General features: G+C 49.1%; 7 protein-coding genes across 15 annotated transcripts in view; 5 read left to right on the top strand and 2 right to left on the bottom strand.

Moving 5' to 3' along the window:
* Window positions 1-117, top strand: part of PPY (pancreatic polypeptide) — a gene marked incomplete at both ends in the record, with an annotated part of 626 nt that extends 509 nt beyond the window's left edge. The window contains one exon of the mRNA XM_081028303.1: window positions 93-117. Within this exon, the coding sequence (XP_080884429.1) occupies window positions 93-117 (25 nt within the window). The remainder of the gene's footprint in view (window positions 1-92) is intronic.
* Window positions 118-13,640: 13,523 nt separating this feature from the next.
* Window positions 13,641-39,334, top strand: MPP2 (MAGUK p55 scaffold protein 2). 5 transcript variants are annotated; one of them, XM_081029289.1, is made up of 13 exons: window positions 13,641-13,811; window positions 16,076-16,139; window positions 20,962-21,080; window positions 27,632-27,784; window positions 27,917-28,066; window positions 28,452-28,679; window positions 29,552-29,683; window positions 29,788-29,893; window positions 29,969-30,037; window positions 30,247-30,408; window positions 31,102-31,304; window positions 31,645-31,773; window positions 33,480-36,926. In XM_081029289.1, the coding sequence occupies exons 2-13, from the start codon at window positions 16,109-16,111 to the stop codon at window positions 33,654-33,656; spliced, it is 1,659 nt and encodes a 552-aa protein (XP_080885415.1). In that variant the 5' UTR covers window positions 13,641-13,811; window positions 16,076-16,108; the 3' UTR covers window positions 33,657-36,926. The 5 variants fall into 5 exon arrangements, with proteins under 5 accessions (XP_080885415.1, XP_080885417.1, XP_080885414.1 ...); XM_081029291.1 differs by having other exon boundaries at window positions 13,683-13,811; window positions 20,962-21,062; window positions 33,480-39,334; XM_081029288.1 differs by having other exon boundaries at window positions 13,683-13,811; window positions 20,962-21,062; window positions 29,761-29,893; window positions 33,480-36,055.
* CD300LG (CD300 molecule like family member g) lies at window positions 39,140-52,988 on the bottom strand. 2 transcript variants are annotated; one of them, XM_081029294.1, is made up of 7 exons: window positions 52,748-52,988; window positions 51,461-51,793; window positions 48,744-48,845; window positions 47,694-47,982; window positions 46,881-46,993; window positions 45,560-45,612; window positions 41,776-43,246 (listed from the first exon to the last, which is right to left on the bottom strand). In XM_081029294.1, exons 1-7 carry the CDS (start codon window positions 52,788-52,790, stop codon window positions 43,235-43,237), a joined length of 945 nt encoding a protein of 314 aa, XP_080885420.1. In that variant the 5' UTR covers window positions 52,791-52,988; the 3' UTR covers window positions 41,776-43,234. The 2 variants fall into 2 exon arrangements, with proteins under 2 accessions (XP_080885421.1, XP_080885420.1); XM_081029295.1 differs by lacking the exon at window positions 48,744-48,845 and having other exon boundaries at window positions 39,140-43,246; window positions 52,748-52,982.
* A 12,242-nt stretch (window positions 52,989-65,230) lies between these two features.
* Window positions 65,231-90,193, top strand: MPP3 (MAGUK p55 scaffold protein 3). 4 transcript variants are annotated; one of them, XM_081028151.1, is made up of 20 exons: window positions 65,232-65,384; window positions 65,693-65,775; window positions 66,597-66,659; window positions 66,905-67,023; window positions 67,262-67,339; window positions 68,516-68,596; window positions 68,868-69,005; window positions 72,139-72,220; window positions 73,395-73,480; window positions 74,852-74,926; window positions 77,234-77,430; window positions 79,164-79,228; window positions 80,417-80,437; window positions 81,026-81,067; window positions 82,559-82,723; window positions 82,823-82,903; window positions 85,349-85,442; window positions 85,635-85,743; window positions 87,174-87,296; window positions 89,762-90,193. In XM_081028151.1, exons 3-20 carry the CDS (start codon window positions 66,635-66,637, stop codon window positions 89,936-89,938), a joined length of 1,758 nt encoding a protein of 585 aa, XP_080884277.1. In that variant the 5' UTR covers window positions 65,232-65,384; window positions 65,693-65,775; window positions 66,597-66,634; the 3' UTR covers window positions 89,939-90,193. The 4 variants fall into 4 exon arrangements, with proteins under 4 accessions (XP_080884280.1, XP_080884277.1, XP_080884279.1 ...); XM_081028152.1 differs by having other exon boundaries at window positions 65,377-65,520; XM_081028154.1 differs by lacking the exon at window positions 89,762-90,193 and having other exon boundaries at window positions 65,231-65,384; window positions 85,635-85,790; window positions 87,174-87,288.
* A 3,442-nt stretch (window positions 90,194-93,635) lies between these two features.
* On the bottom strand, window positions 93,636-96,436 carry CFAP97D1 (CFAP97 domain containing 1; the record flags this gene model as incomplete). Its single annotated transcript, XM_081028155.1, has 5 exons — window positions 93,636-93,692; window positions 94,129-94,252; window positions 95,291-95,409; window positions 95,684-95,754; window positions 96,313-96,436. The coding sequence occupies 5 exons, from the start codon at window positions 96,434-96,436 to the stop codon at window positions 93,636-93,638; spliced, it is 495 nt and encodes a 164-aa protein (XP_080884281.1).
* Window positions 96,437-97,908: 1,472 nt separating this feature from the next.
* DUSP3 (dual specificity phosphatase 3) lies at window positions 97,909-108,701 on the top strand. The gene is made up of 3 exons (XM_081028150.1): window positions 97,909-98,265; window positions 101,094-101,320; window positions 104,990-108,701. Exons 1-3 carry the CDS (start codon window positions 98,141-98,143, stop codon window positions 105,193-105,195), a joined length of 558 nt encoding a protein of 185 aa, XP_080884276.1. The 5' UTR covers window positions 97,909-98,140; the 3' UTR covers window positions 105,196-108,701.
* A 7,203-nt stretch (window positions 108,702-115,904) lies between these two features.
* Window positions 115,905-119,410, top strand: SOST (sclerostin; the record flags this gene model as incomplete). The annotated part of the gene is made up of 2 exons (XM_081028263.1): window positions 115,905-116,257; window positions 118,989-119,410. Exons 1-2 carry the CDS (start codon window positions 116,038-116,040, stop codon window positions 119,408-119,410), a joined length of 642 nt encoding a protein of 213 aa, XP_080884389.1. The 5' UTR covers window positions 115,905-116,037.
* Window positions 119,411-139,704: the final 20,294 nt, after the last annotated feature.

Genomic DNA, 139,704 nt, shown 5'->3' with positions numbered 1-139,704 from the left:
GGGGAGCAGGGGTACAGGCTGGCCTAAGGGCTCCCTCAGACACAAAGACTGCCCACTCACACTGCCATCCATGTTCTGCCTTCTCCTCACAGGGAGCTCAGCCCCATGGACTTGTAATACCATCCCCTGCGTCCTCTGACTCCTACGGCAGTGCCCACCCAGCTCTCCCCTCCACTCCCTTGGCTCTGGCCAAAGCTTGCTACCTGCTCCCACACAGGCTAAATAAAGCAAATCAAAGACATAGCCTCTCTGTGTGTGTCTCTGTGGACCCCTGGTGGGGGCAGGAGCAACCAAATGTCAGGAGGGGGGGAGGGGAAGGGGAAAGGAAAGGAGGGTGTATGAATGATACAGAAGGCCCATAGGGTCTTCAGAGCCATTCAGCTCCTCCTTTCCACTTCACAGACGGGCAAGTTGTGGCTCAGAGGGAGGCAGGGACTCCCCCAAGGTCATTCAGCAAGTCAGTGAAGCAGCAGTCTTGAGCTTGAATCTTCTCATTTCAGCATGTCTAGACACTCCTGATCAACAGCCGGATGACAGTCCTGTCCCCAAATATACCCCCACCAATGCTTTCCTATAGCCTAGTGTCCTTGGCATGGGGGCAGTGGTGGCAGCGCAGCCCAGAGGAACGACTGGTGCTAAGACAGTCACCAGCTCCATCGGTGGCATCGGAGCTGCCCTCCTCTGGGCAGCTCAGTGCTGTGTCGCTGGGCTGTAGTCAATTGGAGCACAGCTCATCAGGGGATACAGGGCTCAGCCGAAGCATGGCCAAAGGAGGGCAACGGTGATAGACAGGCATTTGGAGATGGTGTCATGTGTGGATTGTTGGGAACAGGAGCCAGGGACCTTTAACCTTCTCAACAACCCTGTGAGGGCCGAGGCTCAGAGAGTTACAGCAGCTTGTCCAAGTCCTGCGGGAGACGGCAATCTAATAGAGGGATCCAGCATCTGCGTTAGAGTTAGATAAATCTAGGTTCAAATCTGGGATCTGCTTTCCGTCTGTGTGCTTTTGGGCCGGGATAGAACCTCTCTGAGCCTCAGCTTCCTCATCTAAAACATGGGAAGAATGAGAGGGTGGTAGTGAGCATGACATGAAAGAATGCCCGGGAAACATTTAGCATGGCCCTTGATCCAGGTAAATGCTCAGTAAATGGGAGCTTTCAAGGGGCAGACTTATGATGCAGCCACTGGTCAACCAGCTGTTTCCATGTACATGCTGGAAAGATGAGCAAAGACATAAAGTGCTCTTTAAACATGGAAGCTCCGTCTTAAGGAAAAGGGTTATGGTTAACCTCATGTGGCTCCAGGAAGGGGATCCAGAAGACAGGCTTTCTGGGACTAGTATAAAGGAGCATCTTTGAAGAGCTGGAAATTTGGAGAGAGCTTGTCCTAAGAGGTAGTGAGCTCCTGGGCAAAGGAACTATTCAAGCAGCTGCAGGAGGGGAGGCCACAGCAGGAATGCGGCCTTTTGGGGAGGAGGCTGGATTAGCCAACTTCTGGCCACCTCTGGGAGTCCAATCTGTGGATTCCACACTCCATCTCTGGGAGGGTGAGGGCCCAGATCCTGCCAGAGGGAGGCCTGCACTGAGAAGTCCCATGGCCTTTGGCAGCCCTTGCCCTTCTCAGGCACCTGAGTAGGTGGGATGGGGTGTGTGTATGTATGATTGGGAGAGAGGAGCTTGTCTCTTCCCTATTCCTGGGGTTGGGAGCCCCTGTGGATAAGGGACAGTCATGGGGTGGGTAGGGGGGAAATGAGAGAATTTCTGGTTCCTGGAATGACTCCCCCACATGCTCCGCCTACAGAGATGGGGCTTGTGGGTTTGGTGGATGAGGGGGTCTACTTTCCTGGACTCAGCACCTTACACTGACCCCATGGCAACGACCACACGTTGTGTTTCCCCTCCAGTCCTGGCTGCATCTGGTGTGTACAAATGACCTGAAAGTGGAACCTGGCCCTAAAAAGCAAAGCGCTGGAGAGGATGCAGCTACCAGGCAAATGCATGACTCAGGCTGATTCTTAAGTCCAAGGAGGTGTCTGAGAGAGGGGTTGGTTTTAGCAGGAGATCAGAGTTTGGATCTGGATGATGGAGACTGAAGTCCTAGAATTTTCTTTGGCAGCTAAGGGGATGGGTTCTGAGTAGGGAGAGGTATAGACTCTTCCCAAGGGCAGGAATTAGGACCCTGCTCAGGACACACCTGTGTGTGAGGTGGATCAAGAAAGGTGCCTCTGTAGCTCAGGCCTCTGCCCCTTCCCAGGCTTCTGCTGGCCACCAGCCCAGAGGAGAATGTCACCCTTGAAACCAGCTTGTCAGTCATAGGCCCTGGCTGGGCTCTGGTCCCTTCCCATGCTCTGCTCACTGCCAGAGGGGCTGAAAGGGTCCAGGAGGCAAAGGCAGGACCTTACACTCTGCACACTGATGGGCAGGCAAAAGCACTGCTGTCTGTCCTTCTGCCAACACTGACATCCCAGGCTGGCATCGAAGCTGCCCTGCTCTGTGTAGAAACTTGGGGAGAGAGGAGTCTGGTTGAAGCCCCTCTTTTGAGGTTGCTGGGACCTGCTTCTCTCACTCTGCTCTCCCTCCTGGTAGAGCCCCCATTCTGGTGGTGGTGTATGTGTGTAAGGTGGGGGAGGTGCGTGGGTTGCAGGGAGGAGGCAGGGAAGCCGCTACAGTTGCAGCTGAGGTCTTTTCCCCCCACCGCAAGAGCTCCAGGGTCCCTTCTCCCCTTTGAAGAACAGGTCCCTTCCTGCCCAGGGTCCATATTAGTCAAGGAAGCAACAGAGATTTGATTTCTCTTTATTGTTCTCATTGAGGGTGTGGGGTGTGGAGTTCAGGCCCCTCTTGACATATAAAGGGGGACTGAGCTGGGAGACTTGAGCTGGGAACCTGGAAGTCAAAGCCCAGCCTGGAGAAGTAAGTCTCTGGGGCCCTGGTATCTCCCCACCCCCCAGGGCTTCCTCTCACTCCCACCCAATCTGTCCCCAGTTCCGAGGCCCCTGACTGTGACAGCTGTGCCCAGGATCTCCTACCTGGGGACCTCGGAGGAGGTCGGTGGCCCGAGTTTCGCGGTGTTCCGCTGTGGGGAGTTCACGGGGTCCTGTGGGGGGCGGTTTGTGGCGTTCACTGGAAGGGGTTTCGTGGCGTTCAACCGTGGAATTTTTGTGCTGTTGGTGGTTTTATTGGGGTTTTTAACATCTTTTGATTTCTTGGTGTCCTTAGACTTCAAGCTGGGGAACACTTCTTTACAGTGGTCATGGGGCTGCTATGCGCATGTGGGGAGGCAGGTGGCATCGTTTCCTCCCCCCTCCCTCAGCCTCCACGCTTCCTTTCTCCTGCCCTCCGCCTACCCACCTGCTGTTGAAGAGTTTCTCTATGTACTTGCTGAACTGGCCGAAGGTGGTCAGCCAACCGATCGCCTTGGCCCCGCGCGGTTGCTGCAGTTGCAGCTCGTCCGCCAGGGCACCCCGGGGCCGCAGTAGCAGAACCACCAGGCACATCAAGGTCAGTGCGCACGCGCAGCGCAGAGCGGGCGCCTGAAGGGGACAGAGCAGACATTGCCGCAGGTGGTCACGTGAGGCCAGACAACTGGCACGTGGAGGGGTGGGTGAGCTGGGGCGCAGGGGAGCTCAGACACAGGAACGTGACTGCCTCTGGGACGTGCAAAGACGCACGAGAACCGTTAGGGACGTCCAGGTGCCCAGGCCGAAAGGTGCACACCTGGAATTGCACAGTGGTGCGCACAAAGCACAGGGCAAACGGGACCAATGGGCGTGAACGGGGAGGCTCGCCCTAAGATACACACACGAGGGCGGCATAGAGACATTGGTCAGCTCCCTAACCTTACTGACCTCTTCCGTAACTCCTTGCTCACCCCACTCCAGCCTCTCCCGCCTCCTGGCTGTTTTTCAAAAATGCCAGACGGTGCCGTTCTCTGCCTGAAAGACTTCCTCCAGATATTCTCATGGCCAGCTTCCTCACCCCCTTCATGCGTCAGCTCAAAATTCACCTTCTAACGCTCCTACTCTGGCACGCCTAGTTAGAATTGCAACCCATTCCTTCATCTTGCTCTACTTTTTTCCCCATTGCACTTTCTAACTTACTAGGTTCTATGCTTCTTTAAGTTGTCTTTGTCTCTCTTAAGCGCTGCCCCCCACCAAGTCAGCACCATTATAGCTGGGCTCTTTGCCTGTTTTATTTACTCTTGTATCACAAGCACCTAGAACAGTACCCGACACTTAGTAGGTGCTCAATAATAGATGTTAAATGAATGACTATTAACAGTTACATACAGGAACGCCCGTCCAGAGATTCCCTCCATACACACCCCCAGCTATGCACAGACAATTTTGTGCGGGCGCACACAGTGATTCATATACTATGATGTCCATAAACATCACACACACACACACACACACACACACACACACACACACACACACGCCAGAGCTCCTGACACACTCAGCCCTCTTTTGACCAGGAAATCCTCTCATCCCCACCACCCAAAGTAGGGACAGGAAGCCCTGGCAGCGGTCCTGGCCATCAGACTGGCAGAGGGGGCTGCCCTGGCCTTGCTCCTTCGTGCCCTAATACCCTGGGGAGGGGCCCTTGGTGCCAGCCTTCATCCCCAAGCTCCTGGAGAACACAGCTGAGAGGGGCCACCAGACATCACCATGGTGCTGGGCAGGTGCAGAGCAGCACGGCCAGAGTCTCTGCCTAGGACATCCGGGGCCCTTTATATTCCTTTGGATCTATGCCCCATTTCCCTTTTCCTCTAAGGCACACCCCCAGATTGGCCTCCTCATCATGCCCCTGTGTTATAACCTGGGAGTTGGGAGAGGTTGGGGATGGAAGCACATAGGCTACTGGCTGTCCTGACCAGGGCACAGTCCCTGCCGGGGGCCCAAAGGCGTGGGTGGTAGAAGCTGGAGGCACTGAGCGGTCAGGTAACATTTTGCTCTAAGTCTACAGATCCTAAGGAAGAACTGTCTCTGGGGTTGAGAGGGGGCTGTGCTTTTCCCAGGGGCTATTCTCAGAGTTGGAAGGGGGACTATGCTGAGAGACCAGGCCCTTCCCATCTGGCTGGATCCAGGGTGCCTCCTTTACCTGCTGAGCTGCTGTGGGGCCTCAGCACCCTCATTCCTGGCCTCTAGGCCTGCTAGCATGGGGAGGGGGCAAAGTTGAGGCTTCTGCCTTCAGGTGCAGCCCCCACTGCTCATCCTGGAGATTTTCTTGGCCTGCCTAACCACTTTGGAGCCCATGCTGGAGGGGGTCTTGGCTGCCTGAATGATGAACTCTGGCTTTGGGCTGCCTTAGGTCACAGAGCTTTGTTTGGCTGGATGCTGTCAGGGCCCCTCTACCTGTTCACATTGCTGCTTTTCTGGGACAAGGTTGTGAAATGGGGGTTGATGCTTTGTCATGCCCATCCCATCCCCAGAAAGGCACAGTAGGAAGAGCAGGGGCATCTGGGTGGGAATCCAGACTTCATCACTTCTGGCTGTGTGACCTTGATTAAAGAACATTATGTACCCTGAGCGTCCATGTCCTCATCTGTGAAATGGAGCTGATTGCTCCTATAGTGTAGGCTGCGTTGGATGATGTAGCTGAAGCCCTTGGACAGCTCCTGACATCCTAGGTGACTAACATGCATGAGCCCCTCCACTCCTGGATGCACTCTTTTTTCCTATCTCGACTTCTCCCTCAGGAAAAGGGGTAAGAAACTCAACATCAAGGTCACTGAAGTTAATAGAATGTCTCAGTAGCCAAGTGAGACCTCCAGTTCCTTGGAGCCAAGAATCTCCAGAAAAGGCAATGAGATTCCTATAATAAAATTCCATAATACAAGGAAGGAGGAGAGATTTAGGGGCCAGGGTACCCCACGGCCCAACCAACAGGCTATCCTTTATTCCACTTAGGCATGAGTCCAATGTTGACGCCCCCATCCCCAAAAGAGTTCAAATGACGTGTCCTCTTGCAGCTCTGGCTGTGAGAACCCAGGCTGCTCTTGTAAACTCCAGGGCTTTCTGTGGGCACCAATGGCTCTCAGTCCCTTACTCTTCTGGGCTCACTCACTCATTCCAGGACCTGTCAAGTTCTGAGGGATGGTCCTCAGCTACCCCCCTTCCTGGCCCAGAACATAATGTTTGATGGGGTGAGCAGGTTGGGGGAGGAGGCACAAAGCACCCAATATTATCAATAACAATAGCTATGACTATATAGTTATGTACTCATAACGGATAATCATTGCACTTGCTCAGTGCCGTGCACAGGGAGGAGTCGTCTGTTGCAGTATCTCTAGTTTTGATGACACTGGTAGGCATCATCGGCTCCTTTTGCGTTTGAGGAAATGGGCTCAGAGAAGTCCAGTGGGGTTGCGATTCAAGCTCAGGACGGACTCAGGTCTAGAGAAGTAGTCCCATCTTCTCGGAAAGCTACCCCCAGCCAGTTACATGTCCCTTTGTCCCTCAGGCCTCAGGACATCTGCAGTTCTGAGTCTGTCTCCATCACCTCCCTGTCCCTTGGCCCATCAACTACTCCTGTCTCAAGCGGGGTTGCTCTGTGCCCCTTCCCAGTCTCCCTCCACCTGCTTGGCTCTGTTTCAAACAGGGGCCTTTTCAAATGAACTCTTCCCTGCTCCTCCAGGTCTGGTGGTGAAGACACAGACATCATTGCAGACTGACCTGGGGTCCAAGCTTGACATGGCTGCTTGCTGGCTGTGTGTCCCTGGACAAGTTGCTTTGCTTCTCTGAGCATGGTGTCCCCAGCTATGGGGAAAACACTAGAACTAGGCCATGGGGTTATTGGGAGGTAAAGCTGAGAGAGAAGGCTCCTCAAATTTTCAGCCCCAAATCTCCCTGGAATTCTGTGAGTCGGCCCAGGATCCTTCAGAGCAATTCCCTATTTTGCTTAAGTTGGCTTGAGTTGGATTTTTACTTGCTACCAAACGAGACCAAAGCAAAATGAAAGACCTTTGACTAATACGCCTCCTATTACTTCCTGGATTAAGTCCAAACTTCTTAGCGTGACATTTAAAGCCTTTAACAATTTGATCTCAGCCTTAAAAAAAAAACACAAAACCCTTTTAAATCAGCTTTACAGAAGTATAATTTACACACAATAAAATTCGTCCATTTTAAGTGTACAGTTGGATAAGTTTTAACAAATATGTACCCTCCAAACAATCAAGTTACAGAACATTTCTATCATCCCCTTTCTAGTTTATCTGGCCTGAGGCAACCACTGATCTGATCTCTATAGATTAGTTTTGCCCGTTTTAGAACTTCACATAAATGGCATCAAACAGTATGTTCTTTTGGTGCCTGGCTTCATTCAGCACAATGTTTTTGACATTTCTCTGTATTCCTAGGCGTATTGGCCATTAGCTCTCTCATTGCTGAGTAGTACTGTTTCTTCATGAGGACGGACCACGATTTGTTTATGGTTCCCCTGTCCTGGACGTTTGCATTTCCACCCACTCTCTTTAGCCACGTCTCCTGCTATCGTTCCCTCCCTGTACCGGTCTGACCCTCCACCTGTTAGACTCCAGTGGTCTCCTCAGTAGCTCTGCCCTTTCACACCCCCGGCCTTTGCTAGTGCTGTTCCTTCTATCTCGAATGAGCTGCTTCTACTCCTCTGCCCAGCAAAATCCCACCCGGGACCCAGTGCTGGCAATTTGTCTTCTGTGAAGCCTCCCTGCTGCCCTCAGCTCCTTGGGCTCTTGTTCAGCTCAGGAAGCTGTGATGGCATTTATCGTGTCTTCTGCCAGGTGATGCCCATGTCTGGCTCCTATGCCAGACTGAATTCCTGGAGAGGGGACGGAATAGTGCCTTGCTCACTCCATGTCCCACAGACAGTGCCCAGTGCCTGGAATAGAATAGAAGCCTGGGGTTAGTTGAGTGAACATGTAACTATCTTGCCTAAGAAACAGAATATATAAAATCAGGGTGTGGATTTCAGCTCATTGCACATTCTTAAGGAGGATAAGTGAGGGCAGGGCAGATCACCTTCCAGCTGGAGCCAAAGCCATTTGGGGAGGAATCAGGGAGCCTCAGAGAGAAAGAAGGGAATTGAGCCTAGTTCTTTCTGCCTGAGCTGGATTGGAGCGAGCAGTACCCCTTCCCCCCAGCCTGCGTCTCTTCCCAAAGGAGGAAGGCCTGGGTCTCTTCTCACAGCCCTCAGGTCTGAGAGCCTCAGACTCAAACCTTTTGCCCCAAGGAATCCCTTTGATGATTTGGGCTAACCCTCGGGTGGCTGGAGAGGCTGTTCCAAGGTCTGGGACCCTGGGAGTCATTCTTTTTGACCCAGAATGGGTTGTTTCCAGTAACTGCAGTGGGGGAAGCCAGAGCAGACTGCTGGGGTGGGGTGCTCAGGATCCCACAGTGGCAGAAACCAGCACTCTACTACATCACACACACAAGTACACACACACACACACACACACACACACGCAGGCCCATGCAGGCCATATGTGCAGGCACAGCATACCACCATCCCTGTATGCGCACCTATACACACATCCACACTGACCCACAAATGCATCATGAACACACTCATGCACACGTAAACACATGTCCACAGACCTTCCCTGCACACACCTCAGGCACACTTAGAAACATGCTTGCTCTCTGCATGTGACCGTGCACACTTCACAGACCAGGTGTCTGCCTGCCTGGCTCAGGGAGGCCCAGAGCTCCTGGGGGGACGCTGCCACCTGGGCACTTCCTTCTGCCAATCCCGGTGTTGGTCCTTTGGGTGGGTAGCGGATGCGCAGAAGGGGGGATGCCTGGGATGTTCCTGCCATAAGACTGACCACGTCCTGCCCCCCACACCTTCAACACAGACGCTGAGGCCTGCTGCCCAGGAGCCACACACTCCCACTCTGCTTGGGGTGAAGGCAAGCCCTCCCACACTCTGCACTGGTGGGGGTGGGAGGACAGCCTCTCCCCTAAGGGGTCTAGACTAGAGAAGGGCCAGATGGTGGGGATACAGAGGACCTGGACTTCTCCCCCTCCCAGGGCCCTGCCTGCTCTCCACACCAACACCTCAGGGCAGAGAGCTGCAAGCAGAGAAGCCACAGGGCTTAGAGGCCCTGCGAGATGGGCATGGGCAGGAGGTCCCCACTCTGCCCCCAAGCCTCTCAGAGAGGATTGGTGCACAGGGTAGGCCCAGAGTGGCTAAACCCCAATGCAGAGGACCGGAAAAAGTCCTGGTGGGGTGGCTTGGAAAGGGGCAGTTGGAGCCAAGCAGGGCTGGGGGCAAAGGGCTGTTGCTGTGTGGTAGAGGGAGGAGAGGGGCAGAGAATGGCTCTGGGGTAGGGGCCTCTCTGCATTCGTGGGAAGGGGACATGTCCAGAGCATGCCCTGTGTGACCTGCTGTGGTTCACAAATCACTTTTATATGGGTTATGCCCTCCCGTCTGCACAGAGCCTTTGAAGTGGATATTACCCAGCCAGTCCAACGACTTGCCCGAAGTCACCCAACAAGTTGTCTCAGTACTCTCCATATCCCCTGGTTCTGTCCCTTCTGTCTGTCCCAACCCACTCTGCAAGTGTTCCCTAGGCCCAGGGCGAAGGGGAGGGGAGCAGCACAGGGTGTGTGTGTGTGCGTGTGTGTGTGTGTGCGTGCGTGTGTGCGTGCGTGCGTGCGTGTGCGCGTGTGCGCGTGTGCGCGTGTGCGCGTGTGCGCGTGTGTGCGTGTGTGTGTGTGCATGCAGCCCTCCTCCAGGTCACCAGTTCAAGTGGATCCTCTCTTTTCTTTCTGTCTCCAAATAGCAACTCAAATGCCTCAAACAGTCCTCAGGGTCTCACTACTCTCTCACCTTTGATCCCCCATCTCCTCCCTGTCCAGGGTCTACAGGGGCAGTCAAGGCACCGTTGGCTTGTGGGGGTCTCCAGCAACAGACATTAAGTTATTGGGGTGCTAGCAGGACTCCTCATTCCCAGGGTCTGCATTGCCTTTTGCAAGCTCATCCCCACTCTGGTGATGGGCTATTCCTGGCCCCCTTACACGGTGCCCACAGCAAAACCCTTGGCACCTCAGTGCGGGCACTGGAGGGAGAGGATAAGAGAAGTGGGTAATATAGATAGGGCTGGGCCACTAATGGGTGTGTGGGCAGCGGGAAGAGGACATGTTATCTGTACCAGATACCTGGGGCTCCAGAAGCCCTGGGGTGGACCCCACCTCCCCCAAGAGGACCTAAGGTCAGTTATGGGCACATCAGACAGCCAGAAACAGAGACTAATCACTCACTGCCCAGCTGGCACCTAGCTAGAGCCTGCTCAGACCTGCTCCCAGGAGGGAACCACATTTATGAAGCACCTTCTGTGTGCTTGGCACTGTGGCAGCCATCTACATCTGTCCTCCCCAAGAGGGACGCTGTTATCCCCATTGTACAGATGAGGCAATTAAGGCTCAGAGAGGTTATGTAACTGGCCTAGGACACATACACCATGTGGCCAAGCTAGGATTTCAACACAGAATATCTAGTCTCAGAACTTCCCACCCCAGAGGGTTGTAGTGGAGTAAAGCAAGGAGGCAGGGTGAAGAGCCAGTGTTGGGTCAGGGGTGGGGTGGGAGGAGGAGGGCCAGGAGGCTCCTTTTGGGTCTCTATCCTCAAGACTAGCAACCTGATATGGGGCAAAGCATATGATGTGTGGCAGGCTGGTGGTGGTCGTGGTGGTGCAGGGCATTTCAGGCTGTCTTGAGGTCTGTGAGGAGAACAAAGGACCAGGACACTTGGTCCTCCAGGGAGGGTTTGGTTTGGTTCTGGAGGACAGGCAGACATACCTGTAAAAATGTCCTGTTGAGGCTGGGGTTAAGTGGAGTAGGCACAACTTTGCCTTTAGAAATGTGATTTCTAAGGTGGGGATGAACCTAGGAGCATACAGATGATCCTTTGGGGTGTGGTAAGAAAAATATTGGAACTTCTATTTATTGTTTTAAAATAATCGTTTTAAAATTTCTTTTTCTGTCTGTGAACGGTTTTTAATATATACATTAGTTCAATAGCACAGCTATAATAATATATAAATATAAATATACATGCATTGAAGACTTCCAAATTTTGCTTTTTTTTTTTTTTTTTTTTACTGAGATGTATAGCCAATAGAAAAGGTTTTCAGAACAAGACTGGCAAGTTGTTGCAGGGGTGGGGGTGAGGAACCGGAGGAAGTGAACGTAGAAAGATAGACTCCTGATGGCTGTTGGTGGCTCCTGCTGACCATTACCAAAAGTACGTTACTCAATACAGGGCCAGATCTGGAAATTCAGAACACAGCTCTGAGTTTTATTTCTCTGTGCCCTGACTCCCAAAGCCCTGGAATAAACATCCACCAGAGGAAAGCCTTGATTTCAGGGGAAGAAGAGCACTGTAACCTCTGAGGCAAGGCAGGGAGGAAGACAGAGCTAATTAAAGACCCCAGAGAGTGGAGGGTTCATCTCCTCACTTCTCCATCCCCACCCCACCAGGTAGGAGGGGCAGCCCCTAACTACCATGGGATGCACTGTGGACCCTTCCCAGCTACTCTGTTTCCTACCAGTAGTACCCTCACTCCTTTAGGGCCCAGCTTGGAACATTTGCTGCACCTCTGTTATGATGTTCAATTATACCACCAGAAAGTGCTTTTGGTGTCTGACACCACCCTCCTGACCTCCAGCCCAGACTGTGAGCTCCAAGAGATCAGGGATCCCTGAAGCTGGCACCAAAGCTGCTGTCTGACTTGGTATCACTGAAGCTGGCACCTTGTCTGAAACAGAATAGGAGCATCTTACTCTGCAGCCAGAAATGTTTCTCCCTACTCTGTTACCTCATGGGGCTGTTGGAGAATCAAACAACTTACCAATCGTAAGGTCCTCAGCAGATGGGAGGGGCTGGCATTCTACTAGGTCCTTAATGGAGAGATACAGTTGACTGACTAATAGAGGGCCGTGACTTGCAAGAGTAATGGATTGGGCTCCACTGCCCTAGTAGGCCAGAATCTGGGATCCTACCTTGTCTTGGGGAATCTGAATGGCATCGAAGCTGTGGGATGCTGTGGGATAGTAGTTGCCTGATTGAGAAGTAATCAATGTTTGGGAATGATTCAAGATCCTTCCACTTTCCAACCAAATGCAAATATTCGAGGGATTCCCTGCCCAGAGATGTCAGGTGAGAGTGGAGGATAGTTTCATAATGAGACGAGGACTTCCTCCTGAGTTGAATTCTGAGGCTCTTCTGGCTTGAAGGCAAAAGAAAGAATTAAAAGCAGTATGCTCCAGAAAGCCTGTTTGGTTGGAGGCTGAAGCCTGCAATTCCAGTCTCTGCCATCTGTGGTCGCTAACGTTCTTCTCCTCCCTTGTTAAAGGCAGCCGGCACCGAAAGGTCAGAGCTTTCAGTAATAGAGTGTTCTATGGCTTTTCCTTATACCTATACGCAAACCTATGCCCTTCGGAGCTCAGGGGAGAACACGGGACCAGTCCTGCGTCCAGGATGGATTCCTAAATGAAACCCATTTCTGAGATTTCCAAACAGGTTTCCAGGATACAGTGCATTTCTGATCTTAGCAGCCCAGTTAGCACGGAAGAGGGATAACCACTGCATATTACAGAGGGCAAGTGGAGCGGGTGGGGAGACACCCAGGCCAGAGTAGTACCGCAGCTGGCCCCAAATGCTCCACGTACTGAGACAAAGGTGGTCCCTGGGAGCCTCTATAGTATTCCCGAGGCCTTTTAGGATTTTTCACTAGCGGATCAGGGGTGGAGCTGGAGACTGGGTGCAGGCAACTAAATTTAACACTTTATTTCTTGAGATGGGATTCTGAGGAAGGACAGGAGTTACTTCTTTCCGTATTCCATAGGCAGGGCTATGGACCAGCTCTCTGGCCTAGCCTTCAAACAGGGTCTCGAATGCCTTCGCGAAGACGTTTGCCCTTCTAGAAAGTCGGCGATCCTATCCACCACTCGAGTCCTTAGAAGCTGACCCTGAGCGCGAGGGCCTTATGAGGGTGGGTCTCCTGCTCCTTTGGGGGTGTGGGTCTCCTGCTCCTTTGGGGGTCTCCCTAAACTCCTCTTTCCCAATTGAGAAGCAGGGTAACGAGGAAAAGTGAAGCACGCCTGGAACTCCAAAGCAGGTCTAAACTGAGAGAGGAGGGCGGAGTAATCTTTGGCCATCGCCCTTTTAAGGGATCGCCGGGCTCCGAGGGACACTAGTGGGTACAGGTCCCACCCATGCTGCCCCGAGAGGGCAGCGATCAGGGAATAGTGGGCTGTGCGGTATCTCGCAAAGCGCCACCTCCCGGTTCACCCTCGAGCTGCTCCGAAGGACTACTTTCTGCGGGGTTGTCCCGGGAATCCACATCCTCCTCTCCTCCTCTCTGCTCTTGGTCTCCGCCCCCTCGCTCAGAGGAGGCCTCGCCGCTTTAAGAGCTGGGTTAGCAATTGACAAGCAATAAACGCTGAGCGCCAGGCTGCGCTGGAGCCGCCCCAAGCTAGTGGCTCCCTAGGACTCAGGTAGGCGCCCCCAGCTCCCCAGCTTGCACCCATCCCAGGGTCCCTCTGCCTTCTACATCCAGGCACAGAACTGGGGCCCTATTCTCTAGGTCCAATCTCCCCGGCCCCTTCCCCCAGGCCCGCCCCCTCCCTCTGCACCTCCCACCCTTTCCCTTTCTTGGGTGCTCCTAGAAAGAGACCAAACCCCGCTGCCCGTTGACGCTGGCCCCGGCCCTTGCGGTTAGGGCTGCAAAGTGACATCGGAACAGAGCTGGTGAGCTGTGCCGGGACTGGGTATCAGCGCGGCCTCTCTGGGGGCCGTGCGGTTTCGGGGGACTTCGGAGCCCATCATTACGTAAGAACTGCGCTGTTAGCGCTTCCGGGGGGTGAGGACGCGAGACAGACGTTGCTTGGGACCCCGAGGCTCCCCGGGCTCCTTGGGAGGCTAATACCTCAATCTTCCCTGGGAGAGGGTCCTGGGAAGGGGCGCGCTCCTTATTCTTCCTCCCAGGCTAGGGTGGGGGTTGCGGGTCGGCGTCGGGGGCCAGCGTTAGGGCCTGGAGATCTGGGAGGGGATCGGATCTCCAGGAGTGAGGAGCCAGGGTCAGAAAGTTAGGTCAACTAAGCGGGGAGAGTGAGGACCCGGGCTAGGGGCAGCCATTCAGTGACCTCATCCCTCGGTCTCCCGCGGGCGCTCCAGCAGAGCCTTCTTTGATGGCTCGCAACACGCCCCCCTCCCCCAAGGTCCTAGCGCCCAGCCTGTTAGGACTGGGCTCTTGGGGCGGGGGCGATCTGATTGTCTCAGCTTGCAGTGCGCGCGGTCTCTAGACTCTCATCCCTCAGTCTTTCAACCCCTCCCCACGACCTGTGAGTCTTAAAAGCGCCTTTGTCATACCTTTCTCCCTCATATCTCTTTGTATGTGTATTGTTGAAAGAGTCGATGGGGAGGTTGGAGGAAACCTACCCTTTTCACTGCTGGCGGGCAACACCTTACCGCCCCTGGGTCACGTGGATAGCCGGGAGGTAGGGGTGAGAGAGCACCGGGTGAGAGAGCGCCCGGGCCCAGGCTTTTGGAAGCCGAGGTGCCAGTTTCCTAATGCCTGGGCCCCGGACCTTGGACCGGAGCCAGGCTGGCTTGCCTGGCACTGCTGTTCTCCTGTGGGCACAGCCGGCCCCGCCCTCTCGTAGGCTCGGGTGGGGGGTGGGGCAGAGCTAGCTGCCGCCGCGGGAGAAAACCCAGGCAGGCTGGGCAAGAAAGACTTCTGGGGATAGAATCCCCCTGCCGCTTCCCCCCTCTACCCTCTGGGGAAGGCGGATGTCTGGAGTCCCCTCTGTCAGTATCTCTGTCCGGGAGAGCAGCAACAGCTAGGGGAAGGTTCCAGGTTCTAGGTCCTGAGGACCTGGGATGGGAAAGGAAGGGATTACTCCTCGCTGCTCTCTAGGAATAAAGACGGTAGGGTTGGCAATGGGGGCACTGGCTGGTACATTGGATCCTAGGCATTTCTCTCAGCCTGGTGCTAGCCTGACAGGGGGTGACCTTCGTCTCCCTGAAAGCTGCTTTCTAATGCGTCCTGGGGGCAGATCCAGGAGAAAGGGGAGTCTTCCCCCCACCTTTGTAATTTCTGTTACCTGAGCTCAGGTGACCACCTCAGGCCTGGGAGGATGATGGGAGTAGAGAGGTTTTTCTTAAAATCAGGTAATGGTCCCTCTGGGAAGAATCCTTTCTTTGGGGGTGGGGCGGGAAGTGAAGTATCTGCTCCCCTACTCCCTGGACCCAGCAGGCATTCAATCCTAAACTGGGCACTGCCAGTTGCTTCCCTCCACTCCCCCACCCCTGCTGTGAGCCACTGCCTCTTGCTGTCATGGCAACTAGGAATTAGGGTTTTCTCCAGCAGCACCATGCCCAGGAAGGCAAAGGGAGGAAGGGTGGTGGGTTGCCCCCCTGGTCCCTCCATTGAAGAATGGGGCAGCCAATCCCAGCTTGGGGTGGCCCTGGGATGGGAACTGGGGCTGAAAACTCTATACCAGTTTCTGCTCAGAGCCTCCTGCTGTCCTTGTCCCAGCTCTGGGTTAAAAAGGGGGGAAAGGGACAGAGGAAGCCAGAGAGTCCTTGAGGAGGTATGACATCATTTCTGTCAGATGGACAAATGTTTGTGGAGCACCTACACTGTGCTAGGCCTAGCATCCAGAGGCAAAATAAAACAGATGTGGTTCTTGACCTCATGGAGCTTATAGCCTGGGAGTACCCATCTTTCCTTTTGACTCAAATTCTGTATTCTTAATGATCCCCTCTTTTAAAAAAAAAGGACAGATGGCAAGCAGAAACACTTAAATTTTTGTTAAGAGTCATAAAACCTGGTTTTCATTGTAGCTCTCTTTCTTAGCTTTGTGACCTTGGGCAAATCAGTTAATCTCACTGATCCTCTGTCTCTTCCTCATTGGAGAAATGGGCATGAAATATCTGCTCTTCCTGCCTCTCAGGACTGTGGGATAATCTAGTTTCTGGGCAATGTCCTCTTTCCTACCCTGCTGGCTGATCCTAAGGGGGAGGCCCTCCCTAATTCCTTTCCTATTGCTTTGCCCTTGCGCTTTCTCATCCTCCTTTCTATCCTCCTCTAGGAGAGACATTTCAGAGTCCTTGCCAACCTCACCATGCCGGTTGCCGCCACCAACTCTGAGACTGGTAAGGAGGGGGTGAGGATGTCAGTTTATATCAGTGGTTCAGAGGATGCTGGGTAGGATAGAGAGCAGCAGTCAGGCATTCCTACAGGACCCTGGAAGAACAAACTGCTCCCCCCCTGCTGCTCCACCCAGCCACTCAGCCATTCATTCAGGCCGCTTTTATGGCCCTGTCATACCGGCCAGGGCAGCACAAATCACCTCCACGGAGACCAGGGACATGGTGTACACTATTGTTGCAGGCAACGGCATGGAGCCAGACTGGTTAGGACGTGGCCCCTAGGAACCGGGCCTTGGAGGCTGGCTGTAGGGTAGAGGGACTGCAGCAGCTCAGCCTGGGGCTGAGAAGTCCTTGGTGCTACTCACCAGATGGGTGGAGTAGATCAGCATGTGCTAGAGATGGGGTGTGTGTGTGCTAGGGCACAGGAAGCTGTGCATGAGGAATGCCAGGTCAGGAAGCCTCTACTTGGTTCTGTAGATTTTAGGGCAAGGGAATGGGTCACCCAGACAAGCTAGGAAGCCTCAGGAGCAAGCTACTTAACGTCTCAGAGCCTGTGTCTCTTGTATAAAGAGGTTTATGGGAGACTCTAAGGCTATGCCAGGAAAGAACATTACGGTTAGGAATATTCATGATTATTATGCTGTGCTCCTAAGTTGTTACCTCATTAACCTGTGACCTTGAGTCAATCACTTCCACTTCAGGACCTAGGTTTCCCCATCTATAAGATGAGGTGATGGGACAAGATCACGGTTCTTAACTTTTGTTGGTCCTGGATTCTTTTGAGAATCTAATGATGGCAGTGGACTCTCATCATAGACAAATGCTTCTCTGCAAAAAATCTGTATTCTACTCCAGAGTTCATGGACCCCTTCAGTGCATTCAGGGGCTCACCAGGTGAGGCTCCCTGTGCTAGAGGCTAAGGGTCCTAACAAGTGTAAACTTCTCTGGATTTGCTCTGATTTGTCTGCCATTCCCCCTGCCTGGATGCCTTCTCCCCAGGCAGCCCTACCCTTGCTGCTGCCTCTATAAGATGTTCTAGGCCTCCCAATTTGATTAGAGTGACTGTCCTTCCCCTAAGAGAAAGTGAACCAGGAAAGTGAAGACTGCAGTGAGTGGGCCAGAGCCTAAACTGTGACATACTTGTCCCCCAGGAAAAGCCTCTTTTTCATTCAGTGGAGGGACTGTCCCAATGTCCCCCAGCTTCTGCAGCCTTAGAGGGCTCAGTGCCTCCACCTCCTGTCCAGCCTGGTAGGCCCTCTGGGGCCTCCCTGCTCCAGCCTGCCTGCCTCCCCCCCCACACACACTATAAGCTGCTTAGGGGTTAATAAAGCCCATCCCTGAGCCTGTGATTAAAGCCCTTTCAATCTGGGGCTGCTAGTAAACCCATTAATAGTGCCTGGCAGGGGTATACAGGGAGAAAGTCCAGCAATTTGGCTTCCTTGATGCAGGCCACTTGATGGGGGCATGATGGGGTGGCTGGGGGACAGGGCAGGGAGTGGAGCCCGTGGCAATGGGGCCTGCTTCCTCCAAGGACTCCTGAGGCCCCTGCTTCCCTGGATATTTTACCATGGGCTGCTTCTGCCTTCCCATATCCAAGGGAAGGACAAGAGCAAGCTGCCTAACCTCTTGGAGCCTGTGTTTCTTCTTCTGTAAAGAAGTGATATACAACTCAAAGACTATGAGTCTCTTAGCCCTTCCTGCAGGCAGTCCTCTGTGCCCACCCTAGGCTGGATTGGCTCCTAGCCTCAAATATCTAATGGTGGGTTCTGTCCTTTCTCATTATGTGGCTGTTACACTTCCTACAGGCCTGAGAGACAGCTGCACCCCTGCCTCTGAGGTCAGCTTCACCTTCCCCCTACCCTCTTCCTTCTCTCTCTGGGAGATCCCAGCCTTGTGCTCTGCAGCGAATGAAGCTAGCAAGTCTTTTTCCCACCCTTTCCCATAGGTCAACATGGTCATTGTCATTGTGGAGAGGGGACAATGGTGTGGGTGTATTCCTCTTGCAGAGAGGGTTGGGGAAAGAGTTGGGAGGTATGTGGGTGATGGCATGGGCTGATAGTTGAGAGAATTTGCCTGTGGCGTCTCCAGATCTGCAGCTTTGCCCTCTCTTCCCCCTTTACCTGACTCCCTCCTTTCTTTGAATCAAGGTGGGGATGTGGGGTACTTTCAGGTGAAGCTGTTCATTTACATCTCTCTAGCATCCCAGGGTTAATGTCCTGGTGTGTAATCCCTCTTGTTGCCATGGTAGTCAGCGGTGCAAAGCAACCTGGTGCCACTCCTCAGGGAATGGTTGTCTGGTGGCAGTACCTGGTGGTGGCCTCATGGGTAGAGGGTTTCAGAAGAATAGGAGCACTGGGTAGGGTAACTGCCAAGTCTCTCCCTTCTGCTCACCCTCGTCCCTTGTGAGAGAATGCGCCCTCACCTTTTCCCTTCCCAACTCTAAAATGCCTAACTTGCCTACTGGTCACTTCTTACTCAAGGGAAGGAGCTAAAGGGAGATGAGGAGGGGAGGAGCCACTGCTGAGATGTGGGGGTCAGAGGGCTTGAGGTACCCTTCCTTGTCCACAGTGGTGCTGCCCCCCCCCACTTTTTCTCCGAGTTCCTCCCCAGGCCACAGCGGTGCCACAGCTCCAGGCAGAGGACTGAGAGTCATTATCCGGGGCTTCCTTTAATCCTGAGGGGGGTCATTGTAAAGGAAATTGGGGCTGAAGAGGGGACAGAGTAGAGGTTGCAAGGTACTAGAGGAGGTGGCGGGGGTGTATTAGAGGAGGGGCTTTCAGAAGAGGGGGTGGGAATAAGGTGGGATCAAGTCCCCTTTGGGTTTCCTGCAGCTGGACGGTGAGCACTGCCCCAGATCTGAAGGGGCAGCACACTTAACCACCCCTCTCTTCTCCGCCGCCTCCTCCCCACTCCCACTGGCGAGTACTAAACCAAGGGGGATCAGGCCAGCTGTGGAACCTGGACTCTCTTTCCCACTGCCCACGCCCCCACCCGTATGCTTTGGCCAATCAGTAATGCGGTCAAGGCGGCTGAGCCTTGCTATTGGCTGATCCTTCTGAGGGCCCTCCCGGAGTCCCGCCTCCTCCAGCGCGGGCCGTCTTTGGCTGGGAAGGCAGCCCCACTGCACAGTGGAGGCTATTCCTCCGGGAGCCCCAGGCCGGGGTTGATGGGCAGCCATGGCAGGCAGCCCAGGCAGCGGGGCCTCCCTGGAGGGTATATCCTTGGGCTCCAATGAGGAAGCTGACCTCCGAAGGGAAGGTAGGGAAAGGCAGGGCGGGGAGGCTGGAAGGAAAGCTTGTCCTACAAGGTTGGGGTATCTGGAGAGGGTACCCTAGAGAAGGGCTTCTGGGAGCATAAGGATCTGGCGGCCCGGCCCCCCAGGAGAGCTGGCGTAGGTCAAGGGTGCCGACTCAGTCCTCTCTCATTGCTAGCAGGCTGGGGAGTCTGTATATGAGAATAACTAGAGAGAGGGGACTCCAGGACACCCTGCAGAGTGAGAAGGGTCTCTGTCCTGGCCTCTTTCTGAGCCCATTAAGGGCCTTGCAGGTCTCTGACTATTGCCAAGCCCAGGCCTGGGCAAGAGGTCTGAGGGGCAGGCTGGGATGTTGTTTCTGGAGAAGATGGCGTGAAGGGCGAGGGAAGAGGGTAGGAGTCCAGGAATCCCTGAACCATGTCTGCCAGCTCCAGTTTCAGTGCCCCCTCCTTTCCATCGCCATTCCTTCCTGGAGGAGGGGGCACTGACAAGAGCTGTGAGAGGTGCCAGAGATGTGTCTACCCCTCCTCCTCCATGGCTTGGGAGCTGTTATGCAGATGTAGGCGTGGGTGGCAGGGTGGCAGAGTAATGATACTCCCTGCCCATCTCTGCCCCCATCTGGGCACACTCTGCTTCTCCTTTCCTTTCCCCAGAACCTGCCACAGCCGGGAGCTCCCTCCTCTTTTGGTGGGTGACCACAACCCCCACCTTAGATCTCAGCAGCCATGCTGGGACCCAATGTCAGGTGTTCTCATGTCCTTGGTTAAGTCTGTCCCAGGCTGAGGGTTTGCTGCTCCCTGAGATGACTTGGTCTGACTTCTGCCCTTGGGTGCTCACAGCCATCCCAGACACATGGTGCCCGTTTTCCCAGCTCCTGCCAATGCTGTGGGCCTCAGCTTTAGCTTTCTATGATCTGTGTTAATTTCTCAATGATTATAGATCATTGTCAGAGCTGAAGGGCCTGTAGACACTGTCCAGTTCAACCCACCGACTTTACAGGAGGGAAAGACTGAAGTGAGGGAAAGTGACTTGTGCAAAATCCCACTGGATTAGTGGCACCGCTTGTACTGGGTGCTGCGTAGGCCCTGGCTTCCTGTGTGGCTGCCTGCTTGACTCCAGTCCTGCAAAAGGGACATGCTCCAAGCACTGTCTCTCATTCCTAATCCACCAGGTGCAGGTGGCTGAGTTTTGGGGCTTCAGCCTATCCAGAGGTTGAGCGCAGATTCAGGGTTCTCTGAATGGTTCCTGATTCAGGGCAGAACCTGGAACCTGATGCCTGCTTCCCTTTCTCCTCTTCCCCCACCTCAGAGTCCACTTTTCTGCTGCCTAGAGCCTCCCACTGGTCCAGGCTGGCATTACTTAGAGCCTAGAGAACAGGCCGAGGAAACTCCTCAGTCCCTCCCAGGGCCCTTGCCCCTGGCATTCCCATGCCTGGCTGGGAGGGAAGTGGTGCGGGGGAGGGGCTATATTCTGTGGGTCATGGGGTGGGAGGGGTGAGGTTGCTGTGGTGTGGTTTGGTCTCCTGTACTCAGCTGGCATCTGTGTGTCTCACTGCTCACCCCTCCCTACCAGCCATGCAGCAAGTCCTGGACAACCTGGGATCCCTCCCCAATGCCACGGGGGCCGCAGAACTGGACCTGATCTTCCTTCGAGGCATTATGGAAAGTCCAATAGTAAGATCCTTGGCCAAGGTATAGTGCTCCAGGGAGGTGGGCACTGTGTCCAGAAGGCACACTGGATGATGGGGTGTTAGCTACATGGGGTCCTGGGAATGAAGCATGAGGCATGTGGTGCAGGAGACCCCTAGAGGGGGGTAACGCATGAACATCCGTACCCAGATGATGAATCTGAGCTGCTGTAGGTGGGGGGCTGCCCCATGCCTGGCTGGTGAGTGGGGGGACATGCCCATGTGGATGGGTGTTTGGTGATGGCTAGTTTGTGGAGGGTAAAATGGAAGGGGGGGTAAGCACGTTTGTGCACTGACATCTCCAGAGTTCTTTCATCTTGTCTGTGCCTCTGTTTTGGGGCATTTTGTGCAGATATCTTTTCTTGGTCACCTGCCATGCATCAGGTGGGGAAAAGACTCACCAAAAGAGAAAGTTATAAAACAATTGGGTAATGGCAGTAATAGAGGCAGAAGCAGTAGGTATTTTGGGAGCATAAAGGACAGAAGCCTAACCCAGCCCAGGGTGGGCGGGGAAGACTTCCTAACGGAAAGGCTACTTGAGCTGAATCATGAAGAATGGGGGGGGGGGCATTCTAGGCCATGGGAAGAGCTTGAGCAGAAGCAGAGGTGAGAAGCAGAAGTAAACAGGGGACTGTACGTGTCGCTGTGAGGCTGGAGCTCCAGGTGTGAGACAGAGTATGAGCTTCAGAGATGCTAACAGGTGGTGGAGGGTACTGGGCACTGTGCCTGAGCACTTGTGCCAATAGCTGTGTTGGAGGCAAGGCTGGGAGTTGCATAGAATCATGCTAATTGTTCAGATTAGGGGCAGTCATCTGCTGGGAATTGTGGATCAGAGGTTGAGAAGAAGGTGGGGGAGATTTGCAAGTATAGGTTCAAGCAATCACTGAAGGGGAGGAGAGAGGGAACTCACCAAAGCCAGAGAGCAGGATCGAGGGCCTAGACTGTGTGTTGCATGTGCTGGATTTCCCAGGGTAGGGGTGGCTTTGGTTCAGGGCTGTGCTGGATGGAGACTGTGGGAGACTGAGATGCAGAGGGCAGTGTGAAGGGGTCAGGTGAGAGCAGCTCAGAGCATCCCCTCTGGTACCCAGGCTGGAAGGGGACCAGGAGGAGACAGAAAGGCAGGGAGAAAATGGAGCTGAAGGCTCTCTGAGGTCACAGTGTCTGGGGAAAGAGTGGAAGAGAAGAAGGTCAGGTCAGAGAGACGGAGGTGGGAGGTGAGAGATTTTCAAGGAGCACGGTTCTGGGGAATGACATGACAATCTAGGGTGTGGCTGCAGTGGACAGGTAATCGATGTGAAAGAGGTCCAGAAATAGAAGGCTTGGGTGAGGGATGGGCGGTCTACATGGGCATTAGAATTTAGGGTTACGGCAGGCATTGAGGTGGAGAGGAGACTGAGACAGTCCCAGGGTCTTCAGTGAATGGTGGTGTAGGTGACCAGGAAGTTGGCAAAGAGTTCAAGTGCAAGGAGGAAAAGGGTGATGTAGCCAGGTTGGAAGGGGGGAGGGTTCCACGGGGGATGTGGGTGTGTGAGGACTGTCACAAGACAGTTGTGGTGGGTCCTGGCATGGGGTATGCGGGGGGACGGGGGGGATCATACCCCACTAGAGGGAGAGAGCTGCCACAGAGGACGTTATGTCCCAGGTACACAGCCTGGTCACGTTATCATCTGTGGAATGGTAAAGACCTGGGATACTGTTCGTGAGGAAAGATGAGCCATTGGACGAGCTCATAGGGAGGACTTCACTCCCGTAGTGAAGCTGGAGTGAGAGACAGAAGAACAAGACAGGGCCCTAGAAGAATGAGAGCCTGGGGAGGTCACTAAGAGACTCTGACCAGGACACATGACTCGCAGAGGCTACAGTGGTGGGGAGCCCAGAGTCAGTTAGCCTTTGCTGTGTAACAAACCATGCCAATGCATAGTGGCCGAAAACAACCATGATATATTTCTCATGATTTTGTGGATTGGTTGGGTGGTTGTTCCGGTCTGGGTTTGCTGAGTTGGAGCTGGGTGCTCTAGGATGGCATTACTCACATGTCTGTCGTCTCAGCTGGGAAGGCTGCAGCATCTAGGATGGCGAGGTCCTCATCCTGTAGGAGGGTGGTTTCTTCACGTGGTGGTCTCGGCAGCAAGCAAGGACGAGCCCCAAATCCCAAGCACTTCCCAAACCTCTGCTTGTATCGCATCTGCTAATGTCCCATTGGCCAAGGCAAATCACATGATCAAATCCAGCTTGAAGAGTGCCGTCACTTTCTGGCACACTGCTCTCTGGGACTTCTTTCAGTTTTTGAACTGTTTCATTATGAGTCTGGGTTTCAAATGAGAATTCCCTGTCTTCTGCCAAGATCCGAGAGGTTGGAGTGGGAGGGTGGAGGGAAAACCTTTCAAAGAAACAGCTGTGTAGCGTTTCTGCATTTGCAGTTGGCTTACATCTGTGGATCAGGAGCTGGCAGATCTGGGTTTGAGTACAGGCTCTACCATTACCTAGCTGTGAACCTGGCCCAATCTTCTGGTCTATAAAGAGCTTGAGACCCTGCTGTGTTGAAGATGATGTTCAGAGCAGAATTAAACAAATGGTTACCATAGAAATTCAAAACCACTCTGCTGGTCGTGGAGCCTGGTGCCTCTACTACAGCAGTGAGTGCTATACCAAGAACATGCTTTCTAAAAATAGGCGCCCAGATAGATCCCTCCACTGTGAGGGAGCTCAAAGGGTCAGGAACCAGTGCCTGATGTGCACTGACGAGCTGCATGCTGTTAAAGAATTTATCATACCCATTCAAGCCTCAGACACTTTGTTGGGACAATGGCTTTAATATTATTGATCTCACAGGGTCGTTGTGACTTTTAAATGGGATGATATTTTGCAAATGTGCAGCTTCACCATGGGACACGTGTATACCCCACAGCCCAGCAATTCTGTGCCTGGGAGAAACTGTCTCATGTGCACCAGGAGATACTGACTGGAATGTTCATGATGGAAAAGCTGAAATGACCCAGATGCCTCCCCGAGAGCGAGGAGATGAATGAAATGAGGGATATTCACACAATGGAATACGGTGGTTAAAATGAATGAACTCATATGATGTGGGGAAAAAGAATGAATCATAGCAGAATAATGTTAAGTGAAAAATAATATTAAGTGAAATAAAGTGAAATATGTTGTCTCTTAATATGAAAAAAGAGAGTCAATCTTCGCAAAATAATAATAGGTAAAAAATAGTAGGTGAAATAATTTACTATTAATTGAGAAAATTATATTAAGTGGAAAAATTAATACTAAGTAAAATTGTATTAATTTAATAATATTAAGTGGAAAAAAAAATCAGCCCCCCCCCAGGATTATGTGTCGCATAATTCCCTTATTTTACAGGTAAAAATAACAACAACGATATCCATTCTAGGAATACGTAGCATACATATAGACACACGAAAACTATGTAAAATGGGAAGCTAGAGAATGGTGAACACGAACTCAAGATGGATTCACGATGGATTCTGGGAGTGGATGGGTGGGTGGAACTGGTGGTTAGATGTAGGATATTGTCAAGATCCTCATTTATGATTTGAATACTGGGTTCTTAGATCCTCGTTATATTATTACAAAATTGTCTCATTTAATACAAACTACCTCAAAGGAAGCCATGCACAAACCAATAATGAAAACATATCATGAACAAAGGATATGATTCATCCAATTTTGAGTTTCCAAAGTCCCAGAAAAGTGTGTTGCAAATTGTGATACAGGTTGGATGTTCTCAGCACTGGTCACTCACCTGTTCAGATCAGCCTGCTGTAAGGTTTCTGTTGTATGAGAATGGTTAAATGCGTGTGTTTTTAAAATTTTTTTATTGGGTAACTGTTTTTTCTAGGACCCATCAGCTCCAAGTCAAGTTGTTGTCCTTCAATCTAGTTGTGGAGGGCGCAGCTCAGCTCCAGGTCCAGTAGCCGTTTTCAATCTAGTTGTAGGGGGCACAGCCCACCATCCCATATGGGAATCGAACCGGCAACGCTGCCGCCAAGAGCAGTGCTCCAAACAACTGAGCCAACCAGCCACCCAAGGATGGTTAAATGTTTAAAGTGTCCTCTGGGCTGGGAAGGTTGACCTTGGAGGGCTATGCTTTTATATCTGTGGGCAAGATGTCCAGGGTCAGCCACAGGAGGAGGAATGGGTCAGCCTGGGGGAGGGTCCTTAAATGAGAGATGGGAGGTAAGTGGCTTAGGAGATATCCTTGCTTCCTACATGGCCAGGCGAGGGCTCCTACGGAAAGTTGTCCTCCCCATCAGTGGAGCAAAAGATGCTAAAGCTAAAATGGGTGACCTCTATGCTCACATCGCGTCACCGGGGCCAGACTAGCTCCTTTAACCTGAAAGTGTCTTGTCAGGGTCACCATGGTGATATTGGTTGCAAGCCTGAGTGCCTTTGTTGGTCTTGAAACACAGTTCCTGGGGTCCCCCAGCAGACTCCCAGTATCAACTCAGACACAGTGGTAACAATCGGGAAGCTCCGTGGGCTGTGCTGAGCTAAATGACTGAGGATCACACAGGGCTCAGTGGAAGCTTCTGGGGCATACCCCTACCCTCTAGCTTCCGAGGGGTATCAAGGCATAAGGGGCCTCTGAGTGTTACTCATTTTCCCCTTTAACTGTCTGTTTCCCCAGCAGGAGTGCTCTGCCCAGCCAGACTGTGGGAGTCAGTCTGAAATGCTGCCTACCTGGGTAGAGGACAGTTTGGGTGACAGTGAGGCCAACATGCCTCCCTATGTGGGATGCTATTCCCCTGTCTGTTTAGGGAAGAGAAGGCAGAGAGCAGCTAGTCTTTATGGACCACCTGCTGTGTGCCAGGCACTGTCTCCTATCTAACCAACTCCTCAGAATATCCCTAGGAGGTGTTACTAAAATCTCATCTCATAGGCTTGAAAAACTTTCTATTATGAAAATTTAGAAAAATGTCTCCTGAACTGCCATCATTCATTGTCCCCTTTCAACGTTTAACAACTCATGAACAATCTTGTTTTATCTATACCTCCTCCTACTTCCCTCTCTCCTGAGCTATTTTGAAGCAAACCTCAGACATAATTTTAACTATATTTCAGTATGTATAACTAAAAAACAAAGATTTAAAAAAAAGTAATCACATTATCATTATCACACATAGACCATCAAAATAATTTTCTTATGAATTTTTAATAAATGGTATTGGGATAACTGGATAGTCATTTGGAAAGATATCAAAGTAGATCCATACCTCACACCATACATCAGAATAAATTCCAAGCAGATCAGAGATCTAAATATGGAAAAAATGAACCATGCACATCCTAGAAAAAACATGGATCTGTGTGTGGGAAAAACCTTTTTTTAAACTATGCCTCAAAATTCAGATGCATAAAATGTTAATACATTTAATTACATTAAATGTATTTTTGCACTGACAAAAAACAAACAAACCCATAAGCAGAGTCAAAAACAAATGAAAAACTGGGGGGAAATATTTGCAAGATATTTTGCAAGAGAAGCCCAACATATAAAGGCTTATCTTCGTAACATAGAGAACTTTTAAAAATGAGAAAAAGGGGCAGCCGGTTAGCTCAGTTGGTTAGAGCACGGTGCTCTTAACAACAAGGTTGCTGGTTCGATCCCTGCATGAGCCACTGTGAGCTTTGCCCTCCACAACTAGATTGAAACAACTACTTGACTTGGAGCTGATGGGTCCTGGAAAAACATAATAAATAAATAATAAATAAATAAATAAATTAATTAATTAATTAAATAAGAGGGGAAAAAACAAACCAAGACCTGATAGAAAAATTAGCAGAAGACATGAACCGACAATTCACAGAAAAAGTTACTCAGATGACCCTCAAACATATGAAGAGATGCTCAACTTCTCTCAGTAAGCAAAATGCAAATTAAGCCCCACTGAGATAATTACTCATCCATGTGATTGGCAGACCTGCCAAGGTTTGATCACACACTCTGGTGGCAAGGCTTCAGGATAGTCACTCGTCCAATGCTAGTGGGAGGGCAAAGTGGCCCAAGCCCCATGGAAGGGAATCTGCAAGTATCTAACAAAACCGTGTGTGTATTTACTGCTCCATCCAGCAAGACTTCTAGGAATTTCCATGGAAGATCTCCACAGTCAGAATAGCTCCATGCCAGTGTTATTCACTGCAGCTTTAGTTGTCGTAGTGAAAGATTAGAGACAACCTAAATACCCGTGGAGACTGACTGAATAAATTATGATACTCCAGCCAAGAGATGAAGCAAATGTAATAATTTGTGATGATGATGATGATGATGATGATGATGATGATAATAGATGATGTGAACGTTGCAGCATAGCGTGCATATGGGCATATTGTTAAGTTTAAAAATAAACCAATTAAACAAAAAACCCAAGGTATCAAAGAGTGTACATAGAGTTCTACCTTTTATGTAAGGGTCTAACGTCAGGATTTGGGGGTGGGGACTAGTGGTGGGGCACGTGGGGCACTCGGGGCTCCGGGGGAAGCATCAGGTCTTCCATATTCTGACCCGCCCCCCCCCCCCCCCAGGCCCACGAGCGGCTGGAGGAGACCAAGCTGGAAGCTGTTGGGGACAACAACCTGGAGCTGGTGCGGGAGATCCTGCGAGACCTGGCGCAGCTGGCAGAGCAGAGCAGCACAGCCGCAGAGCTGGCCCGCATCCTTCAGGAGCCCCACTTTCAGGTTCTTCCCTCCTTCTCCCTGGCGTGCGACTGGGGCAGGCCGCTGGGGGAGGGGCTGGCAAGAAGTTGGAGCTGGGATGGGAAGGGCCCAGGGCGCACGCCCACAGTCCCTCTCCTCCCACCGCCTCTTCAGTCCCTCCTGGAGACACACGACTCTGTGGCATCGAAGACCTATGAGACCCCACCCCCTAGCCCGGGCCTGGACCCCACGTTCAGCAACCAGCCGGTGCCGCCAGACGCTGTGCGCATGGTGGGCGTCCGCAAGACCGCTGGAGAACATCTGGTGAGGGTGCCGGGCAGGGCCAGAGGTGGGGTCCGGAGGGGGGATTGAGGGTAACCAGCAGGGGTCAAACCCGGTCAGGAGAGGGATAAAAACGAAGATGGAATCAGCTTTGCCCAGGGATCCGCCCATGCAGATCCAGGAGGCCGCAGACGCTGCGTATGAGCTGCATACATATGTGTGCCAGAACCCTCATCGTTCTGCCCACGTTCCCTCCATTGGTGTTCCTCTAAGTGAAGATTTGGGCAGAAGGATGGAAGAGGAGAAGTCTGTGGTCGTGGGGTGGAGGGGTGGGGATAGGAATGGGCGCGAGGTTGCTGGAGATTCTATTAGAAAATTATGCGGTAGAGCAGTGGGGGCCTCATGATGTCTGCCCTTGGTCCCCCAGGGCGTGACGTTCCGTGTGGAGGGCGGTGAGTTGGTGATCGCACGCATTCTGCACGGGGGCATGGTCGCTCAGCAAGGCCTGTTGCACGTGGGCGACATCATCAAAGAGGTGAATGGGCAGCCGGTAGGCAGTGACCCCCGCGCGCTGCAGGAGCTGCTGCGCAGTGCCAGTGGCAGCGTCATCCTTAAGATCCTGCCCAGCTACCAGGAGCCCCATCTGCCCCGCCAGGTGGGTCCCCCAACCGAAGTCCCCACCCAGCACAAGGCCCAAGGGGTAGCTGAAACTCCCAGCTGTCAGGGTCACAGGCCTCGGGGTGGGAGCCCCTCCTCTTCAACCAACCCTCCAAGCAAGATAGGGGATGGGGTCTGCGGGGGACCTGGGTGTGTGTGTGTGTGTGTGTGTGTGTGTGTGTGTGTGTGTGTGTGTGTGTGGCATGAACCCAGCCACTTACCAGCCTGGCGTGTGCCATGCACGTGTTTGCGGTTTTTGCCCTGGTCTTGGGCTCTCATGCAAGGGATGTGTGCGCATTCAAGGCCTGCGGTACCTGGTTGTACAAATGAGTGCTTGCACTGTATGCAGCTGCCTGCGTGCCTGTGTATGCATGGGTGCGCTGAGTCTGATTGCCAGGCGCTCCGTACAGCTGCCTCCGGGTTGGTGGACTGTGGAGGTTCGGCTGCTCTGCCCACTTCTATTGGTTCTCTAGCCATCTGCCAGAGCCTCCTCCTCCAAGGGGGGGGGGTGAGTGGACACAAGGATCCTGCATTAGGTGCCAGGGTCACGTCCCTTACCCGGTGATCCCCGCCTCTTTGGTGGGTGGGGCCAGGGCCCCAGGCCTGAGCAGATTCCCTATCCCTTTGTCTGAGTCCTTTTGTTCTAGCTGCAAAGGGAGGCTGGTACCAGGGAGGCCCGCCAGGCAGGCCTGGGGGCATTCTGCCTTTAGAGGGGCAGTGCCAGGGCCTCTGTCATCTTTGTGAGGGAGGGGCAGTGGGTGGACTGTGTGAAACTCCTTCTACTGGGTGGGGGTGGGGGATAGGAGAGGGCATGTCCCCTCCAGCCTTCCCCAGCTTCTTCCCTTAACCCTTCCCTGATCCCGGGCCCAGGTGTTTGTGAAATGCCACTTTGACTATGACCCAGCCCGTGATAGCCTCATCCCCTGCAAAGAAGCTGGCCTTCGCTTCACTGCTGGGGACTTGCTCCAAATTGTAAACCAGGATGACGCCAACTGGTGGCAGGTGAGCCCTAGGTGCTATGCAATCTTTCCAGGCATGGTGGGTGGAGGTGAGGATTTGGAAGATGTCCTTTCACTCAGGCCGAGCTTTGCTCACATTCATTTCAGGCATGCCATGTAGAAGGAGGCAGCGCTGGGCTCATCCCCAGCCAGCTGCTGGAGGAGAAGCGGAAAGCCTTTGTTAAGCGGGACTTGGAACTGACACCCACCTCAGGTATAAGCCCCCCTCCCCCAATCTGGGATCTGACTGGTCTTGCCTGGCCTCACTTGCCCATCTCTCTGCAACCAGGGACCCTATGTGGCAGCCTTTCAGGAAAGAAAAAGAAGCGAATGATGTATTTGACCACAAAGAATGCAGGTGAGTGTTGGAGGCCTGCCTTCCCCGGTCCTCCTCTAATATGGCACGCCCCTTCCTGCCACCGCCAATGACCTGCATATGCACTCTTGGTTCTGATGCGGCCAGTCTTGTCCCTAGGCCCTCCCCGCTTTCTCCTTGCTGCCCCTGGCCTCTGAGAGCTCAGCCCCAGCCCTTACACCTGATGAGCAGTGCCATCTTCCTGTGTCCAGAGTTTGACCGCCATGAGCTGCTCATTTATGAAGAGGTGGCCCGCATGCCCCCTTTCCGCCGGAAAACTCTGGTGCTGATTGGGGCTCAGGGTGTCGGCCGGCGCAGCCTGAAGAACAAGCTCATCATGTGGGATCCAGATCGCTACGGTACCACGGTGCCCTGTGAGTGGGAGCTTTGCCCTGCTGGGTGAGGGGCAGGGAGCAGGGGCTGCCCTGGGGCTGGGTCCACTGAATAGATATCTGCATGGGCACCTGGTCAAGCAGTGCTTTTGGTTGTGAGGTGTGGGGTGTGCGCTCTCTATGGGTTGATGGGGGAACTGCAGGCTGGGGAGGTGGTGGGGAGCTGTCCCTTGAACCTGTGGCCAGGTGGGCTGGGCTAGCCTTACCTTTTCTTCTCTCATGTTTCACCTGCTAAAAGCCCAGCTGTGCACCCGTGTGAAACAGGGCTATGAGCTGAGTGTGACCTTGTGGAAGACAGGGATTCTTAGTGACAGAAGCAGCTGGGGTGGTGAAAGCTTCTGGTTCCGGGAGGCAGGAACCTGAATGCTGACCCCAGGTCAGCTTGACCTTGCTGTGTGACTCTGGGCTGCACATTTCCCTCTCTGGGCCTCAGCCCCCCACCTGTGAACTCTGAGTTGGAGCAGTGATCTCTGAAGTTCCTTCCAATATGGATGTCCTGAGTCTCTGTGTGTGCCAGTGGTGAGGGTAAGGGCATGGTGTGTGGGAACGCAGCAGTGCTGAGAAGGTGGAGGGCAGGCTGCATCCCCAGGGCTGTGTGACACATGTAGAACACCTGCATGTGTGTCTGAGGTGGTGTGGTCTGCTTGAGCCCAATAAGCCCCCCCTTCCCCCTAGACACGTCCCGGCGGCCCAAGGACTCAGAGCGGGAAGGCCAGGGTTACAGCTTTGTGTCCCGAGCAGAGATGGAGGCTGACATCCGTGCTGGGCGCTACCTGGAACATGGCGAATATGAGGGCAACCTGTATGGCACACGTATCGACTCCATCCGTGGTGTAGTTGCAGCCGGCAAGGTGTGCGTGCTGGATGTCAACCCCCAGGTACCGCCTGGCCCGATCCTTCTCATCCTGCCCAATATTCCCTCGGGGTACTCTGCTTCCCTCAGCACTCCCCCCTGTATTTCCAGGCATTTGTCTCCAAACACCCCCATGTAACCCCTCAACTACTGCTAGGGACCCAGACCACCTAGACCCTTTTTCTCAGCCTATGGGACCCTCCACTCCTCTAGTCTCCTCAGTTACTCTAATCCTTAACCACCTGCCAGCTGTTCCTCTACCATTCATCCCCGGGACCCACGTTCCAGGGCCCCAGGTACCCATCCTCATCCCCATCACCCCAGATGTACGTGGGGATATACTCCCTGACCCTCCTCTCCTGCAGGCAGTGAAGGTGCTGAGAACAGCTGAGTTTGTCCCTTACGTGGTGTTCATTGAGGCCCCCGACTTTGAGACCCTGCGGGCCATGAATCGGGCTGCACTGGAGAGTGGGGTGTCCACCAAACAGCTCACGGTGAGGGGCTCTGAGGTGCGGTGGAAGGGGTCTGATGTCTGCCTGGGATAGGAAGCGGCAGGCCAGAGCTAATGAAGAGAAGAAAGTGCTATTAGGGAAGGGGAAGGGGCGCCCACCCAAGGTATCAGCAAGGGAGGACTTGTGATTCCTGCTGTATTGGTTTGGAAACAGAGGTCTGAGTAAGGAAGTGAAGTACCCAGATTCTCACAGAGTCAGAGACACAGCCGGCCTGGGGAGCGGGAGATTCTGCCAGGCCCACTGCTTGAGCTACTCTGCAGGGACAGAGTGCTGACGAAAGGGAGCCCAGAGAGCCAGTGTGAGAACTTGGGCAGAGGCAGGCCAGGTGGGCTCAGGGCTGTTTACAGCTGGGGGAAAGGCTGAAAGGAGGGAGGAAGACAGAGGCTAGAAGGCTGGCTGGAGGGATGAGTTAGGGAGGAGGCAGCTCTGGGAGGAGCGGCTTCCGGTCAGGTGGTGCATGACTCCAGGGTCCTCTCCTGTCCACTGAAAAAAATGTCCAAACCTGTGGAGAATTTGTATGAGTTTATTTGAGCCAAACTGATGACATATGCCCAGGAACAAGATCTCAAATGCTCTAGAGAGTAACAGTTTGTAGTTTCTTTTATACATTTGGAATTAAGGAGGGAAAATAAAGAAGATTACATGAAGGTGGGAGAAAGCAAGGTGGGGATTTTACAGATTAGTTAAGATTATATGCTCTCTTGAGGGTGGTCATGCTTTAGAAGGATGGATTCTAACGGGGCATTTCAAAGGTATATTAACCTAGATGCACAGAGACAATGGACAGAAACAACGGCTTTTACTAAAAGAGTTATGTGCCTGGGGTGTAATACCCACCATGACCTGCCCAGTTAGGAACCTTTGATCAGATCATTCTATGAAGTTTCCATAGAACCCCTTTTTTTCTTCCACACCCCTTTTCCTAGGTACCTCTTGGAACAGCCTTCCCCAAGAGGTGTAGGTTTGCAGAGCTCTGAGCTCAGGAGTCCCTCTGCTGGCCACGCCTTGTACTGTAGCTGTCAGGCTACGTTGGGCTATCTGGGCTCTCTGGGCTGGGTTCCTCTCTGTTTGTTGCACAGCCCCCTGGCCACAAACACCGCAGACTGGTGCTGCTGTGACACAGCTGGGCCAGCCCTAGAGCTCCCACCTTGACTTATTCAAGTTTCCTTCCCACCCCTGCCTGGCCAGGTTGGCCTGGGTTTGGGGTGGGGTCTGCCTTGGGCACTTGTGGGTGTCCTAGTACCAGGTATGGGAAGTGCCTCTCAAGCTGCCCAGGTAAGGGGGGCCTAGTCAGAATGGAGGGAGCACTGGCTTTGGAGTTAGGCAGACCCTGTGCAGTCACTAGCTGGCTATGTAACTTCTTTGTCTCAGTTTTTTCTGTGTAAACAGGGAATTATTAGCCCTGCCTTGCAGAGTGTAGTGAAGATTATGTGGGTTGCAAACAGGTTAGTGCCATGTTTGGCACTTACGAAAGACTATTTTCTTCCTTCCTTTCACCCATCTGTCTGTGGTTGCAGGAGAGCCGCCTTGGGGCATGCAGGGAGGGGTCCTGCCTCCCTAGCCAGGGAGTCGGTACCCACCATGGTTGGGTTTTGGGGAGGCTGCTGGATGGGGCAGGCTGTACATCCCCCTGATGATGGGGGTGAGTGGGGGACACTGACTGGCGAGAGATCCCCTTGTGCCGGCAGGAGGCAGATCTGAGACGGACAGTGGAGGAGAGTAGCCGCATCCAGAGGGGCTATGGCCACTACTTTGACCTCAGCCTGGTCAACAGCAACCTGGAGAGGACCTTTCGTGAGCTCCAGACTGCCATGGAGAAGCTGCGGACAGAGCCCCAGTGGGTGCCAGTCAGCTGGGTGTACTGAGCCTGCTTGCCTGGACCTTGTCCCTTTGGGTTGTGACCCAGAACCCTGAGTCCATCTTTCCCCAGCCATGACCCTCAACCACAATCCTTAGCTCCCATCCCTGGCGCTCTGGCTCTCCCTGAGTAGCAGCTCTTAGTGGGCCCTAAGTCTGGCTTCAGCACAGAGGCGTGCACTGCCAGGGAGGTGGGTGTTCATGGGGTACCTCTGTGCCCAGGTGCTGCTCCCTCCTGATGCCCATTAGCCACCAGATGTCCCTCTGTGAGGACCAAGCTGTTCCCAGGAGTGTGTCTGAGTCACCTTCAAAAGGCTCAATCCACAGAAGGGAAAAGCTGCTTTGGGACCTTGTGGTCAATGCTTACACTGCCCTCTGTCACCTCTCTCCAGTCACCTTTTCTCCTCTGGACTGGCCACATCCACCCCATTGCTTGGGCTCCTCTTACCTCTCACCATTCCATCCTAGGAGCGGGCCCTAAGCTGTTTCCATGTGGTCTGGGGAGTGGAAAGCTCCCTGGCAGCCAGGCAGGCCTGGGGAGTGGTGCCAGCCTGGTGCCATCCTGAATGCTGCAGGAGCCAAAGCTTGAGCCAGTTGCCACAGCCGGGGAGCAGTGCAGACTTGGTTCCCTCGGAATGAGGCAGAGTCTCCACAAGTGGGACACTGCCCTGTCCTTCCTCATCCACAGCTTTTCACTGCCGAAGTCTCTCCACAGACTTCTCCTATGTGCCCCTGACAGGTCAGCTCTGCATTCCAAAGGACAAGGCTGGCAGTGGGCAGTGGGCTCAGCCCAGGTCATGGTGTGTTGGAGGCTGAGTCCTGTGACAACAGCTGAGTCTCCAAGCTCTCCATGGCCCATGGTGGGGACATGTCTGGGCTCCCTATCCATGACCATTGTCTATTTTGGTCTCTCTGGCTGGGGCCAAGAGGCCCACTGGCGTCAGGGCTGCATGTGGGGCTGAGGAAGGGTGTGGAGGGAACTTTGTGAGCACTGGGCCCTGGAGTATGGGCTTGGTGAAGGACATTTGTGCTCTGGCCGGCTCCTTGGAGGCCGGCTCCTCGGAGCCCGGCTCCAGGGGCCGCCATCCACACCGTTTCTGTGATGCTGTGTGTCTGGTCTGTCTTTCTGCCATGGGTGTGTGTATGTCAGGCTTGGCTTTTGGAGAGAAGCAGAGGGTGCTTTTGCTTTGGAGGTCACTTTTTGAGGCCCCCTTTTTTGGGGTTCTCCATCAGCCCCCATGTCTTATGAGGCCCTTATCCCACATTCTAGAGCCTTGGCCCTCCCAGATGTCTTCCTCCAGCTCTCCTATTGTCCCCTGACCCTAAATGCCACTCTCCAGTCCTTGGGAAGGACAATTGTGTAAAATAGGAGAATCCCTTTTAGGAAAAGAATGCTAGACTTCCCCAGCACCTCATCCCTCAGCCTTCTCTGTGGTCCTTCCTGGGATGAGCCTGTCCTTGTAAGGCACCAGCCCAGCCCCTCTGCTTCCTAGTCTTTCTGAATGTCTAATCAGTGTTCGCTGCAGTGTCAGCCCAAGCTGGCCCCTGTACCACTGTGTGCCCATTTCCTAGGGAAGGGGAGGGAGAAGAAACAGAATATTTATTACAAAGTTAGAAATATATTTATTATATTAGGGATCTCATTGCATAGGATATGTAAATGAAGTGTCAAGGTCAAACCTGTTCCCATCTCATTTGCATAGCTCTGCATCCACTATGCAGCCATCTTTATACCCCTCTTTCCCCTTTAGTCAGTGTTCTTTTTATTCTTAATTCAACTCTGCCTTGCACCACCCTCACTCTCAGCCCAGGGGACTGGGAATGGGAGGAAAATGGGATATTCTCCTGCTGGCCTGAGGCCATTGTGTCTTTGCCAGTTCCCACCTCACCTGGGGGACTTCAGAGTGGAGGCAGCCAAGTATCCATTGTTGCAGCTACCCCTCCCCCTTGACTAACCCCCTGACCAAAAGATGGGGGTGTGAGGTAGGCACCTTGGTGCGGAGTTGACACCTGGTCTTTTATGGTGAATCTCCAGTGTTAATGCTGTTCTGGTACCTCGCCTCCAGTGACGCCCAGGGGACAAGGCTGGGTCCGTCCTCTCCTGTCTCCGCCCCCTCTGAATGGCCTTCTACCTCCCCTGCCTAAGCCCCACTCCTTGGACTGGTCTGGGACCAGGTTGGAACAGGCATGTGCGCCCACTGCGTTAGCTCTGACTCTGTCCTTTCTCCTCCCACAGTGGACACTTGTTTGTGAGGAACCTCAGGATAATAACCCCATCCCGTGCTGTCCACACTTAGTCCCAGGCCAGTTGCCCTTCCCCTGTCTCTTCCTTCAGCCATCCAATTCCTGAGCTTTCTCTCTGACTGGTTTTCTTTCTTTTCCTTTGATTAAATGTGAAAGCAAAGGCTTCTGGTCTCTGTCTGTCTTTGGTTGGGGTCAGGTGGATAGCTTCCGGAGAGGGTGAGAGGGTGAGCACAGCACAGATGATTCTTTAATAGCGTCGGAGTGACATGTCTTGTGTTCTGTGATTTTTTTTTCGAAATTTCCAGTTCTGCCATTCTACGGTTTCCATCCCAGGAAGAGGCTCTTTCTAAATTATTATATCCAGTAGTCTGGGAGCATTCAAGGGGGCCAAGGGACTCAAGGACTCCATGGCTAATCCATTTATCTGGAACTTGCTGTGTGGCCTTTAGCAGGTCCCTCTACTTCTCTGGGCCTTGGCAAGTATGTACGTATGTATGTATGTATTTATTTATTTACTACTTACTTATTTACAAATTGATTAACCCATGTGGTCCATTCAAGATGGACAGGCCTGCTGCTTTTGCATGAGTCTTAGGGCCCCACACTCAGATCCCAGTGGCACCCCTCTCAGCTGCCCATACTGGGTGCCTGTCACATCCTTAAAGTACTGCAGACAGAGAACACTTCCCTCTCACTTGGGAGGTACCCCAAAGCACACCACATCCCTTTGTACTCTTAGGGGCTTTCCACCTTCTCTCTTCCGTTTTCTCTTCCCCCATGAGCTACCGCTTCCTGGATAAACTTAGAAAATCTCTCCTCAGTGCATTTCAATGCACTAGGAACATAACATCCAATTGTCCCCAGTTGTGGGGAAAGGTGAGCTCAAATTATTCATTTTTCCTGTCCATACTCCCTTTTGGTATTAAAATGTTTATTTATAAGAAACAAGTGGGGGGGATAAATGATAGTTTCTTATTGTTATTGTTAACACTCCAGTTTGGCAAAAACTAAATGTTAGCAATTTTTGAAGTTTCCCTAATTTTTTCTGAAGTTTCGCCTTTCAGCAAGTCCCCAAACTGGAAACCTTGCTTCCAGGATGGGTGAGCAGTGACTTGTGGCATTCTTTTGTTCAAGAGGATTGAACAGAGTCTTACATATCTACAAAAGATCGCAGAGCTGAATGTTTTGATGTGCAAATATAAAACCAAGGTGTATCAAGATGGGGGATTGCAAAGTGGCGACTGGGAAGGCAGTGGTCTCACTCCACGGCTGGGAGGGCAGAGCTGGGCAGGCACATGACAGTCGTGGGAATTAGGGAAGTGTGTGAGCGTCTGTGAATAATACTTGCATGCCTGATAAATCCATGGAAACTGGGAATCCCGTGGATGCCAATTCTAGGTTGCCTTGGAGAGAGCTTGGCCATAAAAGACATTAGTCTATTTAGTGCGCATATGCTCTGAGAATGGGCAAAGGGTGGGACTGGGATGAACAGGCTGACCATGTCCTGGTCCCCAGGAAGCTCTGGCTGCCATAGGTGACAGGTTGAGAGGACAGGAAGGATTTTCCCCTCCTGGCCAACCCCAGACCTCACCAACCTCCAGCCTAGGGATTTCTCAAGGGAGAAGACTACTTTGGGTGAACTTTTCTGGTCTCACTGAGACCACCTGAAACTTGCTGCTCCGTACCTCCCCCCCCAATATCGGGGCACACGCTGTGCCCAGATCCTGAGCAGAGCCCCCAGAGCTCAGACCTAGGGGCTTCCTCTTCACCTGGAGTAGTGGTGCTCACCCTTCCCCAGGAGCCTCGGGCACTGGCTGGCACCTTCTGGTGAGTTTCTCTTTCTTCCTCAGACCAGCTCCACCTCACCCAGCCCCCCTAGCCCTCTAGGGTCTCCTGCAGGGCATTTCTGAGTGGTCTCTCCTGCCACACTGTCGTGCGGGGAGTCCTGCGGAGTCTCTGGTCCCGCTCCCCACATAAGAACGCAGGATATGGCTAGGCCAAAAAACACCCACGGAGCCATAGGTAGGGGAGTCAAATCAATGTATTCTCGCTGGCAGCTGGATTGGAGACACAGGAAGCAGGAGCCACACTGTCCGCAACCCGCCGTCCTAACTGCAATCCACACTTGCCATCTTCTTGCTAGCCCCCCATTTTTCCTGCTAGTGTAGCCATGGCAGTTATATTAGTGGCCAATGGCTCACTGGTTACAGCTGACGGCCAACTAGCCACAGCTGATGGTCATCCAATCACAGTTGACGGCCATTTACTACCCGAGCCAGCACCATTCTATGTGAGGCCGAGAGCCTGGAAACTGCTTTTTGGGGCTTTGTCCACACACACACACACACACACACACACACACACACACACGGATATGTGTAGAGACTGGTGAGGTCTTTGAGAAATGCTGATTGAAAGGCCCTGGTGGAAGTGAAATTGGTTCTGACATTTCAGAAATGTGTTAAGCAAACAAGCAAACACTGAACTTCCACAGCTGAAAGGGTTTTTTAAAACAAAGGGTTTATTGGGCCATACTGCTAGTCAGAAAAGGACCAGGTCCTGGAGCATGAACTCTAACCACCAGCTGCGTGGTTAGGTGCAGGAGGCCGTATGTCCACCACCCTGGAGTCGGTGAGCGCTTTTATATGTTATATTCTGGGAAAGAAAGATGTGATTTGTTTTGAAGGAATTTACATTGGCTACAGATAAGAGGGGTGAGGTAAGGTGAAGCAGGGCAGTTCTATGATAGGCGCACAGTCTGTAAACAAGAAATATTTACTACTTTCGATTGGTTACAGGCAACTGTCCTGAAAGTTCTTGTGTATGCGGGATGCGATGGTGTCTGGTGGTCAGTGGGTCCATGCTGATGCAAAGCTCCAACATGCATTCAGGAATGTCAGCAGTCTTGTCAGTTGGCCCCCATCTATTAACTGGTTAGTTAATGAACCAGTATAGTAATTAAAGTATAAAAATAATTAATTGGCTAATTATTCCTGTCTCTCTTACTCTCCGGCCTGCTGTAATTTAATTTAGAACATCTCAGAATTTTTCTTTTGTCAGCTGGTTAGCAATGGGTATCAGTAACTTCAGCGATGTTCACAACCTATGACCTGGCACTTCCACATACGAAAATCCCTAAGGAAGTTTCTGCAGATAAAGCCTTATTCAAAGATTCACCACGTTGTTATTTATAAAGCAAAAATAGAAAATATCTAGTGAGAGAACAAATAATTGGAAGCATACTGATAATGACGAAAAGCACACAGCTGATAAACATTTTATTTATAAAATGTTTGTAAAAACATGGAGAAATGCTTACGATATATTAACTAAGTGGGAAAAGCAGGATATGAAGTTGTACGAGTATATACAAAATAATTTGTAAAAGAACATCAGCAAATGATATGGAGAAAAAAGAGTGGAAAGAAATACAGGAAAATGCAACAATGATGATGGTCTCTGGGTAGTGGTAAGACTATGGGTGACTTGTTTTCTTTTTCCCTTCATCTTTCTAAATTTTGTATACTGGGCAACCCCCATTTCACTTTTTTTTTAATTTATTGGGGTGACAACTGTTAGTAAAATTACAGATTTCAAGTGTACAATTCTGTATTACATCATCTATAAATTCCATTGCATGTTCACCACCCAGAGTCAGTTCTCCTTCCATCACCATATATTTGACCCATTTCACTTTTTAAAGAACATAGAAAAAGAAAAAAATAGTTCTACCACCCTACCCACCTCCCCACCCCACCCCATCTCCAGGGGGCCAGACTTAGGGTCACCTTGAGGTTCCCCTTAGTTTCTTACTCTATCCCCTTCCTCTTTCATTTTAGACACCCACTTGCACCTGTGGTTTTCTCCACCCCATTCCACCCCCAGCTACCAGAATCCAGAGGCAATTAACCCTTTCTTGACAAGGAAGGAGATGAGCTTTTCTTTCCACCCTCCTTCCAAAACCTGGAATGAAAGCCGGGCCAGGAGGAGATCTGAAAGGCAACTCCTCCTTGCCTTCCAGTGTGCCCTGCTCTGGGCCAGGATTCAGGCAGGCCCAGAAAAGACCCCAGCTGGGTCACGGTGTGAGGGGCAGAGCAGCACCTATAGGGGCAGGTGGGTCACCCCATACACCAAATGTAGACTCTAAACTGGAAGGACCTGAGAGTTCAATAGGCCCACTGGTTCTCCAACTTGAGTATTAGAATCACCAGGCACTTAGGAGACAGTCAAATCCTAGGCCCAGCCCCACAAATGGTTTGGGTAGGTCTTGGTAGAGCCCAGGAATCACATTTTTAACAAGCTTCCTGAAGGACTAGGATATAGGTGGTTCACAGCCAAGCTGGGAAATCATAATCTAACCCCAGCATGTTTCCTCCTCATCTCCACCTTATGCAGGAGAAAGTGGTGCTGAGTTTGAGATTGGAAGGAAGGGAGAGGAAGGTGGGGTTTGGCGGGGAAAGACAGAGGCCTATTGCTGAGCACCCAGGCCCAGGGGATTGCCTCTAGCAGATACGAACCCAGGCCAGATCTCCTCAGCCCTGCCTGGCCCTGGTGAGGGTCCAGCGGCTACATGCCCTGCCCAGGGATGTGAACATATTGGGAAGGTCCCAGTCTCTGTTGGAACCATGAGGCTACCACTGCAGGCTGACAAAGGCTTCCAGGTCAGGCTGGGGGATGCAGGAAGAGAGCCTGGGGAAGGTGGGAGGAGCCCTGGAGTCTAGCAGGTGAACTCTGAATGAAGCCAAGGGGAACTCTGAAGCCAAGGGTGAGCAAGGGGAAGAAGCCAAGGCTGAAAGCCAGAAAGCTTACTCAAATGAATGGAAATCCAGTCACTCAGATTCACAGCAGGCCTGGCCTCGAGGGGCTCTGTGGCTAGACTACAATGAACTTGGAGGGGCTGAGCTCCTCAGACACATGAGGGGGAGGCCCTGGGCTCATGTCATGCTCAGGGTCCTAGAAAGAGGCTTCCTCTTCCTCTGAAGTCTGTAAGGACAATGTTGGGGGTGGAAAGCAGAGCCCAGCTGCAGGGGGTCTCCAGGTAGCTGCTGGGTCCACCCCAGCCTTTTCACAGTTCCAGGTCTCTGTCCATCTAAGGAGCGCAGGAACTAACAGCTTCTCCTCTCCAGAATTCTCAGGCTTTGATTCACCTCTCCACCCTCCACCCATACATTCCCTGAAGGAGCATACTCATGGCTTAGGCCACATTCTGGCTTTAGATGTTGAAATCCTGCCAGCCCAGAGCTCTTTAAGCTGTGATTCCCAACAAACTATTTGAGAATTTTCTGGATGGGGCAAAAGAGGTTGTAAAGTCAAGAGCCCTTGGTCCCGAATGGCCAACACCTGTGATTACTAGGGGGTAGGTAGATGGGTGTGGGGGAGTGGATGCTGAGCAAAGAACCCTCCCCCACTTCCTTGCATTGTCAGAGAGGAGCCAGAGTAGGTGGCTGCAGGCCACCAGGGCCTCTGTCTGCACCTGGCTTGGGCATTGGATGTCCGTGTAGGGGCTGGCGGAGGACTTCAGGCTGGCACGAGGCCCTGTGGGTGCTGCGAGGTTGATGACCGCCTACTCTGGGACTAGGCCTTTCCCCAGAGGCTATAACAGAGACTCAGTCAGAACAGGCCATTCTTGGCAGCAGGGATGGTCTGTGAGCCCAGGCAGAGAAGGGAAATGCAGGAAGGGTGAGCAAGGGGAAGAATGCCGGTGTGGAGTCAGAGTTTTGGGGTTCAATTTCCTGTGTCTCAGTATGACCATAGGCAAGCCACCTAACCACTCTGAGTCTCAGTTTCCTCAGCTATAAAATGGGGATAAGAATTTTTCCCTCAGGGTTATAATGAAAATCAATGATAATGTTTTATCATTCAACAACTGGGGACTCCTGGAATGATTAATTCATTTTCATCATTGTTATTTCTAGCCTTTAAGCAGAAAGAACTTGCAGGCTGTAGGTTCTTTGTAATAGAAAGAGCAAAGTTGGGCACCTAAAAGATTGACCGAAAAACAAAAAGCACAGGAAGAATCTTCAGAGATTATCAGTGTGAGTAAGCCCTCCCTGATCAGACGAGGAAACCGAGGCTCAGGGAAGAGAGGTGGGTGGTCCAGAGTGAGTGGGGAAGCCCATCTCCTGTCCGAGGCCCTGCTGCCCCCATGGATCCTCAGGTTGGGATGCCAGGTCCCTCCACTTCCCACTCCCTTGTCCTAACAGTTGGACAGAGCACAGGTGGAAGCCACCCAGGACCTCTGCCAAGTCTCCCAAGGACAGAGCTGACCTGAGGTACCCTGGCCAGCGAGTCCCTTGGGCTTGGCTTAGGAAGCAGCTAGAAGAAAGGAGCTCCCATTTTCTGGACACCTATGGGGTGTCTCATCTCACTCTTTCCTAACTACAACCCTGTCAGATGGGAAAACCAAGGTTCAGACAGGTGACATAACTTGCCAGCATCACACAACTGGTGAGTGACTGAGCTTGTGACCATTTGACCTCAGACCCAAGCTCTTTTACTATATTATCCTGGCAGAGAATGTCATACACTTCTCTGTCTCCATGTCTCTGTCTACTCACTGGACCCCCTGCTTCTTTCAATACCCTAGCTGCAGGGAATGGGACAGGGGTGGATGTCTGAGGGTACAGGGAATAGGGGAAGGGGAAAGGAGATTTCACAAATGCTGTCACTCATGGCCCTTGTCCCTCCAGCCCTGCCTGTCATGAGGCCATGGCAGAGCTGGGATTAACCAGAGAACTCCTGAATGGACTCAGGTCCATTTCCCATTAATCCCATGTTAACAGCTTTATGATTGGGTCAAAGCCCAGCCACTACTGACCTCTGACCACGAACAGCCACACAAGTGTCCCCTACTCAAGGGTGACTGAATTTGAGGAAAGAACCTCATGAGGCAGAGATCAAACTATACACGTAGGCAGTAGCCAGGACCAATGCCCCACGTCTGGAGCAGGTCTCCATCTATCATTGGACAAGCGGCCTGTTCCAACAGGCGCAGGGGAGTTTTCTGGGTTCTAGAATATACAAGATACATAGGAGAGCCTCTGCGTTTAGGCACTCAACAGTAAAGTTCTGACCTAATCCCAGCACTCCCAGTTGGGCTATTCCAGGATTCAGGGTCCATGACTGTCCTGTGTTCATGGACCAAGGATGGTGCTTTGTCTTGAGTTTGGGAGAAGAGTGTCGGGCTTGGAGCTGGCTCCATTCTTCAACCCCTTGTACTTCAGTGTGGGTTGGTGGCGAGACACTGTGCTGCAGCCAGTCCTACAGACCACGGTGAGTTTTCCCAGTTCTGCCTCCTTCAGGCTGGGTTGCTGTGGGCAGCTTAGTTGTCCTCTCTGAGCCTCTATTTCTGATTCTGTAAGAAGAGGGGAATAAGACCTAGCTGTGCAGGAGTTACAAAGATTTACTGATGTACGTAAAGCCCCTGGCACATAGTAGGTGTTCAAGAAAAGAGTAAAAGGAGCACTTCGGTAGTAGCTCTTGAAGGGAACCAAATTTTGCCACCCCTTTTTGGGATATTGATTTTAAGCTGTTTATTAAGAAATAAGACTCAGAAAGAACCTTTGGCCCTCCCCGCTTGCCTGCCCAAGAGATTCAGACAAATAAATGGCCTTAGGAGGAAGCCTTGGCTTAATCACCTTAAGATTTTTCACTAGCATTTAGCCCAGATGACTCCAAGCCTGTTTTCTAGATAACCTAGATAACCCACGTGTCCCCATTGCCTGAGTTGCCCAGCAAGAATTTTTCCTGCCACAATATGTTTCGCTCTTCAGGCAACTACCTGTAAATCACCCATTCTAACTTCTGAAATCTAATACCCTGTCCTCCCTTTTTCTCCTTTGTCTCAAATGTCTTATATATCCAATATTCCTTCACTGTTTTTGGAATTTTCATGCCTATGTGAATTCCCCATGCGTGTGTATTTAAACATTTGATTTTTCTCCCTTTAAGCTATCTATTAATATGATTATTAGCCCTGCTCATTTTTTTTAGTCCCCACACTCTCTTGGGAAGGAAAATGCTGATCTGACCCCTAACACTTCCCTCTGAGTTTTTACACCCCCTGGGGCTCTCTGGCAGAGTAAATAGAGTGTCGTCTTTTGTCTTTGACCTGAATGTGGGCAAAGAATACCCAAACCCTTTCGATTTCACTTCCAGACTCGGCTGAAAACTACAGAGAAACCAAAAAAGAGCAAAAGCTCTCAGTTGGTTATGTTCACGCAGTCTTGCCTCTGACGTCTTGGGAGACCCTGTTCCAACCTTCCCCCAACAAGGGGCCGCTCCACCCGCATCCCCTCTGCCTGCTGGCCCTGGGCCCTTTCCTGTCCCCTACCACACCAGCAGAAGTAGTACAGGTGACTCAGGCAGGAAGTTGAGCAAGGCAGACCTTCCAGTTCTCCTTCCTACCCCAGGCCCTCTTCTGGAGTTGGTGGGGTTGAGCCCCAGGGTAAACAGCCAGGAGGCTGGGCCCTGAAGCTGGGCCAGTGGCAGATCCCCTCCCCCCATCTGTCTCCAGGACCTTTGCTTCGCTCCTATCTGCCACCTTTGGCCTAGAAGAGCTTCCTGAGACAACAACAGCTGCTTCCTAAGCCAAGCCCAATACCCCATTCCCGCCCCTGCCCCTCCCTAGAGAGATAGGGCCTGAGGCTTTTGTCCTCACTGGCGCCAGGAAAGAAGGCGACAGCACCCCCCCTTTCTTGCCCCCATGTTCAAGGGAATCAGAGTGGAGGCATCTCAGTAAACAGCTGAGGAAGGAGAGGCTGGGTGGGGGGGTTGAGTGAGGCAGGTGGCTTCAGTTTCCTGAATCCGTGAGTCTATAGCCCTTTCCTCATATAATAGGAGTGCTGGTGTGGGATGGGATAGTCTCTTTTTTGCAGTATCAGGGAAGGGCCTTGCAGCAGGTAGCCTCAGGGCAAGTTCCCTTCTCCAGGAAGATGGGCCCTCTGCCCCCTGGCCCCAGAGCACCACCCTCAGCCTGGATCTCAGAGCCAAGGAAAGCTCAGAGAAAACATTAGTGTTCTGGAAAGACTGGAGATGGGAGTACATATCTCTTGCTGCTTTCTATTTGGGCCACTACCTGCTGTGTGATCTTGGGTAAGATTTTTACCCTCTCTGGGCTTCAGTTTCCTCTTCAGCAAAAGCAGTCTAGAGTCTGTAGTTGTCATAATCTGTTGTGCTGTCAGAATTCTGGTGGGGAGGGGTGGGGGCGCTGTTTAAAATTTGCATTCCTGGCCTTCACCCTGAGGTTTCATTTGGGACAGTGTATTTCTAACACCTCCCACCCCTGCCCACCCTCCACGCCCAGGTATTCTGAAAGAAGGTTTACACCAAACTTAGAGGAAGGCTGGACTAGATGATCTCAAAGGCCCTCTCTGGATCCGGCTCTGATGTTCTCTGATTCTAAAGGGGTTTGGGAAGAGGGTGCTGGGCTTGGGGAAGAGCCCTGCCTGGCCCCTGGAGGGAAGTCAGGGTGAGGAGGGGCAGTCGGTCACTCTACTCACACCGATTACCTGGGTGAGGGAAGTGGAAAGCAGGAAGTGATCCCTGCCTTGAGGTCAGCCATGGAGCACCAGACAGGGAGATGCAGAAGTGGGGCCCAGGTATCCTGAATTCCAGCCTCAAGGGGTCTGGGGTCTTAGCTTGGGCTTTGGCCTGCCTCCTTTCTTACCAAGTGTGAGAGGTAGACCTTCTCATTCCTCGGTGTCTGCATGGCCTGTTGAGCTGAAAGAGACCAGAGGAAGCACCTTGAAGCCAGGAGTAGCCTGCAGCTGCTCACACAGAGGTGGACTGGTCCCCTTGTACCACTAAGCAAGGCAGGCAGGTTGGGCAGAGAAGCCACTTCCAGCTCAGCCCCTTGGCAATTGCCTTTTGAGATCAGTACATGGAAATTCTCTCCATGTGGGCCAGCAACCAGCTGGGGAAGCAATTCTGTGTTGCTCCTTAAGCCTCAGTGTGCATAAAGAAATTTCATAAAGTGCATAAAGAAATCCCTGAGAAATTTTAGTAAAATGCGGATTCTAATTCAGTACGTTGGGGCCTGAGAGTCTGTATTTCTAACAGATTCCAAGCGGCGTCATGGCTACTATGTCACTGGAGACCACAATTTGAGAGGCAAGAGGCTCTGAGGTTGTGACCAGAAATGCTCCCACACTGTGTGCTCCTCTCCAACTCCTCTGAGGGGACCTGGGGACATGGGCAAAGCTGACATTTCTTCCTGGGGTCACACAGGGAGGAGTTGGGAGGCAGGTCCGGGTTGTCCCCAAGGATACCTGCGCAGGGACAACATTGCCAATTTGCAAAGTGTTTTCCCACACATCTTCCTGGCTCCACTGCTTCCTGGTTATGCAAACACATGTTTTAGTTATATCGTGTTAAAAGAAGTATATAGTTAAAATGAACTTCAATAATTTCTTTTTACTTCTTTTCATATGATTATCAGAGATTTTTAAACTAAAGATGTGGCTTGTATTCTATTTCTGTTGGACATATATCTGTGATCTGAAGAAGTCAGAGCTCAGGGAACTTAGGTGATTTGTGCAGGGTTATACAGCAAAAATGTGGCAGCGCTGGGATTTGAAGCCAAGTCTCGAAACAAGCTGAGCAACTCTGGAGACCCAGGGGCAGGTGTGGAGCCACAATGTCTACCATGCTCAAATTCAAGTGCTCAGTCTTGCCTTTCGCCCTGTAGTCAGTCCTGACACAAGAGACTGGACATGGATTCACTGGGATCAATTAGGGAGAGAAGTGACTGATGAGCTCGGACAGCCACGAGCAAGCCAAGAGCCCCCATTTTCCCATTGCCCCATTTGAATTACTTTTTTCTACTATTGATGCCCTGTGTTTCCCTCAGAAGGGAGGAGCAGGACTCCTGATACGCATATTTCAGACAGACACACTGAGGCCCAAGGGCTCTGCAGTAGGAGGACTGCAGGTCTCAGTGAGGTCCCCGGCCAAGAGCCTCCCACCCAGTTCAGTCTACCTTTGCTCACCTTTCTTCCTCCACTGGAGCATGTACCTGCAGAGGGCAGCCAGGCCTGTGGCCAACAGAAGGGTCAGCAGCACCAGGACCGGCGCCAAGATTCGGATCACTGAGCGGGATGTCCTGTGGGCCAGATGGAAGGTGGCCAGTGGCTGTCACCAGATGTCAACAGCATGCTGTGCACCATGGCATTGTTTTGAGTCCCAGTCATGTCCCTTGTCTTTCCCAAGGAGATCAGAGGGCACCAGGGACCAAACATCTGGTCAGTCCCAATGGAAAGGACCCCAGCCCCCACCGCCAACCCCAGGAGACACTTTCAGCCGGGTCTGCACTTGCCCGCAGTTACATGGATGGCAGTAATTGAGTGCAGTTATGTATAAACCCCCAAGAAGCAATCCTTCAGGCTAGGACTCCAGTTGGGTAAGAAAACAAATTGTTTTGGGTTCCATATTCTCATGCTTGGCATGGGGCCCAGTTCAAAGTGTACAGGCAAAAACTACTGGCCTGGGGTGGTTGTCTCCAGGGGGCTGTCCCCTGGAGAGAGTCCTCTGTGGGGACCAGGGCCCCAGTGGACCTTTCACCTTGAATGGGCCTGTGTGTCCACGGGCGACAGGGCTGATGGTCCCTGGAGTGTAGGTTGTTCACTGCTCAAGGGCCCTGCTGAGGGGTGGAATGGGCTCTGAACCTACCCTAGGTGCCTCTAGCTGCAGCTATGACAAGAGGCTGCTCTCCTGGAGGAAGGAGTGTTCGGTTCTTATTTGCACAAAGGCCCTTTATGGTTTGGTGATGGCCTGACAGGTAACCTTGGTATTCTGGAGCTCACCTGGACTTGGACCTGCTGCTGCGAACAAGTCTGTTGTCCTCTGTTGAGGTGGCATCCAGACGTGTTGCTGGGCTGGAGGTCCCTGCATGAGGAGAGGTTGCTTTGTGAGGAGAGGTCTCTTCATTCGGAGAGGTCACTGCGTGAGGAGAGGCCCCTGCATATGGAGAGGTTCCTGTGTATAGAGAGTTTCCTGCATGCTCATATGGGGATGTCTCTGGGAACGGAAAGGCCTCGGCCTCTGTCTTCCCCTGCTTGGCTGCCGTGACTGTCGAGTGGAGACCAGGAGAAGCTACAAGTCCAAAAGCAATGTCTCAGCACCTTTCCTGATGCTGGAATCCTCGCTTCCCCAGACCTCTGACCCTTGACCTCTAACCTCTACCCTCCCAGGGATCAGTTTCTCAGAACATCCCTAGGGAAAGGATATTCCAGGAAGCAAACAGAGGTCTAGGTGAAGCCGTTTTGAGAAAGCAGGCCATATCACAGGCATGCCCCGTATTTGTTCACAGTTTTCAGCCCCTTTTTGTGCCTAAAGCCTGTTCTCTGCGGGGAGGGGCACACCCCCATCCCCACATCCATGACCCATTCCAGTGACCCCTCAGTAGATACCTTCCTGCCCAACCCCTATGGTCCTGGCCAATTGTCACCTCTGCCCTCACCTGAAAGTCCTCATGTCAGCATCACATGCCCACCCCCAGCACCTATGCCTCAGTCGGCCTTGGTCTCCTTCAACAGCCATGGGGTCAGCAGGGCAGGGTGGCAGGGACAGGTCCAGAGGTCAGGGCCAAAGGCCCAGCGTCTCCTGCTCACCCCTCGGACCCTAAGTGGAACACACAGATCTGAGCTTCGTGGGGTCAGGCACTGTCTACTTCTTGGCTTTGCAGCTTCCTGTGTGGCATTGAGCAAGTGACCTAATCCTGCTGAGTCTTTAGCTGATGATCCAGCTCCAGGGCTGTGGGGGGTCATAAAATGCAGTGTCTGGAACCAGGCAGGCCCTTACTGGATATTTCTTTGCAAAGGGGTGGAGGAGAGGCAGAAAAACCACACACTCACTCAATTCTGGGAGCTGAGTTTGCCAAGCTTTGGCCTTGGTCTGGAGGCTTGTTGTGACAAGAGGCTGGAAAGGAGGAGTGGGGGAGGGAGGACAGCAGGGACCTAGGGGAAAGGGAGAGGCTGGTCTCAGGGAGGCAAGGATCACTGCTTTGAGCCAAATTCCCTGCCTTAGGAGCAGCCAGCTGCTTTCTCATCCCCACCCCCCACTTCCCCTCAGAGTATCGCCACCTTCCTTGGCTGCTAGGGAGAAATGGATGGTAGATTCCAGCAGATCACTGGCCTTCCCTTCCTGCAGTCTCCTTGGCTCCCCTTTGGCTTAGACCTTCAGCTTTCCTTGTCCTTCAACTGCCCACCAGCCTACCCTTTCCATGCCACCCTTCACACCGATGTCAATTTTATCCCTAAAATATATATTGGATCCCATCACTCCCTGCTTCAGAACAGTCAATGGCTCCCCACTGCCCATAAGTGGAAGTTCAAACTTTTTCTCATGCCTTTCAAGGTCTCTTAAACTCAGACTTCAGCCCACCTTGCCAACTTCACCTCTTCTCCATCCCATGAGCCAGCTGTACAGAGTTGGGCCCTCTAGTGCCTTTTAAACGAGCCTCCTGCCTGCCTCCCCGCCGTTGACATGTTCCACTGTGTGCCATGCCTTTTCTTTCCATCTCTGTCTAACACACTTCTTTCTGTCCTTCAAGTGCTGGCTCAAAAGTCAACTCCTCCATAACACCTACCCCAGAAGGTGCAAATCCTTTTTCCTTTGTGTACCAACAGTACATTGGTACTGTTGGTGCACACTGTGTGCACATTGCCAGTGGAACTAATACTCAATTATGTGGTAACAACTTGTTTATGGGTTTCCCCACTAGGATGGGATCCCTCAAGGGCAAAATGCCAACCTCTGCTCAGCACAGTGGGCATAAACCAAGTGTGGTCAAACCCCCAGGAGCCACTGAGCTCCCCAATTCCCCAGGTCCATCAGTCGCTTTCTTTCTGACTTACATACCATCCTGGATTCTCTCCCTTTCCCCACCATCCTCTATTCTAACACTAGGTCAGTTTTTCTCCAACTTTTCTGATCAAATGATCAAGTCTTCTGCACATAAAGACTATTTTTCTTTTTCTTTCCAGTATTTATATTTCTCAATCCTGTCATATTTCATTGCCTCGGGCCTCTAGGCAATGATGGAGAAAAGAAATGATACTGGGCACTCTTGTCTTGTCCTGACCTTCCTAGAAATTCTTCTAATGTTTCACCATACTTAGCATGAGCTGAGACAGCTCACACTGGCTCCATGAGAGCTGATTTTTGACTTTTCAGGAATTTTGTGAGCCGGTTATTAAACTGTTGGTGGCTGGAAATTGGTAGCAGGGGTGTTTACGCCACAGAAATTGGCAAACACTACAAATCAGAGCTTCTCCAGCCAGTTGTTAAACATTCACCAGCACATTGCTACCATTAGTCTTCTTTATTTTGAATATCCCAACTGTCATCAGAGAGAGGCCAACAAGGTCTGATACAGGAGGATAATGTAATGATGCATATATTATACACAAATAAATTATTATAAATGAGGGTAGGAATGAAAACAGGAGAGCTCAAATATAGGTAAAATTGATCACCACCAGGTAAAAATGATGTCTGATTGTTGATAAGGATTGGTACGTAGAGATCAGAGAATCTTGTAAACAATGTGATTTGGTTCAATGTGGTTTTGATGCTGCTGTTATTATTTGGTGAGTTTATGTTTATTTCTTTGAATTAAAATAAAGACCCATGGAAGATGGGGATCTAGCAGTGGGTATGGGCCTGGGGATGGGAATGGGTCCCAGCTCTGGGGCCAGGAGAAGTTAAGAGCCAACACCAAAGCCAGAAATGACCTACTTTTGGATCCTGGCTCCACCACTTCCTACTATGAGACCCTGGGCAAATCATTTTATCTCTTGGAGCCTCAGTCTCCCATCTGTGAAATGGGATACAAAGACCTACGTCACCCTTACTGACCTGCACATGGGTTGGCCGCTCTCCTGGATTCTTTCTTCTTGGCTCAGCTGGTCCAGGTGGGATTCTGGGCACCCAGAGAGGTGCTTCTCCCCAGCCAGAGCCCCATGGCTCCACCCTCAGCCCCCTAAGATCCCCGAGCTCAACAAGCTCCTCTGCACTCCTCATACCTGTCCTCAGGACTTCAAGATCAGGGGAAGAGGAGGTGAGAAGGGAGAGCTAAGGCCACTGGCAGGTGAGACCAGTGTGGCCATGGCTTAGGTGATGCTGTGGAGTAGGCCTCGGATATTGTGACTAGGCCCAGCCTGAGTAATCCTCAGGAATCTCTCTGACTTCAGGGAGGGAGGGAGTCTTTCATATTCTGTGTCCATCTCGTCCCTCACCCATGACAATCTCTCCCACATTTGACACAGAGTAACTGAGCCTGGAATTGAACAGATCTGGGTTTAATCCTGCTTTGCCACCTCCTATGGTTGTGACCTTGGGCAGCAAGAGTGAAAGACCAGCTGAGGCTCAATGCGGCAATGTCTGTGCCCCAAATGCTGGTGCACATTTGACCTGTGTGATTTCCCCGAGTCCTTGAGACCCTGCCCCAAGAGGCATTACCTCGCTTGGTGATGGAAAAACTGGGTCCACCACTAACAACCTACCCATGCTTCCCTCTTCCCCTCTGCATCTCTTGGCCCCCAGCCAGGGAGAGAGAGACATTTGTTACCTGGAAGGACTATCAGAGAGACCAGGAGAGTCTCATCCAAGCCCAGTACTTTGACACCACACCAGTACTTCCCCGTGTCCTCCAGGCTGAGCTTCCTCAGGGTGACGTGAAGCGTGAGTTCCTGGGGGCTGTCTTGGATGGACACCCTGCCCTCCGTCTTCTTCTGTCCATCGTCTATGTAGATAGCGTCAGAGCAGCGTGAGAGGATGAGCCCACTCTTCCGGCACCAGTATTTCTTGTTTTTCTTCAGCTCTTCCCTGTAGGTGCATTGTAGGGACACAGTACCCCCTTCAAATCCTCTGATCTCCTTCGGGCCCACCAGGGCTCCATAACCTGAAACCACAGCAAGTGTGGAGGTTGGAATTCCTTGGATTCAAGTACCAGGGCCAAGACCAGAAGGTCTTTGTCAGTCGCCCCTTTCTGGGGGCAGCCCTGTCAGAGCTGGTACTCCCTTTCCCCACCAGGGAACCTTGGGACAGAGCTGTTGAAATATATATATTTCTATATAATTGCTTCCCTGAACCTGGTGTATTAACAGATTGTGGATGGGGAAGCTCTAGATCCAGACAGCCTGGAGTCTGAATCCCAGCACTGCTGCTTAATAGCTGTGTGACTGGAGAGAAATTGCTTGACCTCTCTGGGCTTCTGAGTTTTCTCATCTATAACTGATGACAATGTCCTATTTCATTTAATTTATGATGCTATCATGTGTGAGATACAGTATCATTTTATACACCACTAAAAAAGCATTGTCAATTGAACAATTGACATCACTTATAAGATGCATCTTGATTTTTTTATGTTAAAAGGTACAAAAAAAAAATGTAGGTCTGCGAATTGATTAAACAGGATAGTGCTGGAGAGCCTCCCTCTCAGGGAGAGTGCTCTCCACGCGGGAGCACTCTTGAACTACAGCAGAAGTTCAAGAAAGATAGGCTGAATTTAATGCGGCAACTGTATAGGTCTGCCTTTAGGCTTGGCGCAGAGTAGGAAAATGAAAGCAAGAGGAAAAGCTTCTCTCACAGCCACTCAGCCACGAAGAGGCTGGAACCCCGGGGTCTGGGAGAAGACCTGGCTCTGAGTTTCAAAACCAGCAAGTGCCAGCGCCCTCTGAGGGCTGAGGAGGCGGAGGACAAATGGGGTGGGGGGAAGCCTGGAATGATAAGAGCCACAGGGGCGGTGGGGATAAGCAGTGTAGGTTTAGGAGGTCCTCTCTCTGCAGACCCAAAAGGCGAGGTTGGACCCGAGCCCCACATCCCTCCACTACTCGCCCTGCCTCCCTCTCACCTGGAAGCACGAGGCAGCCCCACAGCAGGACCAGGGGTCTCATGGTGGGCGCCGGACACGCGGACACGCGGACACGCGGGAGCACTCGCCGGGAACTGGGAGCTCCTCACCCGGCCAGGGGCTTGAACTTCCTCCAGATGAGAGAGATCAAAATGAGGAAGGGAGGGGAGGGACCGTCCGGGTCACCCCTCGGCGCCCAGCCCAGGGAGACGCCTCTGCCATTCCCTTCACTTACCTCTGTAAGGCCTGCGGCGAAATAATGGGTCTAGTTAGGCTGGTTGAGAAAAGTGAGTGCTTTATTCTGCGCTCCCCAGACGGGGGGCGGCGAAGTCGCGCCCAGAGTAGAGGGTGGGAAGTATATATGCGATTTTGGGGGAGGGGTTGGCTGAGTGAGGTGGCAGAGGAGCAGGCCTCCCTAGCAGCAGGTCGGGCGCCAGCGGCTGTGTCTGGAGTCGCTTTTCGCACCAGCGGTCTGCTGCCTTTTCTGGGGAACGCCAGGGGCCCCCCGTCTCTGTCAGGCGAGGAAAGGTCTAATTTAGCAAAGGGGTATGACTTGGCTTGCGGCTGCTTTGACCATGCCCGCAGCTGACCTACCAACCTCCCCCCACGCCCCGCCCTGAAACCCCACGCCAGTGCTTCTCCTAAACCCGTGCCCCTTGCAGGCATACACTCCAGGGGTCTGTGGGTAAAGTTCAGGGAGTCCATGAATTTGGATGGTAAAGAATTACATATTGACTTGCACTAATCTGTAAGCAGTATCTTTTCCTTCTATTATAAGTATTACCAGGACCTGTGACTTTGTCACCAATAAAATTCACAGGTACTAGCTCCATGCTAGTTAGAGCTCCATGCTCCTAATTCCGAAAGCTGCCGGTTCGATTCCCACATGGGCCAGTGGGCTCTCAACCACAAGGTTGCCAGTTCAGTTCCTTGAATCCCGCAAGGGATGGTGGGCTCTGCCCCCTGCAACTAAGATTGAACACGGCACCTTGAGCTGAACTGCCGCTGAGCTCCCAGATGGCTCACTTGGTTGGAGCTCGTCCTCTTAACCACAAGGTTGCAGGTTCGACTCCCACAAGGGATGGTGGGCTGTGTCCCCTGCAGCTAGCGATGGCAACTGGACCTGGAGCTGAGCTTCCCCCTCCACAACTAAGACTGAAAGGACAACAACTTGAAGCTGAACGGTCACCGAGAGCTCAAAATATCGTGTACTCTCCTCACTGCTTGGAAAATCATTATTAACCTGCCACTAAAACTGATTATTTAAAGCGCTAATAAAGAACCACATTTATTCCTATATTATGTACCTGTAAATATTTTGATAACCACTTCAATATTATTGGTTTTCTCCTAATCATATGTATTTTATATATTTAAAAGACTATTATTCTGAGAGGAGGCCCATAAACTTCACCAGACTGCGAAGCGGTCAGTGGTACAGAGGTTAGAGCCCCTCTGGCAGTGCCCACCTCCCCTCCTTCTCCATCGCCTCCCGGAGGGCGCAGTACCTCCCTTTGGCCACCCAGCAGCGGTGCAGGCAAGTTGCACAGGGGGTGCGGGAAGCTGCAGGCGCGGGCTGAGAGGGAGCCATCTGCAGGCCGAACTGCAAGGCTGGCCTCCCCCTCCACAGAGTTGTCTTGCCATTGAAAAAAGTGAATTAGCCGTTTCCCACCGCGGAATTGATTCCTCCTTGAAAGGAACAAAACAAACACGCATATTAGAGAGAGCCCTGACACATCGTTTTCCAAAAGAGGTCTGTCGGTGTTTTTTTTTTTTGATTGCAAAGTTCTTACAGGTTGTAAGCAAAATTTTACACCATACAGAAATGTGAAAAAAAAAAAAAAAAAAGAATGGGAATGCTTCCTGTAATTCCCCTCTCCCTTAGAAAACCACTGTTTACATTTTGGCATATATACTTCCATATGTACAGTTGAAATTTGAAACCATAACTCAGTGGTTGTGGGAGGGGAGATTGTGTGTGTGTGTGTGTGTGTGTGTGTGTGTGATATTCTGGAGATGTGGGAGATATGTTTTAATTTCACAATGATCAGGGGGCACTGCTGACATTTAATGGATAAGGACAGAGGTTTATATTAGTGAAAACCCTGTAACCATGATATCAGCCTGGGACCTCCCTCCCATTACATGTACAGACTGCAGAAGATAATCGGTTTTTGCAGTTTTAAAAACACAGATTAAAATAATATGTATTCTAGTGTTTGATAGTATATCTCTGCTCTTTCATTTTTGTTTTGTCTTTATACAGAATATTTTCTGATCTTCTTATCTTAAATCCTAACTTATTTATTATAAGCAGGAGCAAGCATCTGACACTTCATTATGTTTTTCTGTTGTCAAGGGGCCTGCACATTGACACTTGGAAATATGTGTTATTTGGTGACAAGTTGTTTTCCTTTTAGTTTTTTCCTTCTATTACAGCTCGGGCATTATATTGTGATTTTTAAAAATTAACTGTGTGAGAAGGCATATTATTTACAATTGCATTTCATAAGAGTAAAAGAAGTGTTACCAAAATTTTAATTTTTATGTTGGGTGTCATATACATCATCCTTGCTTCCTTCCTGTGTTTAGTGAGGTCTTTCCCTCCAGTCTCCCTTCCCCCTATCTCCACACCTAACCGGGAGATAGGTTTAAAGACTCTGTTAGAAACAGATTCTTCAGGCCTGGAAGTACTGCAAGAGCTAGGGAGGAGGGCCTAGATGAGGGCCTAGCATGGGCCAAGTGCCTGGTCCTACCCCACAGGGTATATGAGGGGCAATGGATAGATCCCCCTGGTAGGTCTGAGGATCTAAGAGGAGAGGACACTTGACTCCTGCTTCTTACCTGGAGCACTGGGAAGTGCCCTGCCATCAAAGGATGGGAGAACATTGGGGTCAAAAGTGCTGGACCAGTGGGCTTGCAGCAGCCTTCTCACATTTCTGTGACATCCGTGAGCCCGGTTGTGGCTTGGCCATGCCTGTAGGCACCATGGTTGGGATGAGGGGATGGGCAGCAGACATGGGGAGGAAGAAGTCAGAGAGCCCCGTGGATGCTGGTGCGGGCAGACAAAGATGAAGGGTTCCCCTTCCTTCTCTAGGCCCTGATGATAAGTAAAGACCTCCAGAACTTAGACTCACTTAAGGGAGAAGGGAGGAGAAGGGAGAACCCTAAAGAGACTCTAAGTCAGCTGAGAAAACTCAGATTGAAACTTAAGTCCCAGCTGCGGGATAGGGTTGAGAGAGGCCTAGTAGTAGGGCAGACAAAATCTGGCGCCCAAAAAAGGGCCTAGCTTGATGGGTGCCTCTTAGTACTCATTTAGTCCTGTTCTCCTCTGGTTTGGACTCACTTGGACTATCACTTCTGCTGATCTAAGATGGTCATTTGTTTCTCTTAGATCAGGTTTTCTCAACAGCAGCACTAGTGACATCTAGGGCCAGATAATTCTTTGTCATGGGGCTGTCCTGTGCTTCGTAGGATGTTTAGCAGAATCTCTGGCCTCTACCAATAGATACTGGTAGTCTCCTCTCTGCCCTCTGAGTTGTGACACTCAAAAATGTCTCTAGACATTTCCACTATCCCTCTGGGAGGCAAAATTACTCTGAGTTGAGAACCACTGTCTTAGGTGATGAATGAAACTATGAAAAAATAAAAGTGTAAGTCATGTAAGTTGTGTTTATACAGGTGTAGTAACAAGGTTTTGGTATAGGAGAGTGGGCTTTCTAATTATGAACCCCAGAATTAAGCAGACTATGCAATGCTAGAAAACCTTGCTGCCCCCGTGGGGCTGGGGCTGTCCGTGTCACATGCAGGTATGGAGTAGTTCTGCAAACACACCCTCTTTGCAGCCGAGCCAGCTCCCAGGAGAAAGAGGGCTGGGTGACACATGTCTTGTTTCTCCTTGCAATTTATTAATCAAATAAATGACATAGAGACAGACCAAGGGTGTTATACCACTGGGGTTCCCTCCTCATGGAAGGAAACATCAGGAATGGGGAAGATGTTGCCCCGAAAAAGATCGGTGAGCCACAAGCTGGAAAGAGCCTGGATACCTGAGTCAGCACTTGGAAGAAAACTGCCCTGATGGTTACCAAGCCTGTAGCAGACCTGATGTGAGCAAGAGCCAGACTTTTATGTGTTTAGCTACTGAAATTTGGCAGTTTGTTAGTTGGTGTGGCATAGCCTGAACCACCACAGAGTCTTTTGTTTCCTCACACACATTCCATCTTCTACCTAAGGCTCCCCCATCCCCAGCCAATTGCAAATTCAATTGTTAACTTCCTCCACTGATATAAATCTGAAAACTCCTTTCAAGATTTTTCTGTTGACTGTTTTAAGGATTTTTTTTACTTGTAGCATTGACAGTGAAATGACGTGGGAGGGAAGTAATGACGGACCAGGAAATAAGGACCTTCCTCCCTTAGAAGCTGGGTAAAATAGACATATATTTTTAAATCTTCTCAAAAACAGTGAAGGCTAAAGGCAATGTGGTATCTTGGATTGGATCCCAGAACAAAGAAAGAATATTAGTGGAAAAACTAGTGAAATACTAATGGAGCCTGGAGTTTCATTACTAGTAATGTACCAATGTGAATTTCTTAATTGTGATAAATGGACCGTGATTATATAAGATGTTAGTGTTAGAGAAAGCAGACAGAGGGAAGGACATTCAGGGACTTTCTGTTAATCTAAAATTATTCCACAATATAAAGTTTATTTAAGAAAGAAAAAAGCAACTAGCAAGAAGAGCTAACAAGAGCATGAGGGATTACCAAACAGAGTTCTGCATGCAGAAATCCAGAAGGATGAGCTGAGCAGGCAAAGCACTTTTGTCCTTTGGAGCGTCTACTGATTCAGGAGAAGCAGCTAAGGGGAAGAGTTAGGAGTCTAGGGTCCTTCCAAGTTTGGGGAATCTGATATATATTATTAGCTTAGGCTAGAACCCCAAAGGGCCGCACTTTGGGAGAAAGGTGAACTGCAAATAAACCAGGCCACCATGGGCTTTCACTCAGCTTCCTATCATTTAGTTGTCTTCAGGAAACTTCAAGCTCTGAACTTGAAATAAAAATAGTCCTAGTCTAGTAATAGCCTCCCTCCCCCGCCCCCAGCCCAGGTAGCTTAAAGATACCAATGAAAATCCTTTCTGGAAGAAAATGGCATCAGCCTAAGCCTCAAATTGTTATTATTATTTTTCCCCATTCTTTCACCCCCCCAACCCCCACTCCGGTTCAGGCCGTTGTTTCTCAGTCTAGTTGTGTAGGACATAGCTCCCTGGCGCATGCTGGTGTTATGAGCCTTGCGCTGTCCACAGCTGAGGCATTGGTCGCCATTTGATGGTGGGCCTCTCACAGCAGCTCAGGGCAGCTCCCGCCAACCTCTGGCTACTCACTTGCAGCCCAGCTCCAGGGAGAGCTGTTGTTCACAATCTTAGCTGTAGTGTGTGTGTGTGGGGGGGGAGATGGGGGTGGTGGTGAATGATAAAGCAAAATGATAAAGCTTTCAAAGATAATATAGCATATGTTCATGGCATCGGGGTGGGGAAAGAGTTCTTCGACAAGACACAAAAAGCACAGACCACAAAGGAAAAGACTGATAAATTAGACTGTGTTAAGATTAAAAACTGTTCATCAAAAGATGCCATGAAGAGTAAGAAGACATACCCAGGATGGGAAAAAATATCAGCCACACATAGGCAACACAGATAAATCTTTTCAAAACGTAATGTTGAGTGAAAGAAGCCAGGCGTACAAAAGACATGTTGTATGATTTCATTCAGATGAAGTTTGAAAACAGACCAAATGAAATAGTATTGTATTGTGACATGTATTTAGATGATACAACCAGAAAGCAGAGGGATTACTAGAAAAATCAGGGTAGTGGTTATCTTTGTGGGGACACGTTGTGATCTGAGAGGGGTTTCTGGGGCTGACAGAGTTTATTTCTTCATAAGGCAGTGGCTACACAGGTGCTTACTTTTCATTAATTTGTGAAATTGGCTTGTGTATGCCCTTTTTGGTGTGCACATTCCATTTCAAAAATCTAAACTTTTTTTTTTGAGATGGAGTAACAAAAACAACAAAAAGTAAAAGTTATCAGAAATCTTCCCCTAAAAGTAGTGAAGGTGTTTTCCCTGGTTCTCACTGAGATGTAAATGGACTGAGCCTGCCCTTGTTTCAGACCCTTCTGACTCACCCTCTGGATGCTGTCTGGGAGTGAGCCTGTTTCTCCTCTTGGAATTAATCCCGGTTCCCATCAGTGTCTGGGCTGAACGCCAAACCAAATGATGCAGGACTAGCCTGAAGCAGATTCTTTTTGTCACCTCTTGGAGGGTCACTGACATTCTACCTTTTCCAGAATGTGTCTCCTATACTCTCTTCTAACTGTAAAGATGGACAAGACCCCACGTCATTCATTCTTCGGGCCTTGAGCTCCTCTTACTCTTCTGTCTGCAGCTGCCCTGGCTAGAGCATCTTAACCAGGGCCTGACTGATGAGGCAACCCCTGCCTGGGCTTTCAGCCATCTTGGCCAACTTTGCCCTGTGTCACCTCTTCCCCCAGGTGCAGTTCTCTCCCCAGCATTCCAGCTCTAAACTCTCATTCACCCAAACATCTCTCTCTCTCTCCCCTCTTACTTTTTATTTCAGTCTCCTCGCCCAAATATCTTCCAGGCTAAAGGACATATACATATAAACATTTTAGTGAATAATGCTAAACTGTCTTCTAGAAAGTTTACACCAATTGACTAACACTCCTTCCAATTGTGTAAATGTATTTATTTCCTTCCATCCTTGACAACATTGGAAGTCAACACACTCAAATATTTTTGTCTTACTAGGAGAAAAGGGACTTCGATTTTTTGTTTGGTTTAGATGTCTTTGATGATAAGTGAGGTCCTGCATCTTTTTATCTGTGTATTGGCTGTATATATATATATATATGTCTTTTGTAGCAAACTGCCTATTTTCTTTGATCATTTTTCTATTTTTTCAGTTTTTCTTTAAAGAGTGTGAACTTGAATAGTGTGAACTTTTTTAAATTAAGGAACTGAATTTTTTAAATCATATTGCTTATGATTATCACATCATGTTACAAGTAATGTTTTCGTCTATAAAAGTGTTTACATTTTATTTAGTCACACATATCTATCTTTTTCTTTATAGATCTGGGTTTAGATTTTCTTTAGAAAGTCTTTCCTAAAAGTATTTCGGAAAAGTATTTTGGAAAAGTATTTGGGAAAGTATTTTGGTGTGAGTGTAAAGGAGAAATACAGGAATCCATAACGTAATTAGACTTAGCTAGTTTGCAGTTTAACTCACCACAGAGCTTTATGTCTAGCCACCTGTAATTAAACTTAGTTTGCATTTAGATCTACCCTGATATTCAGCTGTTTTCTCTTTGTTTCCCCCCCCCACTTGATGGTAAGAACTGTTTTGTTCCCTTTGTCAAGGCTACACATAGCTCGTTAATCCATTTAATCAACAGAATCCTAACCTTAAAAGAGCAATTTCTTAATCCTCAGGCTCCCGGACACCAGAATCCAATTTGCAACTCCCTTGCTGTTTTTACTGGTTGATGCACAAAGCCTCAGGCCGAGGTGGCCGAGATGCAGTCCTGAGTCCAGAGATAACATTATCTTAAAACAGACCAGACCCCAGGATGCAATGTCAGTCCTCAAACCTGCCTGACCTTTGTTCTTCTTTTGTACCCATTAAACATCCTGACAGATCTAGAAATGAGGAGATGGCCTTTGGACAAGAGTCCACCATCCTTCAGGGATGCTGGCATTCGGAATAAACCTGCTTCTCTTTCCATCCACCTTGTCTCTTGATTTAACTTTTTCAAACAGCAGGCAGCCGGACCTTAGCACTGTATCATGAGGAGTGAGATAGGGATCCAGCTTTCTTTTTTTCTTTTTGCATAAAGAGTAGCTAGGTGTCCCTACACTAATTTTTTTTCAGTAATTCCTCCTATCTCTCCCGCCACATTTATATGTATACTTGTATATGTATATATTTATAACGTCATCTTTTTAAAAAAGTTAAATTACCATATACATGAGGACTATTTCTGTACTTTCTATTCTGTTCTATGTGTCTAGCTGTTGGGGATTCCTTCAGTACTGAACTTTAAAAAATTGTTTTCATATCAGAAATGTTTCATATTTGTTAGCCCTAGCGCCACCTTTCACCCCACCCAACCTGGTCCCATACACTCTTTCAGAATTTTTCTGCTATTCACCAATGCGAATTTTTCCTGATGAGTTTTAGTAGCGTTTAAGGAGTTTCCTCTGAAAATCCAGAGGAAACTGGATTTTCAGTTTCCTCTGAAAATCCATTTTATATTTTAATTGACATTGCAGTGGGTTTGGAGATTATTTTAGAATGAATTGATGTAATGATGGTACCTAACTGTCCTTTTCCCTATCTGAGTTACAGTTTGTTGTGTGTTTCTTTTACTAGCATTTTAAAGAGTCCCCCCCCCCTCCCCGTATACCAAAAGGTCCCTCACTTTTTCTGTTAAGTTTATAACTTGGTATTTAATCTTTTGGTTGCTGTTTTTGTTTGGCATTTTTTCATTATACTTTATCATTGTTGTAGTTCATAGGAAAGTCATTGAATTTTTAATATTAACTTATGTACTCTGACATCTTATTTAATTTTCTCATCATTTCTATTTTTAGTCAATTCTTTTGATTTTCTACCTATACCATGTATCACCTGCGCTGCCTCCTTCTAGTATCTATGCCTGTTCTTTCTTTTTCTGGTCTGCTCATATTGGCCAACACACTAAGAGCAATGTGTTAAATGGTTGGTGATGGTAGGATCTGGAGGTTTATTTCATTCATTCACATTTAGTGTTGATATATCTTGATCAACTCAGCCCTTATCATTATGAAATATCCCCCCTTATCCCTGCTAATATTTCTTGTTTTGAAGTCTCCTTTGCCTGATATTAATGTAGTCACGTCAGCTTTCTTACTTAGTATTTCTGTGGTAAATCTTTTTTCATTCATTTTCTTTTAACGTATCTGTATCTTTATGCTTAAAGTGACTTTTTTCCAGCTAGCCCAGAGTGAAGTCTTGCTTTTTTCTATCCAGTCTGACAATCTCTTTTATTTGGAGGACTTAGACCATTTATATTTTACAAAAACAACTTTACTGAGATGTAATTTACATGCCATAAAATTCATCCATTTAAAGTGTACAATTCAATGGTTTTTATTATGTTCACAGAATTGTAAAACCATCACCCGTCTAATTTTAGAACATTTTCTTCATTTTAAAAAGAAACCTGGTATCCATTAATAGTCACCCCTGACCTCCATCCCCCAAGCCTAAGCAACTACCAATCTTTCCGTCTAAAAATTTGCTGATTCTGGATTTTTCATATTAATGGAATCATGCAATATGTGGGCTTTTGTGATTGACTTCTTTTTTTTTAAGGAGGGCACAGCTCACAGTGGCCCATGTGAGGATCGAACCAGCAATCTTAGTGTTATTAGCACCGTGCTCTGACCAACTGAGCTAACCAGCCACTCCTATGACTGACTTCTTTTACTTAGCAAAATGTTTTGAGGTTTTTCCACATTGTGGCATGTATTAGTACTTCATTTCTTTTTGTTACTAAATAATATTTCATTGTTTGGTTATGCCACATTTTATTTATCCATTTATCTATTGATAGGCATTTGGGTTTTTCCCACATTTTGGCTCTTACAAATAATACTGCTTGAATATTTCCATACAAGTTTTTGTGTTTTCATTTTCATTTCTCTTGGGTATATATTCAGGAGTGGAGTTGCTGGATCCTATGGTAACTGTTTAATAATCTTTTGTTCGCTTTCATTTTTGAAAGATATTTTTAAAAATCATATATGGATACCTTTTCAGAGTCTATGGAGATAATATTCATTTTTCACTTTTCATCCTATTAATAGATTACCATATATGGAGTTATAGTAATAAATTTCCAAGTATTAAACATTTTAATTTCCAAAAATTAAGCCATTTTTTAGTACACTCTACTTGATCATAATGTATTTGTGTGTGTGTATGTGTGTGTGTGTGTGTGTGTGTGTGTGTCCTGGTGAAATTAACTAAAATAGTTTTTAGGATTTTTTTCATAAGTGAGATTGGTTTGTGGGGTTGATTTTTTCTTTGTTTTTATTTCTTGGACAGGTTTTAGTATCAGTACTATGCTTACTTTATAAAAATAATTTTGAAGATTTCCTTCTATTTCTATGTTCAAGAAGAGTTCTTTAAATGTTTGGTAGAATTCTCCTGCAGAACTATCTGGTGTTTTTGAGGGAGCAATTCTTTGACAACTTTACTCTATTGAAATTAGTCTGATAATAATTTTCTCTCTTCTGGAGTACTTTAGATAATTTGTATAAGAATAATAAACTGTGGTTCTGGACCAGCCAAGTCTGAATTGAGTGACAGCCACAAGATGACAACACCCCAGGAATCATACAGTATGTATTTTTCATGTCTGCTTTCTTTCATTCCGTATAATATATTTTGACATTCATCCATGTTGTTGCATGGTGGGGATAATCTTTGAATACTCATTTGTTTCTTTTTACTGATGAGTGAATATACCACTGTACAGACATAGCACAATTTATTTATCCATTCATTTGTTGATGGACATCTGGATTGTTTTGTTTGGGGCTATTATGAATAAAGATGTGTTGAATATTCTTGTACAGATGTTATAGACAGATGGTTTTATTTCTCTCGAATAAATACCTAGGAGTGGAATTGCTGGACCATAGGGTAGATTGTATGATACCTGCTTGAGGCTTTAATGTGCATTTGCCTGATGACAAATGATATTGGATAAGCACTTTCTCATATGCCCATTGGCTATTTATACATCTTTTGTGAAGTGTGTATTCACATTTTTTGCCTGTTTGGGGGTTGGGCTGTCTTTATATGATTGAGTTGCAGGATTTCTTTAGTCCAGATACAAGTCCTTTGTCAGATATATCTTTTATGAATATTTCCTCTCAGTTTGTGGCTCACCTATTTTCTTGATAGTGTTTTTTTAATGAACAGAAGTTTTAAATTTTGATGAATTCCATTTATCAATTTTTTAGGGTCTATGCTTTTTATGTCCTTTCTAAGAAATCTTTGCCTACTGAAGAATTCAGAAGATAATCTATGTTTTCCTCTGGAAGCTTTATCAATTTAGTTTATGTTTAGGCCTTTGGTCCTTCTTAAATTGAACTTTGTATGTGGTATGGGGTAAGGATTCAGTCCCCTCACCCCTTTCCCATATACACACATGAATATCTAGTTGTCCCAGCACCATTTGTTGGTACCCTTGTCAAAAATAATTTGACCCTATATCAGATGGCTCTTGATATCTAACACTAAGCACCCCACATAAAAATGTATCTCCTGTAGCCTTTCTCTACCCAAAATGAAGTCCTAAGACAAGGAGCATCTCATCCCCCTGGGAGCTTGTTAGAAATGCAGAATCTGGCACCACTGAAGCCCTACACAACCCCTGGATGATTCACCGGCAGCTTGCGTTTGGAGAAGCACTGGTGTAGATAGATGTTTAAGGAAGGAGGGGAAAAAAATGTCATCATGACATACTCTACCACTGACAACCTCCCCGGGCACTGCAGGCTATTGGGGTGGGGATGGGATGGGGGTGGGGGATGGGGGGCTGTGCACCCATTTCCTCTCCTTAGCTTTCTTTGCAGCTGGGGGAGAGGGGAGGGGACTCACTCCCCTACTCCTCACCCCCATACCCACAACCACCTGCTCTCTCATCCCACAGCTCCTGCCCTCTCCTCCATGCACAACCTTCACCCCAGAGTCTCAGTTTCCTCAGTTACAGAGCAGAGATAATAATGGTGTCTGTCTCGGGTTAATGTGATGGGAAGGGATCTGAGGAGTACCTGGGGCATAGAGACAGCACAATAAAAGTCAGTGATTGTCATGGCCATTTCCGAGCCTATCCCCCAGGAGAAACCCCTGCACACAAGCCGCCGTCCCCCGCCTCCGCTCCCCAGCAGAATTGAGCTTTGCGGTCTCCTGGTCACCTCAGGCCGACTTCTCCCTCCCTTACTTCTCCATGTCCCCAGGGCAGCGCGCACTGATAAATCTTTCCCAGCACGTTGTATTGTTACAGCGAGTTGCCCTCGTGTCTGACCGGTCCCCCGCCCGAGCCTGGGAGTCCCTCAAATCCAGGATCTTTGAACCCCCAGTCCCTGGCACAGTGCCTGGTACTGGGAGGGCACTCAATAAATGTTTGCAAAATCAAATTATATATTAAGCAAGCGTCCACACCACAATACGCGGGGGTGGGGGCAGAAGGGAAGGCTGGCTGTGTGTCCCAGTGGGGGGGCACCGGCAGGCAGCTCCTCGAGGTGGGAGGACAGTGGGGAGGGCGAAGCCTGGGCCAGCAGAGGGCTGGCGGTGCCAGACGCTGTGGGCTCCCTCCGCTCCTCCCCCTCCTCCTCCCGCGTCCCCTTCTCTCTCCTCCCGCTCGCCTCCTTCGGCTCCACCACTCCCGCCCAGCGCGTCCGCGGCAGGGAGGGGCCGGGAAGGAGGAGCCAGTGGTGGCCGAGACTCCGGGCCCCCGCATGGTTCCCGGGCTGGAGCAGAGATCCCGGCGCGCCCAGGTAGGAATCCGCGCAGGGAACGGACAAGGGACCGGGAGCTGCGGCGGGAGGGGCCAGGCGGGGGCAGGGAGGATGGGCCGAGGCCAGCCTCTCGTGCCCACCGCGGCCTCCCGACCCATCGAGACCCCAGCTGGGGGTAAGAGGGTGGTGCTTAGTCCCCGCCCCTCGGCCCGGGCCTTCCTCCCTGCAACCCCCACCCGGGTGCGCCCGGCTCCTTTCCCGCCGCTCAGCATCCTCCGAGACTGTCCCCCAGCGTCACCCAGGTTTCCCTCTCCTTTGACCAGCCGCGCTCCTTGTTCGTCCCACAGGTTCCTTCCGAAAGCGAGCTGGAGTCTGTGCTTGGCCGCCTGCGGGGAGCGGGGGCGGGGGCACAGCTAGAAAGAGCCAGAGGGTGAGTCCTGTGCTGTAGTAGTGGTGGTGGGGGGACGGGTGGGGGTGGTGGCTAGAGGCGGGGTACCATTCTTATGCATCTTGGTGTCACCCGTGCTCGGGCGCAGAGGGGCTGGCTCCATGTTTGCGGAATGAATGAATCATTACTCTCCTTGTTCCTTTCTGAAGGAGGACTTTTTGAGGTCCACGTGCTGCAGAGCACATTGGGGAGCCCCCTGAGACAGGGCTCCTCCGTCCCGCGCTCTTATTTCTCCACCTCCTCTGTATACTCTATCCTGGGGGGAGGGTCCCTTTGGGTTGGGGCTTGGAGATTGAGGGGAAGGAGGGAGCTTGTAGGCCCTGCCAGGTACTTGTTGAAGGTGTGACAGGCAAGGGACTTAGGGAGGGAGGCCTTTTAGCAGGTCACCGGGGAGAGGGTATGCTGTGGAGGAGAGCGCCCACTTTCAGGCAGGGGTCACTTCGTACCTCTGAGACCAGTCTGGAAGGATAATCCACCAGAATATGGATTTTGACCTGAAAGTTACTGAATTCCTCCAAGCCTCTGTTTCTTCATCAATAAAATGGGAACATTAATATCTATTTCTCATGGCTTTATGCAGATTAAGAAAACATATGAATTGACCCAGCACAATGCTTGACACAATGGGGGCACTCAGCAAATCTTACGTTTCTTTCCTTCCTCTCTGAAAAAAAGTGAGCAGAGAGTTATTTGTTCCCAAATCCTCTGTCTCCACACTGGCCACGGACAGACACAGTAGATGTGTAATCACTGTTGAATGAAAATGCTTGATGGAGCTTCACCCCCACTCCCCTTTCTCCCAGAATCCATAGGCAGAGCTGGGAATCTGACCAGCACAGACATGCCGGTGCTGTCCGAGGACTCTGGTAAGTGCCTGCCTCCCTGGGCTGGGCCTCCAAGTTTGCCCAGCAACCTCGGCTGGAAAGAAAGCAAGCTGATGCCAGTGTGGGCTCTCGAGCTACGGTGTCTCCGAGCCCTGGGAATGAGAGCCTGGGGAGAGAATGTCCACATGGCAGGGCTGAAACGTTGGTTGAGGGTCCACTGGAGGTCCCATGGAGCAGGACGTACCCATTGCATTTGCTATACTTTGTTTTTCTTACACTCTCCTCAGGTTTACACGAAACCCTGGCACTGCTGACCTCTCAGCTCAGACCTGACTCCAACCACAAGGACGAGATGGGCTTCCTGAGGGATGTTTTCAGTGAAAAAAGCCTCAGTTACTTAATGAAGGTAAAGCCCCATTTCATCTCTCCTTGGTGAGGGTTTCTAGAGGTCTTCCTAGCTGGCTGTGGCCATCCCCCTACCCCAGGAAGGTCTTCACTAGCCCACCATGCAGGGCTTTCTCTTACACTGCCCAGTCGATGACCCAGTTTGCAGACCCACAGTCGTGAGTGGGCTGTGAGGTATCCAGAGTAAGCCTGGGCAGCTAGCTTGGGAGGCCCCAGCCTGAAATTGGCTGTCTTTGCAGATTCACGAGAAGCTTCGTTATTACGAGAGGCAAAGTCCAACCCCGGTTCTGCACAGTGCTGTGGCCCTTGCTGAGGATGTAAGTTCCAGGTTTTTCCTTACCGTGTCAGCCCTTTCCCCATCCCGCAGGGCTCCTTCATCTTGCCTCGCTGCCATTGCTTAGCTAGGGAACATAGGGACACTGGAACCCTGAGATGAAGAGTATCTCTTTCCCTTCTCCTTCCCCTCCTCCTCCTTGGGCCCCCTAACAGGCAGGGAGGAATTTGTGAGCCTTGGACTAGGCTGGGGGACATGGTGACATGATGACGCCCACTTACTGTGTGTTCCCGAGAAAGTCTGTTTCCTCAGCTGTGAAATGAGAGCATTCGGATCAGATCAGTTCCCAAACTTTGAGGACTGGCGACGTGAATAGGTCAAGCAAGACCTGTGTCTAGGCTTTGGGCAGGCCCAGTGGGAAGTTCTGGTGGCAACGGACGTGCAGTGCATCCCCGGACTGGTTTAGGCCTCTCAGTTTTTAATATGCTTCCTAATTTCTTGTGAACCCGTTCTCTGTGTTGCATGGTTTGGGAAAAGCTGATTGATTACTAAGTCCAGCTCCTGAATAAACGCACCTAACCCCAGGAGATGGCCTGGTGACAGCAGGGTGTAGCCTGTGGGTGCAGATCTTGCACCTTGCTCCTCTGTGGAATGTGGTGAGGAGCATGTTGGGTTGCCAGGCTCCCAGTCTCAGCACTGCCTCTACTGCTAGCTCTGTGACCTTAAACAAGTCAGTCGACCTCTCTGAGCCCCCAAATTCCTCATCTATAAAATAGTTCCGTGGTGAGGGCACAGTTAATGGAGCCAGATAAACCCAGATTCAAGTCTTGGCAGTACCACTTACCAGCTTGTGATCTTGGGCAAGATATTTAATTTCATTTAACTCTTATCTGTAAAATGGCATACTAATAGTACCTACTACATCTAGTTCATTATGAAAGTGAAGTAAGAAGGTCCACATAAAGCAAATGACACAGTAAGGGCTTTATAAATTAGTGCCCATTAGGATTACCCTGTGGAGCTTCTCAAGCTCTTGTTATCCCTGGTGTCCTTTCCCTGGGAACCTCAGTCCTGGGGTGTCTCAGGGTCCAATGTGCCCCTGGGTGCTGTAGCAGTTGCTGGGAGGGCCCTTGGGTCTGAGGCTCAAGGAGCACGGTTTGTCTTGGTGACTCCCAGCAGGCTCGAAGCACCCACAGCCGCCTGTCTCGTTCCCCTACAGGTGATGGAGGAGCTGCAGGCCGCCTCTGTGCACAGTGATGAGAGGGAGCTCCTCCAGCTGCTGTCCACCCCCCACCTCAGGGTAGTCACGCTGCGGTCCCTATTCGCCCACACAGCTTGTGTCTCCTGGGATGGGGGCAGGAGGGAGCGCTCGCTTGGTCGTGAGACTGAAGAAAGGAGACTTCTGAGTGAGGGATCTTCAATGCTGGTGTCTGGGGTTATTTGTTGTCTCTCTGGAATGAAATCCAAGACACACACTTCTCCCCCCACCCCCCCAGACCACTGCCCAGCCATGGTCCCCTGGCCCCTGTGAGCCCTGGGCCAGCCTTTCATTTCTTTTGCTCTCCTAACAGGCTATGCTCATGGTACATGACACGGTTGCCCAGAAGAATTTCGACCCTGTTCTGCCCCCTCTACCTGATAGTATTGATGAGGATTTTGATGAAGAATCAGTGAAGATCGTCCGCCTGGTGAAGAACAAGGAACCTCTGGTATGAGGCACCCACTTCTCTTCCCCACCCTCTCCCTGTTCCATCCAGAAAACTGGGAAGGGAGTCTCCTGAAGTCTTTGGAGTGAGAGATGGCAGCTTTGTCAGGGCTGTCACTTTTGTGTGCAGGGTACCCCTTTCTCTGGGTGGACACAGCCTCTCTCAACTGTGGCCAAGCTCTTTTGTGCAGTGAAGAACCTGCACAGCTGTACAGGCAGCTCTGATCATCATACTCTGAACCAGAGACTGGCAGACTACGGCCCAAGGGCCAAACCCAGCAGCCCATTGCCAGTTTTTATAAATAAAGTTTTACTGGCACATGGCCACCCCGTTCATTTACATGTTGTCTGTGGCTGCCTTTACATTGCGATGACAGAGTTGAGTAGTTTCGAAGGACACCATGTGGCCCACAAAGCCTAAAATATTTCCATTTGGTCCTTTATAGAATAAGTTTCCCAGCCCTTTCTCTGAATACTGAGGAAGCTCAGGGCAGCAGCCCTTCTTCTTTCCAGCTGACAGATGGTAATCATTTTTGTCCTGGCTCAGCACTGATTTACCAAGCCAAGTGGCAGGGTTGTTTATTAGATGGAGGGAAGTAAGGCAGGGCTGGAGAATTGAGTGCTTACCCTAGAGATTCCGCAGCTAGCACTCTTTATTGTCATCTTTCATCAGATGACCTCAGATGAGCCACTTCAACAAACATACCAGCATCTCTCCTCTGCCTCTGTTTTCTTACCTTCAAAACAGGGCAGTCATCCATCAACTTGGCAAACACATTGTGTACCCTCCTGTGTGCCAGGCACCCTGTTGGCTGCAGGCAGTTCAGAGATGATTAAAACCTAGTCCTTGCCCTCTGAGAGTTCACAGGAGGTCGTGACTGGGGGCTTCCTGGAAGGGGTAATGCCCATGCCGAATGCCAAAAAGAGGAACAGGAGTTTTCCAGAAGGGAAAGGGAGAGGAAGGGCATTCCACACAGACTGCCCGAGCAAAGCCAGGGAAAGGTAAACAGCATGGTATACGGTATTTAGGGAACTCTGAACAGCCTGATGTGGACATAGAATGCCAAGTTTGAGGTAAGGAGCGACAGAGGGGAGGCCAGATGAGTGGCAGATCATGAACCTGATTGTCCACGCACAGTTGCTTACGTGGACCCGAAAGGCAGTGGGGAGCCATTGAAAGGTTTCAGGTAAGAAAGAATGTGGCCAGAATTGCAGTTTAGAAAGATCTACTGAGTAGAAAGTGGCCTGGAGTCTGAGGCCAGAAGCAGAAAACCAATTTGAGGGTGGGGGCCAGATACATGAGGTTCAGGAATGGGCTTGTCCTAGGCCTGTGGGAATAAGGAAGAGAAATCCAAGAAATCCTTCAGAAATGAAATTAATTTCACTTTGAGACTACCCTGGTTTGGGCAGGAGGCTGGGGAGCCACATAGGATAATGCCCAGGTGTCTGGCTGGGACTAGGTGGGCTCTGGAGACGTCATTCATGGGAGGGAATAAGGAGGAGCTTTGGCCGTGTGACCCACAAGTGGAGATGTCCAGAAGGTGGAAGGATTATGTGTCCAGAGATACAAATTTGGCAGCGTCCCCTGTCCAGGAAGGGTTAAAATCATACCTGAGCATTCGAGACCACCTGGGTAAAGAGTATACAGAGTGAGACAAGGGGAGGGCCAGGGGCAAGCCCTAGCCCCATGATCAACATTTAAAAGGCAGATAAAGGAGGACTCAGCAAAGGAGAAGATTTGTCCTTGAGAAGAACAGGGAGGGAGGTGTCATCGAGGGTCCTGGCTAAGAGAGAATTCCGGAGGGAGAGAGAGTACCAGAGTCAGACAAGAGGGAGATCAGAGGAGAGAGACTGAGGGTGGTAGCTGGCGGGTCCTTACTACTTTTGCTGGAGCTTTTGAGATTGCAGGGGTGAGTGACTTGGAGGGCAGGAAGCAGAGAGAGCACTGCTTCTTTAAGAAGCTTCGCTCCAAAGAAACGGAGACTGGCTGCTGCTGGATGGGAATGCAGGCTTTTTAGTGATGGGAGAGACTTGATAATATTTTTAGGAGCAGGAGAAGGAGCCAGTTGAGAGGGGGCATTGAGAATGCAGGAGAGGGAGGGAGAGGTAGAGGAACCAGTTTAGACAAAAGGAACCCCTCCTCTGAGATGGAGGAAGGAAGAAAGAATGAACAGAGTTGCTGGAAAGCTAGAAGATCTGGGGGCAAGAAGCCACAGGGTGCTTAGCCGATGGCCTCTCTTTTCAGCAATATTTATCTTACGTACTTCAAATAGATGACTTGAATGAAGTTAATCAGTGTGCCAGTGTGTTTGCAGTTACAGCCAATAATAAATGGTTAGCATTTATTGAGCACTTACTGTGTGCTAAGTGCCTTGCCTGTGTTACCTGATGCAATCCTTGCACAGCCCTGTGAGTTAAATGCTATCCCAGCGGAAACAGACTCAGAGAGGATAATGGGCTTCCTTGCTAAGGCTGCATGCTTTTAGTAAATGGCAGAGTAGATTCAAACCCAGGGCTGTCCAACTCCAGAGCTTAGCTCTTCACCCGACTGCCGCCCTGCCTTGCCACAGTCCAGCCTGCGTGTGCACGACATCGAGGGCTCATTAGTACCTTTCTTATCCTTGACATTCCTTCTGCTGTGTTCCATGGACCAAGTCCTGGTCCCAAAGCTCTGGCTGGGGTATGATTGGTTCCCCTCAGCAACTGAAAGCCCTGTAACCCTGTGATTGGTTAGATGCAGGATGAGGATTTGCTGGCACATATTCTCCTCATTATTAAATGTCTTTGCAAGAGGCCAGGGCTATGATATGATAGAAAAAGCACTGGATTCGGCATCACAAAAAGCTTTACTCCTTACTAGCTGGGTGACCTTGAGGGTGTTTACCTTCTCTGAGCCCGTTTCTCATTTCTAAAATGACTGTCACCATGTTATTATGCTTTGTTTAAACTGTAAAGTGCTGTGTTATACTAATGTGAGATGTTGGCTTTATTGCGTCCTCCGCATTGGAAAGGCCCCCACTGATCTGCCCTCTGGGATGACAGAGGGAGGGATGGGGAAGCCCTGTGGGCTCCAGAGAGTCAGGGTCTGAGGTGTAGGGCTGCATCTGAGGAGTCTGCCTTCTCTGTCTCTGATGCAGGGTGCCACCATCCGGCGGGATGAGCACACGGGGGCTGTTGTGGTGGCCCGGATCATGAGAGGGGGTGCCGCAGACCGGAGCGGTAAGTAGCATCAGTGCCAGCCTGGCTGAAGGGATGGCCATCGTCCCCCTTTGGCTACAGGTCTCCTTTCCCCCTCCTATCCAGTCTCCTGTTTGGGATATGCTGGGAGTCGGGGAGCGGGGCTGAAATTCTCTCCTTCCCAAGCCTCTCAGACATTTTAATTGTCTGAAAAATCTCTCAGGCATGGAGTACTTGGGGTGGGAGGGCGGGATCAGAGGGGCTCGTGCATTGGCTTATCATGAGGTCTATGGTAGTTAAGCATACAGCATGGGCTTGGCAGGTAACTTCTAACTTGGGGGCAGGGACACCCTTCCCTCCCATCTGGTTGCCATTATTTCTGAGGGGAGGGTGTTCATGTCCCAGATTTGTTTGGGTGGAAAACAGGTTTTGAATCACTGGTGTGGGGAAGAACTGAGTCAGGAGGCAAAACTCCTGGTGTGAGGGCTGTTGCCCCCAAAGTCTGGGGGTCATTTTTGTGGGGAATCCTTCATGAGCTTCTCAAACATGAGCAAGTGAATGAATCCCCTTCCTCCCCACCCCAGAGCATCTTGTTAAAAGGCAGATTATGGTTCAGCAGGTCTTGGGTGGGCCCTGATCTGCACCCCTAACCTCCTCCTGGGTGGTGCTGATGCCTCTGGGCCCCCGTCCATTTTTCGTAGCAAATAGGGCCTAATATGCAGAAGGTGCTTGTCATTAAAACGGAGGCCAACAGACAGATGTATTTAACACTCTTGATGACATCTTCCCTGGTACCCTTAAGTTTTCTTGTTAAGATTTGAGAAGGACATTCTCGGAGTGTGTCTGTAAACTCAGGAAAGTGAGGAGTGAATGATATTTTTAAAGAAGTGGAGGTTACAGCAGAAAGAACAGAGGCTTTCTCTGTCAACATAACTGTGTTTCACCCCTGGCTCCGTTATGTCTTAGCAGTGTGGCCTTGGGCAAGCTGCATCATTTTTCTGGATCTCGGCTGCCAATTGTAAAGTGGGGATTTCACCGTTTGTAAGGCTGTGATGCCGGGTGAGGCACCCAGCACACAGTAGGGACTTCCTGTCTTTAAATCTTGAATCTGCCCTGCAGCAGGTTCCTCCGGTGCACCCCAGTGGTGCCCAGAGCTCCGAGTTCTGGGGGCCAGGACCCCCTTCCTGTGCTGATGGTCAGTACCCCTGTCTCCTAGGCCTGGTCCACGTGGGAGACGAGCTTCGAGAAGTGAATGGGATCACAGTCCTGCACAAGCGGCCTGACGAGATCAGCCAGATTCTGGTCCGTGCTGCACGCATGCTGGGGGTTGCTTTGGAGGCCAAAGCCAGGTGCTGCCTGGAGCCAGGGCAGACCTGGCTCAGTCTCCCTGCTTTCATGGGAAGGCCACAGACAAAGTGGCCTTACAGTGTGCCTGGGTGCAGGGTGGGAACTCCAGTCCATCTGCCTCTTGCAGACATTCTCCTCAGCACAGCCAATCCCCCTGATCCCTAGCTCCCTTTCCTGAGGACCCTTCTGGGAGACCCCCCTCCGAAGGGTCCCCTTTTCCGAAGGGCCCAGGAATATGGAACAAGAGATTGCAGCACAGGGAGGACCCGGAGCAAGGGCTCTGAGATCAGCTGGTCTTGGGTTTGAATCCTGCCTCTGCCACTTTCTAGCTGTGCAACCTTGGGCAAATTATCAAACATTGTGAGTTTCGATTTCCTTTACTGGAAAGTAGGGACAGGGATGGTTTCCCATTCAGTTTCGTGATCGTTAGTATGTAAACATCTGGAAAGGGATATAGCATTTCACATCTGTGCTGGGATGAAAACAGCCTCCAGAGTCCATTCTGGAAGTTCAAATCAAAACTGAAATTGTAAAGAGCCCAGTCATAGTTTTTTTCTCTTTATCCTTAGCGTTCTCCCCCGACAGGACACTCTTTGCTACCTTCTGATGGTTTGGGGGCAGAAACAAGATGAAATCTGAAAAGAGCGGGCCTGCTCTTTAAGACCCCACTGTAGGGGACCTGGTGCTGGCAGCCCCTTCAGCCTTCCTGCCTCCACTGCCTGTTTCCTGGTTCTGGGCGCTGACTTCCAGAGTGATACAGGGCTAGGGGGCCCATTGGGTGAGATGTGCTCTCATGGGCGGACAGCAGTCTTCCTCATGGGCCCCATATATGGAGATGCAGGGTCACAGGGTCTCTCTTGCAAAGGGGAAGGGAACCCCTGGAAAGGTTAGAGTAGCCTGCCATTGGAGAGCCCATTGGGGAAGATGGAAGCAAAGAGGGAAGTACTGATTGGGAACCAGCCCCAAATCAGGCAGGAAGGAGGAACAGGAAACTGGAGTAGGTTATTCAAATAACCTAAGAGGAAAGAAAGCAGGGTAGCCCTTGGAGGCACTAGAGGTCAGGAGTGATGCAGAGCTGGAGTTCAGGGCATGCATTGTCCTTAGGTTCTCATTTAAAACCTGTCCCTTTGTCCCATAAAAATGCAGATACTTCGTTTTTGAGTTTTGCTTTAGTTCATTCAACCGAGTGCCACCATATAAGGGTGGATCACAGGGGAGGCAGCGAGTTTGACTTTCCTCTGAACGTGAGTTTTAAGATTGAGAAGATGGGAATTTATGGAGGGTTAGACCTGGAAGACGATAAGCCTGTGCTCTCTCTCCTTTCAGGCGCAGTCCCAGGGATCCATCACCCTGAAAATCATCCCAGCCACCCAGGAGGAGGACCGGTTAAAGGAGAGTAAGGTATGGGAAGGCTGGCGGTGGGGGGAGAGCCCCAGTCCAGTCTTAGAAAAGGTCCTTTGGGAAGAGATCCTACATCTGGCCCTCAGAGCGTGCGCTTGATAGATTGTAACTAGGAGTGATTCATTTATTTGTACCCTGCATCTTTTAAAAGAGGATTTGATGTAGCTTACTAATAAAAGGAAAGCTTATTTTAACTGAAATAGAAAATCGGGGCTGTGAAGAGGAGGAGAATGTACCAAATGTGCTGGCTTTAGGTCCAATTAAATAATTGCCATTTGTTTAATTCTTTGTGGAGCCTACCTTTTTTTGGGTGCCTCCTCTGTGCCAGGCACTCTGCCAGATGCTAGAGACAGCAGATTAGGAACTCTGAAGCTTCCTAGCTCAGAAGGGGAGACTGGGGAACAAATCTTTTGTTACTATGTGATAAGTGCTATGGACACTGTACAGAGTGACAGGGCTGTGGAAGGTGTCACCTCGCAGGGGTGAGGAAGTGAGGCTTGGGGGGGAGTGAAGATGACTAGGACGTCCCTGGGGAAGAAGAAGTGGAGGGAAGTTCAGGCAGTGGGGTCTGCAAATACAGAGGCTCAAAGTGATGGAGAGAAGTATGTTTGGGTGTTGGCGAGAAAAAACACTGCGGTGGGGTCTGGGAGGGTTGGGTTTTTTTTTTTTTTTTTTTTTTTTTAAAGAGGGGAGTGGTACAACCCTGTTTGTGTTTTAGAAAGCTCTTGGGATAGCCACCTGGAGGAGGATGGAGTGGGTGGAGACTGGAGGGAGGAAGACCAGGTAGGAGGTTGTTATAAAAACCCAGGTGAGAGGCTGTTAACACCTGAGCTGAGATGGTGGTAGAGAGGACAGAAGAGAGCATTACTTGATTTCAAATACATTTGGATATGAACTTCCTGGCAGCCAAGGCAGAAAGGCGAACGTAATGAATTTGTACTTTTCATTGGTGGATAGAAGAAAGCTTGCCAATTTTTCAGGATAGTAGATTCCTGAAGCCCCTGCCTCCTAGTACTAAATGCATGAATGAAGGGACATTCTAGCACCTGGCACAAAGTAGGTGTCAATAAATATTTTGATGAATGAGGATTAATAATGGACAATGTCTTTGATATCAGGTTTTTTGTTTGTTTGTTCGTTTGTTTTTACAGCAAATGAAGAAATAATGTTTTTATGGCTTGTTTCTTATTTGCACTCTTCCACTGAATCCCAGGGCACACATAATATAGACTCTCTGTTACCTGATGGAAGGTGGTTCTTCTTGGGACAAGTTAATGTGGTTGTCATAAGCAACCACTACAAGTTTTAACTTGATACAGGGAGAGAACGTGGTTTTCTTGGAGGAGAAAATAGGTAGCCTCTCCCTTAGGCCATCCTTCCCAAATATTTCTTCTTGAGCCAGAAGCTTGGTCTGGGCTTCCCATTTAAAATTATATTCTCTTCTGAGTGCTTGGAATGCTGGTGATATCTGTGGCTGGAGGAGGGTGTTTGTCATGACAATACCTGGCTAGGAAATTCTGTTGTCTAACTGAATCTTTTCTGGTTGGCACATACAGGAATATGATTTGGATCTAAGGAAGCCCTCTGAACTTTTTTCCCCCGTTTGCTGATAAAGTAATTGGGCCCAAATAGAAATAAGTAAATCCATGCCACTTAATTGTAGAAGAGAACAAGGAAGTGTGACAAAATGCTGTGTCTTCCCACCATCTTCTCTAGCAAGGATGACTTCAGGGTAAAGGAGAGAGTTAGGTGTTGGCCAAGTATATGACAGATGAGGCAGGATTGAGCTATAAAAAATGTGGTGTCAATTACCCACCGAAATGTGATGGTGAGGAAATAAGTAACAGTAGTTTTGTTGATATTTGGGTTCTTACCAAAACATCTTGATTACTTATTTAACAGATGGCTGCTGACTTCACGAGGGGCAGTTAGCAAATCAAAAATCACATTTGAGTTACAGATTGTGCTTGCCTTTGCGTTTTGTTCCCAGGACTAATTGTTGCTTTGTGTATGCTAAGGACAGCAGATCAGGTAACAAAGGAAATGTTTAGGTTGGAAAGAGCAATTCAGACTTGGGACCCATCTATTCATTTTCTGATTCTTGAGGGATTGCCTGACTATAATCATCAAAATGGTTAAAGCATAATGAGAAAATATGTGCGGTGTGTTTCTGATTCGCTTTCAATTCTCAAGGCTGCTTGTTCTTCCAAATTGTGAACGGTAGTTGTCATACGTCCTTCAATGTGACATAGACATGCCTATGCTTCCGTGATGAAGGTCCATCTCACCGGAGCCCCTCCTCTGCAGGTGTTCATGCGGGCCCTCTTCCACTACAACCCTCAGGAGGACCGGGCCATTCCCTGCCAGGAGGCAGGCCTGCCCTTCCAGCGAAGGCAGGTCCTGGAGGTGGTGAGCCAGGATGACCCCACGTGGTGGCAGGCCAAGCGAGTGGGGGACACCAACCTTCGAGCTGGCCTTATTCCCTCCAAGCAATTCCAGGAAAGGTGGGTCTGGGGTGTGTTGTAAGGGGGTGGTTTTGGAGTGGCCAGAGGCATAGGTGCATGGCAGACCCCTAAATCTCTGCCACCACAGCCAGAGGGGCACACTGTGTGTTGTTCCCTGAGATAAGTACCAATTGCACTTGTGTTTATTCTTCTTGATTCATAACCAGTGATAATGACTGTTTGAGATTTAAATCAATATATGGAAATCTAGGTTCTTAAATTAACATATATCTTATAATGCACACTTAGAGAAAGTTGAGAAATAAAATACAAATATACAGAAAAGGAGGACGAGGGGAAAAAACTTACCCAAAGTCTCGCCATTATCCAAACAGCATAATGTATTTCCTTTCTGTGTTTTTTATGTGAGTGTTGCACATAGAATTTGAGGTCTTGCTTTATTTTTTTCAACTTAGCATTTTGACATTAGCATGTCCTAGAATATTACCTGTTCTTTATTGTGTGATTTGGGTGGCTACATCAGATTTCATTAGGAGCTACACCATTCATTCAGGCAGCATGAAAGTATTTATTATGAATGGAGCTAGCCTGTGCCAGGCATCCTGCAAGCTGCTGTGAACCCCTGGTTTCTACCCCCAAGGAGCCTACAGTTTAGCTGGAAAGTCACAGATGGTTCAAACAAGCACTATATAAATGTGAAGGGGATGAGGGAGGAGGAGATGGTGCCCTGTAAAGTCATAGTAAGAGGATTGGCCCTCGTCTGGGTATACAGGGAAAGCTTCTCAGAGGAAAGGTTGTTCCCAAGTGACTTCACTCCTTCCTTACTTTCCAGTCGTCTGCAGTGTTTCACTGCTACAAGGCTGCAATTATTATTTTGCGCATAGACTGTTCATCATATTTTAAATGATTTTCTTAGGATAGATTTCCATAATGTAAATTCTGGGTCAGAGCGGGTGGCAGTTAGGACTGCATCGCCTCCCCTGGGGTTTGTAGCCGTCTTCCATCTTTTGGGGGCATGGAATGTGGTAACAACCGACCTCAGGTGTGGCCCTCATGGTGTGGTCCCGAGGGCAGGGGCAGCAGCAGCCCCTGAGAACCTGTTGGAGAGACAGCCCCCTGGGCTCTGCCCCAGATCTGCTGAATCAGAAACTCCAGGGGTGGACTCTGAGCTCTGTGTTCTCGCAGATGTTCCAGGTGATTCTGAGGTGCAGAGGCTTGAGAACCACTGCTCTCTTTTTTCCGGGAAGCCTCAGACCCAGCTGCATCTTTGGCTTCAAGGTCTTGGGGGAAAGCTCTTTAGCTGTGTTTAAATGTGGAAATCTCGAGTCCTGGGCGTTTTCTCAGGTCAGACACGAGGCCTTGGCGGCTGGCTGTCCATTAATGGCCATATTGGATAATGGGTCAGGCTCGTCCTCAGCCTCTCCTAGGAGTGGTTCTGCTATTTTCCAGCTTCCTCAGGGATGGGAAGGCCAGTGAGAGCGGAGAAGGGGCGTCCTTCTTTGAGAATCAGTCACAGGAAAGTTAACAACCAACTGCTGACTGGGCACTGTGCTAGTTCCCTGTGTGTGACCATCTTGGGTTAGGAGAGCTCCTCCCAGAGCAAGACCCTCAGTTTCTTCCCCAGGAGCCAGTGAGTGCCCGTGAAACCATCGGAACTCATTGTGCGGCAGGAGGCCCTCGGAGTGCCTGGCTGTGTAGGAGCCAGGCCTTAGTTTCTCTGAGTTTTCCGTAAGCCCAGCTCATGGGCCTGCCTTCCCTTTGTGTCCCCATAGGCGCTTAAGCTACCGAAGAGCCACGGGTACCCTTCCAAGCCCCCAGAACCTCAAGAAGCCCCCCTGTGAGTAAATTGGCAGTGTTGGCACTTCAGGGAGGGGCCAGGGTTAGTATTTGGAGGCATTTTGCCAGGAAGAAGCAGGCACTGGGCTGGAGGGGGCACCAAAGGTTCGCTCTGAGCTCCCAGGCCTCCAGAAGAAGGATGGGGAGGGGAGAGGGATGAGGAGGAGAAATGGGGATGTGTTGGGGAGACCTACTCTCTGGAGAGGAGCGTCTATATTTGGAGCCCATAGGTGACACGGGGGGGGGGGGGCATGTTAACACTTCTCCCAAAGCTATGTGCAAACCTCTACGTGTGAGTGAGTGTGTCTGTCTGGGAAAGGGTCCACAGCTTTCATTACATCCCCAAGGGGCTCTCTAATCCTGTCGATTTAAGAACCTCTGATTGGGGGAGGGAATGGAGATGGCCATGAGTGATCCTGTGCCTCTGTGTTAGAGGCCACATTTGGCAAATAAAAATAAAGGACGCTCAGTTAAATTCGAATTTCAGATAAACAAATAATTTCTTAATATAGGTATGCTCCCAACATCACATGGGATATACTTATACTAAAAACCAGTTCATTGTTTTACTGAAATTCAAATTTAACCGAGTGTCCTGTGTTTTATCTGACATCTCTACTCTGTGTAACACTTTACCTTTTAGAAAAGATCCACCAATCTTCTTGCCTTCTAATCGTCTTAACAGCCCTGTGAGGTAGTGGAGTTAGAGCGTCCTTTTTTCCAAGATAGGAAAACGCAGGCTCAGGAGGTTGAGGGAGTGAGGCCCGGGTTGAGTTTTCAGAGGGCCTGTGATCAGAGCCCCCAGTTAGAATATGAGGAGGAAACTGTCCCACTGCCGGCATCCTAGAGGGAGCTGTTCCCATGGCTTGGCAGCCACTGCCCACGGTCACTCTTCTAGACTTGCTCTCAAGCAGAAGGGCTGCTGAGTAAATTGGCCTTACGGCTGCTTACAGCAGTGATGAGCTGGCTTTCTTTGGGCCACTAATGAGACACGCACAGGAAAACTAATTAGAGCAAGTCTTGGTTTAATAACACACCACAGATCGGATCACAGGTTTGTTGGAAGAGAGAAAGAGGGGACAGATGGAGGGCTCCTCAGGCACACGAGGCCATGGCTGTCTTGCAGCCACAGGGCCTCCTGGTTCCCCTCCACTAACGCTGTTCCATCTGTCTTTTGTGCAAACCACAGATGATCAGCCTTGTGACAAAGGTAGGCCTGGTAATTGTCCCTGTGTGCATGGATAAGGCCTCTTTTCTGTGGACTGTCTAGGGCTGGAGGAACTTGCCCACCCCGCTTTGGGGTGGCTGTGCCTCTCTGGCACTTTGCACACCTCTCCCTGCTCTGCCAGCTGGACTGGCCTCTTCCTTGAGACTGCAGAGCTGGTGGGGACGGAGCCCCTCTCTGCCTGCCTGGCATGCAGGGCCCAGCCTTCCCAGGATGCTGGCTGGGCTGGCTGTGACTGGGCTGTGGAGGAGGCAAGAGACATGGGAGGTGGGGTGCAGCGTGAGTGAATCTTCCTTATTGACACTGATCCTAACTCAGAGGGGCTGGGATGGGGGCCTCCTGGCCCATAACCCCTGCCAGGACCGGGGAAGGCTATCTGGGACCTAAGCATGGAGAATTGAGCTAAACAGAAGAACATGTTTTTCTGGGGTGGCCAGGATGTGGGATTTCTCTTGAGCCCTCCTGAGACACCATCCCAGAGGGCTCTGCCTGGCCATCCAGGGGCCTGGTACCTCTCGGTTGGGGTGTGTGTCCAGCATGGCTCACTGGCCTACCTCTTTGTTCGGTTCTCAGAGACCTGTGACTGTGAGGGGTACCTCAAAGGGCATTATGTGGGTAAGTAGTGGGGACTCCCCGCAACACCCTCTCCTCCATTCACGCACAGCCCATCACGGGCTCCTGGGTCAGGGAGAGACAAAAGCAGAGTGAACTGAGTGCCCGGAACATTTTAAGAGCAGCTGGGACCCACATTTTCTCACATCTCTGTCAGCAGAGGAGGGGCTGCCTGCCCAGGCCTTGGGGTCCCCCACCTCAACTTTCACCCAGCCACGAGAAGCAGAGCCCTGGCAGGAAATGGACATGGACACCCTACATTGATACCAATTTTATTATTATCACGATCTCAACTGTACACCACCATCGCATAGTAACGCAGCCTTTTACTAGTCTCCTAAGTACCTTCACTTCTTTTATTTTGGTCAGTCTTTTCAAAGGAGACAGGCAAAGAATTTTTTTAATTTTTGATTTTTTTTTTTTTTTAATTTTATTGGGGAAGGGGAACAAGACTTTTATTGGGGAACAGTGTGCACTTCCAGGACTTTTTTCCAAGTCAAGTTGTTGTCCTTTCAGTCTTAGTTGTGGAGGGCACAGCTCAGCTCCAGGTCCAGTTGTCATTGCTAGTTGCAGGGGGCGCAGCCCACCATCCCTTGTGGGAGTTGAACCGGCAACCTTGTGGTTGAGAGGACGCTCTCCAACAACTGAGCCATCTGGGAGCTCAGCAGCAGCTCAGCTCAAGGTGCCGTGTTCAATCTTAGTTGCAGGGGGCAGAGCCCACCATCCCTTGCGGGACTTGACGAATTGAACTGGCAACCTTATGGTTGAGAGCCCACTGGCCCATGTGGGAATTGAACCAGCAGCCTTCGGAGTTAGGAGCATGGCCGGCCCTTAATTTTTGATTTTGAAGTAATTTCAAACTTACTGAAAAGTTAACTGTACAAAGAACTCCCATATACTCTACACCCAGATTCACCAGTTGTTAATACTTTGCTGTGTTTGCTTTATCGCTCCCTTTTTCTACATGCATACATTTTTTCCCCCTGAGTCATGTGAGAGTTAGTTGTAGACGTCATTTCCCTTCACCCTCAGCATAATACCTCAGTAGGACAAGGACATTCTCTTATATAACCCAGGACAATTATAAAATTCTGGGAATTTAACATGCATACAATTCTATATCTAATATACTGTTTATATTCAATTTTTGCAAATTGTCCCAACAATTTGTTCTTTAGAGCATTTTCCCCTGATCTAGGATCCAGTCAGCATATTGCATTTGTAGATTTCTATTCCCATTTCATGGATAAGGGAAGCAAGGCTCAGAGAGGTGGTGCTAAGTAAAAAGTGACTTTGAACCCTATTTTTTGGATGCCAGGTGGTCACCCTTTCATCATACTATTGTGTATTTCGATCAACCCTTTCCTGTAGCAAGTGGAGGTTGGGAAAGGCCAGTAGAACTCAGTCCCACCTCCGGGTCGGGTCAGGTAGAGAAAGTCTTTACTAGGAGATCCGGGGACAAATGCCATGGTACCCCCTGCCCTTCCACTAAAGCTGGTCTTCGGAGGAGCTTTCGGCTGAGCCGCAGGGAGAAATTGGGAAGCCCACAGGAAGGAAAGATGTGCACAGTAGCTGAGTCTCTGGAGCTGCTGACCTATGAGGAGGTGACCAGGTACCAGCACCAGCCAGGCGAGCGGCTGCGCCTGGTGGTTCTGATTGGTAGGTAACCTGCATCTCCAGGGGGTGGGCTGGTTTCCACCCTGGAGGAGTGGCGGGAGCTCAGCTGGATCCCTGGTCAGCATTCCCTTTGTTTCCCAGGGTCTCTGGGAGCCCGACTGCATGAGCTGAAGCAGAAAGTGGTGGCAGAGAACCCACAGCACTTTGGTGTTGCCGTGCCACGTAAGAGGGCCCGTGTGTGTGTGTGTGTGTGTGTGTGTGTGTGTGTGTGTGTGTGTGTGTGGTGGGGGGTGGTGTGCGCATCTACATATTTCATGGGTACTTGACTATCCATATCCATCTTCATCCTTACTTTGGGTCTCAGGGACTGTCAGGCACTGTCTGCTATAGGCAGATCATGGGACCTAAGCATGATGGGAGAGACCCACTCTCAGTGGTCCACTAGGACCCTCCGAGGCAGAAGCTGGAGGACCACTTGTCTGGTTCCTGCCTGGGATGGGAGATGAGTCTAGAGCTTATTGCAGGCAAAGTGGCAAACTCAACCCAACACCAAGGGGCCCCCAGCCTCTTCTTCCAAATATCTCTGACTGCTATGGCCCCTGCTCTCTGCCTGGATAAGAGAGCAAAGCAGGGAAGCCAGGGAGCCAGTGAACGGTATTGCTTGGGCACTCCCTTGTAGCTGGATCTGCCTGTCAGGGTGGCTCCTGAGTCTAGAGGCAGCTGGGGGTGCTGAAATCCAGTAGGTGGGAAGTCCTGGTTCTGAATGTGATGAGGAAGAGGAGAATGAGGAGTGCTAGGAAGTATACCAAGAGCTTTCATGTAGTAATTCGGTCGGCTTCCCCAGCACCCTTGAGAAGAGGGATTATTATCATCCCATACTGCAGAGGAAGACACTAAAGCTCTGAAATGGCAAAGTAACTTGCCCAGTGTCACATAGTTGGTAAGTGGTGGAGCCAAGATTCAAACCCAGGCAGCCTGCCCCAGTCACGTTTTTAATGAGGCCACACGACAACCTCTTACCTGCTGCCTGCCACTTCCTGTCCTTGGCTATGCCTTTCCTTTCTGGGACTCTCTCTCAGTCCGTCTAGCTTCAGAGGGATACAGTGTGGGCACCTGGTGACCACCAAGAGTGGCAGTAATGAGACCTTTCCAGGGTGTTCTGAGGAAGGGCATCTACAAAGTTACTCCCCTGGGTCTTGGGGTGCATAGCCTAGTCTGTGGGTTGTCAGAATTGTCTTCCAGAGCCCAACTTGAAGTGGCAGGGATGGGGACGGGGAAGGTATTGGGGAGGCCATCTGGCAGCACACCTGTGATGGGCCTGGTAGGTTTCAAGTGATCATGCCCTTCTAGTCTGATAGAATGGACTGAATGAAACAGGACATGTGGAAGTTGCTCACACATAGATCCTTGGAAACCCTCAGATCCATCCCCTGGGGGAGGGGTACCTGGATGGTCAGGCCTACCTGATTCTAGGTCCAACACAGATAGGTGACTTTCCCATTTGCTTTTAGGAACTGGGGGAGTCAGGGAGGCTTCCCAGAGGCAGTGACATTTATGCCGGGTTTTGAAGCGTCAATAGGAGTTTTTCAGGCAGAGAAGAAAGGAAGAATTCTTTCTATAGAGGGAACAACATGTGCAAAGGGATGAAGGTGTGACCCAGCGTAGCAGTGCTAAGGACTAGGGAAGGTGGTGTGGATGATGTAGGGGAGATGAAGCTGAGCTGGGGGCTGGGCAGACAATTAGGGTCTCATATATTCATCTGAGGTCTTCAGAATGTAATCAGTGGGTGAATAAAAATTTTAAAGCAAGGGAATGACATGGTCAGAAAAGGGACCCTAGCAGCTTTGCCAGAGGTTGGCCAAAGATACCATATGTAGAACACAGAGCATCCCCCTGGGTGGCCCCCAAGGGCCAGAAAACACTACCCTCCAACACCCTATCTTTTCTTTTGGAATGCTCTGGAAAAAGCTGTGTGTTGCTTTATACATGCTCTCATTCTGTGGAGGACCTGTTTTGCCCCAGAAGTGTGCATCTCAATTCTATTATGGAAATGGTTGGGAAAACACTGTGTGGTTTAAAATTATGTGAGAGCCAGCTCTGCTGAAGCACATCTCATCCATAAAGGGACTATCTGTCTTCATGCCTCCTTTTCTTTCAAAATGGGAAATAATTGAATAAAGAATTAAAAGCATACAGCAAGGTCATCTGTGTTTGTGCCTTCTCTTCTCTCAGAAAGCAATTAGGACTGGGGATAAAATAAAAGCTTAGGAGTAGGGATTCCCTCAGTGATTCTTGCAAAGCCGCAGCATCTATGCGGCAATTTGGTAAGGTGGTTAAGGGCATATACTTGGCACGAGACAGAGTTCAGAACTTGGCCCGACCACCTGCTGGCGCTGGGTCATTGGCATGGTGCTTCACCTCTCCTCACCTCTCGGTTCCCTCTCCTGCAAAATGGGAGGCCTCCTTTTGCCTACTTCAAAGAGTTGTGCAAATCAGTGATGAGCCTGGAAGGGACGCTGTGCGTGACACAGGGACACTGGATGAATGGAAGTGGTTGGTTTATATGCAAATCAGCAATGAACTCTGCTTGAGGGCACAGGCTAGCCACTGTACTTGCTCATTGTGACATGACGTCTCTTTGCCCAGCTTTCCTTCTTTCTTTCAAAGATACCACCAGGCCCCGAAAGAGCCATGAGAAGGAGGGGGTAGAATATCACTTTGTTTCTAAGCAAGCTTTTGAGGCCGACTTACATCACAACAAGTAAGTTTGCTTGATGGGCCAGTTCGCCCCTGTGTGACTGGGTCTTTGCCTCTGTCCAGTATTCCACTTGACCTCCTGGGAGGGCTTCCAGAAAAGATGGGGGAAGTGGGAAAGAAGTCGTGGTGGAAAGTTTCTGTGCTAATTTAGGTAAGCTCAGGAACTAAAGGCCTTTCCCCTTTGGTGGTGTTCTAGGTTCCTGGAGCATGGTGAATACAAGGAAAATCTCTATGGAACCAGCCTGGATGCCATTCAGGCTGTGATGGCCAAAAACAAAGTCTGTTTAGTGGACGTGGCGCCGGACGTGAGTTCCTGGGCCATTGGACATTTCCTGTAGACGGAATTCATAAAGTAGGGCATTGTATATTTTATAGAACATTTGACCTCAGTCTAAGGAAGTTTTAGTCTAGAGCACTGGATATTAAAATGTCCTTGGGTCTCCCTTTGAGAATCCAGTGAAAGCTTTGTACCCCCAAATGAGGACCTTTACACACAAAAACTGCATTCAAATTGTAGGGAGTTCATGGGTGCTCTTGGTGGCCTAGAGACCGGATAGGAACCTCTGCGTGGAGTAAGTCATGCAGTACTTGGTGGCACTGACTGGCCAATTGTGATGTGACAGGAAATTAAATGTCAATGCCTGGGTGGAAGCTGGGGCTCAGCTCTTGGCATCAGGCCACCCCCTCCCTGACCAGGACGAGTGAAATTAGTGGCTTGGGGAACCACTGAGGGAAGCAGTCAGGAGAGCAATTTGAAAGGGAGAAGGCAAAGGAGACATGCCCCTGTGAAGTACTTCAAAAACATTTCCAGCTCTGTACATCCTGCCTGCTGTGTGCTCGACAGGGCCTTAACCATCTTTTTAACCTTGTTTTTGAGAAACACTTCTAAGCTTTGACCTCAATCTGGGGAACTTTATTCCTCTATAAAAAGAAACAGAGCTGTGATTTTTATGATATAAGCTGTAGACTTTATTTTCTATAAGTTTGCTTGAAACAGATTCCAAAAAGTACACTATGTCTGTAAAGGAAAACCCTGGCGAATTTGGATATACTGGGAGTTGGAAGTAAAATTAAAAGTCTAAATGTCAAAGTTTTATTTGGAAAGTGATTTTGTTGATTTTTTTTTCTTTTGGCTGCAGAGTATACATACAGCAGTTGAATACCACTATTTCTAAATAGAGGCCTTTACATTTTAGATAAAATGCACTAATTAACAGGATGATTTGCATATGGAAAATCTAAAGACTTTACAATTTGTTTCAAGTGATTTCTTAGTCTCTTCACTTGCTTAGCAGACCTTTCTTCTTTGAGTATTACAAAGAAGCCTGTGTGATAGCACTCATTTTGCATTAGTATAGTCCAAATTGATGACATTTGACTAAATAGACACACATTGACTCCTGTGTGTCATCCATCAGGACTGGGCAGGTGAAGAAGGGTGTCAGGAGGTTAATTAAAGCTTGCAGGGTCAGAGCAGAGAGAGATGGCAACTCTTGGAGCCAGCCGAGGCTTTGGAACCTGTTCTCAGTTGAGTGGGCCTTCAGGGCCCAGCTGAGTCCAGTGTCACAGTGGAGCCTGGAAAAATAAGCAGTTGGTTTGCCCGGTTGAAGTCCATTGTCGTATGACTATGCAATGGTCTTTGCCATCGAGGCACATCATTACTGAGCATTCAAAAAGTATGTTTCACAATAAAATATTTCCGAAGTATATGATATTCCTGAAATTTCTTTCTCAGGCATTGAGACAACTGAGGACCTCAGAATTCAAACCCTATGTTATATTTGTGAAGCCTGCTATTCAGGAAAAAAGGAAGACACCACCCATGTCCCCAACTTGTGAGGACACAGCAGCTCTACTTGTGAGTTTAAGGTTGATCCTTTCTTTTCTGAAGACCTGTTACAGCTACATAAGGGTGCTGTACAGACCACCTTTGGCACAGACCTTCTCATTTTGCCTGTTGGCGAGACTTAGATGGACAAGTGACCGGAAGGCTCAAGGTGGGGCAGCCAGAAGCACCTCCCAATTCAGACATGGGTGTCTTTGTCTGGGCTCCTCACCCGCCCTTCACTCCCTCACATAAGCACTGTCCTGGAAAATAGGGACTGACATCTGTCAGGGACCTGATCTGAGTGTGCCAAGCCACACAAATCTCTTGAACTTCTAAGCCAAACCTAAGTAGTTTTTTGTTGTTGTTGTTGTTGTTGTTTTAAATATTATCCTTTATATGATAAGATATTCTTTTTTTTCTTTCTAAGTAGTTTTCAATTGAACCCAAGTTCTGATCCAGTAAGCTAATCCAACATGGGGGCCACGGGCAGCATGAAGGGACTCTTTCCCATGTGCATTTCAGGTCTGTGGCTCTCTTGCTGAAGCTGCAGGTGATTAAACATTTCACCTTTACAGGCTAGGAAAGGGTTCAGGGCAATCTGTGGCTGCAAAACAAATGTCACTCATTTTATTCCAGTAGAGATTTATTGGCATTCTTCCAAGATGCAAATATCTATTGGAAGGTGGAGGTACATAGTAGCAAAAATGTTCCTTCTATAATTTCTCAAATAGCTAAATGCTTCCAGGATGAAGAAAGAGTGAGGGTCCCAGGGGAGGGAAAATTCCAGAAGCAGCAGATGGGTCTAGAGGATATGTGTGTAAGGGGGCAGGGGAGGTAGTGTTGAAGTACCAGGGCCAGCACTAGGAAACGGCAGGGTATTTTTGAATATGAGAAGAGCTCTGTAAGATACAATATAGAATTGGGAGGCTTCTCCCAATTTGATCTAGTTTTTCCCCTCCTGGGGGAAAGAAGGAGAAAAAGCTATCTCAGCCTTCTCTTAGGTCCCTGCTGTCTTTGTGGTGGCATATAAAAACTGTTTCCTAGACCTTTAGAACGCATCTTCTGAAACTGTAGATGTTCTTGCTGAAGTAGGAATCCAGTTTTGATTGGTGATAGAGAGAAGAGGAGGAGAGGAGACTGTTTTGGGATGTAGGTCTCTTTGGGGGAGGACAGCTCACCCCCTGCCTTGGCAGCATCAAAACACTGAACCCCTAGAAGCAGAGGAGAGAAGGCAACAAAGGACTGGAAAGAGAAAGGGAGATGGGTGAGCACCAGTGATAAATTTCATTTTGTAACTTTGCTCAGAGTGGATCTGCCACTTTCCTTTCTTCCAAGAACCAAGCCATTTATCAGTCAGCTACCTGCATGAAATTCTTATTAGAAGTTTTTCTTTTTTTTTTACTGGGGAATATTGGGGAACAGTGTGTTTCTCCAGGGCCCATCAGCTCCAAGTCATTGTCCTTCAATCTAGGTGTGGAGGGCGCAGCTCAGCTCCAAGTTCAGTCGCAGTTTTCAATCTTTAGTTGCAGGGGGCACAGCCCAGCATCCCATGTGGGAATTGAACTGGCAACCTTGTTGTTGAGAGCTCGCGTTCCAAACAACTGAGCCATCCGGCCATCCCTCCGGCATCCCATTGCCTTCAATCTAGTTGTGGAGGGCGTAGCTCACTGGCCCATGTGGGAATCAAACCAGCAACCCTGTTGTTCAGAGCTCGTGCTCCAACCAATTGAGCCATAAGGCTGCCCCGGAAGTGTTTGAATAAAGAAGCAAACATTATGCAGGTTGGGTAAAGGAGGGACCATTGGCTATACCTTAGTATTTAGCTGTCAGCAAAGAAATCTGATTAAAGAAGTCAGGTACCCTAAGGAAATGGGGAATTTGATCAGGGTTGCCCCAGCACTTTCTTAAATAACTCTACTGTGTCTCCTGGGCTGGTGTTTGGCCCTAGTATGAGGAAACAAAAAGAATTGAGTTCTACAGTATGAATTTAGGAGTCTTCAGAGGGCATTAGAATTACTTATTCTCCTTCTTCCCCCCCCCCCCAGTTGATTCCAGAAATGCTTGCTTTGCTTTTATATAGTTATTATTTATAGTTCTTTCCTGTAATTATTTAACTAAATTGCCATACAATACAATAGTACCACTTCTTTGGAAATACCTTTGGACAGGAAGTGTGATAATCTCACACACACGCAGATATAGAGTGTCAACATCCTCCCCAAAGCACTGCATGTCATAACAGGTCCTTAGTAGCTATTTTGTGAATGAATGACTGAACAATGATTATGTCTTCTGCCCGTTAACTTTCTGGAAAGTTTGATAGCATGTTGTCACTATATTCTGTTCTTGAGTTCACAGTTGGTTATTCACTGGCCATCGTCATCACTTACCACTTAAAAATTAGAGGTTGGAACATTGTCCAAGACACAGGTCGTAAGTTTCTTATTTGGGGGGAGAACCACCCGGTTGCTCCATAACTGCCCCTTTCCTTGCAGGATGAGGAGCAGCAAGAAATGGCCACCTCCGCTGCCTTCATAGACCAGCATTACGGCCACCTGGTGGATGCTGTGCTGGTGAAGGAGGATCTCCAGAGTGCCCACAGCCAGCTGAGAGGGCTCTTAGAGAAGCTGAGCAGGGACACTCACTGGGTACCTATTAGTTGGGTCAGGTAACTGTATCCTAGAACATCCAGGTTGGAGGGGACCTGGGAGACCACCTAGTCCAGCCATGTTACCATCAAGGAATTGTAAGTGTGGAGAGGGGCGGAATTTTCCATAAACTCCATCATCAAGAAAAGTGGGAAGTCCTGTTTGGTTGGTTTTTGTCTATTGTTTTTCACTGCACCCCTTTGGAGAAGAAAACATGAGTGGAAAGGGGGCGTATCACAAAATAACATGTCATGCATTAAAGTATCACAGGCACGTTGATCCTGATTCTTTGTAACAAAGTTAAGTAGCCACTGTCTTTGGGGGGTAGTGAATGTATACAGTACCTATTTGCAGAGATGTAAGCGTTAGAAAGACACTTCATTTATCCAGCTTTGTTGGAAGTTGAGTTGTTTTACCCAAGGGCATTTTCCCATGTAACTGAAGTTCCCCTGTCTTCAAGCACCAAAACATTGATTTTTAACCTTGGGGATGGTGAGTGCTTGCCTGGCAATGGAAAACTTGGTTCTCTGACTTCTCAAATAGTGAGGATACATGAACTTTTTTGGAAGACTGAGGCACACTTCACTGTCACCGTGAATTTCTAGATGTAGGCGTGTTTTCAGGGATTCTTAAGGAAGGTAAGGCTGCTTGTCCCCTTTCTCAATACCCTCAGACTCCTACAACGGAGTCCTTGCTTTGTTTGATTTGTTCGATTCCGTCACTTGTCCCTCTCGTTAATGACAGCTGCCCTGGTTCTTGCCTGTCCCTACCTTCAGATTACAAGGGCTCCTGTCCTGCTAGATCATGGGAAATCAGATGATCCTCCCCCCTTCCCCAAAAAAACTGTTTAAGCCACGATACATCAGTCCTGACTGTAAAAAACAAATTGTATAGACTCTGAGTATGGGCCTAATGGGTTGTTTCCGAGCAAAAGTGTTTATCATACAGGATTTGTGAGATATCTTACCTGCTCAGAGAATTTTGTCTCTTATTAATATCCATTGTATGTATATAAGTCTTTATTCTGTGCTGGGAGCTATGCTAAGGCCTTTATGTACATTACTTTGATAAATACTCCAAACCTATGATGGAAGATTCTTATCATCTCCATTGTATAATAAGAAAAACAAGGCTTAGAAAGTTTACATAACGTGTCCAAGCTCGCACAGTTTTATTTTATTTTGTTGGGGTTTTTTTTTGCATATTTTATTTTACTTTATTTTTTATTAGTTTCAGGTATATGCACAGCTTTAACTAAATGGTAGAGCTATAGTGTTTGAGCCCAAGTCTTCCTAATATCAGAGATGGTCATCAATTACTGTACTATAGTGCCTCATTCTTTTGTGGTCCCAGAATTGTGGCTACTTTGACTTGCAAGTGAGGAATGTGTTCACAGCTAGAATTTACAATACTATGTAGCATGGCTATAACTTCTGAAGAGGCTGCTTATACTGCAATTTTCAAGCTCTTTTCCTCGAGGAGAAAAGGAGGCCAGGTTAAGGGTGAAGCACCAGGGAGATTTGCTGTCCATTTAAATTTCCGTTTTGCCTTGTTACACAAGGACAACTTTGTCGCTTTCTGACTCACTAACCTGGTAGGTCCACCTAACAGGATCACGTTCTTCAGAACTTTCTAGCAATAGCATGAAGACTTCTTTGCACTTACAGAGTACTGGATTCTTATCAAGTGACGTTAGTCTCGAGCTGTTTCACATAGAACCAGGGCGGGAAGGGCAGCTGCCCCTTGAAGTGTGAATGGTACATGTGAAGTTGTATTACATAGGAGAGCTGTGATCTAAAGGCAATTCTCAGGCAAACACCACATATGTCAAAATTACTCACGAAAAATCCCCTAGGGAGGCTCCCTGGTGGGGATCCTAACCATCTCTCACCAGGTCCCATCTTGGTGGGTTTTCCTCCAGTGTAGGAACACAGTGGTTGAGCACCAGATGACTTTATTTGTATTTCATACTACTCAACAGACTTCTTCTGCTTCTTAATATTTTTACACAATTGCCAGATGAAATGATAATAATACTCTTCCTGTGCATTATGAAGCAAGGCATTGAAATGTGATGCTTCCTTTACTTCCTGTCAAAGGTGCTTCCCCACCCCGAAGACCAGCTGTGTCTACAGCTGTTTGTCTGCTACTAAATCTGGGAGAGTAGAATGTATAGGGCTCAGATAGAGACAGAAGTCATTTGTAAAGTGTTTCTGCTATTTGCAACCAAGCAGAAAAGTGTTGAAAAAAAGATACCTGTTTACAAATATAAATTGGTGGGATGTGGGCAAATGCAATTCCAAATCCCATTCCAGCTATTAATACATATGTTCTGAGCTCCCAGGCAAAAATTTCACAAAAGTTCATCAGTTAGGCCCCCCATACCAAAAAATCTCCTATTACATACTCCTTGAGATGTGTGCTCTATGGATTGTACCAATGTAAACTTCTTGGTTTGATATTGAATGATATAGTTACACAAGATAGTTACCCTTGGGGAAGCTGGTGAAGGATGCAGGAGACACCCCGCCCGCCATACATTTACTTGCAACTGCCAGTGAATCTAATTATTTTAAAATAAAAAGTTTATTTATTTGTGATGAGATCATTTAAGATCTACCAACTTTCAAAATAAAAAGCTTAAAAAGTCAGGCTCAAAAACAGCGTGACCAGTCACAGAAGCCACGCAGACGTGATCTTGCCATGTATTTTGATATATTTTTGACATTTCACTGTTGCTGCTCCCTATAAATGAACACAGTACATGGAAATGTCACTGAAGCATTCTTTTCCAATTCTGTGTATTCACAGAGAAACTACTGGCATTTGTTCTCTGTGCTGTCTGAACCTTAATTTCATCACATGCTTTGGTTTTCCATTTTGACAGAGTTGAACTTTTGGCTAGATCATCTCCCTGCACCTATTCCCCTCAGGATGGTGGTGATAGTGTATGTTTTAAAAAGTTCTCTTTCATTAAAACTTCTTTTCATGGCCCCAAATAAAAATGCTTGTTGTTTTTTCCTTCTGCCTGCCCCATTGTGTCTCCATTTGGGGATGAGACTTAAAGCCCGTGGGTACCTTAAATGTTAATTTACTCGTTTTATGTTCCAAGCTTTATTGTAGCCTCCTAAGATTAAGCATTCAGCCACTTAGGAGTGTCTTGAGATTCTAAGCAGCTAAGAAATCCTAGGGCCTTCCTTGTATCTTTTCCATGGTGAGTACCTTGTATTTAGGGAGAAGAGAGAGAGAGAAATGGAGAACCATCAATTATACAGAACTCTTCTTTGGAAAGCCTGCGTGTCCATTTATCCTTTTCCCCAGGAGGGGAAAAACCAAACTCAGTCATTACTAATAATGTTCAATAATACAAAATGCCAACACAATAGTACATTTGAATAGTGACAGAGACCTGTAATGTAACTTTGGCACAACCTTAAAGCCATGAGACCTCCTGTTTACATCTTCTTGGAACAAATCACTTCTCCTTAGACTCATGTAAAGCCTCAAAGCTGATGACGAAAGACAGTCATTTCCTACTTACTTGGAGAGAAACCAAAGACAGAGCTCCAAGTTCTCTGAATGGATGACCAATCAATATTATAGAAGAGCAAATTCACCCTGTAACTAGGATGCTTGCTCTCCATCTATACTGTTTTTGGGGCTTTGGTATCAATAGTGATCACTGTATCCTACAGTAAAGAGTAACTGGGGTAAGACATACCTATTCATCTTGGGAGAGAAGATATTTTGTTGTATTTCTGATGTAGCGTCTTGAATTCTTGAAGAAAAAAAAATCAGAAAGATTTATGTCAAAGCGAGGGTGCTGGTGTGAAAGTTCTAAATTCTAAGGATAGTTTAGAAAAGACAGGTTAAAGCCAGGGAGAGGAGGTTTTAAAACCAGTGCAGATGGCTTTTTTTCTTAAAGGGTCAAATTAACCACATACTGGATCATGTACCCTTCATCCTCTGTGCTGTACAGTCAGCCTTTCTTAATGAATTAGGGATGGAGGAAGAGGCTACCAGGTATTTTTCTGAAACTGATACATAATGGCTTTGCTACCAAGGAGATGTGCTTAGCTCGTGGATGGTTTGTTCTGGGTGGTTTTTCTTTAACTGATTAGTGCATGTCTCATGATCTCACCCTCCTGAGACTGACCCTATTCTGAGCACAGACGAACTCTGTGCATGGGAATATCCCAGAGCCCCCCACGTGCCTGCCAGTCCATCTCCGATGAGCTGCGGTCATAGTAGGGTTTGCGATCACCAAGCCTCTTCAGAATGCCCTGGTTTTCCACGGTGATTCTCACTAGCTCCCGGTTCCTTGTTTCTCTGTTTAAGCTGAAAAACACAAAAATCCCAAGATGGGTGAATAAAATTCTCTTGGATGGAAAAGGGGCAATGAAGTGATGTCATAAATCCAGGCTGCCTAAGTGCAGGGAGCAAGCTCTTCTGCTGAGCTGAAGCCCCACACACCTGCTGAACCACACTGTACTCTGGGAAATGTACTTAGCATTGGCAGGTTTACAGCAGTGGTTTCCGGCCCCACTGTCCAGAAGATTCTACTTGATTGGTCCAGGGTGCGGCGTGGGCAGTAGCATTTTGTAAAAGCTCCTCAGGAATTATGTGAAATGAGAGTTGATAATGTCTGATTTCTACGATGAGGGAAGGTCTTGCCCATGGATAAATCTCAAATGGCTGGTGACAAGGTTTGTTTCACCTCACTTGCCTCAGTTTCAGATATACAAGAATACAGGAAAGTCATCTTGACACTCACCACCACACACACACACAGCCACCAAATTCTTTCCCTTAGAGACATTTCTTCTGGAGCCCCGACCCCACTGCATTATTATTTACATAAATGTTTCCCCTACCAGAACCTGAGTTGTTGAGATTAGGAAATGTATATCTCATTTCATCTCTATTGCTGGTGCTGAGCACATAGTTGCTCAGGAGATAGTTATAGAATCGAATCTTAAGAGTGCTGTGTCATAGTCCCAGCTATGGCCACCACTTTACAAAAGTATGCAGTGCTTTTTCTTTTTTGTTTTTTTTTTGAATTTTTGTAAGAGTTTATTTGAGCCAAACTGATGACATATGCCAGGGAGCAAGATCTCAAATGTTCCCCTGCAGTGCTTTCTTGTGACAAACTCTGAATACGACTCCAAAAAGTCTATTAAATGAAATAAAAGTTAGCTGTTCAACACTAGGAAAGGTCCCTGTTTTCATTCTCCTTGACATGGTCTCTTTGGTTATTCCTCAAGATAATACTCCCTTAAATACTCCCCCCACTCAGGAGAACTTTCCACTAAAACTTAACAAAGGGAAAGTAATTTTTGACTTTCCAAAAATGAAATGAAGAGAAAAAAACACTACCTCTTGGAAAAATATTCATTCCAGCAATCTACCGTGGCAGGGCCGCGATGGGCATTGGCGATTTTCTGACACAGTTGCTTGTTTTCATGTTCGATTTTGTCGATTTTCCTTTGTTCACCCTGGTGAGAAACCCCTCCATGGTGACATCATCGCTACATTGTGCAATGGTTTAGCATCACTCTCCACTGGGGTTGTGGGAAAGAGGCAAATGGAGGGCTACAGTGAAGACTGGGAGCAGAGCTGAGGACATGGGGTGATGTGGATAGGGAGGAGAATTAATGAATCTTTGGGTTAGGTAAGTATTTAGAAAGTGCTGCGAAACTGGACCTCTTTAGGACACAGTTAAAAATCATCAGTAAGGTACATCAGCAGATGGCATGAACAATTAAATACCTGTAGTTTGCTCAGTTTTAAAATGTGGTGTGTGTGCGCCACTGGAGGTTTGGTATCAACAGCAGGCTTCACTAGAGAAGGATAAAAATGAGCAATGTTACGCCACAGGTGTCCTCTTTAAAAGCCTCAGAAAACACAGAAAACTTACTCGCGTTCCAGACAACGGCCCCGATAATAAACAGTATGATTTTGAATTCTGATCTTAATCCAGCTCAGGAATTTTAGTTTAGTTTAATTCTCCAAACTGACATAAGAGTTGTAAGCAGAAATGAAGGAAGGGTATGGGCTAGAAAAAGTAAAATTTACAGAGATAAATGTCCTTTGAATCCCATGAAAGAACCTGCCTCCCACCCTCTCCCAGTATGACTAGCTTGTCTATTGCGTGCTCAAGTACTGTCCTCTTTCTAACTTACTTTGGCTTTAAAGAGTTTAAATGCGCATTTCTATCAAAGGAACTCCCTGGTAGAAGATAAATTTTGCCACTGATGCTAATGTCCTCTTGACCCAACTCAGCAGATAAGGACACATCATCGCAAAGTTATGAACTGGTCTGGTTCACTGTCAATATCTCTAATGTGGACCCTTCCAGAACCCCTAATCGCAGTGTCCAGCCCAAACTGCCCACATACCGATTTGTATTCTATTCTTGTGAGATAGGTAATGGCCAAAGTCCAGTGTCTTCCTGAAGGTTGTGCTCTGCCTGTGATTAGAGACGATTACAGGGTAGGCTAGGTAATCCAGGGAATTGTTCATCTTCTCTTCCTAGTCTTACTTCAGAAATGAGGCACCTAGACTCCGCTGTGAGGTACGTAGCTGTCCCCATGACGGGCTGTCATAGTTACTACCCAGTTATGACATCAGGGACAGCTCTCAGGGAAGGAGGAGCCCAGCAGAGCACGCCTGGCTGTCCCTGGGCTTCTCTTTTGAAAGCTAATGTAGACCCAAGTCAGGATGAGGGGTAAATGACTTGGAAGCTTTCTCACGTGCTTTGAGTGCAGATGCCACCGGCACAAGCCGGAAAAGGTGTGGAGTGCTGGGAGGGGTGGGGATTGAGGGAGAAAGGATGTAACCAGCCTTGGGCTGTAAGTTTAATAGTCTCCACTGCAATGGTTCCCCTAAAGAGTGAGACCACAGGCTTTTTGGGGGAGGTTAACGATGAACTGGATGATAATCTGATGCAATTTCTTCATTTGCAGGTGAGGGAACTGAATGAAGCCCAGAGCAGCAAGCCAAGCTGCTCAAGAACCAAAGTTAGTGGCAGAGCTGGGCTCAGAATATGGGTTTCCTGAATTCCCAGGACCACATTGGCTTTTTGGAAGGGGGGGGGGTGAATCTGCCATTTTCAAAGCAGTGGGGGAGGACAGAGACTGTCTTTTGCTCCTAGTGGGATCTCAGTAAGCAGTGAGTTGCGGGCACACTGTGGTTCATAGCAGGCTGGCAGCAGCTCCAGGAAGGGCTGCAAAGGAGTCCTATTCATCTCCATACTAGCATAGGGGGTGGCACCTAGGGGTGCTCCACTCATTTGCTGAGAGAGAGAGAGAGAGAGAGAGAGAAAGAGAGAGAGAGAGAGAGAGAGAGAGTGTGAGAGAGAACAAACTCCCATTCAGTGTGCTATTAGCGCTGGGCGCTGTCCTTAAGCGTCACATTTAATCTTGCAAACAGCCCTAGGAGTTAGGAGCTACTACTATCCCCATTCCTCCTCCCCCCGCAGCAAACAGGCTCAGAGAGGTTAAGTAATTCCCCATGGTAAGAATGCCAGGCCTGGCTGCACAGAGCCCAAGCCTTTAAGAACCAGCAGACTCTCAATGAACGTTGAAAGAATTGTGCCCCAAAATTGAGCTTCTCAAACTTTAACTTTCCTAGGGATCCCCGGGGTGGGGGTGGGGGTGGGGGTGGGGTTGTAAATGCACGTTGTCATTCAGCGGGTCTGGGCTGGGACGGAGATTCTGCCTTTCTGACACGCTCCCGAGTGATGCCAATGGTGCTGGGCAGCAGCAGGGCGAGTCAGAGCTCACAAGCGAACCCGGGTGCCACTGTCATCGGAAAAAAATACGCGACACTTGGGTGTACTCGGGTCTACAGGAACATTTATTGCGCCCTGCATTTGGTCCGATGAAGTGACTGCATTTCCCAGTTTATAATGTTACAGGAAATGCCTTAGCTGGGGGTGGGAGAGGGCCCCCTCCCCGAAACTCAACAGTGGCGGCATTTCCGCCCCAGGGGCTGGGCCCACGAGTCTTCCGACCGTTAGCTCCGCGCGGAGCTGCGCGCTTACTTCCCGGGAATGGAGCGCGCGTGGCCGCCCACGTTCCGCTGCTTCTAACGCCAGGCGAACCCGCCTCCGGGGCGGGGCGGGGCGGGGCGGGTCGGGTCCCGGCTCGGGAGCCCCCGCCCAGCTGACCCGGCCGCTCTCCCCTCGCTGGCTGCTGCCCCGGCGTGCAGGGCCCGGCCGCCGCCATGTCCGGCCCGTTCGAGCTCTCGGTGCAGGATCTCAACGACCTGCTCTCGGACGGCAGCGGCTGCTACAGCCTCCCCAGCCAGCCCTGCAACGAGGTCACCCCCAGGATCTACGTGGGCAACGCGTGAGTCGCCTCTCCCAGCCCCAGCCCCGGGGCGCCCCGCCCACCCGCGATCTGAGGAGGGGGCGTCGGCAGGTGCAGGTGTGGGGGGCCGGGGCATGGTCGACCCTCTGGAACTCCAGCAGGGACTGGGCGGGGGCTGCGTGGGGGCTGGAGTCACCGCCCACCCCCGCGTTGGGGGCGGAGGGCCTGGTCCCCGCCTCCGCGCGGCGCAGTCCTGCCCTTCCGGGAATGCACAGAGCCCAGGCGGTCAGTTCGGCTAGCCCCTCGCCCGGCCCGAAGCCGCCGCCCGCTAGGGGCTCGGCCTGGGGCTCGGTTGGGGCTACCAGGTTCACTTAACAGGTGGCCCTCTGTCGCCTGGCGGGTCAACGGCCTGCATGTCATGTGACAGCTGCCTGGTTCTGCAGTGAGGTCACCGCAGAATGTCTGCCTTCGCTGCCATGGCAACGAGCTGACGTTACAATTCGGGCGTGGAACTTTCCCCAGCTGGGCAGACCCAGATCAGGGAATCGAAATACTCCAAAAGAGCCAGGGGTCCAGAGAGCTGGGCCGGGGGCTTTGCTCGCTCTCCTGCGATACGGTTTGATTTACATGGAATTCTAGACCCGGTAAAGACCTGAGCCATCACTTAGAAAAGATTTTCACTTTCTCACCACTAGGAAATGCATTATCATTTATCATTTACGAGTTCGTACCAAATTTACATTCCATTTTTTTGTTAGTCAAACTACTAGTAAGAAATTCTCAGCAGCAGGAGAGAACCAGTGTTAACCATTCCGAGAGGTGCTGAAATACCAGCCAAAAGCAAAGAATAGTTTACCAGGCCTGTACAGCCTTGGGAGGGCTCAGGTTGGACTTTCATGAGACCCTGAGGACCCAGTTACCAATGCCGTAGTTCCCTGGGCCCAGGGACAGCATTTTAGAAACCCAGAACTACCCCCTTCTGTTGTTTTACACAGAAAGAGGTTGTCCCCAAGCGAGGGTCTGAGGGATTGTGAGGTCAGGGTCAGTGTCTTGCTCATGTATCACCATCCTGGACTAGGACTGTGCCAAGGACTGCCACAGAAATGGGGGTCATCTTGGAGCTAGAAGGGGTCCATAAGGCAGGTCCCAGCACCTACCTTATGTAGGCACCTACTATGTGTCAGGCAGTGTACAGTGTTCATTCATTGTAGTGATAGTAATGATGACGTAAATTTGTTGAATGTTGAATTAGCATTAGAGAAGGGAGATAAAGGGTAGTGACTCTTCAAAGTTAGTTATTTTATTTCTAATGAGCCACTGCTTTACTATTACATGCAGCATCATGAGCAGAGGTAGCTAAAGCGGAGTCCTAGAGTCCCAGCCAAAGGCCTCAGTAATTGTAAAGTTCTGAGGATGACCCCCTCTCGAGCCACCCAGGCAGCGAGTGGCCTTGGCACTCACAGAAACCCTGCTCTCTTGGGAAGTTTGGCACATTTAGCTGTTGCCACTTCCCAAGTGGTAAGTAAGGTTGTGAACATCTGGTGGTAGCCAGAGAGGCAAGGGCTGACAGCAACTGTGAACACCACATTCCTTGCCCTCTAAGCAAATGTGACCTTGACTTAGCCAGAGGTGTGTGAGGCACCCAGCAAGGAGGATTGACTGAGCACTTAGTGTTACCCCACCTATCGGGGGAAACAAAACCGGGGCTCCTGATCAGGGATCACAGGGCAGAGAGGTGCCTGGATGTGCCACGTTCTGGTGAATTTGCAATTGATGTGGGCATGAGAGGCAGAGTGAGGAGGAAGGCAGAGCAGTGTGGCTGTGTGAAGCAGTGTGAAGGAGGTCTCCTTCCAGCTCTGCCCTCATGTGTGAGCACATACCTACACATCCTTCCGCTCTCCCATCAGGCCAGAGTTTAAGCTCTGTCCTTCCTTCCTCACAGGGCTGCAGCTGTGACAGGCAAACGAGATCATGTAGGAGAAGGCCTTTGGTAACATATAAACAGCTGTTTAAATTGGGATGTTGTTGTGAGATGAAATAAAGGAGCCCTTTGACTATTCAGGTCAAATGTTTCATAAACCCCATAGTTCTGTTGGGGCCACTGCTCCCCATGTGCTTACTCACTCAAGAGAACATCAGGGCATAGCTAGTGGACTGTGGCAGGAGGGACCCCTCTGGGGGATGAGAAGAGGCTGCTGAACTTTATAATCCAAGGAAGGAAGCAGCCTGGGATATGCTGATTCAATTCTTCTTCATTGACTCACCACATATTCATTAAACAAATAAGCATAATCAAGCCTTAGAATAGTAGCACTGACTCAGTGTCAGGCTCTGTCTATAGAATAGCTTGCTTAACACTCAAACCCCAGGGGCTAGGTACTGTTATTGTCTTCATTTTATAGACAGGGAAACTGAGTCACAGAAAGGTTAGGTGACTTGCTCAAGGTTACCTGGTTGCTAAGTGCAGGGCTGGATTCAGATGCAGGCAGTCCAGCTCCAGAGCCGTTCTTAGCCACTAGGCTATACCAGCACCACAGTATAGGGAGCATGATGCCAAATGGATTGGAGGGGAGATCAGGAAATACTGCAGAGAGTGGTGAAAAACAAGAGGGTCCGTGTCCATGGAGAAGGACATTCCAGGTAGAGGAAACAGCGCGGGCATGAAACCACCCAGTCTATCTGGGGGGCTGCTGGTAATTAGATATGGCTGGGGTGAGGCATGGGGGTCCTGAGATGGGGAGAAACCAGCAGTGGCCAGAGCATGGAGAGTTCCTCACATTGCCAAGAGGCTTAGAAACTTCTCCATTGTCCTCCCCTGGGCCACCAGTTGGTCAGATAAATATCCCTTGCTGATGTCTCCTGTCCAGGTCTGTGGCTCAAGACATCCCCAAGCTGCAGAAACTGGGCATCACCCACGTCCTGAACGCTGCTGAGGGCAGGTCCTTCATGCACGTAAACACCAGTGCCAACTTCTATAAGGATTCCGGCATCACCTACCTGGGTGTCAAGGCCAACGACACGCAGGAGTTCAACCTTAGCGCCTACTTTGAACGGGCTGCAGACTTCATTGACCAGGCCTTGGCTCAAAAGAACGGTAAGGGTCCTACCACCCGGGAGACAGTGGGAGGCAGCTTTGACTGGACACTTTCTAGAAAACAGGCCCACAACAGGCTTTCTCTTGGAAAACCTCTGATTTCCTGTCTCCTGTGGTGAACGATTGAGAGCTTTAAGTCTCTCTCTGGGCTGCCTGTGAAGTGGCCCCATATTGCATACAATGTACAAACCTTGCCCACAGTGGCAGCTCCCGGGCCCTCGTGTTTGATTCGACTTTGACTGAGGGTTAATTTCCAGCCACCCCGCCCTCCGGTTCAAATAGCTTCAATAATGATTTATTTTCCATGATAAGAAGTTCTGAGGTGAAGGAGCTCTGGGCTGGTTGATTTAGCAGCTCAGTGGTAGCATCCGTACTAGGTGCTTTCTTTCCCTCTCTTTCTTCTGCCACCCTCATTGTGGGGCACTCCCCTAATGGGCCCAAGATGGCTGCAGCAGGTCTGGTTCCCACCTCTTAATAGGATAAACTGCAGCAAAAAATGAGGTAGCCATCTATCCCTTCCTCATGTTTCTCTCATTTTTCTGAGAGTAAGTAAAACATTCCTCAGAAATCCCCCAGTAGAATTCCCCTCACATCTCACTGGCTAGAGTTGAGCGACATGTATACAAGGCAAGGGGAATGGGGCAGCCCTGATTGGCTTAGGCAGAGGGTCAGCAAACTACAGCCCACAGGCCCCATCTTCCAGCCATATTTTAAATGTTTCTTGCAGCTCCCAAACATAAGACTGAAGCAGAACTGCTGAGGCACTGATAGCCAGGCAAGGTGTTCCAGAGAGAAATCCTAGAAGGCCAGAGGGCATGCATCTGCTGAGCAGGCTGGACCTCTTGCCCTTTCTGCTCGGCTTGTTTCTCTCAGTAGCTGCCTTTACCTTTGCGCTGCCGCCAGCCTCTTCCTTCCTCCCCACCCCAAACCTTCCCAGGGGAAGTGACCTCCTTTGACGTGTGATGGGCCCTGTCCTCCTATTTCTAGCCTGTCTCTGCTACACCGATGCTTCTTGTGCCAGCAGCCTGCCCACTGAAATGATTTCCAGTGAACAGAGTTTATTAGACACCTGTTATCTCATGTTTGGGGCCCAGGAGGGAAGTTTTATCGCCTGGGGAATCTGCAGACTTTACTGTCAGGCCCTTCATGGTTCTTCACGGTCTCCTACGTGTATGTGTCATCCCACCCTCCACTCCAGTGGTCTGAGCTCCTGTATAGATGAGGACGAGGGGCCAAATTAAGGGGATGTGTGTTGTTGTTCTCATATATCGTTTGGTCATGCATTCAGAGAACTTTAAAGCTCTCTGACTTTGTTTCCTCTTTCCATACAACTAGGAACATAGCCTGACTTTTTGTGATCTCCTGCCTGAGCTCATGTGGACTGGGTCATCCGTCTGGAAAGCTCTTTCTGCCTCTCCCTACTCTGTTCTCTGGCAAACTCTACCGCACTGGGCCTAGTGTCCTTTCTTCCATGAAGCCTGCCCCCCTGTCTGTGTCTCCAGCTCCTGATGTAGCATCAAGCACATAGCAAATGATTACTAAATGAGTGACAAAATGAATTCTGTGGGTTCTAAAGCCACGTGTAAATATTCTAAGATTGATTTGCTAAGTGCGTCAATAGAAACTCACTGGCCTCTCACAGTGTGCAGGGCTCAGGAGAGCCAAGGACCCATCACTTTGGAGAGCTGAGGAGGATGGCCAGGGTGCTCAGAGGAGGGAGCTGTCACTTCCAGCCTGGAAGATCAAGGGAGGCTTCATGGAGGAGGTGGAGTCTGGGCAGGGCCTGGAAGAATGGGCCTTGAACCCTCCCCTTCCACATTGACTCTGTGAGCCCTGGGCATGCTGAGCATGTTTGGGTGGTGCGGCAGCTGCGCTGCAGAGGGCCCTGTGGCCAGGATGGGGGCAGGGAAATCCTCACACTGAATACTTTGGGTACATCGGGCCAGAGAGTGAATGGGTAGAGAAGTGGAGGACTCCCCTTTCCTGCTTTGGGAGGTATTGGGAAGATAGAGTTGTGTTTTGGGAACATTAGACTGTTTAACAGACTCTAACAGACTCTGAGCCAGCAGATTTCCTTCAAAATAATATCTATGTAGAGGTGTTGGTGGGTGATCATTCACTCATTCTCTTGGCTTCTCAGCAAATATTATTGAGCATCAAGTGTATGCTGGAGATCATACGGAATCCAAAAATCAGCCCCCCACACTCCTTGCCTTTAAGGAACTCGCATTCTGGCAGAGAAGGATAGGTCTGTGCTTGACCAATGGTAACACAGGACAGGGCTGCTGTAGGAGACGATGTACTAGGTGCCACCAGAGGACTCCTACTGTTGGCTAATATTTATTCATCGAAGGCTCGCATGTGTCAGGCACTAGCCTAAGGGCAGGGCCTCGTGGGCTATTTGGGGAGCCTTAAGATGGTGTTTTTGTTTGTTTTGATGTTTTTGTCTTGGTTCACGTTTGTACTTAACATTTATGTTCCTTTTATTTTTTAAACTGCTTTGTTGAGGTATAACTGACATTCAATAAACTACACATAGTACAATTTGGTAAGTTTTGACATATGTATACACTTCTGAAACCATCACCACAACCAAGATAGTGAGCATATCCATCACCCCCCAAATTTTCTTCTGTCCCAAATTTTCTTCTCTCCCTCCCGCCCTCTCTCCTCTGCATTCCTAAGCAAACACTGATCTGCTTTCTATCACTCGATACTAGTTATGTTTTGCAGAGTTTTATATCAGTGGAATTACACAGTATGCATGCCTTTTTGGTCTGGCCTCCTTCACGCAGTATAATTTCTTTGCGTTTCATCCATGTAGTTGCATGTATCAATAGTTCATTGCTTTTTAATGCTGAATAGTATTCCGTCGTATGGATGTACCACAGTTTGTTTATCCGTTTACCTGTTGATGGACATTTGGGATGTTTCCATGTTTTGCTTCGGATTGAAATATAAATTCATATAGAGTGGTGGCCGTATCATAAGTGTGTAGATCAGTGTACTGAACACAACCATGCACCAAGAAACAAAACATGACCAGCATCCCAGAAAGCCCACCACATGTTCCCTCTCAAATCCCCCCACCCCTCTCCTTTACCACTATCCAGACTTCTAATGGCATAGGTCAGTTTTCCTGCTCTCCTACTCTGTGGAATCATTTACATCCTGTTGGTGTGTTTTATCCATGCTATTTCTGATAAGTTGTAGATCGTACGTTCTTGTTATTTATCCATTCTGCCATTGAAGGGTTTTGGGAGTCTCCAGACTGGGGCTATTATGAGCAGTGCTACCTATGAATGTTCTGGAGCATGTCTTTTGGTAAACATGGGTGCGCGTTCCTGCTGCCCATGGACCTGGGATGGAATTGCTGGGCTGTAGGGGATACATGTGTTGAACTTGAGTAGATATTGCCACACAGCTTCCCAAAGTGGTGTGCCAAACTTACCCTCCCTCCCCACCCCCAGCCACGTGTGCAAGTCCTGGCTACTCCACATCCTCACTGATGCTTTGTATTTTCTGTCTTTTTCATTTTAGCCATCATTTTGGTGGGTACGAAATGGCCTTGCATTGTACTTTTCATTTGCATTCTCTGGAAGAGTGTTGACTAGAGTCGTTGTTCGGATTGGATGGTCCCAGCTCACTGTGTCATCCCATTTCTTACAGGCCGTGTGCTTGTCCACTGCCGTGAAGGTTACAGCCGCTCCCCAACTCTAGTTATTGCGTACCTCATGATGCGTCAGAAGATGGATGTCAAGTCTGCGCTGAGCATTGTGAGGCAGAACCGTGAGATCGGCCCCAATGATGGTTTCCTGGCCCAACTCTGCCAGCTCAATGACAGACTTGTCAAGGAGGGGAAATTAAAACTCTAGGGCATCCCCACTACCTCTTCTCTAGAGGTTGGACAGGGGACACCCTGGTTGAGGTGTTCCAAGCTGCCATGATAGGAAACACAGTGTACCCTGCTCCCTGTATCACCAGGCACTTGCCCACAAATCTGTCCCAACACAACCCTGGGCCACTTTCCCCCTAGGGAGCACATAAAGCTTGCTAAGGAGGACATTCTTGCTCCCCGGTGTGTCCTGTGCCTGCAATTTATTATGTCCTCTCCTTGAGGTAGGGTCGCGGAGGGAGAAAGTCTGGGACATGCATGCTTCTGGATGGCCCAAGGCAGGAGGTTTGTGGAAGTGTAAGGCCAGACAGGCTCATGGGGCCCTTCCTGACCTTCCCTGCCCTGCACCCCTGGGTCCTCTCCTGAGTGGGGACTGCAGCACCTCGAGCCCTGTAAAGGAACTATGCAAACCCGGGCCCTTCTTCTCCCCCAGGTCTGCCTTCCCAGTCTCATAGTCGCCCACACCCTGCTCATCGGCAGAGGCGTGTTGTGGGGTCTGAAGCCAGTGTGGGATGGCCATCAGTTGTCAGTGGGCAGAAGTTCCCATGAAGAGACCACGTTTTAATTATTTCCATAGGATTAAAGATACTTTAACAAAGAAGCCCTCAGGTGGGCAAACAAATTCCCCTGGTGGTCTCTCCTGAATCAATAGTTTCTAAAATGTGAACCCTTGGAAGTCTTGAGTTCCGCAGCCACTGGAATAGTCCCCTGGAACAGCTCTTAGTCACTTGGTTTGTTAGAAGAGCGATGCCTTAGGCATGGTTTTATTTTTCTTTTTTAGAAAACAGGGTGTACAAGTTCAGCCTATTTAAAAACCCCACCATTTGGAGAATTACAAGGGTTTTGTCTTGAATTATAGTGTTGGCGAGCCCAAGCCACTCGTGCTAACTGCTTTTTGTCTCGGTTGCTATTCCAAGAACAGGAGGAGGAAGTTGGCCAATTACAGCGTGTGTGTGTGGGTGTGCATGGGGGTGTGTGTCTCAGAAACACAGCCAGAGGACCGACAAGCAAGGAGATGAAGGGTCCCCAGCTCACACCCTGCCCACTTACAGGTAGTTCTTGTGGCTTTCCGGTGCCAGAAAAGATCATGGACCCTTGAAAGCAAAAATGACTCAGCCAGGTAGAAATGAAACATGGCGGAGCATCCAAATGGAGCCTTAACTGGTGGTAGAGCAAACAAACAAACCAACAAAAAGAAACGACCATTTTTAGGATGATAGCGGGATACACTAGCTCTCACACACGTGTGTGCACATTTATCGGAATATAGGATTTTGTTTTCAACACAGACTTGTTAGAACTTTGCACGATTGTCATCGTGGAAGATGATAACAATGTTATCATCTTCAAGTTCCCTAATGGCAGAGAGGTGTTCCTCAGCCATGTCTCCAGCGCCTCACACATTGGTGTCTGATAGAAGTTTGTGGAATTAAGCTTTTTTTTTTTTGAGCACCAAATATATTTAGGGCATTGTTCTGGTGGGTGTATCAAGCTCCCAGAAGCCTGAATTTGTGGTAGGATCATTTGCAAGAATTTGCAAAGGAGTCTTACCCAAAATGAAATATCAGGGACTTTTGTTGAATAATTAAAGTTCAGTTTCAAATGTAAATTCAGGCAATGTTAACATGTCAAGGGTGGAATGTGCCTTTTTCAGAGTTGATCAGGAGCGTTTGGCCAGGACTAGGAGAAGCAGGCGTGCCTTCGGTCCTCACTCACAGGTGTAATGTTTTCTATCTCAGCAGGGGCCACATTGGGCAGCTTGAATGACCCCTTTTCTCTGTGGCCACAGCAGCCCTGAACAAACTAGGATCTGTCTTCTTTTTCAGACACTGGCTGTCCAGATAGAGCCACCTACGTGAAATGGCCATCCTCTAAACTCTGTACCTCACAGTTTTCAGATACTCTCCACTTAATCTAACTTCATCCTCACAATAACCCTGGATGGTAGAGCGTATTCATGTGTTGTTAACCTGTTTTGAAAAAAAGAGCTGAGGTTCAGAGGGATTAAGGGCATGGCCCCCAGGGTTGCCCAGCTCCAGGCAGAGTTGAGGCATGATTTCAGGTTTGCTGCTCCCTGAAACTGAATTTCCTCTGGTACAACACTCCTTCTCAAGAAATGAGGCCCCTGGGAGTGTCCAGGTGCATTGCACATGCCCTTGACCCGGCCTGTGTACACAGGGCCAGTTAATTTTTTTTGGACAGAGTACGACAATTCAAGCTGTGGTACCAAGGGGGGGGGCGTTTCTGGATGAGGGTGGGAAAGAGTTGGCACAAACCCATCCTCCGGAAAAGGGAAGTAAAGGATTGGGTTGGAATGTGTGGCTCTTCTTCTAGGAAAAATGTAGTATCCCTAAATCAGACCTTTCTACTCCATTTCTGGAAGAGGCTCAGGATATGGGGCTGGGGCATCCCTCCCACGCCCAGGCAGTGGTCACCCCACAGCTCCTTAGTGGCTCTTGAAGGCCTGTTTGTGGGGGCATGAGGTCAGTGGGAGAGTTACTGCCTTTACTTTGGGACTACTTTTATGCTGGTAACTTGGGATTTCTTGATAGTCTTGAGTCTTAGAAACCCCATATTTACTTCATGAGATTTAGCTCCTAGTTCTTTGAGTAAATAAAATTTTATTGTGTAAGGGTGAACACTGTCCAGCTGTGAGTGGAAGCTGTTTCTGGACAGCTTTTTACCCCTGGGAAGTGAAAGAATGCGAACTCAGGGTGCCCTCCCCCCTACCCTAACCTGATCCCTTTCTTTGACTAGCAGACCCCACAATTAGAGCACCACACGTTTCTTTTCTGTTCTAAAGCAGTACACCTTTCACAGGCAGGTCTGTTTCCCTGCGACTCTTAAGTTATCTGGAGAGCAGAAATCACCATCTATCAATTAAGGGAATTCATCTGAAAGACCTCTAAGGTTACTTTTGGCTCTGTCACTTAGGGGTTCTCTAAGAATCCCCCAACTTGGAATGTACCACCACCTGAAAATTAGAGGGCATGTAATAATATGGTGACCAGCAGGTGGTGCTGTGTTCCTCCCATGGTGATGGATAATTGGAAAAGGAATGTTGGTGCCTTTTGTGTCACGAGTTAATGTTAAGATGCTAACGTTTTAATTAAAATAAGCACTGATCTTATAAAGATATGAGCTTTTCTCGCAGGAAATTTTCTATCGTAAAACCGGTATCAAGAATCACTGAAGAGCCAACAATGATGGTCCTTCCAAGTTAAGATTTTATCCTGATTGGAAATTGAGACCATCTCCGGTTGAGAGAGTAGATTGGTTGGAAGCTTACGGTACCTCCTGTCAGCTTTTAGGGTAATTGATTGTGAAAGTGTGAATTTTCTGGACAGAAAAGGGGAAGATATTAAATTGGTTAAAAAAAAAAGTTCAAGTTAACACATCTGTTATATCACAAATCCGTGTTAAAATACTAATACTGTAACCCAAATAAATGTCTTATATTACAAATACATGGTCTTTTTTTGTCCTTATCATAGTTGATTGCTTTTATGCTTAGTTTTTTTTTTCTTTTTTAAAGATTTTATTGGGGAAGGGGAATAGGACTTTATTGGGGAACAGTGTGTACTTCCAGGACTTTTTTCCAAGTCAAGTTGTTATCCTTTCAGTCTTAGTTGTGGAGGGCACAGCTCAGTTCCAGGTCCAGTTGCCGTTGTTAGTTGCAGGGGGCACAGCCCACCATCCCTTGTGAACCTGCAAGCTTGTGGTTGAGAGGATGCGCTCCAACCAACTGAGCCATTGAGCCATCTGGGAGCTCAGTGGCAGCTCAGTTCAAGGTGCGGTGTTCAATCTTAGTTGCAGGGGGCGGAGCCCACCATCCCTTGCGGGACTTGAGGAGTTGAACCGGCAACCTTGTGGTTGAGCGCCTTACTTGCCCATGTGGGAATCGAACAGGCAGACTTCAGAGTTAGGCGAACGGAGCTCCAACCGTCTGAGCCACCGGCCCCCTATGCTTAGCTTTTATGTTTGCTTTTTCTAACTTTTAAAAAGAATCATCTAAAAATTAGCCCTCTTGAGCTATAGTTATAGAATGCACGATGATTATATTTATGAAGTAGATATTTGTTGAACATCTCTCCAGTACCAGAAATTTCCTGTTTTAGGAATAATTTTTTGATTTACTTAATTAAAAAGAATTCAGCTTATTGAGGTATAATTGACTGGAATATTCTTTAGCAGAGTGGCCCCTTTCAAATGAGTGAATTAAGATTTATGTTCCTAGGAAAGCAGGGGGCTGGGGTGACAGTCTCAAGGTGGCCTTACATGAAGATGATTGGGTGGCATTTTAGGATTTGAGTGATCCTGCAGCTGGGGAGTCCCAAAACATATCCCTGCCTCCAGATGCCTTAAATTCCACCATTGTGCATTATCTCTCCTAGGCTAAGCATTACTTTTTTCCCCTCTGAATAAAAACCTCAAGAGTCAGTGCCTTTTCTCCCAGACAGAAAAGGCCTGGGCAGAAAAAGAGCCTCTCTACTCTCCAATTCCCCATAGCATGAGGCAGTTAGGCTAGCTCATTGTTTGTCAGACCTTTTGGCAACATAATTTTTATATTTTTACCCCAAATCTTAAGGCAGAACACTAATATATAAAACTGGTGAAAGTTTTTTAAAGCATCATGTAAAAATCATTTTAATTAAAAAGGTAATAATGTATATATAGTAATAAATTCAAACAATACAAAAGGCTTACAACAAAAAGTGAATCTCCTACCCCAAATCCCTTCAATTTCTCTCCTCAAAGGAAGCCACTAAGCATATCCTTCTAGAAAAATCCCATGCATAGGTAAGCACATACACACGTATGTATGTAGAGATCTCCTTTTCCCTATAAATAGAAAATATTCTGTACTTTGTCTTGTTTGCTTAATATATTTTACCCACTGTTTCTTCTAATCCTGTTCATTGTAACAGTTACATAGCTTTCCATTGTGTATGGATGTATTACGGTATATACTGCATAATGTATGGATGTGATTTCTGGATACTCTTATTTTAAAGGTCCAGGCTGCTTTAACCAGCTCAGAATGTTGAAATGAGACTTACGGATGACAAGTGCAGTTTTTTTATCTGCACTATATCCTGTTAATTTCTGTGTCCTTCGTGGCACAGTGTCAAACATATCCCAATACTCAGAGCTAAGGAATGTCCTGTGCTTGCTTGTGTAATTTCATGGGAGTGGATATGCCCAAGCCTAATTTTTAAAAAGGTAGTCTCTGAGCTATGACCTCCTGAATTGATGACCCATTTATGAGAAAGAAGTTCAAGGGCATAGAGAGTCAATGTCTGAAGCATATACTAGAGGTAACCTGCAGGCAACAAAATAAATCGGTGGTCTCTAATTCATTAGAAGTAGATGAATAACACATTTGATTAATGTGTGTGTTTTTATTACAGTTTTAAATAATTAAAAAGTACATACTTTTTAAACCGTGAGACATTTCTGTGGAAACCTGGGGTTCTGAGAAACCTCGTTTGAAATCCCATAAACTAGATGACCTTCCAGTTTAATGTTCCCACGTATAGAGTTGGGTGGCCACCCTTGGAGGAAGGAAGGCAGAAGGAAGAGGGGGGGAAATGCTGAAAGGAGAAGGAAGAGTAGAGGCTTGCAGCTAGGTGCTGAAGGGCAAGAGTCTACAAAAACACAGTAACAAAGAGCTTCTCTTTGGCCAAACTCTAGTCATTCTCCCCTGAACTCTTTTTCAACTAGGCTTTGACTTTTGGACTTGCATCTTTGTCTCTGTATTGTCCAATTTTAGCAAGAATCCTGCTAAGTCACATTAGCCAGAATCTCCCATTCTCCTTAGCTGGTCACCCTCAAATATCTAAGAGGCTTCCTCATCCTCCTGCTGAAGTCTGATCACACTGGCCTCCCGTTAGGTCAGTTTAACCAGAATCTCCCTTACCCCCAATGTTTCTTCTTAGTACTGTTCATTCACTGACCCCTACCCTGCTCCTTGGCTATAAATTCCAACTTTTCCATGTTGTATTTGGAATTGAGCCCAAACTCTCTTCTCCACTGCAAGACCCCATTGCAGGGGCCTCTATACCTACCTATCACCATAGTACCCCCTTGAATGAAGTCTTCTTTACCATTTTTAACAAGTGTCAGAAATAATCTTTTCTTTAACAAGGGTTTGCAGTCAGAGGCCCCCCAGGCAGAGGGTGATAGTTTGGATGGCAGTTGGGGAGTTTCTGGGGAATGAGTCAGGGCCCCACCTTGAAGGGCCTGGTCTGCCAGGCAGAAGGAAACGGAAGTTTCATCCCATTAGGGCTGGGGGAGCCATTACCCTATTATTGTAAGCAGGAGTCTGTGTTACAAAGTGCTTTGCAGCTCCTCTCCCCCATTCCTAAGAAGCTGCTGAATGTACAAGTAGGATTTCCATCTGTGCCAAGACCCTGCACTCCCCAGAGAACAATTCTCAACTGTGAATAAAGACGGGGCGATTTGGACAGGCCTCAATGTAGGCAACTGCCTATAAACAGATTTCCCTCCAAATCCATATATTCCATTTTCGCCACTGACCTGTGGGCCCAAAATCTGTTCAAAAATGCAGCCCTCAGTTTCCATGAAGTAGAAACAGGTGGCTTGAATACTAAGTAGAGAGTGAAACTAGATGGTCTTTGAGGTTCCTCTCACATCAAGGATTTTATGATCCTGGGCATTCAAAGGAGTGTAACTTACTTTCCAAATTTGGCGTATCCTTCAAAGTCTGGTGGAAATGCTACGTCTTTCTATGAGGATCCCAGATCCACCTTAGGGGGAAGGGAGTGTTCTCTCCTCTGAAGGCCCGTAACACTTTGTCCCTTTTAAAAAAAAAAAAAAAGCCTCTGAACCTTTTTTCAGTGGCACTAATCACTTTCTATGGAGTTATTTGGTTGAAGAACTTATTTCTTCCCTGTTACAGGAGCTCCTGGAGGGGGAGAGTGTCAGTTCATGGCACCTGGCAGGAGGTCTTGCTTCATTAAATGTTTAGCAAGTGGACATATGAACAAGCAGCGTGGTAGAAGCAATAACCAGTAAATCATCATATAGAAAAAACAGCCTTGCTAGGAATTTAGGTATGTATTACAATGTTAAATTCAATTTAAAAAGTCTTAGCTCAAAACCCGTGTTGGCAGCCTGGTGGAGAAACATGCGGTTATGGTTTGATTTGTATCCCTCCAAAATTCATATGTCAAATCCTAACACCTAGTACCTCAGAATGGGGCTTTATTGTGAAGTAAGGTTATTATAGAGGTACCATATTTCCCCGAAAATAAGACTTAGCTGGACAATCAGCTCTAATGCATCTTTTGGAGCAAAAATTAATGTAAGACCCCGTATATATTATATATTATATTATGACCTGGTCTTATTTTACTATAAGACCGGGTCTTATATTAATTTTTGCTCCAAAAGACCCATTAGAGCTGATTGTCCAGCTAGGTCTTATTTTTGGGGAAACAGGGTAATTAAGATAAGGTCATTAGAGTCAGCTCCAGTATGACTGATATCCTTATAAAAAGGGGGAATTAGGACATGGGCATGCACACAGAGGGAACACTGTGTCAAGACGAAGGCATGGATCAGGGTGATGCTTCTTGACAGGCCAAGGTATGCCAAACGTGGCCAGCAAATCACCAGATGCTAGGGGAGAGACACGGAACAGACTTCCTCACCGCTCTCAGAAGCAACCAACCATGCCAACACTCTGATCTCAGAGTCCCCGCTTCCAGAACTGTGAGTCCATACATTTCTGTTGTTTAAGCCCCCAGTGTGTGGTACTTTGTTCCAGCAGCCCCAGCAAACTAATTAATGCCCACTTATATGTCACTGGTGGGACAGGGGACCTGGCTGGGATTTCTGGAGAACAACCCTGCAACATGTAGCAAACTGTTTACCCTTTTGGACTAGCGTTCACTTCTGGAAAATACTCTAATGTTTAAAAAAAAATTACTTTGTGGAATACTACTGGGCAATAAAAAAGAATACATTGTGGATAGTACATGCAACAACTTGGATGAACTGCCAGGGAATCATGCTGAGTGAAAAAAGTTAATCCTAAAAGGTTACATGCTAGTTGATTCCTTTATATTACATTTCTGAAATGACAAAACTGTAGAAATGAAGAACAGATTAGTGGTACCGTGGGTTAGGGGTGAAGAGGGTTGGCATGGGCGGAGGGTGATTCTGGTTATAAAAAGGCAACAAGAGAATCTTTGTGGTCACAGAGTTGTTCTTCATCTTGGCTGTGATGGTGGCTACTTGACCCTGCACATGTAATAAAGTTTCATACAACTAAACATACTCATGTACAAGTAAAACAGAGGAAATCTGAATACGATTGGGGGAGTGGATCGATGCCAATATCCTGATTAGGATGTTTCACTATAGTTTTGCAAGACGTTACCATTGAGAAACTGGGAAACGGTACATGGAATTGTCTCTGTATCATTGCTTACAAGTGCATGTAAATTTGCAATTATCTCAAAATAAAAAGTTTAATACAAAAAATTACTTGGTACAGGATGTTCATAGCCTCCCGACTGAGAAGCTATGACTGAGGATAGGGGAACACTGAAAATAAACTACCCACAACAGAAGTCAGCTAAAACCCTGGGAGTTTAAGTGCGGAAGTATTGCTGAGCTCTGAACAACGAGCTCTGAACGAGCTCTGAACAACGTTGCTCTGAACAACGACAAACTTGTGGACTGAGTAAATCTAAAATTGAATTAGTGTTATGTGAAAAAGCAGATGGCATCATAGCAGGTTCTCTCTGAGCCATTCTGTGGAAAGTATGGCTATACATTGGCAGAGAGTAATTCAAAAAGATGTAGATAATTTAGAGATTCAAGTCTACTGGATTCTTCTTTCTCTGTCATTTTTACATTACTTCACTTTCAAATAAAATAATGACATGAAATAAAATCCCGAGTCTCTCCACCCCCAGTCCCTGGCTCCTCCTTCTGTTTCCAGCAGGTGGCAGAAGTGTTCCAAGGATGGTGACCACCGTCTCTGTTTTCTTTGGATGAGCCCGCAGCTCTCAACAGCAGGAGGGGCTCGAGCAGCAATCCCGCCAGCTCAGGAATCCAGGCAGCAGAACTGTCCTCTCCGAAGTCCAGGGCAAGGAGGCAGTTGTCTGGTCTCAACAGGGTTAACAGACCACATTCCAGAACAAGGGAAAAGGAGACTGGTGGGTCATAGACAGGCAGAGGGGGCTCTGGAGGGCCAGCTTCTCACAACACACAGCCACTGTTGGGAGAGATAGATCACCCCCAACAATGGCCACAGCTGTTTTCGTCTGCCCTGAAGGAAACTGACTTAGGAAGCAGGTATCAGAGAGGGCCCTTCCTGCAGGGGCTTCTGTCTGGCTTGTAAAACTGTCAGAGCAGCTGCATTCATGTGTCGAGTGATGGATGATGGAAAGAAGGAGGGACAGATGGCCACAGATGGACACAGTGACTTACAAGTCCAGGCAGGTGGCAGAGGCCTGGCAGAGGCTCTGCAGGTGGGGCATGCTGATTCATTGCCCAGTGAAAATACCAAGGGGACCTGGGCCACAGCCCTCTTTCCAGCTCCTTCAGGGCCAGAGTGGCTGCACCTCCTCAATCTGTCTGCAATGAAAGCTTCCGCTGGCCCTCCTTTCTTTTCCTGCACCTCAGGTGTGAACCTTCCTGCCCCGGCACCTCTGCCCCTCCCAGGCTCCTCATTCTGCTCCAGGGCTGAGGTAGCAATTCCTTTTGGTTTCTTTGTGGCCGGCTGGACCTGGGGTGGCTTCGTGGAATGCTCCCGGACGTGGTATACATCAATCAGATTTTCCATAGAGGACTCAACGCTGGTTTTGAAAAATGAAATGGGCTGGGAGACAGAAAAAAAAATGTCAGCACTAAAAATGTTGGCCTTGGCTTTTGCTAAGAAAATGGGTTTTGTGCTCTCTACTCCTACTCACAGCCCGGCCAAAGAAATAACTGCCTTTAGCACATGCGCCTGCGAGCCACAGTGAGTGTCCTGGCCAAAAAGTGCCTGTCACTGTGTGCGGGATCCCTGAGGAACTTGAAATGGAGTTTCCTCCTTGAGCTCCATCACCAGTTCCCGTTGACTTGCTCATCCTGGCTACTTATAATGGGAATCCCCATCCCCTTGTCCAAGTGGGCGCCCTTGCTGTGGCCCTCGGTTTTCTCTCTTGCCTTCCAGAGGATGCCAAGAAGAGCTTTTTTGGTCGGAACAATCAATGCTGAGCCTCATGGACTTGGGACCAATGAGATTTCTTTAAAAGCGTACTTCTGCCTCTATTTGGGTCTGTGGGGGCCAAATAGACACCCACTTCGGGCCATTTTTTCATGTGACAAATGAACTTGGCCTTAGAAATGGGATCAGCTGGGCTCAGCCCTATGGAGGATTCAGAGCTGCAGTTTTCTTTGTTAAGCTTGTCCAAAGTTTGTTTTGAGAAAGCCTGAGGGCCCCAGGAAGGTAGAGATTAAGAGCCGGGATTCATTTTGATATCTGAAAACCACAGCCGTCTGCTTGTGGGAGGAGGCACTGGAGAGCAGGCTCGCCTCACACACACCCCTCTCTCTGGGTCACCTGGGAGCACCAGCAGCAATTTGGGAGTTTGCTGCCCTTGAGGAGAAGTCTTTGTAGCGGGTTTGTTCTGAGCACACCCCTTTCCCTCCCCCTGGGCTGAGGAAAGCATGGGACCAGCACTGCCCCAGCCTGTCATTGGCTGGCACTAGGCAGAGGGGGCTTTAAAAAGGCAAACGTGTCTGGGCTGGGGACTGGAGCTTGTGCTACTGGAAGGCCAAGTGCCCTCCTCCGGCTGGCACCATGCAGCCCTCTTTTGCCCTGTGTCTCGTCTGCCTGTTGGTGCACGCAGCCTTCCGTGCGGTGGAGGCCCAGGGGTGGCAGGCCTTCAAGAATGATGCCACAGAAATCATCCCTGAGTTGGGCGAGTACCCTGAGGCCCCGCCAGAACTGGAGAACAACAAGACCGTGAACCGGGCGGAGAACGGCGGGAGGCCTCCCCACCACCCCTTTGAGACCAAAGGTATGGGGTGGAGGAGAGCACTTTAAGCATAGAGGTCCTCTGATGGGAGGGTTCTCTTTGGGGCGTGTTGAAGACTAGGATAGACTGTTAGCCACTGCCAGCAACGGTGGAGGGACAGTCTTGTCTGGAAGCAGGAGAAGGATGACCGGCCAGCATAGCCTGGGAATCTGAGTACAGTGACTTGGGACTGGCAGGGGGCAGGATGGAGGCTGAGGTGGTGAGGGTACAGCATTGGGACAGGCTCAGAGGCTGGGAAAGCTTTCAAGGAATCCCCTCCTGAGAATACAGGAGGCTGGTCCAGCTGTCGCCACTGAGGAGGGGACAAGGCAAGGGAGCCTCGTATCTATGAGCACCTACTGGAGGGCAGATGCTCTGTGGGCTGCACATGGGCTGTCCCCCAGGGACCCACCACGTGGAAGCCCCCTAAGGTGAACTCCCAATTTGAAGCTGAAGAAACAGGTTCCAGAAATTAAGTAATCTGGTAGTGAGGAGAAGAACTGAGATTTGAACCCCTTTTGATCCAATTCCAAGACAGCCCAGGTAAGGGATTATGGGTGGAGTGTTGGGGACCAAGAGCCAGAGCAAACCCCCCCAAAGCAGTGGGAAAGGGATGGCAGAGAGGCACTCCATCAGTTCCCCCTGCCCATGGTCTGCCCGGTGAGCTGGCACTTGAAGGAATGGGAGTGTAGGCACAGTTTTAGCCTCTGGGTGGCAGCTGGACATTGGAGGGGAGGCAGCATCCTCTGTGCAGGGAGTAGACACAGGTGGCACCATCTGTCCTGGGTCCCCGCCTCAGATCCAACCTTGCCTCACATCTGGGGAGGGAGCCTGACCCTACTGAAAAGTCAATGGCCCCAGTGCAGGGTACACCTGGGTTCCTGATCAGGTGCCCACAGAGAAGCCTGTGGGGCAGTGTGCACAGCTGCTCTGCAGCTGGCAGGAATGGCTGGGGGTGGGGCTGGGATGACACTTCAGACTAAGGGCCTCAGTGCCCTCCGGCCATTGTCCAGGTGGGAGAGGAGCCCACTGCCCAGGCTCCTACATTCCATCGGTCCCTTCCTCCCAACTAGCTGGGAACATGGTGCTTTGCCGAGAACAAAACCAGAGGAGGCTGGGGGGACCCTTGGGTCTTCCTACCTGGAGGGCGGGTGTGCCCTCCCCCTACTCCCCAGACCCCCAGAGAAGGTCAACTAAGCTCAATTCATGGGCTGTAGGGGACCCAAGTATGAGATGTCCACATCCCTGAGCTCCCATGAGAGGCCACAAGCCCCAAGGAAGCCACTTGCTCAAAACAAAGTCACCCTCTGAAGAGGAAGTGCCTGACCTAGGGCACTATTCTTGGAAAGCCCAAAAGCCTTCTTCCCTGGGCAAACAAGCCACCCCCACACGCCACCCCTGGGAGCAGGGGTGAGGGTGCCAAACCAACCCAGAAACCAGAAGGCCAGCCACAGGAGGAAGGCAAGCCCCACATCTCCCCTGCTGTGTTTGCTCTCCAGTGTCTGGCTCTCTCTGCCCCCTCTCCGGTTTTGGTCTTAGGACTATTTTTCATCCCTTTGTGTCACATGGGTCCCATAAGACTCTTGGGGGTGGACAGGTGCTCACACGAGGATCAGCTGTTTAAAAAGCTCCCGCTCATCTAAACCCATAGTAGAAGACACCATCGAGGTGACTTTAGGGGCCTAAGCCAGGTCTCAGAACTCAGTCTTACCCCACCCAAGAAACAAGCCTGTGCCACCATCAGGTGTCTATTCAAACCTGATGATGGTGGCACAGGGATGTGGCACAGAGCAAGAGACGTGCCTAGCAGGGTGCCGGGTACACAGCAGATGCTTAATAAATGTTTGTGGCAGTTGAGCCTGTAGGTTTTCCGGCAGGGCTTGGTCCCCTTCTGGTAGGGAAGTCACTGTAGTAAAAGCAGCCCTTTGCCCTCCCCTCATTCCCCAGCCCAGCCTCTCATGGTTGCTTAGGCACACAGCTTCCACCTGTGTGGGAGCCAAGAGGTGCTGGGGCCCCAGGGAGTAGAGTCAGGAGACCCAGCTCTGCCTTTTGGGCAAGTGCTTCTCCCTGTCTGTCCTCAGTGATAACGAGGGGGTTTGCCTTTGGCTCCTTTCAAGTCTAATGACTTGCCCTCCTCTCTACCTCTCTTCCAACCTTCTCCGTAGCAGCAGCTGCCCTGATTTATTACCTTCAATTAACCCCTACCCCTTTCTCCATCCCCTCACCGCCCCTCCCAAGTGGCCGGAAAAGGAATTTGGGAGAAGCCAGAGACACGCAGAGGGTGTGGCTAGTACCTACCCGGCCAAGGCCAGGGACCCTGTGGCACAGGAGTGACGGAAGTCTGGCAAAGAGGAATAATAATAATACATAGTAACAGCCAACACTTCCAGCTTGTACTATTTGCCGGTGGTGTCCCCTGCATTATATATGTGACGGATAAATGAACGGATTCCTCAAGACAACCCATTGTACAGATAGGTTGCAAAAATATCAAAAACCAAACACCAAAAAGCCACACACAAACCCACCAAAACTTGGCTGCAAAGTTTTAGGAGGAGAGGGTGGGCTGGAGATCTTTCCAGCGGCTGGGCCCTTCCCATAAGAGGTGCCCAGGGGCAAAAGAACCCAGTCTGGAGAAAGGCAGGTTTGGGGACGGCGGGGTGAGGGGATGGAGTGGGTGTAAGGCCTAAGGCTTGGAGGGAGCCGCCGCCCTCACGCGCGCCTCTCTCCGCAGACGTGTCCGAGTACAGCTGCCGCGAGCTGCACTTCACCCGCTACGTGACGGACGGGCCATGTCGCAGCGCGAAGCCGGTCACGGAGCTGGTGTGCTCGGGCCAGTGCGGACCCGCGCGCCTGCTGCCCAACGCCATCGGCCGCGGCAAGTGGTGGCGCCCGAACGGGCCCGACTTCCGCTGCATCCCGGATCGCTACCGCGCGCAGCGGGTGCAGCTGCTGTGTCCCGGCGGCGCGTCCCCGCGCGCGCGCAAGGTGCGCCTGGTAGCCTCTTGCAAGTGCAAGCGCCTCACCCGCTTCCACAACCAGTCCGAGCTCAAGGACTTCGGGCCCGAGGCTGCGCGGCCGCAGAAAGGCAGGAAGCCGAGGCCCCGCGCCCGGGGCGTTAAAGCTAACCAGGCCGAGCTGGAGAACGCCTATTAGGGCCACCTGCGGCCGCGCCACCCCAGCGGCGCCCCCCATCGGGCGCCGCAGGTTTCTGCCCTCTGCGCGCGGTTTGATTGTTTGTATTTCATTTTAAATGCCTGCAACCCAGGGCAGGGGGCTGAGACCTGCCTGGCTTCGCAGAAGGTAGCCAGACCCTGCGGATCCCGGGTGCCAACAAAGCCCCACTCTCCCCGTCCGCCCGCCCGCCGAGAGGGTCCCGCAGGGCTGGGGAGGGAGAGTCACAGACACTGAGCCATGCAGCCCCGCCCACCGGGGCCGCCTACCTTTGCAGGTCCCACTTCAGAGGAGGCAGAAAAGGAAGCATTTCACCGCCCCGGGGTTTTAGGAAGCGGTGGGGAGTGAGAAAAGTCTGGGGACTGGTTAAGAAATTTCCATAAGATCCCTATCCACTTCTCTGCGTGTCGTAAAGCCTTTAGTGCCACGCTGTGCCAAGAACACAAGACCGGGGTCCGAAAATAGGGTTTCTAGTCCTGGCTCTGCCACTCATTTGCTGGTGAACTTGGACTACAGTCTTCTCTTTCTGGACCTCGATTTCCTCTTTGTAAAATGCAGGTGGGGGTGGGATTAGGATGTCCAGCGATTCCAAGGACTCGGGTGCTTTTTGCATGGGCAGGGAGAGAGGTGGGATTGAACCATGGTCATGTCCAGAATTCGGAGTTGTAATCCTGTGACCTGACAGCCAAAGATGAAAAACAAACAGGAAAAAAGAGTCTATTCATGGCTGACAGACTCCCTAAAGACACGGAGTTGTTTCCCAGGCTGGCTTCCCTAGATGTTTGGCTACCTCCACCCTTCCATCTCAAAGGATACAGAAGCAACATCATTAATTGGAGTAGAGAAGGAGAAGGTCCCAAGGGTGGTGGGAGGAAAAGAAATCACCCCCCTATTCCCAAAGAGCAGTGTCCCGCCCCCACCCCGTGGCCATATTTTAAAGTCACCTTCTGCAGAGAAGCTCAAGGTCCCAGGACACTGGGCTTGCAGGCCCAAGGGAGCAGCCACCACCCTTTCAAAGACCAGCAAGCAGATCCCTTCAGAGACATCTCTTCGTAACTCATGGACACATTTCTGTCTAGAAAATTGCTTCTTACTGCTGTTATGTGTGGTGGCATATCTTACATTAAAACGATATTATTGAGGAAAAATTACAAGTGCTGTACATATGCTGAGAAACTGCAAAGCCTAATAGCTGCCATCCAAAAATCTTTTTGAAAATCATTTCCAGACACCTCTTACTTTCTGTGTAGTTTATAATTGTTTAAATTTTTTTTTTTTTTTTTAAACAGAAGCACATGCCATGTGAAAGCCTGCTGGGCTGGTTGTTTTCTGCAATCCTTTCATGTGGGATTTGTCCACAAGAATGAAAGTCGTGGTTTTAAAAAAGAGTTAAGTTACATATTTATTTTCTCACTTAAGTTATTTATGCAAAAGTTTTTCTTGTAGAGAATGACAACGTTAATATTGCTTTATGAAATACCAGTCTGTTCTTTCAGAATCCAGAAGCATTGTTAATAAACACAATGAGTCGTTATGGAGAGGATGTGGTCTCATTTCTCAACCACACACAGTCATTTCTGTCAAACTTAACATCCTTCTTTGGGTCACTACAACACCTTTGACTGCACGATGGTGGCCCTTGTGACAATTATGTCCTTTGAAAAGTCATGTTCGTCCCTTCCTCTCCTAACCTACACCTCATTCCTTCACTCTGCTATTGTAATAAATCTCAGCCTGGTCTCCCTCGAGCAGTCTGCCCTTCGCACTGTTCCAAAAACACGGTTCTCATTGTGTCACACCCCTGTTCAAAATCCCTTCATAACTCCTCCTTGCCCAGGATCAAGTTCAGTCTTTTCAGCCTGACAAATAAGGCTTTCGCCTGCTTAACTCCCATCCTCCAGTTCCTCAAGCTTCCTTACTGACTCCAGGTGCCACATGCTGTACTGATCCCCACCTCCCTAGTTTGCACCCCAGCCCCAAACAACTCTTGCTCTTTCTTTGGGGTTCACGTTCCTTGTCATCTCTTCCCTGATCCTCCCAGAAGTGTTCCAATCCCCACGGATCCCTTGCACCTCTGGTGTCCAGCCCCTTTTGTCCATGTCTCTATTTTGGTTCCTAAGTCTTTGATTGACATTCATTCATGGACCACGTGCCTCACCTGGCCACACCCTGCTGAGTAATGGGATAGACTCAAAGCCAAGGACAATTCAGGACCAGGTCCCAGGAAACGCAGCCACGCTTTGACCCAAACATGAATTTTATGCCTCTCTGGTGAATATGTAAGATTGTCACAAGCAAGGACAGTGTCTTGCCCTTCTCTCTTAGTGCCCGATGCTAGCTGAGACTCTTTAGTTGCCATAAGGAGGGATAATCAATTGCAAAGCTTTCAATCAAGTCCAGCCCACCTTGGGGTAACCCCACCCCCAGAACCTTCCTTACCCCCAAAAGTAAGCTGAGGTCCGCCATGATGACTTTTAACTTTAACTCCCAATGAACCCCCCTAAAGCCATCGTCATCATCAGCAAGTCTGTGTTAGGTGTTAGTGGGTGTTGCTGCCTCTGGGCCTGCAAGGAATCTGTGCATTGTGAGGAATCCAGAAAACAGGAGCAGGTAGGAAATGGATACGTGGTTCAGCCCCCAGAGACAATGTGGTTTAGTGGTGGGACACTGGCTCAGGAGCCATGTTTGTGTCTGAATCTGAGGCACTGAGGGGTTAAATGTTTTGCCCACAGCCGGATATGGGCTCCTTCCCTCCTTCCCTTCCCCTACACTCAAGCAGCTCAGAGCCTCGTGGGCACGGGGCAAATTATCAGGTCACATTGTTCAGTACAAAGTGTTATGCAACCGAGGACAAGAGTAATTGGCTCTGTGTTGGGGGCAAGGGATACAGGTTAGGGAAAGTGTCACAGAGGTGGGCGCTGCTTAGAGGTCTACCAGGTTGAGAAGGGAGCACAAGCAGCATGGTGGACCAGGAACTCCAGGCAATGCCTCCTCTCAGTACACTTAGGATCTGCTTTCTGGGACCCGGAGATCCCGGAGAGATCAGCCCAGGCTACGCTCCCATTACCATGAGGGGGAAAAAAACCCAAAGGCTAAACTGTAGGTCGGGCTAGAGGTTATTTGTGGAAAGTTATATTCTACCTACATGCGGTCTATAAACCTGGTGCCGATCAGAAGCGAAACAGATCTACAGGCTCAGCTGGCAGGGGTGGGGTTCTGCTGTGGGGAGCGCAGGTTCTAGGGGTGCAGCCAGACTCAGAGCTTGTATTAATAATCTGAGAGTCAGACAGGCAGAGGGACAGAGGGAAATGGGTCTCTCTCCTACACACACTCTCTCTCTCTCTCACGCACACACTCGTGTATATACACACCATCCATGGGGCTCTACCTATACTTTGAATAAAAATCAGGCCACCTTTGCATAAGGAGGTAGAGCAAAAGAAACTCAAAGAACCCCCAGGAACTTGTTTTCCTTGAAGCAGGCAGGACTTGGGCGGTGGGGGAGGGAGGGTGGAGAGCCTGCAAAGCCACCTGTGTGTGAGCTGAGCTCAGAGACACAGCAACTGAAATCTGGTGTGTATCCCACATCCGCCTGCCTCCCACAAGTTCCCCACCACACAGGCCTGCCCTTGTTCCTCATCTGGAGCCTGCTTGGTCTCTCCTACCCATCCCCATTCCTGGAGTGCCGCCTCTGTCTTCTCTCTTGTCTAAGGGCAGGCAGAGGCTCGAGTCTCTGGCAGCATTCATCAATACCTGACGTTTCTTTCGTGGCTAGCGGGGCAGGAGACAGGGGGACTGTTTCTCCTAAATCAGTGCCACCATGCTCCTGGTTTGCCCAGGCATGGACACCTATTGGCCCAGCATAATTATGAACAGCTCCCACTCTTACTCTTAAAAACATCCCAGTTTGGGCAATAAATTGTATGGTCCCCTGCTATTAAGAGATGCAGCTTCCTGTGAAATAGACTGGGGCCCAGTTGCCCATTTCCAAATGCTGGTGTTTCTGTCGATGGTGCTCCTTGTGTGAGTAATTAAGGCCTGTTCATCACTCAGGTCTCAGACAATTGTCATGTCCCCTGACCAACCAAGCCAGTACAAATCCTGTTGCTTTCTCGTTCATAAGTAACGCTTCCTTCCTTCAGAGAGCTTATCTCAGAAGTTATGGAATCATCGATGTATTTATGTAAATATCTGATTGATCTCTCTCTCTCCCTTCCTAGACTATAAGACCCAGGAAAGCAGGGACTCTTGTCTGTCGCTGCCCACCAGGGCACCACCTGTACCCAGATACTGTAGGTGCCTCATATGTATTGTGGTTGTACAGTTGTTATTCAATCTATTTAGGATTTCTTTTCTCATGAGATTAGGTGAATGAAATGGCTTGATGGTGGGAGCGGGGAGGGGAAGATCAGACATCTGTGAAAAGAGGCTGTTTGCTCTGATTGTTTTCTGTTGGGTCTCTGAGGATAAGACACAGCTCCTACCCTCAAGCAGTTTATAATCTTGCTGGGGCATCAAGTGGAACATGAGGGCACGAGGTGCCCCTGTGGAGTATGTATGTGATCTTTTGCCACCAGAGTGGTTAAGGCCAGAGGGAGAGAGGGGATTTAGAGGAGCGGGTGGCGGGGGGGACTTCAGAGGGGCAAGGCAGGGATTGGGTCCCGCTGAGCTTTGAAGGCTGCCAGGATATGGAGGGGCAGAGAGGAGAGACAGCGGAAGGAAGAAAGCAAGGGGGGCACACACCCGGTGGGCTGGGGCAATGTCAGCATGAGACCTTGCACACAGGGGTTGCTCTCTCTGTATCCAAGTTCATTACACAAGGAAGCAGCAGAAGCCAGGAAGTAGAGCAGGTGGGGTGGGGGTAGAGTTGGATACTGTCAATCATGGCAGGAGAGAGGAGGCATAGCGTGGAAAGGAGGGAGGGGCTGAGTCCCCATAATGGTGGCATCGACTCCTGTGGGAAAGACAAGAAGCTGGGTCATGGATGTGAAAAGCGCCCCGAACGACCGTTCTGCTCTCCATGAGCCTGCCAGGAATGCTTTGGAGACTGGGCCCTGCCTTTCTTACACCCTTATCCCCACCAATTCCCAATTTCTCTACAATCGTCTAGGGTGCCTGAGCTTGGGTCCCATGCACCAAGAGAGCCAGAGCTGGCAGTGGGTGGCTGCAGGTGGGACATAGGTACCCACGACGGAGGGTAGGAAAGGGAGACAGAAGAAGAGGAGGCCAGAGCACAAACCTTACCTACCTGACAACTTCCTAAGGATTGACTCTGCCAGCGCATTTAAGGCAGAGACAGGAGAGATGAGGGCAGGAAAGGAAGTAAGAGGAAGAAGGTAGACAGGGAGAAAAAAAAAAGGGTAAGTAGTAATTCATTCCACTAATATTGACTGCATGCCAGCTGTGTGCCAGGCACCGCCTGAGGCTCTGGCCGTGTGGTTGTGATCATGGAGCCTCTTGAAGGTCATGGTAGGCAGGGAGATGGATGTCAGGCAGACAACAAAGAAATGCAGAGCATAATGCCAGGAATGCAATGTTCTGTGAAACAAAATAAAGCTGGTTAGCAGACAGAGAGCCATGGAGAGCCACGCCAGCCTTCTCTGAGGAGATAACATTTAAGCTGAGACCTACATGCAGTGAGGAAGCGAGCCACACGGGCCCTGGGGGATGCGTGCACCAGGAAGGGAACAGCAAGTGCAAAGGCCCAGAAGGTATGTAGGGGGTGGTGAAGGGACACCACTAATTGCCTTGGACGCTTTTCAGGCGTCTCCATGCCAAGGCTGCTAACCCCTGATCTGGAAGCCAGCATGGTAATTATAATTATAGTGAGGAGATGTGTGTGTGTGTGTGTGTGTGTGTGTGTGTGTAAAAGAGAGTGTCTCTTTGTATGTTCTCCTGGCTCTGTATGTTAAAGACCACATGACCCCCAAAGAAGAATAATTTGCATATTATTAATTATGTAGCTATGCACACTTTTATTCTTAAAGTGCATGATAGATTTGCTTAAGTAAGACTGTGGGCATTAGGCAGATGCATTTTTTCTAGGACCTATGCATTATGAAATTCATATATAATTGCAGAAAAGTTCACAGTTTCCTTTTGATGGATGCCCACAGAATCCTACCTGGGGAGAAGCGAGGATTGGTTCAGCCCAGGATAGTACAAACATGATTGTGTTGGTGTTCTTTCCTGCCATGGCTCTAGCCCAGACACAGAAATAATGTCAAAATATACATGTTTATTCTGTTAGCTGAGACTGTACGTCAGGGGATTGAGGTCTGAAGGGTCAGAAATGAATTCCTTCTGGAAAGAGTCATTCTTACTTCTCTGAACTGTGTAAGAAGGTTCCCATCCGTGAGCACCCTCATCACGACATCCACTGCAAACCACTCTGCTCTTTGGCTTGGCATATGCAATCGCACATGTGTGCATGTGTGTGAGTATACACACATGTGAGTATGTGTGTGAGTATTACTCTGAGTATACCATGCCAGATGTTCCCCTGTGTTCTAAAAGCCTCCTGTTTCTGCCCCTTCGTTAGCAGGTGTCCAAGAAGGGCACTGGCATCTGGAGACTGTGAACGATGATGTGATCTAGAAGTCACATCAGATCAGAACGATGGCCAGTTCTGAATAAGACAGAGCTCCGTGTCTTCCAGGGACACCAGATAAGAGCCTGGATTGAGCCTCAGCTCTTCCCAGAGGTGGCTCTGGGAATGCCACCTGTATGCATTGCCCTCTGGGAGAAACCCAAGACCTGCCTCCAGCTTTGCTGTATCCAGAAGGAGCTAGGTGAACGCAAAGACGCTGGCTGGAGGTCTCTTCTTGTAGTCTCCTCCCTTCCATCTTTTACATCATGACCAGATGGTCCTTTCTCTCTCTTTATTAAAAGACAAAGTTCACATTTTTTTAAATGCAAAAAATTTCACGTTTTTGCAATTGTGCTGCATTATTTTTTTATATGAAACAAATAGAACATCACAGATACAATTCTCTTTGAATTTCTCCTCTTCCCCATGCCTTTCCTTCCCCATGCCTTTCCTTCCCTCTCTAGAAGCAACAGTCATGTTTCAATACTTTTTTACATATCTTTTATTTATAACCAATATACAAACATATATGATTTAAAATTTTACATGCACTTCATCATACTATCCATATTCTGAAACTCATCGTTTTTTACTCAAAATTATGCTTTTAAGTTCAAGCCATGTTGAATCATTTCTAACGATTGAACCCTATCATATTTTATGACTGTACCATTATTTGTTTTCTGTTTTCTACTGGTGGACATTTACATTGTTTCCAATGTTTTCCCTATACAAGCAATGCTATAAGGAAGTTGCCTGGACTAGACTCCTGAGATGACCTATAGTAGAGTTTCTTCAAGACAGAAAGGAGTCAGTGGTCTAATACAACAATCTAATCATGTCACTTTTGTGCTCAAAATTCCTCTATGGCTCCCTATTACCTAAAGGATAAACTCTAAACTCCTTAGTTTACAAGGATGTGATCTGGTTTCTGCCCACCTGTCCAGGCATACATTTGACCAGCGGCTGCCTTAGCACTTTATTCCCTGCAGTATTGTATTTCTTTTAATTTCCAAAAAGCCCAGGTAGTTTCAAGCCTCGGTGTTTTTGCACATTCTGTTTCATCTGCCTAGGACACCCTCGTCCCTCTTCTCTGGTCTGGAAAGTCCTCTTTATCTCCAAGTCTCATCTCAAACACTGCCCTTTCCGTGGGAGCAGACAATTGTGCCATGTACATACTGTAGTATAGGGGCTGCCATACAGACTGAACTTGACTTCTCCTCCCCTGGACTGTGAGTCTATTGAGGGCAAGGCCCCAGCCTTCGCACATCTGTAGCCCCAATGCCTTTGCACAGGCTTGATCAGAGTCAGTGCTCAATAAACATTTGTTGAATTAATGGATGCTTGACCAGTGGGGTGTGATTTGAACAGCAGGAATGAGAAGTTCAGCTTCTTTCCAGCTCAGTAGCAGGCAAGAGCTCTGGGACAACCTTTTCAAAAGTATTTCTTTCGTGCAAGTCCCTCTGTAGCTTTGCAATGTTGCTAGGGGGAGAAGGACCCCTCCCAAGAAACCAAGTCCATGGTTGTTTACCCAGGATATTATCAAGCGTCCAAATTACAGATATCTCTATCACTTGGCCAACAATTTAGTGTTGTGGTGTTAGGTTATTTCTATGTCTGAAGAAAACAGCTCAACTCTGACTAAAGAAATAAATGATATCATTTTTCATTCAGGCAACCAGATTCCTTGGTACAAAGGGCTCCCTGGGGAGGAACGCCGGGACAGCGTGGCTCCTCTGAGGCTATTTACATCTGTCAGCTTCTCTAATCTCTTGCCTTCCTTCCTCTGCCGGTTTCCTTCCCTTTGCCCAGAGGCCTGCGTTGAGCCCTGTACTTGCAGGGAGGGTGGTGGAGCCACCGGCCTCGGCCTCACGTATGCGCTGGGGGTGGGTGGGGGTGAGGTTTTGGCCCAGTGGCACTTAGGGTTTTTTCTTTTCTTTTTTCTTAGAAACCAGCCTCAATTTAAGATAATGACTCTCCTCGTTCACCGGTGATCGCTATTTGTAGGGACTTATTTTTCCCTGGATAATTTGGCTAAGAGAAGTTAAATCTAAAAGGGAACACTTTCTAAAAATGTTGCTGGACAGTTTGCAGAGCACCAAGGGGCATCTTTTGGATCCATGAGACCCTGGGCGCCCCCCCTTATTAAAGGAGAGCTGGAGATGGAAACAGACTGGAGCCGTTTATGACAGATGGAGTCAGGATGGCTTTTTAAAATGTCATCGAAACCTGGGGTAACAAGGGCCCGAGGAATCACTGGGTCTGGACTTTGCCAAAATATTCCAATTCCTGCACAGTCAACCCCCACCTCCTCTCTAGCCCCGTCTCCCATAATGTCCCCCACCCCCACCCCGGCCCCAGCTCGGCTGGCTCCTCCACCTACGTTGCCTTTCTTTCAGTTTTTCAGTTCCTCGAAAGCAAAGGCTTGTCGCTTATGACAATGCTGTTCCCTAAGCCTAGAATGCTCTTCCCGAATTCCCTGCCTTACAAGCTCAGTTCAAATGTTACCGCTTCAGAGGCCTTCCCTGACCACCACCCCCTCTAAAATAGGACCCCTCTCTTCTCTTTCCCAACCTTGGTCAGGATTTGTTATTTTGTAGGTGTCATGTCTGCTTCTGCTGCCCAATCAAAAGCTCTATTGGACAGGAACTTAGCTGGCCTACGGCACCCCTCCCTTTACAGGGAAACCATGGAGGGTGGCAATAGCAGGTGCTCAACAAATGTTTGCTGAGTAAGTAAAGCAGCAGGAGCAAGTGAGCCACCTGGCACACTCCCTCTACGACCCGTTAACACAGCCATGGTAGATGTCATTCCAATACCAGATCCCAAACACTTTTGAGCTTTGGTGGGCCAACACAGACCTCCTGGACAGGGAGAAAGAGACCCTAGACTTGGAAAAACCTTTTGAGCTCTTATTCCTCATTCTTTGTTTCTTTATGCACAGATGCTTTCCTTCCCAAAGCCACTGTATTTCCCTTTCTTCCAGCAGTCACACCTTCATTAGAGACTTTATTTCACTGACAATACTGTCCATAGAATCCATTTCATGTTTTCCTGGTCCTTTTGTGCTGTCTGGGGAGACCAGGTGCACAAGTCAGAGTCAGTGTGGAGGCCATTCACACCACGGCTTCTGCTCAGTGACCAGCTGGGCGCCTCCAACCCCCACAGGGGCTCCAGCCAGACACCTGGGATCCTCCTGACTCTTTCTGCCCCCCCACCTCTTGCCTCCAACCTACCAACCACCACCTGAGTGGTTTCTACCTACTTTAATCTGCCTAATGTCTCTTGAATCCATTCATTTCTCCCAAGAGCTACCCCCCTAGGTCAGCCACTCTCTCCCTTAGCCCAGCCTCTAAGGTTCATCTGGCCTCTGGACTCACCTCCAAACCAGTCTTCCCACAGGAGTGGAATCTGATCCTGTCCTTCCTCTGCTTCCTGTGGTCTCAAGATGGTGAGTCTTCACCTCAACCAGGTCCCAGGCCAGAACTGAGCAGACCTCCCAGCTCTCCTTCTCTTCCCACTGCCTGGCAATCTCCCATGTGTCTCGCTGGGTGCTTCTCACTTTCCCCAAGCCCCACGCTCTCGCACCTCCAGTTTTTATGCAACTGATTTGTACATCCCTTGCGACTCTTGTCTCTGCTCACATCACTTCCTCCTGGAAGCCCTCTCTGAGCCTCGGCCTGGGTCAGGACCCTCCCCTGTGTTCTCTTGGCAGATTGTAGTTTCCCTCATATTGCCCTTGGCACAGTGACCTTTAATCGCCAATTTGCTATCTATTCCTTCTGTTGAAAGACTGGGAGTTTCATGAGGGCCGGGGGCTGGCTGTCATGCTCAGAGCTATAGAGAAGACCCTGATTTGAAAATCTGTGACTTGAACTTGCAGGAGTAGCCGGGCTTGAAGGATATAAAATGAACCCACTTTGCTTTGGGATCCCAGCCAAGAGGCCCTGATTCCCCAGGAGGGAAACTGATTTGAACTTGAGGCTCTTGGGAAAGAAAGTAGGAGTCCTGGGTATCCTATTGTCTGATCTTTTTGTCTTCAACAGGCATGACTGTGTTCTACAAGTACAAATCCTGGGCAGCCCTCCAAGACTTTTAGAAAGCACCTGGTGCTGAAGAAGCCCCTGCATTAAGGGGCTGGGCCCACGTTCTCCTCCTGGCAGGTGGTCTGAAAGAGGGCACAGCTCTCTTAATACTGGAATATGTGAAGACCTCTCCTTCAGCCCTCCTGGATATTAAGAGGTCTACCCCAGAGGTCTACCCCAGGTGAACTGTGGGGTGTGTGTGTGTCTGTGTGTGTTTGTTTGGGGGAAATACTATGAGAAGGTTTTCCTGCTCTTAAAAAGGGACTCATGAGGGCCGGGTGGGTGGCTCAGTTGGTTAGAGCGTGGGTTCTGGGCCACAGGGCTGCTGGTTGGATTCTCACATGGGCCAGGGAGCTGCGCCCTCAGCAACTAGAATGAAGTCAATGAGCTGCCGCTGAGCTCCTGGCTGGCCAGATGGCTCAGTTGGCTGGAGCAAGGCTCTCAACCACAAGGTTGCTGGTTCGGCTCCCGCAAGGGATAGTGGGCTGTGTGTGCCCCCTGCAACTAACAACGGCAACTGGACCTGGAGCTGAGCTGCCCCCTCCACAACTAAGACTGAAAGGACAACAACTTGACTTGGATGGAACTGATGAGAGTCCTGGGTAAAACACACCACTGTTTCCCAATAAAAAGTCCTGGAAATACACACTCTTCCCCAATAAAGTCCTGTTCCCCTTCCCCAACAAAAATCTTTATAAAAAAGGGGGGGAACTCATGACAAAAGCTGTATTGATCAGCGTCCAGCCAGGGAAGCAGCATCTATGGGAATAAGGGATTTACTATATGCATTACCCCTTACCCAAATGTGGGAGGAGCTGGGGAAGTGACCATTTTGAAAGGGGATTTGGATGATCAGAGAAAGTGTCACTAACCAGTCTTGCGATGGGTGACAAGTCGAAACTTGCAGAGACATTTGAGAAATTAAGCATGTCCAGGTACCCAAGGGGAGCCATGAAGGGATGTCTGTGGGGAGCCATTGCTTAGCAAGGTCGGCAAGTGAGACACCTCTCCCTCTGTCCATCACAGCGTCTGACAGCGACAGCCCTTTGAGAGTCATGGTGTTGCTTTACTTTTATTTCCCGAGTTTCCTGCAAGTTCTTGACCAACTCTACTGCAGACCCATATGGCAAAAGGGATTCTAAGAAGTATTATTTCCAGATTCACCAAGTTGACATAACACAAACCAGCACGGGGACCTGACCCGCTCATCTCTCCAGCCGCATTTTCTCCCTCTCACCGACATATGCTCTGACCCCAAATTATTTACACTCCCCATCATGCCCCACCCATGCCATGCCCTTGATCTGGAATGCACTCGCTCTCTTCTTTAGCTTGGCAACTCTACTTTGACTTCAGGATCTGGCCCCGGAGACCCGTTCCCTGAGAAGTCTTTCCTCTCTGAGAGTCTGCTCTCCTCTGTGCTTCCAGAATTTGGTACAAACCCATGTCGCAGCTCCCGTTGCCCGCTGTATCTTCCTCATCCACAGCTCACAGAAAATCTTAGGAACAAGGAGCGTGTAGGTGTGTTGGGGGTGTGGGGCTCCCCTGGCATGGAAGCTATTCAACCTCAGGTTTACTGTGCTTCACAAAGACCCGGGGAGCTTGTTAAAAATTCACGCTCCCAGTCTTCACCTCTCTAAGATTCTGATTCAGTGGTTCTGGAACTGGGCCCAGGATCCTGCAAGTTTCAGCAAACTACCAAGTGATTCTCCATTACACCCGGTTGACTCTGACTGGGCTGAATCCATTTTTTTACAGTTTAAGTCTGATGCTTTTATAGAGGAGAGTTATGCCTCTTCTAACAGAGAAATAAGTGACTTTTACATAGTTTGTTAACAATACTTACTGTCCAAATATTTATAAGTCCATACAGGTCATATTCTGCTGTTGATGAAATCCCTGAAGCTCAGACTAAGGGATTTAAAGGTTCCCACATTTCCTAAAGGGTTAAAGAGGGGACATAAGGGAGAAGACAGTGGGTAAAAGTGTAGAGTTTAGGTGTGGGGCCCGACCTAGACTCAGAGGCCCAGTCATACCTCAGCATCAAGAAAATCTCCTTGTCTTCCTGGGAATGCTGAGGAGCCCAGAGGAGGCACTGGCTGGGAAGAGCTGAGTGGCTGATGGGTGGGTCAGGCCCATGAGAAGGGGCTCAGATCACGTGCACAACAGCCCATGCTCTGAGGATCTCTCATGTGGGTCTCCTGACGAGCTGGAATAGGAAACAGATTCACTCTCTAACACATGAATGAGGAAGATGGTGTCCTGGAGCCACCTTGGGCCCGATTGGCTGGGGAAGTGGGCACCTATGGGGTGGGGACAGCCAGCCTCTGGCTGTTTAGGGTGACAATGAAGGAGCTGGAACCAGGACAGGAACCACAGCATCTGCCTCTAATCCCTGCCTGGTCTCTCAAGAAACGTGGTTTCAGTTTGGTGGCTCAGGGCCCTGAAAGAGAGAGAAGGAAACTCTTGGCCCTCCCAGTCTTTCTCAGCCAGGTGGTGGGAATTTTGCACTCTCTGCACTGGAATTTGGCTTCTCCCAGGGATCTGGAGGCTGCTGGATGAGATGCTGACTCAGTTATCTCTGACCTGGGCCATTATTTTATTTAAAAAATACAGAGCAAATAAACCTACCCACAATCCCAACCCTCCCAGTCAACACAAGCAAGGGTTGCATTTAGGTGCAATTCTTTCCAGTCTTGTTTCCTGGGCATTCATGCATGCGTGTGTGTGTGTGTGTGTGTGTGTGTGTGGTAGGCCTATAAAGTCATGTATTCTGCATGACAACATAAACATTTTCCATGTTGCTTCAGAGTCTTCATAACCCTTATTCCTAATGGCTGCCTGGGCCATTGAGATGATGGGTCATGGTTTCCTTAAGGGCTGTTCTTGTCTTCTGACGCACCCATTAGAGCTCTGTGTCCTATCCTAGGGCCAGGCTCCTGCTCCTTGAACTCAGCCCTGTTAGCCCTTTCCCCTCTCTGTCCTCATCCCTACTGGAGAGGGAGTTTTGAACACCATAAATCATTAAGGAGATGCATGAGAATCCACCCTAACCAGAGGCTGATTATGTCGGGGGTCTTCCACTCTGAGGGTGGAGGGATGCAGGCAGGTGGTTGTGCCTGCCTTGGGCACAAGGGTCACAAGGAACAATCCAGATTTGCTGGCTCATGACCAAAGAAGATGAAGCTGATTTTCTAATAGAAGAAGGTTAGGAAAAGAAGGAGAAGGAGAGAGAGACAGAGACACACAGAAGTTGCTGGGCATTAATGAGACTTCTCTCTGGAAGGAAATCTAGTGGAAAGCGTGGGAATCTCCTGTGTCCTGAGTGAGTGGTACTCGCTGGGGGTGAATTGAGCCTGTACTCAGTTTTGGACATTGAACATCTTTGCCCAAATAGAGTTTTCTGTACTTAGGAGTATTTATTTTTTCAGAAGGGGGATATTTCTGTGGTTCCTGACATATATTGTCTGATTGCTTTCCAGAAGATAAGTACCACTTTTCCAATCCCAGGGCCCAAATAGGGTGAGAGAGGGTCCCATTTCTGGCACATATTAATATGCAAAAGATAAATGTTTAATAGCAAGTAGAATGGAAAATCTCCAGGCTGTGGGTCAGCGATGCTGTTGCCGCAGAGAGAACATCCAGATTTTTAATCCCTGGGGGCCACTTCACATACATTTGCACAGGATTTAAGGGTCATTACTAGATGTTGTCAAACTGAATCGATACATGGATATGGCAAAGGCTGTCTGCAGATCTTACAACATGGGCAGATGGAGTGTGATTCTCACAAATCCCACAAGGCCTAACCATCACTGTGCGATCCTTATGGCAGGGTTTCACTCATGTCCCTGCCATCACAAGGCTTCTGGAGCCACTGCTCTCCCCCACTGATGGCAGGCATCGGAGGAATTGACAGTTGCATCGGGACTGCATGGAACAGGAGAGAGGTCATCACTCAAAGAAAAGCTAGGATGGAGGCAAAAGTAACAGCTCATTAGTAGCTAAGCTGCTGGATGTTGGAGGTTGCCATGTGCTAGGACTGATTGCCAGAGTAGCCATGAGACCAAATCTGGCCTGCTGCCTGTTAAGTGAAAAGTTATATTTAAAAAAGTCCATTTTTCTCATTAGTAAACATGTATAACCCAAAATTGTCCGAATTATTATGATTATATTTAAAATTTTGTCAATAAAACATGTGTGGAAATTTGTTTACTCTCTTGCTACACATAAGTACCTAAGTAATATTCTTGATTTTGGTTCTTGACCCACAAAGCCCAAAATATTTACTATGTGACTCAATCAGTTGTCTATCTGACTCTTTACTGGAAAAGTTCGCTGCCCCTGCTCTAGGGCAATGCTTCTCAAATTGGTGATCACCGATCATCACCTGGAGAGTAGTTAAAACAAAGATTCCCGGGGCAGCTGGATGGCTCAGTTGGTTGGAGCACGAGCTCTCAACAACAAGGTTGCGGGTTCAATTCCCACATGGGATGGTGGGCTGCGCTCCCTGCAACTAAGATTGAAAACGGGAACTGGACTTGGAGCTGAGCTACGCCCTCCACAACTAGATTGAAGGACAACAACTTGGAGCTGATGGGCCCTGGAGAAACACACTGTTCCCCAATATTCCCCAATAGAATTTATAAAAAATAAAAATTAAAAAAAGCAAAACAGATTCCCAGCCCCCAGCCCCAGAGATTCTGATTCAGGTCAAGGGTGGGGCCAAAGATTTTCTAACAAATTCTCTAGTGAGGCTAATGCTGGTCTGGAAACCACATTTTAAGCAACTCGGCTCTAGCACCTAGAGAAGCAATTAAGAATGCAATCCTGAAAGTGAAGTTCTACCACCATAGTTCTGGAACTTCACTTACAAATGTGTTCTTGTGACTTATTTTGAACCAAAGACAGCATATTCTTTGTGCATAGTTTTTAAAAGCTTCCACAAACCTATACATGTACAGTCCATTGATTATGGTCCATTTTTTAAATTGTAGTAAAATACATATAACATAAAATTTACCATCTTAATCGTTTTTAAATGTATAGTTCAATGGTATTAAGTACATTCACATTGTTGTGCAACCACAAGCGCCATTCATCTCTAGAACTCTTTTTATCTTACAAAACTGAAATTCTACACCTATTGAACAATAACTTCCCATTTCTCGAAGCCCCTGGCAACCACCATTCTAAAAAAATAAAAAACACTGCTGTTTCTTTGAGTGCAATTAAAGTTTTCCACTAGTATCTCTCTCAATTTTTTTCTCTCATCAAAGTCAACGAGAAAATGGAGTTCATGAGAAGAAACAGCTGCAAACGATTAAGACCTAACACTTTAGTAACTCAAGGACATCACGATGGGGCTCATGGGATCAATGGCAGACCTGGACTGGCTATTTTGACGGGCTGACTTATCAAGAAATGAGTGACACCAGAAACAATCAAATGCCACATGGAAAAAAAATTTATAGCGCCTTTTGTGCTTGTGGTCGGAATGACCGCGGATGTGGTGGAGTCAGACAGTGTATTGGCGGCCACAAAATAGATTTAGGTTTTTGTCTTGCAAAATCCATCTGAACTTCGTGGCTCCACTCACTGGGCCCAGAGATTAAGTCATCACCCCGGGTAGGATTTCAGTGAAGACTGAATCAGATCCAGTGAGAGGGAGCAGGCAGGACGGTGCCTAGCTTACCCGTGGTGGTCAAGAAATGTTCAAATGCAGTTTGCCAGTGTTTAGCTGTTGCTGGAAAGAAGCCAGCTAGAAAGCATGGGAAGGCTAAGAAAAGGGGCTCCAGGTTCCCCAAACATCCAAGGGGAAGCTGTACCCTGATTCTGCTGCCATATCCCTTGTATTTTATTTTATTTTATTATTTTTTTAAAGATTTTTTTATTGGGGAGCAGGACTTTATTGGGGAACAGTGTGTACTTCCAGGCCTTTTTTTCAAGTCAAGTTGTTGTCCTTTCAGTCTTAGTTGTGGAGGGCGCAGCTCAGCTCCAGGTCCAGTTGCCGTTGCTAATTGCAGGGAGCGGAGCCCACCATCCCTTGTGGGACTCCAGGAGGTGAGCCGGCAACCTTGTGGTTGAGAGCCGACTGGCCCATGTGGGAATCGAACCGGCAGCCTTCGGAGTTAGGAGCTCGGAGCTCGCCTGAGCCACGGGGGGGGGGGGGGGGGGGGGCTTGTATTTTAAAGAGAAGGTTTGGCCTGGGTGTGCACCCAGGCCTCTTACCTGAGTTTTGATGTCTGCAGAGGGAGAGCCAGGAAGAACAACTGGCCTGCTCCCAGGAGAGCATTGTCTGCAGCTGGCCTACCTCGGGATGGCTCCAACCCCACCAACATATGTGGGTTGCTTTAAAGCTGCTCTTTATTTTTTGAAGAGAAGCATATTTCACGACCAGCATTATATGTGAAAGTTGAGACCGCATGGGACCCAGGGAAAAGTCTGGCCAGCCTCAGTCTCTGCCAGATTATTCTTCCAGAATCCCAGTTACTTATCCTGTCACTCTTCTTCTCATAAACCTTCTGTGAGACTTCCAGTCACCAGCCAAATCAAGTCCAACTCCTGAATCAGACATTCATGAATCTACACCATAATTCAACACTACCCAGAGTTCGTATAGACTCTACAGGTTAATTACACTGTCCCCAATCAGACTGCCCTCACTTCAGACACCAGCCACAATTTTGAGGGTCCTTAGGTCATCCAAACTTCTGACTAACTGGCTATACATTTGGGGGTTTCTATGACCCTTTCAGGTTTAATAATTTGCTAGAGTGACTCATAGAACTCAGAAAAGTGCTATACTTACAGTTTTATTAGAAAGGATATAAATCAAGCAAGATAAATGAAGAGATCCGTAGGGTGAGATCTGGGAGGGTCCTGAACACAGAGCTTCCTTGTTCACCAACCAGGAAGCTCAACGATGCTTTTTTTTTTTAACCCCCGGAGTTTTTATTAGGTTTTAGTACATAGGCATTAGTGATTGAACTCAATCTCCAGCCCTCTTTCCCTCCTCAGAAGTCAGACTGATATCACAGGGCTCAAAGGCCCAATCCTCTAATCACATGGTTGGTCTTTGATGGACAGCCTCTAACCGGAAACTATCAAGGGGCCCACTCTGAGTCACTTTGTGAGCATAAAGTCTGGGTGGTCCCAGGGACCTAACCACGAATAACAAAGACACTCCTATCACTAGAGAAATTCCAAGGATTTAGAAACTCCCTCCAGGAACCTAAGACAAAGAGCAGACGTGTGATTATACAAGTGCCAACCTACCTTTACCATTGTGTGCTCCATGACCCCTCTCCACAAACTTTTGGCTCAGGCTAGACAGACCTTCTTGCTGTTCTTTACGTGTTCTCTATGTGTACTCAGAGTTTTCTCATCTTAGTTTCTGCTATGGACTGAATTGTATCTCCTAACCACCTTCCCCAAAATTTTTATGTTGAAGCCCTAATCCCCCAATGTTACTGTATTGGAAGGTGGGACGTCTAAGGGAGTAATCAATGTTAAATGAGGTCAGTATGGTCGAGCCCTGATCCCATAGGATTAGTGTCCTTGTAAGAAGTGACATCAGAGAGTTTTCATTCTTCTCTCTCTCTCTCTCTCTGTCTCTCTGTCTCTCTCTCTCTCTCTCCAAACCTGCCCCCCCACCCCCAGCCTTCTCCACCACGGAGGATATATCAAGAAGTTACCTTGATCTGCAATCTGCAAGTGGGAGAGGGATCTCACAAGATACTGACTCTGCTGGAGCTTCGTAAGACTTTCCAGCCTTCAGAACCGTAAGAAAATAAATGTCTGTTGCTGAGGCCACTCAGTCTATGGTATTTGGTTATGGCAGCCTGAGCAGACTGATATAGTTCCTTTGACAGCACTGATTCCTTTGTGGGAATTCCCTCTATAATCCTACCCATCCTTCATGTAAATATAATTGTTCTCATTTTAGATAAGAAAGTTGAAGACTGAAGGATTAAGTAACTCTTCACAGGCAACTGGTTCTATACGGTAGACTCTGGATATAAATCCAGGCCTGTCCGCAGCCCCTACCTGGGTGATTCCATACTACCTGGTATCCCCATTGGAAGTGGGATTGGGTGCTACTGTTGAAATCCCTGAAAGATCATTCTGTGATAATTCTCTCATGAAAAATGGCTTAGAAGGGGCAAAGCTAGCCATCATTAACAATGCTACCTTGGGGATGCTAAACTTCTAACCTTGTAGATACCCTCTGCTCCAAGTAATAGAAAAACCCACCAAAAGATGCTTAAACCAGGGGTCAGCAAACTTTTTCTATAAAGGGACAGATAGTAAGTACTTTAAACTTTACAGGCCATAAGATCTCTGTCACAATTCATCCCTGCTGTTGTAGTGCTAAGCAATGTGTAGACAATATGCAAATGATTGGGATAGTTGTATTCCAATAAAACTTTATTTACAAAATCAAGCAGTGGGCCGGATTTGGTCCCTGGGCCATAGTTTGCCAACTCCTGTGCTAAACCAGGAAGACATTCATTTCTCATATAACAATAAGTCTGGAAATGTGTGATTTCGACTCGAGCTAATTTAGCTGCTTAGCAGTACCTTCAGATCCCAGGTTCCTTCCTTTTCATGGGGCCAAACTAGCTGCCACACTACATGTCATTTACAGATAACAACATCCAGAAGCGAACTTCATGCTTCCTCAGCCAGAATAGTTCAGGTGCCAAACCCTGGCAGAGGAGAAAGGAATTAACCCTGCTTGGTTTAGACAAGTGAGTCTCAATCCTGATTGCACATTAGAATCACCAGGGAGCTTTTAACAACTACATGAGACCACTCCAGAAATCTGTATTTAATGGCTCTGAGGGGGGACCTTTGCATTGGTATTTTTATAAACTACTCCTAGTCATTCATAAAAGACACTTAGACTAGTTAAAATTCATTGCACTCAAAGTCCCGTTCTTGACCACCATCGAAGAGTGTTCTAGCAAGGAAGAAGGAGGGTAAAGGCTGATGGGCAGCCAACAGTGTTGGCTGCACTCCAGTATAATACCCTGAGCTTACAAAATGGAAATCAAAGTTAGACGTACTTCAAAGGTCATTGCAAAACTTAAATGAAACAATATATATAAGGTGCCTAGTACAGTGTCTGGCAAACAGTAAGTGCTCAATTGCCTGTTAGCAATTACATGTAGCAACTGATCGCTATTAATTGTTATCATGAAGCCTTCCTAGATATTTTGTGTACATTTTACAGGATGTACCAGGTGATCAATGTCAGCTTTTTAGTGAGATTTGAACCCCAGGCTTTCATCAGATATTTGGAAGGCTGGGAGAAACAAGTATTAGATAAAACATATATATATATATATATATATATATATATATATATATATGGCTACAGAGCCAGGAGTGCAGTTTCTAGGCTCTCGGCCTCGCAAGGAGGGGTGCTGGCTCGGGTAGTAGACGGCCATCAACTGTGGCTGGTTGGCCATCAGCTGTAGCTTGAGCCGTTGGCCACTAATATAACTGCCGTGGCTGCATTGGGGAGCGGAGTCGAGGAGAGTTGGTCGGTTGGCAGAAAAGTGGACAGCAGGTCGCACGTCGTGTGAATCCAGCCA

Source organism: Rhinolophus hipposideros (genome assembly GCF_964194185.1).
Source record: "Rhinolophus hipposideros genome assembly, chromosome: 20".
Classification (NCBI taxonomy): domain Eukaryota; kingdom Metazoa; phylum Chordata; class Mammalia; order Chiroptera; family Rhinolophidae; genus Rhinolophus; species Rhinolophus hipposideros.
Note: the sequence above shows the minus strand (reverse complement) of the source record. Positions and strands in the feature narration are given on the sequence as shown.

Excerpts from the sequence above, each read along its gene's own strand:
- CD300LG (XM_081029294.1), bottom strand. The coding sequence starts at position 52,790 with ATGAGACCCCTGGTCCTGCTGTGGGGCTGCCTCGTGCTTCCAG. Across the intron at positions 51,794-52,747 it reads GGGCTGCCTCGTGCTTCCAG|GTTATGGAGCCCTGGTGGGC; the intron begins GTGAGAGGGAGG and ends CTGTGGTTTCAG. Across the intron at positions 47,983-48,743 it reads AACTCAGCTCCCAGAATTGA|CTTCTCCTGGTCTCCACTCG; the intron begins GTGAGTGTGTGG and ends TTGGACTTGTAG.
- MPP2 (XM_081029288.1), top strand. The coding sequence starts at position 16,109 with ATGCCGGTTGCCGCCACCAACTCTGAGACTG. Across the intron at positions 27,785-27,916 it reads TTCAGGAGCCCCACTTTCAG|TCCCTCCTGGAGACACACGA; the intron begins GTTCTTCCCTCC and ends CCGCCTCTTCAG. Across the intron at positions 31,305-31,644 it reads TGCTGGATGTCAACCCCCAG|GCAGTGAAGGTGCTGAGAAC; the intron begins GTACCGCCTGGC and ends CCTCTCCTGCAG.
- MPP3 (XM_081028151.1), top strand. The coding sequence starts at position 66,635 with ATGCCGGTGCTGTCCGAGGACTCTG. Across the intron at positions 66,660-66,904 it reads GGTGCTGTCCGAGGACTCTG|GTTTACACGAAACCCTGGCA; the intron begins GTAAGTGCCTGC and ends CACTCTCCTCAG. Across the intron at positions 74,927-77,233 it reads ACCGGTTAAAGGAGAGTAAG|GTGTTCATGCGGGCCCTCTT; the intron begins GTATGGGAAGGC and ends CCTCCTCTGCAG.
- DUSP3 (XM_081028150.1), top strand. The coding sequence starts at position 98,141 with ATGTCCGGCCCGTTCGAGCTCTCGGTGCAGGATCTCAACGACCTGCTC. Across the intron at positions 98,266-101,093 it reads AGGATCTACGTGGGCAACGC|GTCTGTGGCTCAAGACATCC; the intron begins GTGAGTCGCCTC and ends TCTCCTGTCCAG. Across the intron at positions 101,321-104,989 it reads GGCCTTGGCTCAAAAGAACG|GCCGTGTGCTTGTCCACTGC; the intron begins GTAAGGGTCCTA and ends CATTTCTTACAG.